Genomic DNA, 127,843 nt, shown 5'->3' on the forward strand with positions numbered 1-127,843 from the left:
TAAGAAGCACAGCGTCTTAGATACTATTTGTGGGGGGATAAAATAGGACAGAGTCAGTAAAAGCCATCATACACTGGGATGACATCAGCAGGAGGCAAATGAACCAGCTTTGCACAAGGTGAACAAGATTATCTCTCGGGGGTAGGGGTCAGGGACAAGCACACAGAAGCTTCTAGGCTGAGAAACTGGGAGAGAAACTAGGGGGAAAAGCCAAGTTTCCAGGAACTGAAACCTTAACTCCTTCAAAGTCAGGCTCCAGCCTCACAATGGACCTTGCCGAGTCTGACCCTGGGCAAGCACAACTTAATTCCTTTTGTCCTCTCCTTGGGGCCTCTGAGAAAGCCTTGGATTGCTTGGCTCTCGGAGGAGGAATGGGTTCATTCAGGAGCATGATCAAAAGGCCAGATTTGCACAGTCTGCTCCAGTCCTCCCACCCCTCCCACCGTGTGTGTGTGTGTGTGTGTGTGTGTGTGTGTCTGTAGGCTGTAGGTTGACATTAGGTATCTTCCTCTCTCTCTTCTCTTTCCCTTTCTCTCTCTTCCTCCTGCACCTTTGGGTGGGTACCCACAGAAGCCAGAAGACAGCATTGGATCCCAGGGGACTGGGGTCTGGGTGGCTGTGATCCACCTGATAGGTTGTTGGGAGGAGCAGGGGGTCCCCCCAACCACCAATCAAGCTTCCCCACCTTGGTTTTTGAGACAACGTCTTTCTCACCAAATCTTTTTTCACCAGTTTGGTTAGAATGGCCACCAATGAGCTCCTCTGGTCTCTGCCACTCCTGTACTGGGATCACATGGGGACCAATCTTATTCACCCTAGCCTTTGGGGGACAAGCTAGAATCCATTCAAACCACAACACAATGTAACATCATCTGCTTGGTACTAATGTCCCCAGAGTCAGTGGTGTTCAGTAACTTTGCCCCCACTGTGCCTTGAGCTTCCTACCGACCTCATTCAGCAAATATTCCTCCCCTCTTAACTGTTCATGTCTTTATTTTATAAATTAGTGTGCATGTGCATGTATTTGTGCATGTGTGTGCTTGTGAGTGTGTGTGTGCTTGTGAGTGTGTGTGTGCTTGTGAGTGTGTGTGTGCTTGTGAGTGTGTGTGTGTGTGTGTGCTTGTGAGTGTATGCTTGTGAGTGTGTGTGTGTGTGTGTGTGTGAGAGAGAGAGAGAGAGAGAGAGAGAGAGAGAGAGAGTGTGTGTGCATGCACACATGCATGTTCATCACATGTATTTTAGGTCCTCTGGAGGAGCAGTGGACACAGCCTCCGAGCTCTCTCTCCTGCCTCCCCAACACCATCTTTTGAGATAGGCTCTCAACTGAACCTGGAGCTCCTAATTAGGCTAGGTTGTCTGGCCTGTAAGCCCTAGGGATTTCGTCGAGCCTGCTTCCCTGGCTCTGGAATTATAGGGGCATACTCCTGCATCTGCCTTTTATGTAGGTGCTGGGGGTCTGAATTCCAGTCCTCTTGCCTATGTGGAAATCACTTTACAGATTGAACCATAGATCTGTCATCTTTTATTGTCCAAAATGAGCCGGGGGGGGGGGGGGAAGACATCTGATAGGAGGAGCCAGGCAAGAAACAGTGCAGGAGGGCGTGTCCGTTCAGGAAGGGGAGAGGAGTAGGGTGGTAAGCCAGTGGTTTTCTAAGGGGTACCTAGCACTCTCTCCCTGTCTCTAGTCTCAGAGAAGATGGATGGAGGGCCCTGATGCTCAGAAGACTGTCAACTGACAGGGGGGACAGTGCCTTCTGAGGGGATTTGGGGAAACAGCCTCAGACCTTGAGTCCTTGGTAAACCTACATTATAGACAACATTGTAGTCCTAGCCTTCAGCACAGTGATTATGCCAGGTTTGTTAAATGACTGAGTGACCTAAGTTTGCTTCTGTGATAGGCAGCTCAGAACCCCCCTTCGTGAGGTGCAAGCCTAGTCCACTCGTGGGCCACCCCCCTGTTTGTGCCAGATGTGGAGGACATAGAGACCTCCCCTCTCGCCCCCTCTGTGGGACCCTCTTCCCCCCACACATCAGTTCCTGTCAGAGCCAAGATGTGTCGCCATGGAAACTGCTTGGCAAATGCTGGCAGGCAGAGGCGGCCAGCAGCCGCTCACACTACCCAGCTCCCGGCACCCGTTGAAGTGTCACAAGCGTGCCTGGCGGCGTGTGGCATGTGTGCGGTGAGTTAGGGCTTGGGTAGGCACATAAGTGCTTGTGTGATGCATGTCAGGGGTGGTCCAGGAGTGTGTGCTCTTGTGTGTGCATACATGCACATGCATACATGTGCATGCATGTCAACAGAGGGAACTGTGCCTGTGTGCATGCGCTCTGGGTGTGATGGCTGCTGGGTGTGCAGAGACATGGGAAATAGAGGACTGACGGGGATGTGTGCACTACAGGCTGGGCGTCACTAGGTGCTGAGGGACCAGACCAAGGTGCCCTGTGGTTGCTGTCCCCACCCTCGACGTGGACCTCCTGGCCAAAGACGGCCACTGCTCAGGTAATGATTCATCGCAGGAGTGCATGACCGGAGGGCTTCTGGGAGGAGGCAGCTACTGAGCCTGAAGCTTACATACTGGATGAGATTCAGCCAGGTGGAGGGGAGAAGAGCAGTTATCTGGGTGGAGAGTACAGCCTGGGCAAGGCCTGGAGTCTGGGAGCGACAAAGAGAGACCAGAAAAGAGGAGAGACAGACGGCAGGGCTGAACCAGGTTGGTCCACACTCCAGTTTAAAAAAGCCCATCTTCCTAGAATGGGGGGTGCCAGAAGAGGCACCCACAGAGGTGACATGTGGAATGAGGACAAATGGCTGGGACAGAGAGAGGTGGTGGAGATGGCACGGGGTGAACAGGGTGGCTAGGAAGCTTTGATACTCCAGGGACAAGATGGGGCTTTCTTGTGAGACCAAGGGACACTTGAGGATCCCACTGTGCAGGGGGCCGGAGCTTGAACAGAGAGGGGGTCAGGTGGAGCCAGCTGTGCTGGGCAGTCAGGAAAAAAAATATTTGGAGGTTGACCAGATGTTTCAAAGTGGTTGTAGGCCTGTGGGTAGGGTAGAGGAGTGTCTGGGGGGGCATGCAACTTCCACAGTGTGAGAGTGTGTAAGAGGAAGTTTGGGTCCTCAGGGCCACCTCTCCAGGATCTAGGGATCTCCATGCCCTCCGGGTGCCACTGATTCTCTATCCTTGTCCACCCACCCCAGCTCTTTTATTTCTGTGGGAGACGAAGCTAGTTTGGTAACCCCACCCTCTAGGTACCTAGAGCCACCAGAAGCCCCTGGCCCAGGGTATTACACAGGCTCCCAGGGCAGTGCCTGTGGTCTCCTGAATAATTTTTTCTGGGTTCCCAGAAGGGAATGTCTGTGCCTCATCCTGCCCTTCTTAGGGCATGTGGACTGCCAAGGTGACAGGGACAGATGTCGCTGGGCATGTGGTAGGTCATCTGGAGGTCTCACTCAGATCCCCTTCCCAGGAGTCTTCTCACACTGGAGGTTACCTGGATGCCTGCCTGTTTGGACAAAGCTGTAGGCGCCTTGGCTCTTTACAAGCCTGTCCAGGACAATCACTCTTCTGGGAGTTCCTTCTCTCACTAGCTCCCACTCCTACTATACTCTGTGTCTTCGGAGGGTGACGCTTCCCACCTACAAATGGGTTTAAAAAGGCTTTCTCCATGCCAGGGCACAGCTAAGCCTCTGAAGCCCCATGTCAGCCAGCACCTCTCCTTACTGCCAGGGGGAGGTAAGATAAGACTGAGCAATGAATGAGGGGGCTGGTGTGTGGGACACCCCTCGTTCTGCAGCCTACTCTGGGGCACCTTGAGATGACTTTGCCAATTTATGTTGTTGATGTCTCAGTGCGAGGGCTCTGGAGACATTTTCAGGTATCTCTAAATCAAGGAAAGCTTTGACAGGGACAGATGTCGCTGGGCATGCGGTGGGCCAAGCCTCAAACCCTCCTCTGTGCCTGTAGTATACTCTGTCTGTTTGGGAAGCAACAGGTGGGCTCTCTCCCCACCCCCGACCACATAAAATGGAAGAGGAGAGTGGAGGAGACGATAGAGCCAGACCTGGGCAGAGACAAGACAGACAGATGAGACCCTAGACAGAGCCTAGTCTTAATGCCCAGGCACTTCCTGCACCCCAGATTTGGTCTAGCCTTGGGAATCCCCAGGAGCCTGCCTTCATACTGTAGTTGGCAGCTCCCTATCCTGTGCACCCTGCTGTAAGGCCTTCACTATTGTTGAGGATAGCTTTCCATTGAGACCCCACCCCCGAGTCTTAGTCACCCTGGCTGCTGTCTGGGGGGAACAAGGGATCTCAGAACTGGGGGACCTGGTGTGAATACTAATTGGGCTGCTCACAGGGCGCCTTCACATGCTGATGGTAGATGGCTGGACCCTGGCCAGGGCCGGCTGGGCCTGCTTGGGAGCCCGGTGCACCCCCACCATTGAAACAAGATACTTCTAATGCCTAGGGGCTTCTGTCACTCTCTCAGGCCTGGGAAGGGTCCTCAGCTGTTCCAGGATTGGGTGGAGACTGGAGACCTAGAGAGCTGTGGTCCCTGGTACCCAGTCCCAGCTGACCCTGAGAAGGGGCTTCAGCCACTCCAAGATGGGGTAAGAACTGGAGACTCAGAGGGTACCCAGTCCCAGCTGACCCTGGCTGGGCCTTCTATAAAATGCTTCCAGAAATATGGCTGCCCCATCAGACAGAGGGAAGGGTTCTTCTCAAGATGGTGGATAGAGGGGTGCATGAAACTGGGGGATAGATAAGGATCCCCCTTGGCTTAAAGGGGTCTTAGACTCTAGTCTTCTACTCAATTTGAGCACACCTTAAGTCACCCCCCCCCCCAGATAGGGTCACATGTAACCCAGGCTGACCTCCAATTCTCTATGAAGCTGAGGGTGACCTTGAACTCCTGATCCTCCTGCCTCCATCCTCTGAGTGCTGGGATTATGCAGCTGTGGCTGGTTTATGCAGCTGTGGGGACAGAACCCAGAGCTTCATGCATGCTACTTTCCTGCTGTCTGCAGCTGGATGCCAGATAGGGTCACATGTAACCCAGGCTGACCTCCAATTCTCTATGAAGCTGAGGGTGACCTTGAACTCCTGATCCTCCTGCCTCCATCCTCTGAGTGCTGGGATTATGCAGCTGTGGCTGGTTTATGCAGCTGTGGGGACAGAACCCAGAGCTTCATGCATGCTACTTTCCTGCTGTCTGCAGCTGGATGCCATTGCCACCATTTCAGTGTCACTTGCCTGGTCCTGTCCCTCACCAACCTCTGTCACTGTCTGATGGCCTCAGTGCAAGGCAGTAGGACCTCCCTTGGGGTTCTGGATGATGCCTCATAGTCTAACCTATTATGTGGCTTCGTCCACACTCTGCTCCTAGACCTTCTCTGGGTCTGTCTGCCCAAAGCCCCAGTACATCCTGGCTTTTGCTCATTCCAGCTCCTTTCCCAGGCCTGACCCGACCCTACCCTTGGTTCCAGCACATCCTGCTTGCCCATCTGTGTGGTACTGGCCTCAAATGCTGTCCTTAGATCCCATCCTCCTCTGTACCCTCTTTTTCTCTGCTGGCGTTGTATCTGGGGCAGCCTGACCCACTGCAGCCCAGCAGCTGGAACACACTGTCTGCTGAACAAAGGGCTGCCTGACTGGGGACTACTACTGTGCCAAGAACATCGCTCCTCTCCTCCAATCCTTCCAACACGCCTTGTGAAGCAGTTTCCTCTTTGGCAGATGGAATGAGCTCCTGTCATTGGTTAGCTTACAACAGCACACACGTATTGTCACTTCTAGAGCCAGAAGTCCAAGATTGAAGTGTGGAGTACACTGTGCTCCCCCTGCAATGGTTCTCAACTTTCCTAACACTGTGACCCTTTAATATAGTTCCTCATGTTGTTGTGACCCCCAACCATAAAAGTATTCCATTGCTACTTCATAACTGTAATTTTGCTACTGTTATGAGTTGTAATGTAAATATCTGATATACAGATGATTGCTGGGCAGTGGTGGCGGCGCACGCCTTTAATCCCAGCACTTGGGAGGCAGAGGCAGGCGGATTTCTGAGTTTGAGGCCAGCCTGGTCTACAGAGTGAGTTCCAGGACAGTCAGGGCTATACAGAGAAACCCTGTCTCAAAAACAAAACAAAAAACAAAACCCCAAAAAACAAACAAACAAAAAAAAAAAACCCCCAAAAACCCCCCAAAACAAACAAACAAAAAAACCAGATGTCTTATATGTAACCCCCCAGGGGGTCAAGACCCATAAGTTGAGAACCACTGCTCCATAGACTCTGGGAAGAGTTCTTCCTTCCTGTCAGCTGCCTAAGGCCACATTGTTCCTTCTCTGCCCTGCAGGGTTCAGCTGTGTAGTCCTGGCTGGCCTGCACTCACTATGTGGACCAGGCTGGCTTTGAACTCAGAGGTCTGCATGACTCTGCCTCCCAAGTGCTGTGTTTAAAGGTGTGTGCCACCACGTCTGACCTGTAAATAGTTTTTAAACAGCTTTATTGAGATATGCTTTACCAGCCACAGAGTCCACCCAGTTACAGTTTACCAGTTTCGCTGGGCATCGTGCCTCACATCTGTAATCTCAACACTTGGGAGGCCAAGGCAGAGGCAGGTTGCTGCAAGTTTGAGGCCAGCCTGGGCTACATAGTGAGTTTCCTGCCTCCTGTTGCAGTGGCTGCTACTTCCTGTCTGACAAAGACTCACTGGTTGGGATGTAGACTACTCACCTAGTATGCAGGAGTCCCTGGGGCTCATCCCTGCAACGCAAACAATGGGCAGGTGTCTTCTTGCAAACATAGCACTTAGGAGACAGAGGCAGGAGGATTAGAAATTCAAGATTTGGGCCAGTGAATGCCCCAGCAATTACGTACTTACCACCAAACCTGAGGACCTGAGTTCAATCCCCGGGACTCCCACGGTGGAAGGAAAGAACTGACTCCTGCAAGCTGTCCTCTCACTTGTAAAGATGCATCACCGCAGGCTTCTGCCATCCTGCGACACACACTAATGAAAAGTTCAAGGGCCTCTTCGGCTATGTAGTAAGTTCAAGATCACCCCAGACTCCAGGAGACCTCATTCTCCTTTTTATAAAATGGGCTTCATTGAGCCAGGCAGTGGTGGCGCACGCCTTTAATCTCAGAACTTGAGAGGCAAAGGCAGGTGATCGCTGAGTTCGAGGCCAGCCTGATCTACAAAACAAGTTCCAAGACACCCAGCATTATCCAGAGAAACCCTGTCTTGAAAAACCAAAAAAAAAAACCAAAATAAAACAAAACTGCCTCACTGTACCTCAGGCAGGGTGGTCTCATCTCTACACCCTTACTTTGTACTTGTAGAGACCCTCATTCCAAATAAGACCCCTATGCTGAGGGTGTGGGTGAATCCATCTTTAAGGGGACTGTTTTACTAACTCTGGAGAAGCAGAGGCACGGGAAATACAACAAATTCTTATGGCAGTGAGCCAGCGAGCCAGGTGTGCCTGGCTCAGAGGATAGGGATTCATTCCATTTCTAGAATATTCTAGAGGCCTGGAGGCCTGCTTGGGTAGAGGGCAGTGTGTCTCATTGCATGGGGTGGGTGACTGGCAGGCAATGGCCTAGGCTGGATGTGGCTGCATCCAGGAAGTCCTGGCCTGGGGACCACCTGCCTTCGGGGTCAGAGGGTTCCTTCCAGTTCATCAAGTCCCCACTGGGCACTTGTTCATCTAGATTTCCAAGTTCATGTTTCAAGGCCTGGCTCATGTGGCTCTGGCCACTCCTAACAGGGACAAGAATGGGCACTGTACAACTTCATTTGTGTGTGTATGTATGTGTGTGTGTATGTATGTGTGTATGTGTGTGTGTATGTGTGTATGTGTGTGTGTATGTGTGTGTGTATGTGTGTATGTATGTGTGTATGTATGTATGTGTGTATGTATGTGTGTATGTGTGTGTATGTGTGTTGTATGTGTGTATGTATGTGTGTATGTATGTGTGTGTATATGTGTGTATGTATGTGTGTATGTATGTGTGTATGTGTGTGTATGTGTGTATATGTATATGTATGTGTGTATGTGTGTATATGTGTATGTATGTGTGTGTATGTGTGTATGTATGTGTGTATGTATGTGTGTATGTGTGTATGTGTGTGTGTGTATACGTGTGCATGTATGTGTGTGTATGTGTGTGTATGTGTGTATGTGTATGTGTGTATGTATGTGTGTATGTATGTGTGTGTATATGTGTGTATGTGTGTATATGTGTATGTATATGTGTGTATATGTGTGTATGTATGTGTGTGTATATGTGTGTGTGTGTGTGTGTATGTTGGCGGTGGATCTCAGACACTGGCCTTGATTGCTCTCCCTGCTAGGTTTTTATGGCTTTTTGAGAAAAGGTCTCACGATATATCCCTGGCTGGCCTGGGATATGTAGCCAAGGCTGGCCTGGAACTCACAGAGATCCTCCTGCCTCTGCTTCCTGAACATTGGGATTGAAGATGTACACACCATATCTAGCATCTTCCCTGGTTTGCTTGTTTGTTTGAGGCTGGGTCTCTCACTGAACTGTGGTGAGCCACTGTGGTGGCTTCGGGTCCTACTGGCAAGATAGAGATCACAGGCTGTGCCTCTGTGCCTGGCTTTTTCTTGGCTGCTAGAGCTCAGATCATCAGCCTGCAGGGCAGACACTCTACCCACTGAGCCATCTTCCCAGTTCCTTACAGCTTCTTCATAGTAACCAGCATTGGAATAGAGCATGGATCTTTCCCCACAGCTTCAGGTTTTGCTCTGATAAAGTGCACCAGAAAATACCTGTCCGAAGTGTGTGGTATTCTAGCTGGTGTTCAGTGCATGCCTGTGATACCAGCACTTGAAAAAAAGACAGGAGCTTTGTGAGTTTGAGATCAGCTTGGCTATATATTGAGACCAAAATCTTTGGCAGGAGGGAGGGAGGAAAGGAAGGAGGAGGGAAATAGCCTCTAATAGAGAGTATGTGGACAGTCCCTTTAAGATGGTTTTAGTTGCCGGGCAGTGGTGGCGCACACCTTTAATCCCAGCACTTGGGAACCAGAGGCAGGTGAGTCCCTGTGAGTTTGAGGCCAGCCTCATCTATAGAGTGAATCCCAGGACAGCATTGAATTATATGTCTTAATCTTTATCTTTCTTAAGGAAAATTCCTTTGCCCCCGGAAATGAAGGTGACCATAGCTCAGCCATCCATGGGGGCGTTGCTGGGGGGAGGGGGTGTTTCCAAAGAATGTGGCTGAAAAGGGCGGGCTGTCTGCAAAGGTCCCAGGAGGCTGGTGCTTTCTAATCACAAAGGCATCTGTTATTCTAAGGATACCCAAGGAGAAAGTGCAGTTTAGAGTTTACCTGGGACAGCAATGCTTGGGTGAGGTAGTATAAGCCTATCATCTCAACCCTATGGGGGCTTAAGTGGGGGGATGGAGTTAAAGGCCAGCCTGGGCTACACATGCAAACCCTATCAAGGGATCACCAAAGATATATCAATGGCAGCAACCTCCATGGCAGAGGCTGGCACAGCTTGGCCCTGTACCTGGAGTCATTCTACCTCTGGAGTGGCTTTCAGGGGGCTATGGCACAAATAAGAGGCCATTGGACATCTGTGGAAACAGGACATGAATCTGAGGCTAGGGAGGACAGGACTCCCCACTCATGTGTCTAGAGTATTGAGCTCCTCTATTGTAGATGGTACCACCAGCCTGTCTAACCCTTGATGGCATGGGAAGGGGAAAACAGGGACTTCCCTTTTCTTGAAACAAAGTTTTTCTGTATAGTCCTGGTTGTTCTGGAACTCACTTTATAGACCAGGCTGCCTTGAACTCACAGCGATCCTCCTGCCTCTGCCTCCTGAGTGCTGGGATTAAGGGCATGTCCAGCACTGCCCGGCTCAGGAATCCCTGTTTGGCTGGCAGTTCTTTGCAGGGTAGTCAGGTCGATATGGAGGGCCTTCCACTTTCCAAATACAAGCTTGGCACATTGGGGAAGCTCCCCTGGGAATTGTTTAAGACAGGTCCCCTCAGGTTCTTCCTGGCCACCCAAGTGACTCCATTGCTCTGATACTTGTATGTTGATTTCTCAGTATAGATGGCATTCAAGCCCGGCCTACCTGCTCATCATTGGGTAGGTGTGATGGGCACGGATGTCCCTCCCCAACTGTGTTGCCTGTGGGTTAGTGGGCTAGCAGGCTCTGGGGAAGAAAACATCTCTCTCTCCCTCTCCCTCTCCCTCTCCCTCTCCCTCTCCCTCTCCCTCTCCCTCTCCCTCTCCCTCTCTCTCTCTCTCCCTGTCTCTGTCTCTCTCAGACAGACCTGGGGACTGCTGTGACAGGATCTCACAATGTGGCCCTGTCTCTCCTGGGATTCATGGTGAAGACCTGGCTGGCCTTGAACTCACAGAGCTCTACCTGCCTCTACTTCCTACAGAGTGAGATTAAAGGCATGTAATGCCAAGCCCTGATGTTTTTTTGTGTTTTAAATATTTATTTATTTTTACCTATGTGTCTGTGTTAGGCAGGGCATATGTGTGCAGTGCCCACAGAGGCCATAAGGGGGTGTTGGTTCCCCTGGAGCTGGAGTTACACGAAGTGAGTACTGGGTGCTAGGAACTAAACCAAGGTCCTCTGCTCTTAACTGCTGCGCTGGAGTTGGGGTCGGCTTGTTTATAAGTCTATAGGAGGAGCAGGGCTGAGATGCCCAGACTCCCTGAGGCCTGTGGAGGTGGAGACCCTTTGGAGGCTCAGAGGTCATGTGAGATCCCTTGACCTTAGGGTGCCTCTGACCTATGGGAATATTTCCCTGGGGTCACTGGGTGAGAGAGTCCTTTGCAGGACTGACAGTTTGTCATATGTCAGCAGCTCCTGAGGAGCCAGGATAGGGGGATGTGGTGGGAGAACTACTGCTTTCAGGTGGCCTCGTGGGATCCCCGTGAGAGCATTTAAGCAATTGGCTGCAGTCCACACCTGGGTTGGATGGAATGGAACAGAACGGTGGGCTCCCAGCACTGTGGTCAGTGTCCGTCTTCCACTGTCGCCTCCCAGGTGGCCCTTTGGCCTTGTAACCCATGCCATGAGTGTCTGAAGCCTTTCTTTCTTTCTTTCTTTCTTTCTTTCTTTCTTTCTTTCTTTCTTTTTTAACATATTTGTGTGGGGGGCGTGGAGGCAGTTAATGTATATGGAGGTCAGGGGACAGTTGTGGACAACAGCTCTCTCCTTTCGGCTTTACACGGCTTCTAGTGATCTAACCCAGCTTGCCTGGTTTTAGTGGCAAGCACCTTTACGCACGGAACCGTCTCCCCAGTCCCTCTATGACCTGCTTTGCCTGAGTTCCACACAAAACACATCCATTCATTAGCAGCCTCAGAGCTAGGCGGTGGTGGCCACGCCTTTATTCTGAGCTCTCAGAATAGTAGACAGAGGCAGGCGGATCTTTGAGTTCCAGGCCAGCCTGGTCTATAGAGTGAATTCCAGGAGAGCCAGGACCACGCAGAAAAACCCTGTTTGGAAACAAAGAAACAAAGTAGCAGTCTCCCTCCCCCATCACCACTTTTAAATCAGAGTTCCCAGTCCTGGGGAAAAACCAGGAAGCCCTCCCAGTACTTTGTCCTAGTTTTGTTTCTGATGCTGTAATACAATGCCCTGACAAGAAAAACAGCAGAGCGGGAAAGAGGTTCTAGGCTGACAGTTCCAGGTTACAGATCATTACAGTAGGGAAGTGAAGATAGGAACTTAAAATGGCTGGTTACATCATATCCACAGCCAAGAGCAGAAGGAAGGAATACGCATGGGCTAGCTTGCTTGTGCTTAACTCAGCGTCTCTACTCTTACACAGCTCAGGGCCCCCTAGGGAATGGTGCCGCCCACACTGGGCTAGGTTTTCCTGCATCAATCAGTTTATAAGACCATCCCCCACAGGCCAACTCAATGTAGACAATCCCTCACTGAGACTCTCCTCTTTGGTGACCCTGGGCGATGAGAAGTTGACAAAGCTAGCTATCCCGGACTCCAAGCCTGGCTCTGGGGTAGAGAGTGGTTGGTGGTCCTGGTCCTGTCTGTAGCCATGCTGAGACCTAGGCTGGGCATGATGTCTCAGATTTCAGTGACCTGCTGGTGGGCTCTGGGAGGAGAACAAGAAACTCTGCTAGCAGGTGCTAAAGTCCCCATGGGGTGGTCTTTGGGCATCCCTAGCCAGCAGCTCTAGGGCTCCTTGAGGACACCCCAGAGACATCCTAGATAGTTGGTCTCAGAGAAGAGCCCAGGAGCAGTGTGATCCCAAAATGGTTGTAGCTGCCCCATGTCTTTTGGTCCCTGGGGTGGTCCATGGTTCCCAAGGAGCATGCTCTCTATTCATTCTCATTCTCATTCTCTCTCTCTCTCTCTCTCTCTCTCTCTCTCTCTCTCTCTCTCTCTCTCCTTGTCTAGGCAGCATTGAAAGGGTTTGCTAAGGGACTAAACAGGACTGTGTGACACTCAGTGAACGGTCTATGCCAGCTTAAGATAATTTGTCAGGTTATGAGTCTTTGCACTTGGCCAGTAAGTATTGAACACCTGCTCTCTACCAGGCCCTGTTTTTGGGTCCAGAGCATGGGCTCTAGATACAAGAGGAATAGGCAAACCCATGATTTAGCATACACCCGGAATAACATGTGTCACAGCAGGTTGAGGAAGCCTCCTGAGGTCCCTATCAGAGCAATGTATTTAGGGGGAAGAGTGTTCTAGAAAAGGAATAAGAAGAACACAAGAACCTGATGAGGTTGGGAGGCCCTTAACTGGGCTTCTAGTATGTGGCCCCATCGTTTTTTGCCTGTTTCCCCCCTCAGTTTTTCCATCCGAAAAATGGGAACAAACAAGCTTGTAGGTAGCTGTGGCAAGAATGTTCTGGAAGCATTCAGAATACTGTCTGGGGCTACAGATATGGCTCAGTTGGTAGAGTACTTGCCTAGCATGCAACCTGGTTGTAGGTTCAATCCCCCAGCACTTCACAAGTGGATGTGGTGGTATACCTGTAAGGCCAGCTCTCAGGAGGTAGAGGCAGGAGAGTCAGAAGTTCAAGGTCACCCTTGGTTATGTAAATTGGAGTTACAGGCATGCACTACCACCCCTGTGCATAGTAGGCAGGACTTCTTGCCTGATTTATTTTGTTTTTTCTTTTCTTTTTTCTTTTTGCTTGTGCATTTGTTTAGCCGGTTTTGGCTTTTGTTGTGTTTGAGACAGCTTCTGACTATATATAGCACAGATTAGCCTGGAACCCTCAATCTTCCTGCCTCAGCATCAGTTGTTGAATTACAGGAATGTCCCGCCCCCATCCGCCCCCCCACCCCCACCCCGTTCGACTTTTCCTCTGGTGTCCTAGACTGGCCTGGGATGTTCCAGCCTCCTCTCTCTCCTCGAGCTACGAGATGAGCTCTGAAGCACACATTGCTGGGAGTGTTATTGTCCCACGTGCTCCTGTGCAGACAGATATCAGAAGTCTGAGAGCCACTGGGGAGGGTGTGGCACCGCTTCCTACCGCCCTCCTCTCGCACTTTCCACCGGATCCCGCTTCTGTCCCTGCCTCGCGTGCTGACGTCACACCAGGACCGGTTTGCTCCCCGTGACCCGCACACCAAGCTTCTCTGGGGCAGTTCTGGAGGGCGCAGGGCTGCGAGGTAGGGGGAGCGCGGAGGGCAACAACAGGCGCCGGGACCGGACGGCCGGGGTGGGTGCGGGTGACGCTGCGGAGTGGGGGGTTCCAGCCAACGCAAGCCAGGGGGACGTCCGGGTGGTGGTGGCGGCGGCGTGCTCCTGAGCCGGGGACCGCTCAGTGCCCGAGTGCACGGGATGCACTCGGTTGTACTTGGGTAGAGGTTTGGGTGAGCCTCGGCACTGGGATTTCATACATGTTACGCTGGTGGTCAGGTTCCAGACAGCTCAGAGCTGGGTCCCAAGGGGCAGGGCGCCCACTCCGTGCTAGCAGCTCTCCAGGTCCAGGCAACAGCTTTCTCTTTTTCAGATGGGGGTGATCAGGCTTTGGGGAAGCATTTGAAGGAAGGCACTTCCCAGCTAGGACCGGTGGGCTGTTGTGATGTCCCCCAGAGGCAGGCGAAGTCTCTGGCTACCTCCCCCACCCCCACACCACCACCACCACTACTGTTCCCTAGCCTGTGTCTAGGAGGGGTGTGAGTGATGGTCAGGTGATGTCACAGGTCCAGGAAGGTAAAGCCACCTGTCAATCCAAACAGCTGGTTCAGGTAGTCGCTGAACTTCTCAAGCATAGCTAGTTGCTTCACTGGAGGGAAATTGGGTTGGAATTTGGGGTTCTCAAGCAAAAGTGGGGTCTGCACGGGGCGAGGGATTCCTCCCCATGTCATCTACGCCGGGTTCCCCTCCCCAACCCTTTTGAATCTCGCATTTCCTTCTCCCTGGGGCTGCTCAAACTGCCTTCAAGATTTGGCCCTCAGTAAACGAACCTCCAATCTCCAGAGTAACAAGAAACAGATCATGATTCTTGTCCAAAGGCCAGCCATCTGCTGGATGTTCTGATGCAGGCCTGAAATCCTAGCAATTGGGAGGCTGAGGCAGGAGGATTGCTGCAAGTTTGAGGGCAGCCCTGAGCACCATAATAAATCCCTGCCTCATAATAAAAACATAAATAAGAGATATGAACAAGTTATCTGGGAGTTGGGGGACCTGACCTTGGTCACCTTAGTCAGGCTGTCTCTACACGGAGTGACAGAGCCTCTCTGGGGAGCTAGAGCCTAAGCAAGGGCATGCATGCTGTCTCAGGCCTTGAGCAAAACAGGACTGAGAGGAGGCAGCAAAAGGAAGGGACTCTAGGTACAGCAGCAGGGGAGAAGAGGGTTTCTTTGGAGCGGGTGACACATGTCTCATCACTGCATGGTGTTTGTCTAGAGCAGTGGTTCTCAGCCTTCCTAATACTGGGACCCTTTAATACAGTTTCTCATGCTGTGGTGACCCCAACCAAAAAATTATTTTTGTTGCTACTTCGTAACTGTAATTTTGCTACTCTCATGAATTGTAATGTAAATACATCTGATAGGCAGGCTGCCTGATCTGCTACCCTAAAGGAGTTGTACCCTACACAGGTTGAGAACCACTGGTCTAGAATCATGCCAGGAGTTCCTGCCTCTCCCTGTAACCCACAACCAATCATTAGTGTTTCTGTGCCTCAGTTTCCCTACGTGAAACGATAGTATCTTTAGCTCTGTGATGTCTCAAGTTCTGTGGGACGCCGGCAGGCTACTGAACAACTACTGTCACGATCATTAGCAGAAGGTGATGGCAGCCAGGACAGACACAGAGGACAGACAGCTAGGGGCCATCTTGAAGGGTTTTTTTCAGAGGAGGATTCGACATGGCTGAGAGGATGGGTGGGAGGGGTGGGGTGGCCCCTCACAGCCCTGCAGCTTCTCCTGTGGCTGCTTTGGCTGCCAGGACCACTTCCTCCTGCGGCTTCAGTCTCTGCATGAAGTGTGGTCTTGTGAAGACTCGCCATGCAGGGTGGAAACACTGAGATAGTAGCCGAGAGTGGGCGACAGACTCGTCCTCTAAGGGTTTGTAGGTACGATATGGAGCATCCAGGGTCTTCTGGAGCTGATGTGTCCTGTTCCTAAAAGCCCTCGGTGGGTGGGGGGGTCCCATGGTGCTGTACGTGGTGTAGGTGCTAGGGTGTTTCCTGGTCTGGCTTCCTGCTGCTAAGGTTCTCTGAGCATTCGTGTGGGGTTTCAGGGAACAGACCTCGAACAGTGGTAACTGGGATGAACACGGCTGAACCATGGTAAAAAGCAAGCACTTGTCAACTGGGTGCATGCAACATACATGTATGCAACATGCATGTAACCTCAGCATGCAGGAGGCTACTGCAGGAGGCACAGTGAGACCCTGTCTCACAGACTACAAACCTTTCTCATTTCCTGTGGCTTTGCCTGAGCAGGGGTGTTTGGCAATAGCGGAGACCCTGACTAGTATGTGTGGTGGTAGAAAGGTAGGGGAAGACCCTATGGGTAGCAGAAGTTCCACAAGTCAGGATTAGAGGGGGGAACTGAATCAGTAGTCAGGATCCAAGCAAGCTGTGCAACCTTTGAAATACAGCTTTGTGTTTCTGAGCCTCAGTTTATTTAGCAGTAAGATGGGTAAATATGCTAAGTGCACTTTAAGACTGTTATAGGGGTGGAGTGAAGAGTTGAATGAGGATGGTCGTGGGCTGGGGAGATAGCTCAGTGGATATTACACAGCTCAGTGGGCAGGAATGGCGGCCCACATTTCTAACTGCAGCATTGCTGTGGGGAGGTGGCGATAGGGGCCCAGTCAGTCTAGCTGAATTAGTGAGCTGCAGGTTCAACGAGACACCGTCTCAAAAAATAATGTGGCACGTGACTGAGGAGCATACCCAACATTGACCTCTGGCTTCTGCATGTGCATTGCACAGACACACACTGAGGCGTGCGAACACACACACACAGACACATACAGAGGCATACACAGACACACACACACACAGACACACATACACTCAGACACACAGAGACACATACAGACATACAGACACATATACAGACATACACTCAGGCACACACACAGACACATATGCACACACATACACACACACAGATACACACACAAATACACACAGACACATACAGACACACACACAGATATACCCTCAGAAACACATAGACACATACAGACACACACACCTATCTCACTCACAAAGTGATCTTGAGAGATTTTCTTCCTTTCTTTTTTCCCCAGTATTTTGAGACAAGGTTTCTCTGTGTAGTTCTGGCTGTCCTCGTTCTGAACTCACTGTAGACCAGGCTGGCCTGGAACTCAGAGATCCACCTGTCTCTGCGTCCTGAAAGCTGAGATTACAGGTATGTGCCACCACTTCCCAGCTTCTAAGGTATTTTCTGAGTGGCCGATGAGATGGGCAAGAAGTTGATCAGAGTGGTTCAGGGTCTGCGGTACCAGGGCAGACATCCTTTTCTCCTTTTGAAGAAGCTGTGAGGTAGACCCTCCTGGGCTACTCCAGAGAAATAACACATAGATCATCTCCAGTTACAGAGAAGGTAATTCTGGGAGTAGAGGTATGGCTCAGTGGTAGAGCCCCTTCCTAGAATCCCCCAGTAAGGGGCTGGGGCTTGGCTCAGTGGTAGAGCCCCTGCCTAGAATCCCCCAGTGAGGGGCTGGGGTGTGGCTCAGTGGTAGAGCCCCTGCCTAGAATCCCCCAGTGAGGGGCTGGGGTGTGGCTCAGTGGGGCAGAGCAGTGCTTCTAAGTAGGTGGTGTGATTGGCATCCAGAAACAAAAATAGGTTGGTGAGATATGCAAGAAGTCAGGTGTTTAGCAGCCTGCAGGACGTCTATGGCTGTGCACTTCCTCCCCTCCGGAGCTGACCATGCTGGGGCAGAGAAGGCAAGCAGCACTTTGACTCCAGCAGAGTGTGCCTCCTCTGTGTCACGTGTTCCTGCCTCAGTTGACCACTCTGCACTGAGATGCAAAAGGAAGCTCAGAGCAGCCTGTTGCTGGAGCCAAGCACGACCCGATCTTCCCACACCGATCTCCACTCCCACGGAGAGAGGAATCTGGTAGACAGTGAGTGCCACAGCGTGTAGTCCCTCTGCCTGTCTACCTGGAGGCTTTCCTCAAGTTCCAGCATGCTGGCTCCTGACTGTTAGAGCTGTCTGTGTCTTAGACCATGTACACACTCTGGAAAGCAGGGTCTGGGACACGCTGGGCTGTCTTCTTCCCCAGAAGATGGGCCCTGGGTGCATGTGGGGCTCCCGGAAGGAACCCCATGGTTTGGGAGGAGGGTCTGGGTGGTTCTATGAGGGGGCAGGGTGTGTCTTGTGATTGTAAAAGGCAGGAGGAACAGCCTCTGCCTTTCGTGAAGGAACCCTCCTAGCCTTGAAGGGTAGACACCTCCTTCTATATCCTTTGCTTCTGAGGGCTCAAAGCACAGCTGGACTCCTATGGAAAAGCACCTCTGTGAGGAGAGAAGGCACCACCATGTTCAGTTCTGGGATGGGAAGATGGCTCAGTGGGCAGAACACTTACCACACAAGCAAGGGGATCTGAGTTTAGATCCTGAACACTCATGTGGAAGACTGAGGGGGCAGTCTATGGGTGTGATGACCAGCCAATCTGGTTGGATTTTTAAGCTGGTTCAGTGAGAGACTCTTTTACCAAAAGTAAGGTAGACAACCATAGGTTTGACATTAACCTCTGCCCTCCTGACCCCCAACTCACGCATTCATACACCTACGCACACACTCACTCATGTACAGATGCACACATGTCCACACCCCTTCCTACTTGATTTGGGGAATGGTACCTTCTAGCGTAGATGGGGTCATTCTGACACCTGTTTACAGGAGAACTGCCTCTTGTCTGAGAGACAGTTGTGTGTGCTCAGAACAGTGACTGTGAGCCTTGTGTGTCTTCCACAGGTGGTCAGCAGGCTTTCGCTCACCTTGCTGAGAAATTCCAGAACAAGGCAGAATTAAGCCTCACAGTCTCTCAGTCCAGTCTCTATTTTCTGGGAGTCCTCAGCAGCTATCCTATAAGCCTGAGAGAAGGTTCTACAAGAGACCGTGGCTGTCCCCTGGGAGATTGATGGCCCGGAAAAGGAAATCAAAGGAGTGGCCAGGGGCCAAACACATGCCATGGTCCAGTGCAGACCACCTGAGGAGTTCAGCTTCGGGCCCCGGGCCCTGAAGGATGCCCTGATCTCCTGCGATCTGGCCCTGAAGAAGCTCTATGCCTCGGCCTTCACGCTGTCGGAGAGGCTCTTCCTGTCTGAGGCCTACAACCCTCACCGGACTCTTTTCAGTACACTGCTCATTCACTCAGCCTTTGACTGGCTCCTGAGCTGCCCCGAGGCCCCTGAGGATTTTGAGACCTTCCATGCTTCTCTGCAACTCCGGAAGCAGAGCCTGGCCCGGAAACACATTTACCTGCAGCCCATAGGTAGGAGAGCTGGGCTGGAGTCATTAGGACTCCTAGGGGCGTGGCTCAGTGGTAGAGCCCCTGCCTAGAATCCTCCAGTAAGAAACAGCCCCAGGCAGAACTAGCTTGAAGGAGATGGCCTGGTGTCAGCTAGGTACTTAGATTGCCAGAGTGTCTTGCCTTTTTAGCACCCTTCACTCTTGTCTATACTGGTTATTTAGGTGTGTGTTCACAGTCCTGGCCGTGATTTGGTCATAGCACACACTACCCTAGGCCCTGTGATCGGTGCTCTGAGGAATACTCATTTTACAGGCTGGAAAGCTGAGGTTGGAGATGTCTGGCTTGCCTGATGGTAGAGCTGGATTCTGGAGGAGGTGGAGTTTGAAGGCAAATCTTAACTGGCCTCATGTCCTCTTAGAAGACACTGGACTGGGCATGGAGGGGACTTGGGGATCCCCAGTGAATCCTTCCAGGTCTCTTCATCAGGAAGAGACTGGCGAGTCAGAGCAACCAGGACGCTAGGGAGGGAGGAGAGACAATCTGGTCCCTGTGTTCTCAGTATACCAAAGTTAGGAGGGCCACCCTTGGCCGAGGGCTACAAGGGCACTTATGGCTTCAGAATTGGGGGATGGAGGGTACTGGTCTCTGAGACATTGACCTGCTTTTCCTGGCCCTTCGGATGGCACCTCAGTGGCCAGCCTGGGTTTTCTTTCCTTTCTTTCTTTCTTTCTTTCTTTCTTTCTTTCTTTCTTTCTTTCTTTTTTTTAAATTATTTATTTTATGTACACTGTTGCTCTCTTCAGACACACCATTAGAGGGCATCGGATCCCATTATAGGTGGTTGTGAGCCACCATGTGGTTGCTGGGATTTGAACTCAGGGCCTCAGTGCTTTTGACCACTGAGCCATCTCTTCAGCCCCTGGCTGGGTTTTCTGCAGCAGTTTCTTACTGCCGTTTAGGGTCAGAGTGCTATGGGCACTGTGGTTTCTGCTGCGCAGTACCCCACAGCCTGCAGACTGCGTCACTCCATCCATGGCATCTGCTGGGTCTTGGTAGGAGGACTAGGCTGGACCTAGACTCTTGTCTTCTCCCCTCCCTCCATTCTCTTTCCATTCTTTCTTATTGCCAATGTGTCTATTTAATATGTGTATCTGTGTGCGCTCTTGTGAACATGAGTACATATGCCCTTAGAGGCCAGAAATGTCTGCTCCCCTTGGAGCTGGAGTTATGAGCAGTTGTAAGCTGCCCAACATGGGTACTGGGAATTGAACTTGGGTCTCCTACAAGAGTGGTATGTGCTCTTAACTGTTGAGCCATCTCTCCAGCCCTCTTACTATTTTTTTTTTTTTTTTTTTTTTTTTTTTTTTTGGTTTTTTGAGACAGGGTTTCTCTGTGTAGTCCTGGCTGTCCTGGAACTCACTCTGTAGACCAGGCTGGCCTCGAACTCAGAAATCCGCCTGCCTCTGCCTCCCAAGTGCTGGGATTAAAGGTGTGCGCCACCACCGCCTGGCTTACTATTTTTTTGATATGGGGGATTTTATGTAGTCTGGGCTGGCCCTGAACTCATTATTGAGCCAAACATGACCTTAAACTCCTGACCCTCCCGATCCTCCCGCCTCCACCTACTGCATCTTGGGATAATAGGTGTGCACCACCATGCCCAATTTTAAGGTGATGGGGATAAAATCCAGCCATATGCGTGTTCTGTAAACATTCTACCAATAGAGTCACACCCCCAACCCCCAAGCCTGGGTATCTAACAGCTTTGGAGACCCTGCAGCCCCTGACCCTATTTCCATCCTAGATCTGTACCCTGTTCAAGAGGCATAGGATACTTGTGCCCCTCCCTCTGGTGACTGTTCCCTGTCCCAGATGTCCTGACTTACCACTGTCAGCTGATGCCTCTCTGCCCCGGCCAGGCTGTGTTTCTCTAAGTGTAGCACCTGTTAGCTTCTCCCTGTGCCAGCTGCCCTCTTCTGGCCAGCTTCCATGCCTCTGCCTACCTGGAGTTATCACATGGGGTGCCTGCCCTGTCAGGAAACTGGTTGTTTCACCTGAGGGGCCAGCATGGGTGGGCCCACTGGGCAGGAGGCCATATCATGCTGATGGGCTCTTGTGCTGCTAGATCTGAGTGAGGGGCTGGCGGGATGCCCCCTGCTGGACCACCTTCGGAGCTGCGCAGAGGCTTTCTTCCTGGGCCTTCGAGTTAAGTGCCTGCCCTCAGTGGCTGCTGCATCTATTAACTGCTGCTCAAGACCCAGTCGGGACACCGATGGGCTCCAGCTTCACACAGGTAAAGTGAGGCAGGCTGTTGGGGACAGCCTGGGGCTCTGCTGTGCAGCAGAAGACCCTTCTGGAAGGAAAAGTTGGGAGGGAGGAGCCCTGGGAGAGAGAAGGAACTTTTCAGATGATTGTTGTTACACGTGTGAGTGTGTGTGTGTGCGTGTGCGTGTGCGTGTGCGCCAGAGAACAACCTTAGATATCAGTCCTCAGTAGCTGTCCACCTTGTTTATAGAGACAGGCTCTCACTGGTTTGGACCTTGCCAAGTTAGCTAAGCTGCTTGGCCAGTGAGCCCCAGGGATGCAGCTGGCTCTGCCTCCCCAGTGCTGGGATTAAAATCACAAACTACCTCGACTGATTTACTTATATAAAGTAAAATACTTTAAAAGATTGTTTACTTTCTTCTACGTGTATGAGTGTTTGTTTGCCTGTGTATCTGCACGCCTGCTGTCTGTAGAGGGCCTTGGATCCCCCGCAACTGGAGTTTCTGACTGGCGTGAGCTGCCATGTAGGTGCTGGGAACGGAACCTGGGTCCTCCGCAAAAGCAGCCGGCACTCTGAAATGCTGAGCCATCTCCTGTCCCCTCTCCTAGCTTTAAAACTAACGGTTATGTTTATTCATGTGCGTATTAATATGTTTTCGTCAGTTTATGTGGATCGCTGTGTGCAGGGCCACAGGCCCAGAGAGCATTGTCGACCCTGGAACTGGAGTTACAAGAGATGTGAGGCTTTATGAGACACTGGGACTCAGACACACTCTCTGCTCCGTTCCACCGTTGTGGGCCTTAAATACAGGAGCTCATGTAGCCCAGGCTGGTTTTCACCTTGTGATCCTCCTGCCTCAGCTCCTGAGTGCTCAGATTAACAGTGCCCAGAGACTTACTAGTTTTGATCATTATTAGTCCAAGGATTTTTTGAAAAACATTTCCAGGCTAATCTTGGTCCTGGGATAGTTTTCCCTCAGAAGGGTTTTCTCTTCCCCCTACGAGACCGTGCATGATGAAGGCATGATTCTTTTCTGGGCTGTTCTGTGACCCTTGGTAGTCTACATCCTGGGTGGAGTGTAGAACCCTTTGGCATCAGGCAGAGTAAGGACCTGTCTCTAGGGTCTGTGTCCTGCCTTAGAAGCAGCCGAGCTTCACTGTACTGTGGGCCAGCCTTCTCCTGGCCCTGCTTTCTCAGCAGGTATCTGGTTCAGGTAAAATTCATTGAGGTCAGCCAAAGTAGCACAGCGCTCCTAGCCTACTTACTCAGGAGGCTAAGGCAGGGCAATTTAAAGTTTTAGGTTTGCCTGAACTACAAAGTAAGTTTGAGACCAGCTTAGGTTACATGTGAAGATCCTGTTTTAAAAGTAGCAAGAGGATTGAGGTGTGTCTCAGTGGTAGAGCCCCTGCCTAGAATCCCCCCAGTCAGGGGCTGGGGTGTGTCTCAGTGGTAGAACACCTGCCTAGAATCCCCCCAGTGAGGGGCTGGGGTGTGGATCAGTGGTAGAGCCCCTGCCTAGAATCCCCCCAGTGAGGGGCTGGGGTGTGGCTCAGTGGTAGAGCCCCTGCCTAGAATCCCCCAGTGAGGGGCTGGGGTGTGGCTCAGTGGTAGAGCCCCTGCCTAGAATCCCCCAGTGAGGGGCTGGGGTGTGGCTCAGTGGTAGAGCCCCTGCCTAAAATCTCCCAGTGAGGGGCAGGGGTGTGGCTCAGTGGTAGAGCCCCTGCCTAGAATCCCCCAGTGAGGGGCTGGGGTGTGGCTCAGTGGTAGAACCCCTGCCTAGAATCCCCCAGTGAGGAGCTGGGGTGTGGCTCAGTGGTAGAGAATTTGTGTAACACATGCAGAACCCTGAAAACACTGAAAAAAATGTTTGAAGGGTAGTTTTGTTTACATCAATTATTTTGTCAAAATCAGTTTACTTCTTTTTTGTTTTAAAGTTTTGAAAAACTTTTATTTTTTATTTCATTTATTTATTTGATTTTGAGACTGGGTCTCAGTTGGTAGCCCTGGATGGCCTAGAGCTCACAGAGGTTGGCCTGCTTTCTGCCTTCAGAGAGCTGGGATTAAAGGCCTGTGCCACCAGACTGGCCTTTTTGTTTTGTTTTTTGTTTGTTTGTTTGTTTTTTTGAGACAGGGTTTCTCTGTGTAGCCCTGGCTGTCCTGGAACTCACGCTATAGACCAGGCTGGCCTCGAACTCAGAAATCTGCCTGCCTCTGCCTCTCAAGTGTTGGGATTAAAGGTGTGTGCCACCACTGTCCAGCTAGATTGGCCATTTTTAATTTATGTTTTTAAATTGTTTTTTAGACTTTTATTTTTATAAATATTGTATTAAAATATGTTATTAATATTCATATTTTTATATTTTTATTTTATAAAAGTTTTTTATTTTTATTTATGTTTTCTTTCTTTGTTTGTTTTTTTTTGTTTGTTTCTTGTTTGTTTCTTTCTTTCTTTGAATGTACGGATGCCCTGTCACATGTACACCTGCATACCAGAAGAGGGCATCAGATCCCTTTGTAGATGGTTGTGAGTCATGTAGGAATTGAACTCAGGTCCTCTGGAAGAGCAGCCAGTGTTAACCACTGAGCCATCTTTCCAGCCCTTTCCGAAATGTTTGAAGTCTCGTTATGGTTAGGCCATCTCTGCTGGACAGTGGTGTACCCACATGTCTGCAACCAGCTTTGGACTGTGAACACTTCCCTCTGACAGCCCGTCCGGCCCTCACTCTGCCTCTGTCCTCCCGACTATGATAGTCTCAGGCTGGTCACATAGCCCTGCGGTCTTACCCTCCCTGTCTCCTTGTGTCTCAGTCCTCTCCCACACTTGACATTTCAGTTCTCCATCACCCCCACTTTCTTTTTTTTTTTTCCAAGATAGGGTTTCTCTGTGTAGTCCTGGCTGTCCTGGACTCACTCTGTAGACCAGGCTGGCCTTGAACTCAGAAATCTACCTGCCTCTGCCTCCCAAGTGCTGGGATTAAAGGTGTGCACCACCACCGCCTGGCCTCCCCCACTTTCTGTATCTTTCCCTGCACAATCCCCACTTGCTCAAAGCCAGCCATCCACTCAGCAGGATGCAGCTGGGACACTCCCCAAACACGCATGCCCTTGGCAGTACCCAGAAGTTCCTGAGCTCCTGTCTTGCAGAGGCCTGGCTCTGCTCCAGTGAGCTCTTTCCTCTCTGTACTGGGTTCTTAGCAGTGGCTGACAGACCCAGATGCTGTCACTTCCCTGTCTTGTGCTGTTCTCCATCTTGATCTTCACGAAGGTGCTCCCAGCCCCAGCGCCTTCTCTGCCTTTGTCCACGGCAGACGTCCTCAGGCAGCTCCTTTCTGTCCCGTGTCCTTTCCTCCTCTGAAGTCACTCCTCTGGCTTTCCGGGGCCTCATGGGCCACCTAGATCCCCCCTCTCCACCCTCCTTCTGCCCTGAGTGGCTCAGACTCCTTGCTCTGACCTCGACTCTCTGGGCAGTGCAGAGCCATTGTCCTCCTCACCCAAATCACAGCTGAGGGGCCTCCTGCTGTTGTTCCCTGGGCCTAGGGACCTGGGTGTGGGTATTTTGGGGTTAACTGTTCAGGTGCCTGTTCCCTCCTGGGCTCTTTTAGCCGTGTGTGTGTGTGTGTGTGTGTGTGTGTGTGTGTGTGTGAATGTGCACATGTGTAGGAGTGTGTATGAGTGTGTATGTGTGAATGTGCATGTGTGTGGGAGTGTGTGTGGGAGTGTATGAGTGTGCGAATATGTGTGTGAATGTATGTGTGAGATTATTGGAATGTATGTATACATGCATGAATTTAAGAGTGTATGAGTGTGTGTGAATATATGTGTGTGAGAGTATATGTGTATGAGAGATGTGTGTGTATGTGTGTGTGTGAGAGAGAGTGTGTGTGAGAGATAGGGTGCAGAGGTCAGGACCTCAGTTAGGTCTTCCTCAGTGACAACTTATTATTTTGAGGCAGGTCCCTCACTGCCATGGGACTCACTGATCTGTCCAGGCTGACTGACCAGTGAGCTCCAGGGAACTAGCTGTTTCTGCCTTCCCAGCGCTGGGATTACAAGCCCCTGGGACTGGGGCTTTCTTACATGGGTCCTGGGGAATCAGACTCGGGCTCCATGTTTGCAAGGCAAACACTATATTCACTGAGCCTCTCCTCAGCCATTGACTGCCACTTTGGCCTCCCCACATGGAGGGGAGATCAGATCTCATGACCCAGGAGACAGAGACCCAGGAAATGACTGGGCCTAGGGATCCATGGCCTCACTCTTAGGCCAGGCCCAGGGTCCTTGCCACATTAAATAGCTGCTCTGGGTCCCGGGTCTTACCACAGGTGTGGCTTATCTGTATCCAGCTTTGAGAGGGGCTGGGCCCAGACCAAGAGACAGAATGGGAGGCTCATCTGTCTGCCCTGACCTTCTTCCTGCAGATGGCATCTTGTCCTTCTTGAAGAACAACAAGCCAGGGGATGCGTTGTGCGTGCTGGGCCTCACACTGGCCGACCTGTACCCCCATGATGCCTGGACCTTCACCTTTGGCAGATTTCTTCCGGAGCATGGTGAGCTGAGGTCCTAGCAACTTTGCCTAGGAGTCAGAATGACGTGATCCCAGCCCAGCAGTGCAGCGCATACATGTTCTCTCCTGGGGAGTGGGGAGATCTGTATGCACAAGCTTGAGGTTGGGCAAGGGGCTGGTCCACTGCGTATGGCAGGGCCAGGGGACCAGTTCCTCTTCTGGCTCTTCTGGGCTGCAGGAAATGGTGGGGGTGGTTTCACCCTGGATTCCTGAGCCATGGCTGTCCCTTGGACCACTTCTTCTGGCCTCTCCCCAGAAGTGGGTGTGTGCAGCTTCGCTCGTTTCTCTGGGGAGTTCCTGCAGGCCGGGCCCAGTGTTCCTGACCCAGCTTTGCTGGAGGCAGCAGCGGCAGGTGGCCCTGAGACGCTACCACATGAGGGAGGACGGACCCTGTGCTTCAGCGCCCTGGGCATGGTTCAGTGTTGCAAGGTGAGTGTGGGGGATGGGAAGGAAAGGATCAGAGGCCCCCTGCACAGTCAGCGGCTAAAAGGAAGATGGTCCCTAACTCTAAAGAGTGAGTGGTCCAAGACTAAAAAAACCCCATGATTCAAGACCACAGAGATATGACCCAAAGGGTTCTGGGATCTGGCCCCTGGTCCGGATGGCTTCTAAGCCTCCTCATGCTGTGTGGTTTTTTGGAGCCACTATGATGGATGCAGTGAGGGGGATGCTTGGATCACTGACCGGGGATCCGTTGTTACCCAAGGGGTCAGACTTCTTCCAGGGTTGCCCAGTGGGCTCGGGGATCCCTGGGTGGGAGTTACAGGGTACTGAGACGGAGGCAAAGCTTGGAGCCTTGTCCCCCTTAGGTCACCTGCCATGAGCTTTGTCACCTCCTGGGCCTGGGGAGCTGTCGCTGGCTCCGCTGCCTCCTGCAGGGGGCGCTTAGCTTGGATGAGGCACTCCGCCGGCCCCTGGACCTCTGTCCCATCTGTTTGAGGAAATTACATCACCTCCTGGGCTTCAGGCTCCTGGAGAGGTATAAGGTGAGTGTGTGGGGCGCAGGGCAGACACACAGAGGCAGTGGGAGGGGACAGTGTGTGTGTGTGGGGGGGGGGGGGGAGAAGAGTGCCAAAGGACATGCATACACCATCCTTCCTGGGGGGTGGGTGGGCTGCAGGTCTTTCTGGCAGATGAAACACCCAGTCTGGTGGTAGCAACATCTGGCTGCGGTGTGTGGAGTAGGGCAGGTGCAGAGCCCCCACCCCCTAGAAGTGCTGTATTTACAGAGCATTGGGGGAGGCTCTTTCTCTACATCTCCATGCCCTCTTTCCTGTTTTTTGCTCCACGGTGGACACTAGGAATCCTGTAGCCAGAGGGAGCGCAGCTCCTAGGACAAAGAGGAAGTGCATCAAGTTGGTGTCCAGAGGGGCAAGCCAGCTTGAGCTGGCGAGAGGGTGCTGCCCTCTGCTGTCAGCATGAAGTATTGCTACAAGCAACCTCCAACCTTAATCCCTGTAGGAAGGCTTGGTTTCAAACAAGGACACTTGGCTCAGGGTTTGGGGTCAAATGCAAAGACTGCTTATTTTTTCTTGAAATCCACTTTAGGTTGAAGTCAGGTTAAAGTTTTCAGTGCAGGGAGGGGGATATTCCTGTCTGTGTAAAAATTAGTTGTTTTCAGTGTCTAGGCTCAACTTACTTGGTAGGTTTTGTTTTGTTTTGTTTTTCGAGACAGGATTTCTCTGTATAGCCCTGGCTGTCCTGGAACTCACTCTGTAGACCAGGCTGACCTCGAACTCAGAAATCCGCCTGCCTCTGCCTCCCAAGTGCTGGGATTAAAGGCCGCTCGGCACTTGGTAGTTTTTCTTCTTTAATTTTGTGGTGTTGGTGCAACCTTTAATTCCAGCAGTGTGGAGGCAGAGGCAGGGGTATCTCAGTGAGTTTGATGCAAGCCTGGTCTACATAGTGAGTTTCAAACAGCCAGAACTACATAGGAAGACCCTGTCTCGAAACAAAACAAAAAATAACAAAGAAAGAAAATGAAAAAAGATTTTTATTTTTCCTGAGTGTGGGTGTTTTGCCTACAAGCACGCAAACCATGTGTGTGTCTGGTGTTCATGGGGGTGTCAGGTCCCTTCAGACTGGAGTCACAGATGGTTGTCAGCTACCATGTGGATGCTGGGAATTGAACCTGGGACCTCTATAAGAACAACTAGTACTCTTAACTGCTGAACCATCTCTCCAGCTCCCTCTCAGTTTTATAAAGTTCATTAATCATTTATTTGTTTGCGTGTGCATATGGAGCTGAGAGGATGTAAGTCACCTGGAGTTGAGTTGATACCCTGGGGTGGCCAGGTCCTTCATAGGGACTAGTGGGGCTCTGGCCTTCCAGGCTGCTGCAGGAGGTGGGGTCAGCTCAGTGTCACTAGGACAGTCCCTGAGATTCTGGCAGGGGCCACAGAGGTGAGGTAGGTGGGACACACTATATCTTGTCACACAGGATATAGCACATCTGGGCATGTGCTATTTCACACTACAGCACCCATCCTTTAGGAAGCTAAGAACAGCACAGCAGACAAGAGGTAGCATTTAGGGGGCAGGAAATGTGTTGATTCTTACTTTTGACCTAAAAATGTTTTAACTCGGGCTGGAAAGATGGCTCAGTGGTTAAGAGCACTGACTGCTTTTCCAGAGGTCCTGAGTTCAACTCCCAGCAACCTCATGGTGGTTCACAACCATCTGTAATGGGATTCGATGCCCTCTTCTGGTGTGTCTGAAGAAAACAATGGTGTACTCATATACATATATAATGAATAAATACATCTTTAAAAAATGTTTTAACTTAGAGCTGGAGAGATGGCTTAGTGGTTAAGAGTGGTTTGGTTTCAGTACCCTTGTCTGGTAGCTCACAACTGCCAGTTAACTCCAGGTTTGCAGAATCTGATGCCTTCTTGTGGCCATTGTGGGTACTACATGCATGGGGTGCACATGTATACACTCAGGCACATAAAATACACATAAATTAAATCTTTTTTAAAAAGACAGTGTCTCATTAAATAGTTCTGGCTATCATGGAATTTTCTCTGTAGACCAGATTGGCCTTAAACTTACAGAGATCTGCTTGCCTCTGCCTCCTAACTGCTGGGATTTAAGGCGTGCAGCACAATGCCAGGCTAAATTTTTTTTTTTTTTTTTTTTTTGGTTTTTTTCGAGACAGGGTTTCTCTGTGTAGTCCTGGCTGTCCTGGAACTCACTCTGTAGACCAGGTTGGCCTTGAACTCAGAGATCCCCCTGCCTCTGCCTTCTGAGTACTGAGACTAAAAGTGTGCACCACCTCCACCCAGTGGAAAAAAGTTTTAACTGTAGGGGCAGGAAGATACCTTAGCAGGTATGAGGGTGTGAATCTGGATCCCTGGCACCTAATAAAAAGTTGGTGGGGAGGCCATGACAGTAGGGTCCCTGAAGTACGCCAGCCAGTCAGTCTAACCATGGTGAGCTCTAGGCTCACTGAGAGACTGTCTCAAAAAACAAGGTGCCAAATGAGGATGCCTGTGTTGATCTCTGGCCTCCACATGCACGTGTATGCAATATACACTTGTGCGGTATGCATGGTGCTAACTAACACACACACACACACACACACACACACACACACACACACTCACTCACATAAAGTTCAGATTAACTATAATCTTCATGTGACTCAACTCTTGAGCCGTGGCTGGGTTAACAACTAGCTTGCCAAGTACCTGTGACAGGTGGGCTTCTGGGAGTTGGGAAGTCCAGCTCGGCTGTGGCCTGGACTCTAGACCCCAGACCCACCTCAAGGGCCCTCATGGCTCCAGCCCCATGCTGGCTCCTGGGCTGGCCCTCAGTGGCTCCCTCACTAACCTCAGCCTATGTTTCTTCCCACAGAGACTCCACACTTGGACTCGAGTGATGGTGGAAATGTGGTCTGGTCAAGGAGCTGAGGAGCCATCTGTGTCAGAGGACACCTTACCCTTCAGTGCTGACTCAGGCATGGGCTGCGAGAGTGACACAGAGCCTGTCACCAGCCCGTCAGAGCCCGTCACCCCTGATGCGTGGAGTCATACCTTCCCTGATGGGCCTGAGCCAGTGTCTGAGGATGGACTGAGCTCCCTCGTGGCCTCAGAAGTGTTGCTGAAACTTGGGGGGCCTGTGGACGCCATGGAGGAGTACGGACAGTGGCTGGGTGCATGCATCCGGGCCCTGGAGAGGGAGGTGGCTGAGGAGGAGCTGGTCCAGGTGGATGCAGCCGTGGATGCCCTGGGCCGGTGGGAGATGTTCACAGGGCAGCTTCCAGTGACCAAGCAGCATGTGCCCTGTGGCAAGGATAATGTAGGACTTCGCAGGGTCCTGGGGGACAAGTTCTCTTCTCTGAGGCAGCGACTGAGCTCCCGCAGACTTGCCAAGGCCAGTTCTTCTCACTGCCGCTGGGGGCCGGAGAATTAACACAGCAAGATAGATCATCCAATGCAAAGAAGTCAGTTCCTGGCATTGTTTTTATCCTGAGGATACTAACCAACCCTGGGTGTCCAGTGACTGAGGGTACTCTGGTGTCTGCAGGGTTAAAGCAAAGGTTCCCCAGAAACTAAAGAAATGCTCCTTAGGTGCTTGACCACCCGGTCCCCGTGTTGTGTGGCCTGCAGCCATAGTTGAGAGGCAGGTTGCACACGCTTACTTCTTCCCGGGAGGGAGGGGGTTTTGGTCTGTCTAGTTACTCAATAGCTGGAGCTCTGGGCCACCCTGCAGCATGGACTATGTGTGTGTATGTTTGTATCTCTATGTGTCTGTACACGTGAGTGTAGTTGCCCACAGAGGCCAGAAGAGGGCATCAGATCCCTAGATGTCATTACAGGAAGTTGTAAGCTACCCGATGTGGGTGTTTGCAATTGAACTCAGGTTCTCTGCAAGTGCAGCACGCACCTTTAATGTCTGAGACGTCTCTCCAGCACCAATTTATTTTGGCCTGTGTCACTCACACAGGGTTCTTCTCTGTGGGCAGAAGGACTTTCTGCTCACCAGGGCTGCCACAGGTGTTATCAAGAAGCTCCTGTGAGGCTGGCAGAAGTAGGGGTGATGGGGTTGGCCGTGGAAGGCAGAGGTCACATCTCCAATGCTGGGGCTGCTGCCACGGTTAGGTCAGTGTGGTGGTTAGGGCTCAGCTCTTTTTCTTTGATGACATTTTTCCTGTCTCTGTCTACATAAACTGACATAGGATGTTAAAATTATCCATCCACAGCTGTACTGTTTTCTTCCTTTGTTTCTGTGTCATGTATTGTTGAAGCTCACACACACACACACACACACACACACACACACACACACACACACACACACACATATTGTTTTCCTGAAGTGATTCTCATTGTTCTCAAATATCCCAGCTGGCTAATTATGCCAGTCTCAGTCCTGAGGCGGGAGGAAGGTGGGCTCTGGGCTCTCTCAATTGTGGACAGAGACAGAAGAGCGGACTGTGTGCATCTTGTAGGTGAGTGGTTGTGTTAGTTCTCTTTTCGATGCTGTGACAAAACACCCGAGCAAATCAACTTAAAAGAAGGAAGGGTTGTTTTGGCTCTCGGCTTCCAAGGTGTCCTCTGTGGTGGTCTGTGTCCATGGCCTTTAGGCTGTGAGGAGGATGAGGAAGAACATCATGGTGGGGACAGTGCCTGTGTCGTAGGCAGACACTCCCCTCACAGAGGCCATGAAGCAAAGTGGTAAGTGTCAGTGAAGTATCTACCCTTTAAGGGAAAATTCCCAGTGCTCCCTTCCAGGCAGGCTCCACCTCCTGGTTCTATCACTACCCCAAACCTTCGTTATTATTATTTAAAAAATTTTTGTTTTCCTTTGAGCTAAGTGTCAGTAGCCCAAGCTGGTCTCTTGTGTAGCCTAAGACAACCTTGGAGTTTCTGGTCTGCTTAGCTTTGTGCTTCTGAGTCTCCCAGGTCTCCTGTGTTGCGAGGACACCCAGCATGTGCTTCCTTACCCTTTCTGGCTTTATTGGCTGGGCAGCAGAGCCTGATCATGGCTGTGGATCCGTCTTAAGATGCCCTGATGTCCCCTCTTCTCCCCAGAGCCCAGGCTCCTGTCAGAGGGGAAGGCAGGCCAGCATTTTGTTCCTATTGGTGACAGAAACTGTTGGGGATAGAAGATCGAGTTTCACCTCAGGGTCAGGACATGAGCAGGGAGGAGATGCTGTCCTTTGAATACCATCCCCTGGGACAGAGATCTCTATGGACCGTAAGACACCTCCCTCCCCCCAAAGTGCACAGACATGCAGTGGTTTAGCTGGGGAGCTGGGGTAAAGCTGAAGGTGTGTATCACCATGCCTGGCTCATCCTGCCATTTTAAAAACAATTTTTTAAAAACTTAAAAAAATTATTTATATGAGTACACTGTGGCTGTCTTCAGACACACCAGAAGAGGGCATCGGATCCCATTACAGATGGTTGTGAGCCACCATGTGGTTGCTGGGAATTGAACTCAGGACCTCTGGAAGAAGAGCAGCCAGTGCTCTTAACTGCTGAGCCATCTCTCCAGCCCTTAAAAATAGTATTTTTATTGGGTTTTTGAGAATGTCCATCTTGCTTTTTGAGTTAGGGTCTCTCACCAGCTTGGGACTTGTCATGTAGGCTAGACTGGCTGGCCAGTGAGCCTTTTCCTCCCTAGGGAGTTGCCTGTCTCCACCTCTCCAAAGCTGGGGTTACAGGCACTTGCTGCCATGTCTAGCTTCCCCCCCCCCCCCCAAGATGGGTTTCTCTATGTAGCCCTGGCTGTCCTGGAAGTCATTCTGTAGACTAGTCTGGCTTTGAACTCACAGAGATCCCTTTGCCTCTGCCTCCAGAATGCTGGGATTAAAGGCGTGCACTACCACCAGGGCAAGATTTATTTATTTATTTATTTATTTATTTATTTATTTATTTAATGTGTATTTTTCTACGTGCACAGATACGTGCGCCACAGGCATGCCTGTGCCATGAATCTCTGGGAACTGGAGTTACACAGTTGTGAGCTGCCATGCAGATGCTGGGAACTAAACCCGGGCCCTCTAGGGAACAACCAGTGCTCTTAGTTACCTCTCCAGCCCCTACACAAAGCTTTTTTGACTTGGGTTCTGGGATCAAACTTAGGTCCCAAACAAGTTTACTGGCTGAGATGGTACCGCTCTACCCTCTTGCTGGACATATTGTTCAGCCTCCCGTGAACAAGACTACAGCTGTCCTTCAGCACGTCCTGGTAAACTTATAAGTGCAGGGAAATGTGTCATGTCTGGTAGCTCGCTTCTCTTATTAAAAATCTTCATGTGTGTGAGATACAGGCTAACGAAGTCATGACACGTGTGTCATGGCGTGTGCGTGGATTTCAGAAGAGAACTTTGGAAGTCAGTTCACCCTGTGGGTTCAGAGGACTGAACCCAGGTCATCAGGCTTGTGTGGTAAGCACTTTTATCGGTTATGTCATCTTACCAGCCCCCCCCATACCAGGCGGGAGCCCACCTTTGCTCACTGTGTTCTTTGAACTCTGCCGGGAAATAGGCAGAATAAAGGGATGCACATTTGGCTAGGGACCTGCACCCTAATTCTTGGGCAGCCCCCAGTCAGCTCTGTTGAAGCTTCTGGAAGCTTTTACACACTTCCCTCTCCCCAGGGTGGGAAGCTAGAGGGACACTCAGGTGCAAACAGGTAGGTAGAACAAAACCTGGCCAATGAGAAGGCTCAGTGGGTGTGAACCTGACGACCTGAGTTTGATCCTCCAGACCCACGTAAATGTGGACGGAGAGAATCTAGCCCACAAAGTTGCCCTCTGACCTCCACATATATATGCCTGTGGCACATTTGCACAAACATGCAATCATAAAGTAATACTAGCAAAACAAAGAGCCTCCCCCCCCCGCCCCGCCCCGGGGGAAATCAATCCCTCTGAAGACTGAAGCAGGGAGCTTGTAACCTGCCAACTATCACAGGGAACACGGCATGCTGGGTGGGGCTGAACCCACAGTGACCCCCCAGACGTTTCTTGGAAATTGCCTTTTAAAAGAACCCTCTTGACTTAAGGCTTGTTTTCATTTGCCTTGTACTCAAGAAGCTGAGCTCAAAAATAAACCTGAGTTATTTTGGGCTCCAGCGGTGATGAGAAGTGCTGCTAGGGAGCACTGAGCTGGGGAAGGGCTGCCAGCCATGCTCCACTGGTCCTGTGTGTTTCTTGTAGCAGACTTCAAAAGGTGGGCTCTTGGGCTGGGGATGTAGCTTGGTTGGCAAACTGCCTGCCTCGCATTCAGGAGGCCCTGAATTATCCCAGCACCGAGGAGATTGAGGCGAGAGGACCAGCATAAATTCAAGGTTATCTTCAGCTGTCCAGTAACAGATAATCTGGAAGCTCAGCGCTGTGAATGGGGAGGGCAGACAGGAGGATCACTGAGGCTTCCCGGCTGCCAGTTCAACCCCATCTTCAGTAGAGACCCTGGGTCCCAATAAATTGCCCACAGGCAGACTTTATCTAGACAATCCCTTGAGATTCTTCCCAAGTGACTCTGTTGACACTAAAGGACCCTCGGTCTTGTGGAACAGCTCTGCAAATGGCTGGGATCATATTCATTAAAGACATAAAACAAATTCATCGCTGCTGGAAAGGTACCAAGGTGGCAGGCAGGAACGACACCCTTACGCCCACCAGCACCAGGGCTAGAAAAGGAAAACCCCTAACCACCATGCTTCCTGGCACTGCTCACGGTGCTGCCCGGCAGAGGCTGGAGCCAGGATTTTTTCCTCAACAAATCACGTGGTGTGGCAAAAGCCTCCACTACAACCAGCTCATGCGGCACTAGGCTGGTTCTTGGTGTTTGTTATTTATTGTGGGGACGTGTCCAAGTGCCTAAGCCAAGGCCAAAGGATGGATACATTTCCTGCTTGATGCTAGGCTTGACCACTCTCTCTGCCCATTCCTCTGTGGCCGGGTTTCTCACTAGGAGCTACGCTGGGGGCCAGCAAGCACTGGTGCCCCTTGTCTCTCTCTTCCACAGTGCTAGGGTTACACAGAGCATATATTATGCAACTGACATTTTATGTGGGTGCTAATGTTTGTGCAGTAAGTGCCGTTGTTACCTGTTGAGCCGTGTCCTGGCCTCTTCTGTGTGCTTATTGTTGAGATAGGGTCCCGAGCATCCCAGGCTGGATTTGAATGCTCCTTCAGCCTCCACCTCCCAAGAGGCTGTGCCTAGGTAAAGGTGCATTTTAATGTATGCAGCACATCACATTCACATGTCATGTGTTTTGGAGACTTTCACTGATAAAAGCCATTTATGACGGCTCTCGGACCTGCCAGGCTCAGGTACATGGAATTAAAATGTGCAATTAACAGGGTCAATCTTCAAATGAAGGAGGCTGTGCTTTTGGGATGGAAAATGAGGAAGTGAATGCTGGCTTTGAGTAGTAAACCTGTTGTTAGCATTCTGTCCAAACTCCATCCCACTGTTACCTGGCAACAGCCAGGTATGCTCCTCCCACAGTTGCCTGGCTCACTACCTGGCTCACTATAAAAGGCACTGCTTGGCCCCTCCTCTCTTTCTTGCTCTCTTGCCCGCTCACCCCCTCTGTCCCCTTGCCCCTTCCCCCTCTTTCCATGTGCTCATGACTGGCCTCTACTTCTCTAGTCTCTCTGCCTCTACTACCCTCTTAACTCCCCTCCCCATGCCCTGAATAAACTCTATTTTATACTATACTGTGTGGCTGTCCCTCGGGGGGGGGGGGGGAGGGGAATACATCGGCATGGGCCCACTGAGACATCCCCTTCCCCCATACCTCACCTCATACCCCTATAGAACATATTCTTTATGTCTTCATCTTTTTATAAACACATCACCTGTGTTTTACATGAAGCAAAGAAAAACCAAGAACTCACTCTGACCAACATCTAGAGGTGTGAAGCTCAAATCTTCAAGCCAGACAGATGAGTCAAGAACTTTGAAAGACCCTCTGTACAGAGGAGTGGAGAGCGCTTCTCAGTGTCCCACCCCGTGCCCACTCTTGAACATCAACAGCTTACTAGGCAGGAAGCGGACTGGTTTTTAGGACATTTATTGTTACATTTATTTAATTTTTTTTTTTTTTTTTTTTTTTTTTTTTTTTTTTTTTTTTTTTGCAGTAATAGATGAGGCACAAATACCTCCTGCTTTTCCAACACTGCAACAAAAAGGACACTAGTCAAGGGTAACAGTGAAATTAAAATTAAAAAAAATACAAAAGCCTAAGGTCTGGGAGAAAACCTGACTACAGTCTACATGTAGAAACTTGTAAATGACTCCAGCCTCGTCTTCCAATTGCACCACTTCACAGATCACAGAGTAGGGGTGTCCTAACAGAAAGGACACAGCCAGGCTCAGCTCGCCAGGATGGTGGGCCTCTGCCCATCTGCCTGCATTCTGCCCAGCTAGCTCAAGTTCACACCTTGCTACTCACATGCTGCCGGCTTTCAAAGTGACTGGTACATATCATATGGCCAGGTTGTCAGAGGGACAGCGCTCTCCCTGACAACCCCGCACTCACCTTGGTCACAGTGGCCCCCAGCAGTGGCTGGGAACAGGTTGTATCTGTTTGGGGTCTCAGCACTGACAGATACATCGGGCATTTGGTGACTGTGTGTGGACCTGAGACCCCCAAAGAGCCCTGAAAGGTTGCTGGTCCTGTACTAACCTGGCCACATCCCTCAGCTTGTGCAGACTTGGGGAAACAGGCAGAACAGCTGTTCTCTCCCCAAAGGAAAGCGCCAGAAGCTCAGCAAGCGAGCGTGAGACTCTTTCCTAGTCAGAGCACTGCAATGATGAGGGCTCTAACAAGTGGTCCCATCCCGTCTCCTGGCTTAGCATCTGCTCCAAGAATCCTATGTGTCTGGTGGCCAAAATGAGCCAAGACCAGGATGCAACAGGGATCAAGTGTCAGGAGCAATTCGGTTGCAGACAGGGCCCTTGGATGTGTTAGTGAGCCAAAGAACGCTCTGGGGGAGCTAAAAGCCACACCCCAGCTCCCAGAAAGTAACTCATGTACAGAGGGGCAGGTCTGGAATGCAATATATTGTGAAACAGTGCGAAGCCTGCCAGGAGGCTGGCCAGGCCAGGCTGAGGCTTAGCAGGTTGTGCTGATGTCCCCAGCCTTCTGCACCCTCATGCACCAGGGCTAGGAGGGTGCAGACTGGCTTTGTACGCAGAGTGACCGGACCCGGCCTGCCAGCCGCCCAGAGAGCAGAGTGCACTGAGTGAAGGCAATGGTGAGGGGTGGTGTGCAGAGCCCAGGGCTTCTCCTGAAGGACCAGTAGCTGGGCCCACCAAGCAGCCAAGACTTGAGGATGCTCTAGAGTTACAGAGCATGTCTGGCCCACTTCCAGGGCCCAGGACAGGGGATGCTACATGCCACCAACTGTCAAGTAAGGCAACCTACAAGGCCACTTGATTATGTGTCTTTGCCATGGGCTGTGGAGGGACGGGGGAGGAGGAGAGAGCACCACTACGTGTGCACAGGCTGGCCAGAGCTGCTTCCGAGGCCACCTTTCCACACTGTGGCCCACTGGGCATGGAGACACGGTGAGTGGCTACCAGGGCAGTGAGGCAGGTTCACAGCTCCACTGTGTTCTCTACAGTAGGAGTGTGGACTCCTGACTCGGCTCCTTTGCTCATCCTGATATGCCTCAGAGTGGGGACTTGGAGGGTGTTGGCACAATTTTAAAGGCAGTGTGTTCACTTTGGGAGGTGGCGCTGTGGCCGGAGCTTGGACACTCTGAGATTAGCATTACATGCCCCTCTACAGCCTGGTGTAAGGCTAAGCTTCCGAGTTAGTGTCTGAGGGAAGGGCCGTCTGCAAGGCCAGCTGGGGTTGTGTTTGTCATTAATGAGAGCACGTGTGTGTCTGTGCACACCTGAACCTTGGTTAAGTTGTGTCAGCAAGGAAGAGTTTCTGTAGGGAGGGAGAAAGCTGTGTTCCCAGGTTTTCAGATCAACACCAGAGCCACGGCGTGGATTCAGTAGTTTCACAGTCCCCGACTCAGTAGCTATCGCTGACACTCCCACGTCTTCTTGCCCGGAGCTCGCTGGTGTGGTTGGTAGTCCAGCACTCTTGAGCCAGGTATTAGATGGTATGGACTGGAGATGCCCACTGCAGGTCCACGCAGGTGGCAGACACACCAGAGACACATGGCCACAGGCCACGGAGGCCACGAGAGGACGGCAGAGGGGCTGTCTCTCACTGCAGCATGATGTCTTTCAGGTTCTCCTGCAGGATGGTGTCCTTCACAGCGTGGAACACAAAGCGGATGTTCTCGGTGTCGATGGCGGTGGTGAAGTGGTGGAACAGGGGCTTGCTGCGGTTCCTGCGCTTCCTGTCAAAGCACTGCACCAGGTAGCGCTGGACGTCCTCCAGCCGGTGCGGGTCACCCTTGAAATCCGGGAAGTGCTTCTTAATGCTCACCGACTTCACCTTCTCCACCAGGAGGTCCATCTTGTTGAGGAAGAGGATGATGGAGACGTTGAAGAAGAGCTTGTTGTTGACGATGGTCTCGAAGATGTTCATGGACTCCATCAGCCGGTTGGTGCGCCTGTCCTCCATGAGGACCTGGTCGTACTCGCTTGAGGACACCATGAACAGGATTGAGGTGATCCCGTCGAAGCACTGGAACCACTTCTGGCGCTGTGACCTCTGGCCACCCACATCCACCATCTTAAATGGGATTTTCTTTATAACGAAGTCATGTTCCACAATTCCCTTGGTGGCCTTTCTAGCCAGTAGGATGTCTTGCTTACTGGGGAAGTAGTTCTGGAAAACATGAGGAAGGCAGACATTTGGGAAGGAAGGAAGCCAGGGAAGGATGGCAGAGGGACTGGCTGCAGGAGAAAGATACAAGACAGGGACCTCTGCAAGAACATTTAACCAAAAGTGAAAAGCAAGTCTCACTGACAAAACTTTAAATCCATCTTGCAATAAAATAACAGGATTGAACACCTCATTTCTTAATGAATACACGCTCTCTGGCTTGAGACAGAATGGCCAGAACCTTCAGTTGGGTCTCATGTAAAATCTCGGCCTGTCTTCTTCACTAGAAGAAATTAAAAATCTTCTTCATTTGTTTCTATAACGTAAGCATCATTTATTTTTCTAGCTTCCAGACCATTTATGTTCTAAAACCTTCCCACTGACTAATTTAGGTTGATACTGTGATCTAAATGAAGCCTTGAGATATTTAGTGTGTTTGCCTTGGGAAACACTTTACTTTTCTTCGGTGCTGCAGATTAAACAGTCTCCTGCATGCTCTGCACTGAGCCATACCCCAACTCCCCAGTGGGGGATTCCAGGCAGGTATCTCCCACAGAGCCACTCCCTAAGGTCCTAATTGTGGCAATTCTCAAACCCTTTAATTCTGATTTTTGAAGGCCTCAGGGATCAGTACATTTGTCTACTCATGTCACAGGGGACAGAAGGTATCCACACTATGAGGCCAGAACAGTGAGATCCAGAGTGAGACACTCAGATAGAAGGGTACTTCAGTCAATAAATCAAAGGGGAGAAAACAGCAGGCAGGAACAATCTGACAGACACTGCGGTGACACTACCTAGTGATGACTGGGGCTCATTCCACATCAGTTCAAAACATTATAAAAGCACCAACATCACCAAGGCAAACCCACCCGGTGACGGGGGACGTCTCCAAGCTGTCTGGGTGCTGGCGGGCACTGGGGGCTCTGCCAGTCTTTCAGGAGCAAAATAGCAGTGCGACTGTGCTTCCAGTTGTCAGCCGTGTGCACTCATCATTGTATTTTTATATTTTACTGAGACAGGTCTCCCAGGCTGGCCTAGAGCCTCCATGCTCCCTCACAGGCCTGCTGAGTGCTGGGCTTCCAGCACATGTAGACCTGAGACTGAGGGGACAGTGACAACAGAGGCGCTCCTGGCAGGCAGGTAGGCAGCTTGTGAGGGACTGCGGGCCTTGGCGCACGCTAGAACTTCTCTACCACAGCAAGTGACAGAAAAGCCTCCTCTGGCCCCAGCCGGGGCTCCCGTGTTTCTCACAGGGACTGGGGTGAAGCCATTCTCACAGGGAGACCCCTTCCCTAAGTGCAGGTGTGTAGAATCGAGCAGGGACATGGCAGATGGCACAATTCACAGCAGCCATCTGACGAGCTGGCCCACAGCGCCACTGGAGCCCCTCGTCTGCTTTGGTCTCCACTGCAGGTTTTCTAACCCTGGATCGTGGTCTGTGGTAGTGGGGGGAGGTGGGCTACTCACCAGCTGGCCAATCCGGTCTAAGTTATCCAGGAAGTACTTCACAGATTCACCCTGTTGTGAAGAAAAACAGTCACAGCTCAGACTTGCCAGAGGAAGCCAGAGTAACAGATGGAAGGATGGGACTGGGGGCAGAGCGGGCACGGCTGCTCTGCTGTGCAACAGGAGAGCAGTGTCTAAGAAGGCAGAGACTGGCTGGGTGCTGCTTTTTTTTTTTTTTTTCCCCTGTTAACTCGTCACCTAGGAAGAGGGACTATCAATTGGGGAGTTTTTGCATCAGGTTGGCCTACAGGCATTTTCTTAATTAATGATTGATGCTGGCGCTGGCCCACTGTGGATGCTGCCACCCCTGGGAAGGTGGTCCTTTGGTTGTACAAATTAAAAGATAGATGAGCAGACCAGAAGTGAGGCAGTGGGCAGCACTCCTCCATGGCCTCTGCGTCAGTTCCTGCCCTGCTGTCCCTCAGTGATGGACTGTGATATGAAGTGTAAGGCAGAAAAACCCTTTCCTTCCCCAAGCTGCTCTGGGTCACAGCAATGGAAAGCACAACAGAACGGTACATGTGATTTAAACAACGGCCCAGGTGTGGCCGTACACATCTACAGTCTCAGCTCTTGGGAAGCTGAGACAGGAAGATTACTACAAGTTCTGGGCCAACTTGGGCTACAGAGAGAATCCCAATCCAGGTAGACCTATAGAGCAACACTCTACTTCAGAGAAACAAAACAACAACCAAACAGAACAACTCCCAAACTCCACAACTTAAAGAAAGAAAAAGAACAGAACAGAACAATGCTGTTTGAGGCTGGAGCTGCAGCTCAGTTGCTAGCCTGTCTGTCGAGCATGCAGGCCGAGGCCCGCAGAGCACTACACAAACCGGCTGGTGTGCACAGCTGGAATCCAGGGCACTCTCAGCTACAGTGCCAGTGTGAGGCCAGCCTGACTTAAAACAAGCAAGCCTCAAACCCCATCATCCCACAGCTCTAGCCCCAGATCTAAACTCTTCTTCTCGGTGCTTCCCTGCTTCCCTCTGGTGCAGATGGTGGATACTGTCTCAGGCCACACCAGCAACAAGGGCTGGGGCGAGAAGTAAAACAAGAAGTTTTGCCTCTGACACACATGGTCCAAGGGCTTCAGGTGCTGTCTGTAAAGATGCGAGTCCAGCTTCTAGAAGCCTCTGTATGATCCATGACACAGAATGAGGAGAATCTTTGGTGATGAGTTTTTCTGCTGGATCACAAACTGAGCCACTCAACAGCCAATGCCAGTCCCTGCATGCATCACTCATGGCCCTGACCTCTAGGCATGCTGGGTAACTGAATGCAATGGCACTTACAGGGCCAGAGAGGAGAGAGGCTTCTAGGCCACAAATAATGGGAGTGACACAGAGTGCTGAGTAAACAGCACACGAAGCTTCCTTCAGAAATCAAAGGCTGGACAGGCAAGATGGCTCAGTGGTAAGAGCACTTGCTGCCAAGGCTGACGACCTGAGATTGATGCCTGAATCCTATGAAGGCAGAAACTGAGAACTGACTCCACAAAGTTGTCCTCCGACCTCTACATGTGTGCCATGGCTTACATGTGCCTATGTGCACCCACACACAAAATAAATGGAGGAGGAGGAGGAAGAAGAAGAGGAGGAGAAAGAGGAAGAAGAATAAAGTAAGCAAACTGAAGACTAGAAAACAATTCTTCTGTGAATTCCAAAGAGCGTAGCTGTCTAAATTCTATAAGAACCTTCGTCTGAAAGATGACAGTAGGCACAGGTTCACCTGCTGCCGTCACTTTGTGCATTCTCACAGAAGTGTACAAAGGCAAGGTCACACACACGCAAAAGGATGGCGGTGAAACAAAAATTATTCTTTTGTTTGATGCGTGTATGTTGTGCATGCCTGTGTATGTGTGTGTGTGTAGGCCAAAAGAGAGGCTCGGGTATCATCCTCTGACACAGGGCCGGCCCCTCAGTGGTCTGGAGATCATCAACTAGGCTAACTGGCCCAGAGTTCCTCCTGTCTTTGCCTACAGATGCTGGGATGTTGGCTCCCTATGTGGGTTCTGGGGCTCAAACTCAGGTCTGCATGCTTGTGTGGCAAATACACTGCCACCCAAGCCATCTCCCAAGTGGCACATCCTAGGTCTTCAAGGATAGGCCACGACAGGGCACCCATTATAGATTGTGACTTTCTGACAAAAAGTTGACAAAAATCAGCCTCTAAGAGTGGTTTATTTTTTGTTTTACTTTTAAAACCTTTGAGATCTTGTCTAATGATGCAGCCTAGGCTGGCCTGAGCTAATGATCCTCTTGCGTCAGCCTTCTCTGTGCTGAGACGGCAGATGTACACAGCCCAGCTCTTGTTTGTCTGTCTCTCTGTCCCTTGGCCCAGATGGCCTAGAGGAAGAGGTGACCAGTCACTTCCTTCCTGCTTGGAGGGAAGGTCGTAGGGAAGATTCAAAGGAGAGGGTTTTGTTCTAGGGATGGCAGCACTCACGTTTCCCTGCATCAGCCCCCACGGTATGCAGCAAAGACAGCCCTGTGGTTGGCAGCCAAGCTCTGAGGTAGGAAGAGGCACCTGACGCCCAGAAACGAGCTCTCATCTCTATAGGCAGCCTGTGCTCCTCACATAGCTGTCCCACCCTGCTTGCATGGAAGGCGTTTCAAGAGACCAAGTGGGTCAGCCTGTGCTGACTTTCCCCTCTCCTGGTCCTGTCTCCTCTCTCAACACAAAGGCAGGAAGCATCTGGATCATAGTGGCTCCACCATGTCACCCCAGTAGGCTGGGCAGGGGTGACAGCTCACAGCCTGGGCCACTCCCTTTTGGTTCTACTAGAATAGTAGCATAAGCAGAAGGAAGGAGGAATCCTTCTATGGGGCTTTAGGTGCATGCTTGCATGCATGCACGCGTTGTGTGTCATCCTCAGGAACACTGTCCCCTCCTCTGACCATGGTGTCTCATGGTCTGGAGCAGTGTGTATGTTTTCAAGGCTTACTAGTGGTAGGCATTTCCCTGTTTGCTAGCTTATGTGGTGGCATCAGCAGAAGGAAGGGAGTCCCTAGTGCAGTAGTGATTCAGGGTTGGCGAGACAGCACAGTGGTGTGCGCAGGGACTTTGGAGGCCACCGTCGAGGGTGGTGGGTAACGAGGAAGACCTGAGAAAAGTCTTTATTGGCAGCTCCAAGAACATGGCGATGTCAGTCACACACCTAGATGAGGGCACAGACGACACCTGGACTGCTGCAGGTGTGAGAGCCTCGTCCTGTCCCGACTCTCAGCTCATATGTGCGACACTACCTGGATGCTAGGCATCTGTGGCTTTCAGTTGCTATACAACAGCCGTTTGCTATGCAGCCACAGAAAGGAGTAATTTAGGGGTAAAGAACTATGAGCTATAAAAGGGAACGTCCTGCTGCCCAGTGTGCCCTCAGCCCCAGCAGTCTAGAGCCTCAGAGGTCCTGGTTACTGCATAAAGACACAAAAGTCTTTACCCCGTTAAAACCCCTTAGAGATTCTTTTTTTGTTTGTTTGTTTTTTGTTTTTGTTTTGAGACAGAGTCTCACCATTTAGCGTCTCCTGGAATTCACTCTATAGGCCAGGCTGACCTTGAATTCAGAGATCTGTTTGCCTCTGCCTCCTGAAGGCTGGGTTAAAGGTGTGGTCACAAAGCCTGGCTTTCTTTTAAAATCTTTTTTCAAAGCTTATTTATGTGTGTGTGTTGGGGCAAGGGGGAGGAGAAGAGAGAGGACAACTTGCAGGAGTTGGCTTCAAGGGCTGAGTGGCACTTTTGCCTACTGAGTCATTTCCATAGCCCAATGTGTACTTTTCAAGGCTGCCTATGCTAGACACCTCCTCTTTCCTAGTTTAGTGACCCTTTGACTGTCCACTGTCTAGTACTGTGCAGATGACCCTCAGGCAGAGAGAAGGACCTACCCACCCACCAGCAGAGCTCCTAATAAACAGTCAGCAAACCCTGCGCCTGCTGGGAAGTGAGTCAGCACCTGTTTCTTCAGCTTCTTCTGGAAAGCCCCTGGGTTTTTACCCTATTCCCAAATAAAGGAAAGACCTGGAAACCAAAACACTCAGTATTTCAAGCTTCCAATAATCCTTGTGTGAGACATGAAAACTGAGCTGGGCAGTGGTGACTCACACCTTTAATCCCAGCACTTGAGAGGCAGAGGCAGGTTGATCTCTGAATTTGAGACCTACAGAGTGAGTTTCAGGACAGCCAGGGCTACATAGAGATACCCTGTCACAAACAAACTGAGTGAAATGAAAACTGAGTATGCTCCCCATCCCCACCCCGGCTGAGGTACCTAGAGCATCATATTCGAATGCTAGACAAGGATCTACCACTAAGCCTAGCCCTCTCTATTTTTCATTTTGAGACAGGCTCCAGGCAAATTGCCCAGGCTAGCCTTGATCTTTCAAACCTTCTGTCTCAGCTTCCAGAGTAGCTGGGATGAAAGACCTGTGCTACCTCTGAGAACATTTTCAAATATATATATGTATATAAGATATTTCTCTCTCTCTCTCTCTCTCTCTCTCTCTCTCTCTCTCTCTCTCTCTCTCTCATACACACCCACGTAAATAAACTTTCAAAAATGTTTTTAAAAGAAAGCCAGGTATTGTGACACACATCTTCAATCCCAGACTCCAGGAGGCAGAGGCAAACAGATCTCTAATTTCAAGGTCAGCCTCTGATATTCTCATATTCTCTCTCTCTCTCTCTTTCCCTCCCTCCCTCCCTCCATCCCTCCCTCTCTTCCCCGATCTATCATCTATCTATCTAATATCTATCTATCTATCCATCCATCCATCCATCCATCCACCCACCCGCCTACCTACCTATCTAGTGTGCTCATCAGACACGCTTCACAACAGAGAGGTGATGAGTAAGTGGTGGCCGGCTTGTTATGGTAGGAAGGTAACTTTGCCCTGAGGAAGTCTCAGAGCCTGGGAGCCTGCTGCCTGAGAGGCTGGTGCCCAGTGTGAATGTGCCCACCCACTCTGAGTTCAGTGGACACCTCGCTTAGCCCCACCATTAACAACGCATCTCAGAAAAAAAATGTAATGTTTGCCTAAGAAGTCAGGGTAAGAAGTTCTTTTTGGGGAAGGGGGGTGGTGGCCTCAAACCCACACAAACACCCAGCTAGTAACATTTCTCTTTTGCTCTCTGTTTTCAGGGTCACATGTAGCCCAGGATGGCCTCCAATGCAGAGTGCTGGGATTACAAGCATGTGCCATCATGCATTGACAAGTGCAGTACAAGTATTTATACACATAAAGTTAAAACATAGGCAAAACTAAACACTAGTTATAAAAATTAATAGATAAGCCAGGCATGGAGGCACATACCTACAACGCCAGCTCTTGGAAACACCGAGACAGGGGCAGCCCAGCCCGGGATACACAGAGATAACACTAAGCAAGACCAAGCCTCCCTAACACATCCAGTGTGCTTCTGACGAGCAACACAGCCAGGGCCTTCAGCTGCTAACAACTTGCTGCAACAGGAGAGCAGGTGTCACTGTCTTCCAGCTACAGACGCCAAATGAGGTGTAGGGTAAGGAGCCGGTCCAGGTGTGAGCTGTATGTTTCTCAAAGTTGCCAGTTAGCCATATTTAGGTGACAGGACACAAGAAAGATAAAGGCATAAGTGCTCTGAACTCAGGACAGTGGCTCTGCTGGCTGGAGGCTGTGGTGTTTATGAGGTTTACCAGTGTTCACTAGTGTTTTTAATATTGATTGTGGTATAGAACTATTTAATACTGGTTATGGTACAGAACTGTTTGGCTACTTCTAAAATGTTTTCAGGCCTAATCTTGTAGTTGTCCAGGATGTGAGAGGTATTTATACATTTCATTATTTTTAGTTTATTATTATTGTTGTGTGTTCATGCACATGCAGGTGCATGAAGGTTAGATGGGTTGGCTCCCTCTTCTGTGAGTTCTAGGGGTCAAACTCGGATCATGTAGCTTGCAAGGCTAGCTCTTTTAACCCACGCAGTCAGCTCTCTCTCCAGCCCCTGTATGAGCTTTTTAACATAGGTCAACTTACTTTCCTGGAACACTTGTACATTGTGTGGAGGCCGGCGATCAATGCTGGCTATCTTCTGTTGATTGTTTAAGGCCTTACTTTTCCCTTTTCTTTCTTCTTCTTTGTTCTACCTTATTTTCTAAGACAAAGTGTCTCACTGAACCTAGAGCTCACCAGTTGGGCTAGACCGGTCAGCAAGCACCCTGCCTACTCTAACAGGATCTGCCTGTCTAATCCTGTCAGTGCAGGGATCTGAACTCAGGTCTCTACACTTGTGCAGCAGCACTTTACCCACCAAGCCACTTCCCCAGCCCCTATTCTTATTAGGCTGTTTTGACATAGGGCTTTACTATACAGCCCAGGTTGGCCTGGGTCTTGATTCCCTCCCTCAACTTTCTGAGTGTGTACCACCATGCTTACTTGAGGCTGTTGTGACCAGAGTCAAACTACTCAGGTCTACTTTGGGATGTTTTTTTGGCATCCCCACGCCATTCCTTTCCTCCTGAGCCTGAGTCCAAATACTCTGAGTTGACCTGCAACATGGAGGGTATGACCTGATATAACTGGTTTCAGAATAAACCAGAGTGACCAATCCGAGTGGGCAGTGGTGGAGACTTACAGATGCCCCTCCAGAATCCATCCAGACAGAGCTGGTGCTACCTCTTTCTGCATATGATGTGAAGACATCTCTGATGAGCCCCATGGAGGCGCATGCTTGTGAAGGTGTAGTCACAAGCACACCCTAAACCAAGACAGTCTGCTTGTCCTGTCCTGAGGTTCCCCAGGCTCCTCCCCTAAGACCACCCTCACTTCCTTCCCCAGGCAGGTTGTGTGGGAATCGTAGTTTCTCCCTCAGGGCTGCAGGAGCTGGCCCAGCTCTGCTTGATGCTGATGGGCAGCCTGAGTTCCCTCAGAACACAGTGCTCTCCTGGAGCTGTCCCACTCCAGCACATTCCAGCCCAGCCCTCATGGGTCCCCAGTCCTCTGCAGATACCCTGTTGCTGCAGGCCCCATGACAACCTGGCTCTGCTGCCTCTCCAGACCCCAGTTTCTCCCTGATCCCATTGCTGATTCCAGGCCGACAAGGACGATGTTTATTTGGGGGTGGCTGACATGAGGGTAGGACTTGTGACATTACAGAAGGAAAGTAGGAAAACTCTATGCAAGTTTCTTCAATTTATCTGAAGCTACTGAGGTCCACAGGAAGAGAAAGCTGAGAGAGGCATGCTTCCTGCAGGCCAGCCAAGACCACTGCCATCTAGTCTAGTTAATTTATCAGGCAGCCCGTTTTACAAACGGCATGCCTTTGTTATGTGTATGAGTATTTTGCCTGCATGTATGTCTGTGCTCTGTGTATGTGCCTGGTACCTGCATGTATGTCTGTGCTCTGTGTATGTGCCTGGTGCCTGCATGTATGTCTGTACTCTGTGTATGTGCCTGGTGCCTGCATGTATGTCTGTGCTCTGTGTATGTGCCTGGTGCCTGCATGTATGTCTGTGCTCTGTGTATGTGCCTGGTGCCTGCATGTATGTCTGTGCTCTGTGTATGTGCCTGGTGCCTGCAGAGGCCCGAAGAGGTGCCAGATCCTTTGGAACTGGACTTAAGGATGGTGGTAAGCCATCCTGTAGGTGCTGGTCATCAAGCCTGAGTCCTCTGCAAGAACAGCAGATGTGCAAACACACCTTCAAGCCAGTCTCGCAGCTTAGAGTTCAAACTAAATGTTACTTGATTTACAACTTCTGGCTGTTTTTTTTCTTTTTAAATTAATAAATCAATTGATTTATTTACAAACAGAGTCACATGTAGCCCCAGCTGGCCTCAAACTTGCTTTGAAGCCTAAGCTGACCTGCTTTACCACTCTCTGCTTTTCTTTTGGGACAGGGTCTCCTACTGAGCTGGAAGCTAGTCTGGTAGCTAACAAGTCCCAGCAATCTGCCTGTTTTGGCCTTGGTAGTGCTGGGGTTACAGGTGTGTGCACAGGCACACCTGGCTTTTTATATGGGTGCCAGGGATTTGAACCCAGTTCCTCATGCTTACACAGCAAGTACTTTTATCTATCAGCTGCACCATCTCCTCAGCTCCTCAGGTACACACACACACACACACACACACACACACACACACATTAAAGTTCAACAAAAAGCATTTGCTACTGAAAATGTGGGAGAACCCAAACAAATGAAAAGATGGGGCTGTTAATGAAAGTGGTGGTGATGTGGGAGAATGCTTGTCTAGCATGCCAAACCCTAGTACCACACCATACACACACACACACACACACACACACACACACACACACACACACACACACACACACACGCTTGAACTCTGTGCCTCACTATGTGCATGGCCTGAGAGAACAGAAGTGTGGACTACAAAAGGTTACAGACCAGATGCTGCCGACGAGTGAAGAGCAACTGTGTCTCCCACAGACTACTCTAGGCCATCTAAATAAGGGCAGTGGCTCCTCTCAGAGAAGAACAAGGGCACAGAGCTGAAAGACAACAAGGGGCCAGGCAAGTCCCTCCCATTTGGTGGTGGAGGCTTGCCAAAGGGAAGGGGTCACAGCATCTTCCTGCTGTATGACAAGGCCTTGACCTCCCCCACTACAGGCTGAGCAAAAGGGAAAGAACAAGGCTCAAAGCAGCGTCCGCCTGCCAGACACTGAGTCATCCCTGCTGTGGGGGCAGTGGGCTCTCTGAAGCAAGGAGAGGCAAGCTCTGCCATGCAGCCCAGGCGCTGTGGCCAGCTGGGAGGCCAGGCTGAGGGCAGGGAGGCCCAGGCTCCCCTGTAGGCCTGTTCAGGCCTCCCGCTCCTCATAAAGAGCCCTTGTGTTGTCTTCTCTCTTGCCTGATGCTCTAAATCCTGGGCCTGTGGCCCCAGGACCACTGACTCAGCAAGCCATCCCTTCAACCAGCACTCTTGATTTGGGTTTGGACAGGGAGCTGAGATCTCCTTCCTGGCTTCTGACCAGAGACAACAAACAGAAGTTGCCTTCTCCTCTCTTCTCAGAGGTTCTCACTTCTTGAATGTTCTGTTGATGAGAGGTTATTGGGATTTTATGAGACCCTGCCCCAACACACACACACACATACACACGCACGCATGCACATAGGCACGAACGGTGGTATGCACAGTGGTGCAAATAGCATAATTGCTGTTCTCGTGTCCCTCTTGAGATGTAGACACAGAATGACCTCATCTGACCATGAATGGCAGCACACACTTGCCAACTTGCCAGTGTGACAGAGTCAGATGGCAGATGCTAAGCTCCAGGACAAGTGGCCCTCTGAGGGATGCTCCCCTTGTTGGCTCACAATGAGCCAAGGCCTTGTCTGACACAGTAAACTCCCTTCATCCACCCTGGCTACTGTTTGAAGCTAACACTGTGACACACCTGCCACTCACAGACCAGATGCATGTGCACCAGGAGGGTTCTGACACCAAGAGGCCCAGGGTCTAAGGCTGGCTCAAAGCAGAAGAAGAGGAACAGGAGGAGGAGGAGGAGGAGGAGGAGGAGGAGGAGGAGGAGGAGGAGGAGGAGGAGGAGGAAGAAGAAGAAGAGGAGGGGGTAGGATGAAGAGGAACAGGAGGAGGAGGAGGAAGAGGGAAAGAAGGAAACAAGCAAGCAGAAGCTGGCTGAGGCAAGAGGTCCCTAAATGCAAAGCCAGCCTGGGTTACATAGCAAACCCCTGCCTTAAAATGCAAAGCAAACTGAGGGCTGGGATGGAGCTCACGGTCGTGCACTTGCCCAGCATATATGAGGTCTGGACTCAACTCTCAGTACCATCTTCTCACAAAAGAAACAGAGTTCTGCTCGCTGGTCACCAGCAGACCGCTTCCACACAGATCCCTATGGAGGGAGTGCATAGGCCCAGGCAGGAAGGACTGAATGAATGAATGAAACTACTTACATGAAACCAACTTGCCAACCAACCAGAGTGCAAACCCTAGCTAACATTTAAGTTTCCTGATATTCCCGCTTTCCCTCTTTATGGATGTGAAGTAAGCACCCCACTTGGCTTTCCCTCTTCTAACTGGTTTCAGGGCGGGAGTGGTAGTACACGTGTATAATCCCAGTGCTTGGGGAGCTGAGGCACAGAGATCCTGAGTGATGGAGGGACAAGTCTGTCTCAAACCAAACTGAACTAATGCGCCAGCTATTCAAGAATGGAGACTTGAGGCTCCTCTGACAGCAGTGCCACTGAGAGGGCTCATCACAGCACAGTCTGGAATGCTCAGAAGCCAACTCCAGGCCACCTCGGGGGACCTCCTTGGAGCAACACTACACGTTTACGCAGGAATAGCGCCAGGTGAAGTGTCATCTTCCCATAGCCTGAGCAGCAGGGACTTTTTGAACAAAGAGGACATTTGAAAGGTGTCAATGACTTGTCTCTCAAAGCAACATGTTTTCCACATTTTGGAGAATTTAACTTGATGTTTTTGAAAAATGTCAAAGCTTAGTAAATAGAAGTATAACACAGACTTTGGTTTCTTGAAGTTGGCTAGGGAAGATAGAATATTTTATCACATTATACCCTATAGCCAGTGAGTTCCTATTTAGAAGAGAATGTTCATTGAGAAACTGGGAGGTGGGAGTGGGTGGGAAGAGCGACCAGAGTTTGGTTGCCAGTGCCCACATCAGATGACACACAAGTGCCTGGAACTCTAGCTTCAGGGAATCCAGGAGCTCAGGGCAGGCCTCTGAGGACAGCCACAAGCAAGTGCATATGCACACACAGACACACACACACACACACACACACACACACACACACACACACACACACTCTTTGAGTCTGTAATGGCATGGATAGAAAGGGGGAGGCATCAGAGCAGGCTTGTTCGCTGGTCATTATTCACAGTCCTCTAAATGTTTACCTAGAAAGACAAACTCCTCCCCAGGGAACGACCCCACCAGAACAATCAGCAAAGTTACTATTATCAAGGGACCCCAATTCTCACAGAAATCAGGAGAATGCTGGAAGGGAGAAACCACAGCATAAAAGCATAAAGCCATTAGTGAGCTCTGCCCATATGCATCTCTCATTTAAAAGCTTCCCAATACGGTCGGTCTGGTGGTTCAGGCTGCAATCCTAGCCTCTAGGAAGGCTGAGACAGGGAGATCTCAAGTTCATGGCCAGCCTGGGCATCTGAGTGAGACTGTCCCAAAACACAAAGTGAGAAGCGGGCTGGGCTGGAGCTCAGTGGTACCCCTGCCCAGCACGCGCAAAAACCTGGGTTCAAGCTCCAGTACAGAGCTGTTCATAGCAACACTGTCCTCAGTGGAGAGCACACTGTTCATCCACACACTGCAACACAGCAACAAAAATGCATGGCCTCTTGATACTGGATGCACGGGTAACTTGAGGGAATCTGAGACTTGTTAATGCTAAGCCAAAGCAGTCAGCCATGGGCTAGCCCAGGGAAAGGCTCAGCAGGTAAAGCGTCCTCAGAACCTACGGAAAAACCAGGGCATAGAATGGGTCTGAAGCACCAGCACTGGGAGCAGTGGAGGTTAATATTCATTCATTCAGTCAGTCATTCAGTCATTCAGAAATCCTGCCTCAAAATTTAAGGTAGAGAGAGCTGGAGTTGACTCAGCTGTTCAGAGCACTGGAAGCTCTTGCAGAGGATGCAGGGTTCATTCCTAGCCCTTACGTGGTACCTCACAACCCTCTCTCTCTAACTCCAGTTCCTGGGGGACCCAACGGTCTCTTCTAGCATCTTTTGGGCACCAGGCATATACACGGTGCACAGATACACATGAAAGCAAAAACATTCACACACACAAAATAAATAAAATGAAAAATGCTTTAAAAAGTAAGACAGAGAAATCAGATGTAGTGACACATTCCTTTAATGTCAGCACTCAAGATGCATCTCTGTGAGTTCAAGGCCAGCCTGGACTACTTAGTGAGTTCCTGACCAACCAGTGCTACATGAGATCCTGTCTCAAAACAATACAAAGCAAAGATGAAGAACTGACAGAGGATAGTGACAATCTCTGGCCTCTATATGTACATGTACCGTGTTGTTTCCTTCTCCTCCTGCCCCATATTGTGCTCCACAGCAGCACAATAAAATAACAACAGAAAGAAAGCAGCTATTGTTTGACTGCATTTACAGGAAACACCCGAGGATGGCTGAGAGTCTGGCTGGGCTGGGAGCTGGGGCCAGTGTGGATGGGCGGGATGAATCTCACTGGTGTGATGGAAATGTTTTAAAAATGGTTTTAGGGTGATGTTTGCACAACTTGGGGAAATTTACTAAAAAGTCCTTGAATTATACACTTCTAAAAAACTGAATAAAAAGAACAAAATTTCCACAAAGCCAGCTTATTTACTTAAGACAGCTCCTGCCTTGCTTGCGAGGAGGATTAATCATCTCCGTTTAATAATCCTGAGCAGCTCAGTGCGGGTTCAGGGCTAAGATCTACTTCAGAGCCTCAGCTCACAGGGCAGGAACGCTCCAATTATGCAGTCTTGAAACAGGCTGTGTGCATCTTTATTAAACCACAGCTATTTGACAAAATAGCAGCAGGAAGTTAAACAGACCCCGCATGTCAATTAAAAGGAAACTGGGTAAAAGCCCTAAATGGAACTACAAGCTCCAGCAAGTTCCCTTCAAAGGTCTTCAGAGGAGAGTGGCTAGTCCTTCCCTCTGTGGGCCTCTGGGAAGGAAGGTGGGGAAGCTGCAGCCTGTGCTGCTAGAGTGGGGGATTCCCAAGTAGATCCCCATTTCCTCACCGCATCAAGGAAATGAAGCCTGTTCCATAGAGAACCAGTGTCTTCTGTAAGAGCAGCAGGCGCTCGCTCTAAACCACCAAGCCATCTCTCCAGCCCCACAGAATTTTTTCTCATGTAAGATAAAATCCTTCCCTAGATGACAATGGAGCCAGATGTGTTGGTTCAGCCTGTAATCCTAGTACTCACTAGCCCAGCACCCCCGCCCCCCCAAAAAAAAATCACCAAAAAAATCACCAGAGTTCAAGGCCAGCCTCGGCTGTGGAGTATGACAGTCTCTGAGGCAAAATAAAGAGGTGGGAGGGAAGGAGAGAGGGAGGGACGGAGGGAGGGAGGGATGGAGGGAGGAAGGGAGGGAGGGAGGGAGAAAAGCTATGTTTATAGCATGTCTCACAAGAGAGGGGAATAGGGGCAGAATTATTACAACCTTGTTGCCTGTTAGAAGTTTATCAGGATTTTACAGCTCTAAGGTGGGAGGCTGCAAGGTTAGAAAATACCAAAAGAAAACATGGGAAGATGGGAGAGAAAGGGAGGAGGAAGGGGGACAGGAGAAAGAGGAAGAACTGGCCCAGACAGCCATGGCAGCGCTCACAGTAAGAAGCCAAAAATAAAAACAAACTCCCAAACCCAAAACAAACAAACAAACAAACAAACAAACAAACCCTAAGAGATGACATTAGAGACACTGTGACTTCGTGAACAACCAAAAAAAAAACACTGGGCAGTGCTTTCAAGCAGGAGTCACCTGAGAGTTCTAAAACCAGAGGAGAAAGTGGGGAACACTCAGGGTTAGGGTTGGGGGGGGGGTGTTAGGGTTAGACTGTGCCTTCAGAGTGGATTTCCCATCCAACCTCTGGCCACCATCTCTGCCCATTCTAGGAGCCCAGGCACCCAGGGCTCCCTCCCCAGCCAGCAGGGCCTTGTCAACAAGGTCATTAGCACCTTCCAACTGATGGACAGATGAGCACCTGACTGTTGGTCACAGATCCAGCTCTGCTATGAAGACAACTGGAGAAAGAGTACAACCTTTCCTCTAAGGAGGCTAGCCTGCACTTTCTAGAAGGCTCCTCAAGGCGTCGGCACTACTCTCACCCAGCAGAGCTTATGTTCCTGGGACTATCCTAATCCTCATGCCAGCTGAGATACTGTGTGGAGGTTTCTGGCTCAGAAGCATGACTTCTACACCACTCGAATTACACTTCACAATTAGCTGTGACAGGGATTAGCACTGACTTCATGCCCTGTTGGTATCATGGCAGTAGAGTTTTGTCATGTCTCTGTGTCACAGCTTGGGGAATTCAGTGACTGTCAGCTGGCCTGGTCAAGGCCATGGCCTGCTCCATGTGTTGTATTCCACTTGAGTGTGCCTGGGTTTTCTCAGATTCTGAGCAAACTCTGGCTGTTGAGAGGGCAGCCTTGGGGCCTCTCCCCTCCTTTGCACCAGTGGGTCCTATAGGGATTGAGACTGGACTGGCCGGACTGGCCTCAACTCTTAGTTGGTGAAATTCTTAGAGACTTAGGAAGCACTAATTATGTTAAATGCCCATCCAGGCTGGGTGCACAGATGAGGTAGGTGGACTGGAAAGCAATAATCTACTGTGTCATGAAGCAAAGGAAGACCTTTCCATAATAGAAAAGCATGTGGATGCCAGAAACCTAAGTGACTCTCTCAAGCCATAGCATCTGACATCTATAACCATTTGTGTTCAAGCTTAAAGAAAAAAGGTCTCCCCCCACCCCCAGGCTGATGGCAAAAATCTCAGGACAAGATTTGCCAAATGTCTGAGTGGGCAGAGAATAATGGGTGCTCTGTGAACATGACATTTCTCTTCTGACTAAACATCCAATTAAAGGTGAAGACCAGAGAGCATGCAGAGAAGCCTGTGCTTTGTGTTCTTACAGGTTACGGCACCATGGAGGACTTGGTCAGTGTTCTTGGACTTTCTCACCAAAGCACATGGGAAGAGAATGAATTGGTGAACCAGACTGTCAAAACCAAAGGACAGAATCTGAGGTGCAGAACACAGTAGCTGTCACATGCAAGTTTAATTTTTTTTTAAATAAAAATTTCTCTATATTTTTATTTTATATGCATTGGTATTTTGTCTGCATATTTATCTGCGTATCACATGTGTGTCTGGTGCCACTGTGGCCAGAAGCAGGCATCTGCTGGGACTGGGTTATAGCTGAGTGCTGGGAATTGAACCAGGATCTTTTGGAAGAGCACCTGAACCATCTCTCTAGCCTGTCACTTAGCTTTCTACACATGTGAAACAGGTTCCTTCGAATCGGTTTCTTGGGTGTCTAAGCTTATTCTAACAGACATACCTGCTGGGATGTGGCTTTGCTACTAGGCAGCATTGTTCTCTCTAGCCCAGGCTGGCCTCAAACTTGCAATCCTCCTAACCTTGGTCTTTTGAGTGTTGGCATTATAGATATGCAAGGCAGAACAGTCTTCTATTTTATGGCCTTAATCTGGCTGAAATCTCACCACAAAGTGGACTGAAATGAGCTGCCTTGGGAGACAGAAATTTAAGTGATGGGACCTGGAGACATTTTGGATAACGATCAGTAAAGAGCCACAGGGTAGAACTTGATGTGAGAATCAAGGCTTAAGGACCCCCATGGTGGTGCGTATCTGTAATTCTGGCACTCTGGAGGCGTAGGCAAGAAGATCATGAGTCCAAGGCCAATACCATGAAACTCTGTTCAAATAGGAGACACAGTTTAAGGGATTGACTTTCCTCTGTTTGAGTCTGAGAGCTTAGGATCCCTGTGCCTGGTGCCTCAGCTGGTAGCTGGAGCCTCGGCTAGCTCTATTGATAAATACAGCAGAGAAACAGAACTGTCTGCTCTTTGTGCATTTGAAGAAGCCTCGGCACCAAATGTCAGAGATATTAGGTTCCTTGTTCTAAGAGGTGGGATTTCCTAGGAAGGGAAGGTACTATAATGTCTAGGAACTATAGTAGATTTCCAAATGGGCGGGCATGGTAGGAACAATGGGACATCAGAAATACCTGAGGAGTATCCTGCAGCTATGCTGAGTCCTAACTCAGTCCCCTGGAGTTGATCAAAGGGTGAAGGACCAGACTGCCCTGAGAAGATTTGTACAAGTAACATGGCAACACACGATCTGCCAGCAAGAGAGACAAATGTAGTGGCCGTGGCTGAGTGCTTGTGGGGAACATGAGGTGGAATGTGAGCAGGACAGTACAGATGGGTCTGGAATGTGAGCAGGACAGACAGTACAAATGGGTCTCTACAGGCATGGGCACAGACTCTGCATAGGACTTGCTCAGTCAGGGATGGATACTCACGTTCTTGGTGCCATAAAAAAAAAAAAAAAAGAAAGAAAAGAAAAAAGGAAGGGTGCTGGTGAGGGGAGGGTGGCTAGGGAGATGTCTCAGTAGGTAAAGTGTTTCTATGCAAAAAGGCTGGGATTCTGATCCCTGACGTCTGTGTAAACAGCTGGTCATGGTGGCCATCATTGCTAAGCCCAGCATTAGAGGGTAGAGACAGGCAGATCCCAGGGACTGGCTAGCTAGACAGTCTAACCCAAATGCAGTGAGACAATGACAGGCAGCAGACCTGGAGGGTACAGACTCCTGCTAGCTGCTGAAATGGTAAAAGGAGGTGGGACTTCCACACAGCACGTTACAGCTAGTCAAAGGGAGCTAAACCCAAAGCTTGCTTTCATAAATGCTACATGAACTTCATAAAACATGTTTCTGCAGGGTCTGATTTTTACAATCTATCCCTAAAATGTCTCATGGCTTTTATAATTACAAAAATAATATGCTTTGGGCACAATTAAAAATAAAAATAATTTAGGGACTGATGAGAAGGCTGAGTAAAGGTACCTGCCATCAAGCTGGATAACCTGAGTTTGGGTCCCCAGACCAACACAGTAGGAGAGAACTGACTTCCATAAATTGTCTTCTGACCACATGTCTTTCTTAACACATGAACATGTACACAATAAACAAATATAACACAAATAATCTAGGGCTGAGTATGGCAGTGCACATGTGTATTCCTAACTCCCTTAGGGGCTAAGGCAGGAAGATCATTTGAGACCCAGAGAACTGGACATCAGCCAAGGCAACTCAGCATTATTGTGACATGACAACAGTCAACTCAGAGAATGTATGGCTTTGTGGCTGTGGGCATACACAACAACCATGGGAGCAGAGGTGGTCCAGCCACTCCAGGCTTTACTTGTGTAGACCCGAGGCACGAGTGCCTGTCGTCAGTGACAGACAGACAGACAGACAGACAGACAGATGTGTCCTCCTTCCTGCCACATCAGCATCCAGAGCCTCAGCTCTCTGGCCCTTACCCAGTGCTCCAGTGCTCAGGGTCATCATCTGGCTACCCAGCTCCTAGGAGTGCTCGGGTCACCTCCCTTTTGTGTGCTGTTCTTTATACAGACAACACAACCCACCTCCTTTCTGTTTGCGTTTCCTTACATAAACAACATAACCCTCCTCCTCACACACCAGCTCTGCATGTTCAGCTGTTTGCCTTTTCAGTTCTTAACATTGCGAATCATGACAGACAGAAAGTAAATAAAAGATGCTAATATATATATCTAACAGATACAGCAGAGCTCACGGGGCCAGGGGAGGTGGTGCCCTCTTTAACTCCAGCATTCCAGAGGCACAGGCATGCGGGTGTCTGAGGTTCAGGCCAGCCAGGGCTACAGAGTGAGAACCTGTCTAAACAAGCTACAAAGTGGGACATGACTTGAACCCCAGATGCAGCCTCACAAAACCCTCACTTTATCTTTAAAAGGTAACCTGTGTCAACACTAGGGATCTTTTTACTTCTGTGTAGGGGTGTGTGTGTGTGTGTGTGTGTGTGTGTGTGTGTGTGTGTGTATGTAGGCCAGAGGTTGATGGTATTTCACTTATTTATTTAGACAACACCACTCATCCATTCACATAGGCCGGCCAGCAAGTCCTAGAGACACTGTCTCTATCTCTCTAGTGCTAAGATTACTGTTATAAGTGTTAATAAGTGTTGCTGTTCAGGCTTTTGTTCTTTGCATGTGTCTCTATGTACATTTAATCATACTTCATACTTCATTTATGCACTTCACCACAGTGCAGTTGAATCTGTAGTGCAGTCAAGTTGTACCATAGGACATTTAGACTGGAGCTTGGGTGGGCAGAGTGTTTCCCTGGTAAGCCCTGAGTCCATACCCAATACAACTGGTTGTGGTAGGGCACACCTGAAGCCCCAGCATTTAGGCAGGAGGACCTGGGAGTTCAAGGCCAGCATGGACATATTAGACTGTCTCAAAAAAAGAAAGAAGAAAAGAAAGAAAAGGGAAGGGAAGGGGGGGAGGGGAGGGGAGGGGAGGGGAGGGGAGGGGAGGGGAGGGGAGGGAAGGGAAGGGAAGGGAAGGGAAGGGAAGGGAAGGGAAGGGAAGGGAAGGGAAGGGAAGGGAGGGACGAGATGGGACGGGACGGGACGCCGTGGGAAATTCATATGACAGCCTGAATGTATATAGTATCTGAACCATCTGTGGGACTCACTGCAGAGTTCACTGTCATGAATAAAGTCCTTTAGCGTCCCACTTGACTTCCAAGGAACATCTGGGTTACTTGTGACTATTAAGTAATGCCACTGTGAGCCTTTTCACACACACGTTCCCATGCTCTGTGCCACAGAGAGCCGCATCCTTACTTCAACAACATAACCTGTTCTCTAGATTAGGAGCACCAGTGTGGAGAGCTGCAGGATGCCACGTCCCTACTGCATTTTAGAATCCTCAGATGTCTCAGTGCCTGCTGACCTGGCAGGTCCCTTTTTGAGGCTTTCCCCCATCTTCCTACTGAGCTGCCTGCTTTTTGGACATACAGCATGGAAGTTCCTGAAATGGCCTAGGCACTTGCACCTGAGCAACCACAGACAACCACAGACACTCTCAGTCCATGACTGTGGTGCCTTTGAAGGCAGAGAGGGCTTGGTTTAATGGTACTTACCTTACTGATCTTCCCCTCTTAGGTTTGCATGTTTGTCATTGCTTTCAGACAGGGTCTCATATAGCCTAGGCTGGTCTCAAACCTCATATTCAGGTCAGGCTGGTCTTGAATTCCTGATCCTGCTAGGTCTACCTCCTGAGTGCTGGAATTTATAAGTGTGTAATTCTACTCCTGCCTAGAATTGACTTTTGAAATTCTCCCAGTTCAGATGCTATGGCACACATCTGCAATCCCAGCACCCAGAAGACTGCCATGAGTTACAGGTTAGCCTGGGCTATTGAGCAAGAGCTTATCTTAAAATGAGGTCAGGGTCACGGTGAGGGAGAGGGAGAGAGAGGGAGAGGGAGAATGTGTGTGTGCATATGTGTGAGTGCACGCGCATGAGGTGGGCTTCTCTGCTCTTCCTGTGCTGGGGTGTGGTCCATCTGGAGCTGGGTGATGCTGTGCGTTCACTGACATCTCCATCTCCATCCATACCCCTGCTGCCTTGATTAGTAAAGATATTTAAAATACATTTCTTTATCTGGCCAACAAAGATCTTTGATTAAAAACCAGTTATTCTAGATTTTGTGGGCTACAAATAGTTTTTTCTACTCCATATTCTTGTTCTAAGCTGGAGGTGGGAGGCATAGTAAAATGACCCACATGACATTTATCCTCTAAGCTGCAGCTTGCTGATCTCTCTGACAGGTCCATCTTTGTGCATCTGTGATGTTAAGGATAGCATCCAGGTGCTAGGCAGGGGCTCGACTACTGAGGTATCACTGCACCACAATTCTGCCTCTCATTTTAGCCTTCTTAACAAATAACTTGCTGGGTGTGGCGTTCTTGACCATAATACCTGCACTTAGGAAGCAGAGGCAAGTGGACCCTGTTTTGACAGCCCCTCCAAAATAACAAACAAGCAAACAAGAGCAGCAGCAACAACAAAACCGATACCACTGTCCTCGGAGGACAGTAAACGAAAGCCATAACAAGAGAAAGAAACTAAAGCTGGAGACTCCAAACTCACTACATAGCCTTGATCCCAAGTGTGGACCTGCAAAAGATGGGCACACAGGCCAGTGAGCGGAACTGAGTGTCTCAAAACAAGCCTAAACTTCTGTGGCTGCTTTCCAATAAGGGTGCCATGGCCTTTCAATGGGAAGAAACAGATGGCTGTCAACACCCTGCACTGATACTCATAGTCCACACACACAGAACAATGAGCTCGGACCTTGCCGCTCACAAAACCATCACAAATGCGTCAATATCCTGAGACAGGATAACCCAGCTCTAAGAAGAGAGCCTTGGATTTGGCAAGGACACCAAGATGAAGGACAAAAGAAGTAACAGATAAGCCATTATCATTCTTCCTGAGGCCTCAGACTTCAATATGGAATCTCTTTCCTCTACAGATCCTCTCCGAGGTCCTTTCCTGAAGTTTGCTACTGGCCAGGCTCCTGATACAGTTTGAGACAACCTCTAGTCTGCCTTCAGTTTCACCCAACAGGCTCAAGTCTCCTATCACAGACCCACCTGGAGGTATCATTTCCTGAAGCTCTGGGTGTCAGCCAGCCACCTCAAGTTATAGCTGTCCCAACGCTTTTTAAATGTCACTTTCAATACTGCTCGGTTTTAGCCCCAGCACTTAGGAGGCAGAGGCAGGCAGATCTTGTTTGAGGCCAGTTAGGACTACATAGAGAGATTCTGCCTACAAACAAAAGAGCACGTAGTGTTGGGGGCCGACTTTTAGCAGAAAGCGGCTATCAGCTTTGCAGCCATCTTGAGCCATATACCCTGACATGAGACTTGGATTACAATAGCCTACAACAGCTGAGCACACTCCCATAATCTTGGTTTAGATACCTTGAGATTAAAGGTGCGTGAGATTAAAGGTGTGTGACTTAAGAGTATGATTTAGGAGTATAAAGGTCAGAGTTAGAGACAAGACCTAAGGGCATGATTAAAGGTGTAACTTAGAGGCGTGGCTTAGAAGTGAGACATATAAAAGGCAGAGACAGAACAGATCAAAATCAGACTGAGATCAGAGAATCAGACACATCAGACATTAGGTAGAAGACACTTGGCTCCAGACAGAATCAGACACAGCAGACAGAGGAGACAGAGAAGGAGACACTTAGAGGAAGAGAGACTGAAGAATAAATGGGGTTGAATCACACCCTGTCTGGTCTCCATTCTTCGAGTCTGCCCTCACCCTCGCTCTTGCTGAATCCCAACCCGCAGACTGGAATGGCAGCTTGGGCCGGGATACAGTGGCCACCCAAACGTGGGTCGGCCCGGGCCTCAACATTTTGCCTGGGCTGCAACGTTTTTTGGCCGCCCCAACGTGGGGCTAGTGTGGACCCCAACAACGTAGTCCCCCTGAAGTTGTATCAGTCCTCCCTGTAATCACTGTGCCCGGGATGGGCATCCATCCAGCATGTTTCTAGCATCTAGGACTTTGTTTCTCTGTGGGCTTGGTCTTAGCTCATTACAGGGGAGTCTCCATTCTCCACTTTTATGAGACATGTTCTTCTCCTGGTTTTGAACTTGTAGTCTTCCTGCCTCAGTGTCCCAGGCATGTAAGAAATAAGTGACAGACATGCACCACCATACCCAGCTCTATTCCTTTCAGGAGGCGATTCAGACTCTGAATGTCTCAGAAGAGCAGCAGCTGCCAGGGACTACCACCTCCTAGGCTCCCATCTCCTAATTCCTTAGCACTTAGAGCCTTTCATAAAAGGATTTACTAATTTATTTAATGTATGAGTACCATAGTGTGTGTCAGGAAGTCAGAGGACAACTTTTGGGAGTTGGTTCTCTCCTTCTATCATGGTTCCCAGTGGATCAAACTTCGGGTCCCAGGCTTGATCAAAGTACCTTTACCTACCAAGCCATCTTGCTGGCCCTCATAAAATTAGTTTCAATCTTCTGTCTAGCATTTAAAATTACTCTCAGGTCTTTGGATAATCATCTCACTTTAACCAGAAGCCAGAAGTGATAATTCAAAAACTTAACACTTTGGGATAAACCCGTTGGGTGAGTTCCAGGCACAGGGTAGACTATGCTGTCTGACTCTAAGCAGCAGAGTGACAGCTCTCTACGTGCTTATCGCTTGTGTAGGATGGTAGCCATTTCCTGCAGACGCCATGAGCCCTCAGTTGTACTGTGTACGGTTGCTACAGGGCTGTGATGGTGGACAGTGGCAGAGCCTGGTGTGTCTTCCCAGCACCGCAATGAAGAGTTACAAGTGAGTAAAATCACTACCAATCAGTTTAAAAAGTCATTTTGTGCATGTGTGTGGGCGTGCACATGCCATGGTATGCATGTGGAGGTCAGGGGACAACTTATGAGAGTTGGTGCTCTCTTCTTCCATGTGGATCCCAGGGGATCAAACTCAGGTTGTCAAATTTGTCAGGAAGCACCTTTATCTGCTGAGGCACCTTGCTGGCTCTAGAGAGTTTTATTAATAAGTAATAAGTTTTATCACTATTACTTTATTTTCTATTTTTATAGTAGGCAATAAGTTTGGAAACTTTATTTCTTCTTTGAGTCTATTCTATATGGGGAGAAGAGGACAGGGCACTAGACTCTGCTGCCTGTGTTTTCTAAGTGCTGGGATGATAGACTCACAATGTCAGCTCCCAAAGTACCTTTTGTGTGTTGTATGGTGCGTGCACGGAGTATGTGTCCACTCAGTGGCCAGAGCAGGAGGCTGGGCATCCTGTGCGCTGTTTCATCCTGTTGCCTCGAGACAAGGTCTCTCACCAAACTGAAAATTTGCTGGCTGATTGGTTCTTGGGATCTACTTGTCTCTGCACCCTGATACCGGCGTTAGAGGCATGCATGGCCATGTCTGGCTTTCATGAGTTTCCGGGATACTGAATTCAAGTCTTCATACTTACACAGTGGATGCATGTGCTCACTCAGCCATCCCTCCAGCCCGAAAAGTGCCTTTTATACGCTGAATTTCCCTGAACTGAGCATCTGGCAGTTTTCATGCTAACTTATACTATATAAAAGTTGAGATTGTGTCCCCATCTACTCCATTATTCATTCTCTTTGAGATTTCTGTTCTCACTGTGTAGAATATGTCATTTATACTCTACATCTACACTGGATCGCGAGCTGACAAGCGGTCCAGAGATGAAGCCTTCTGACAGCATCCTCCACAAGATCTGTGGTGGAGCACATCCTTCCCACAGTGGTGGGTGTCTGAGTCTCCACACTTGTGTTGCCTGTGGTCAATGAAGTGCAGGGAACGGTGTGCCCAGAGCAGGAAAAGAGGCTTCCGAGCAGCTTGAGGCCCAAGAAGAACTTAGAACCCAGCTTTCTGCAGCCTTGTCCTCAGGAAGAAAGTCCTACCCCTCCAGTGTAGGATGCGGTCCCAAACCAGCTGAAGCCACCAGTGCTTTCCCATACTCACGGACAGGACATGCGCTAACTTTGTCCCTCCAGGACTGAGATATTCTGCAGATGTAGGATTTAGTCAGTGAGCTTTTAAAGTCCCAATGGGAATAGTGTTTTTTAGGAAGCTGTTCTTCTGAGCTAGTTATAGTAATGCACCTGTAATCTTCCACTCAGGAATCCTGTGGCTACCACAGGTGGGCTAGGGCCTTCTCATCATCTTCACCCCCTCTTACCCAGGTGACCCTTGCCTTTAAAAATTTTTTTTTAATTTAATCCGTGGAGCTACCACAACAGCCCTATTAAAATACAACAGCTATACCGTCCTCTGCTGCAGCCAAGTCTTTCCAAGGCCTGCACGTACTTCACAACAGCTGCCTGCCACCTTGACAGCTTTCACTACACCACTCAAGGCTCCATCTTACCTGCCTGCCTCCCTGCTGCAACACCTCTACCCCCGACCACCACCTGAACTCCATAAGCCCTTCACCTTTCTGGGAAGCTGTTCTAGTTAAGGTGAGGCCAAGGTCAGAGGCTGGGCAAATATCCTCAGTGATTTAAAGAGTAAGAACAAACACTTAGTCTCATGGCTGCACCTAACCAGACAAGGACAGTCTGTGTACTGTCTCTGCCCACAAATGACAGTCATAGTCCCTAAGAGCAGGGGTCTTGGCTGCTGTAATTCCTAACCCTTCTAAGAACACTAGATCTACAGTGGCTTATCTACAAGTATTAGTGGAATAAGGTGACTGAAAGATGAACTAGACTTCAAGTACACCTGTGCCGACTATATTAGACAGAGAGATAGTACAATGACTTAGCACAGTCCAACTGTGACCTCTGTAGTTTGGGCTCAACAGGTCACACTGGCTTCCCAAGCCTCAGATTAGATAGGAAAGGCCCCAAGGGACAATGACTGACGTTGCCAGGCACCTCCTCCACTGTAGTCTGCCTTGGTGACAACCTGCTAACTGAGGAACTATGTCTGGTCAACTGTATTGGCAGTAGGTCCAGATGATGTGACTTTCAAGGGTTGTTGTTGGACAAGGCTTCTGGGAAGTCACCAGTAGAGCAAAGGGTGGTTGCCTGTCCTTTTTTCCTCCTGTCTGGCTGGAGTACAGTGTCATGGTTATGCCTTAAAGCAGGATTCTGAGATTTCTGTTATGATAGGGAGAGGATATCCAAGCTTGAGTCTCCTTTTTAGGGACAGTAACCAGCTTGAATGGAACAGACTGGTCCCAGGAAGATTCATTCACTACTGGCAGCAGGGCTATGTGGATTCTGCACAATATTCTCTGAAATGTTTGACTGTTCCAACACACAAGAAACACCAAGGCCCAGGCTATGCTCACCAGCTCTCCAGCTTCTCTTCCTCTAGTTCAGAGCCTGAACTAGAGTATGTGGTTAAAGAGAATGGCTACCTACATAGCAGAGGAGAAAACGAAGATCCCACCTTAGAGGGTAAATGTTGACCACTGGATGGTCAAAACACTAGACTAATAGAGCCCACAGGGAGTTTGTTGTTTCTCATGGAAATGCTGCTGCTTTAGGTCTCACTAGTGCCCCAGCTGCATGGGGAGTTTTCCATGAGGGTTGAAAAGTCGAGTCACTGCCAAGTCAGCCACAGCTTTTTCCTATGCATGCACAGCAGTGAGCAGTGAAGACGCTCTTCCTGTGGCCTCAGCACCATTACAGAAAGCTGCTGAAGCTACAAATGTTCACTTCGTCCTTATTCCTGTGGCTCTCCTGGAGGACCTGCGTTTGGCTCCTAGCACCCAGATCAGGCAGTTCACAACTGTCTGTAACTCCAGTTCCAGGAAATCCATTGTCCTCTTCTGGACTGTGAGGGCACGTGCATTCATGTGGTACACACATGCTCAAAAATAATAAAGAAATGTTTAAAAGGTTAGAGAAAGCATTTTTGTTTACTTACTTAGCGTTTGCGTGATGTGTGTGTATAAGATGTGAGTGTGAGCATTTGTGTGCTGTGGAGTGTGTGACCAGAGGGTAACGTATAGTGTCTGACCTCACCTTCTAACTTGTTATGAGACAGTCTCTTGTTCACTGATGTGTACTCCAGGCTAACCTGCCTCTGGGCTTCAGGGATCCTCCTGTCTGCCTTCCAACTCACTGGAGTGCTGGGATTACAGACTACCATGCCTGCTTTATATGGCTTTTTGGGACTCAAACTCAGGTTACCATATTTGCTTGACAATGCTTTATCCATTGATCCCTCTGCAGAAAAACATTTTGACAGTCAATTAACATAGTATTGATCTACTTGGTGTGGTGTCTTATGGCTATAATCCAAGCTTGGGAAGTGACTAGAGTAGAAACATTACAGGCATGGACAAGCTAGCCTGGTGTGCTCATACCACTCAGCCGGGGACAGGCCAGCCTGGTGCGCTCACACCACTCAGCCGGGGACAGGCCAGCCTGGTGCGCTCACACCACTCAGCCGGGGACAGGCCAGCCTGGTGCGCTCACACCATGCAGCTGGGGATCCTGTGACTTTCAGAGCATTGCTCTGGTGCCATACACCTGCATTTCACACTGGTGAGTGTTAAGGCAGTGCTTCTGCCACACAACCACACTCTTCCCACATCTGAAATCCACCAGAGCCAGGTGAGGTACTGCAGGCATGGCATCCCCGCACTAGGAGGCCGAGCGAGGAGGAGCATGAGCTCTGTGGCAGCCTGGGCAATTAGAGAGAGGGTCTCACATAACTACAAGAGAAAAAGAAAGCTAAGACTGTGGTTCAGGGGCAGGGTGTTTGCCTAGCATATGCAAGGCCCTAGAGTTCCAGTCTTAGCACTGAATACACACACACACACACACACACACACACACACACACACACACACACACACACACTATTTCCAGAAATCAGGAAGCCCCATGCTGTGACACTAGCTGACCCCTGTGAATGAAGTCCCCTCCTCATACCTTCCAACATCAACAGTGCAGAACTTCCGAGAATGCTTGGGGCCTTGTTGCTCTGAGATAAGGACTGACTGGGGCGAGTGACTCCCAGTTCACTGCCGTCTCTCAGTGTCCGGGAAGAAGGCAGCAGCAAGTACTCAAAAAGAGCACAGAGAAACTGGCCTCCCTACATGTGGCATGTCTACCCTGGCGAGGCCTCCTCAGCTTCTGACACAAGTCACTGCCTGGCTGGAAACACTCATGGACAAGTCTAGAGAAGACACAGACAGATGTGCAAACTCCTGGGCTAACTGTCCTGGCCTGCAAGAGTGAAAGGTCCACCTAACTTCTAGAGGCAAACCGGTCATCTCCTTTACTTGACTTCTATGACTTTTGGGGTACAGTCTGAGTAACAGCTGGCGAGTGCTGTACCTCTCTCTTAGGACCTGCTCTGGTTAAGCACAGGGTGGAACATGCCAGTTAACTAGATTGGAAGCAAAGAACATGCCAAAGCCTAGCCAGAAAAAGGAGCCTCCTGGTTGCAGATGAGTCCACATTACTTAGTGTCATCTCCATGGTCACAGCCCAAGGTCTGTTACGCTCTGTTCCACTCTGCATAGTGTGGTCTGGGGGACCACAAAAACAAGCCAGCCCTGTGACTGAGAGACAGGCCTGTCAACAGTCTAGATGCAGTCCATGCCCCTAGGCGTATTCTCCAGCCTCTGAGCTCTGTCAGCTCCTAGCCAATAGTCTTTTTGTGGACAGGCCTGGGAGACAGTCCACTAGGTAAGAGGACGCATGCTGTATAACCATGAGGGCCTGAGTTAAATGCCCAGCACTGTTAAATAAACTGAGTTAAACGTCTGCAAAGTTAAAAAGTCAAGTGTGGTTTACATGCCTGTAAGCACTGGAAGTGGCAGAACAAGGGGATGGGGCCTAAGGCTGCCAGGTTCAGTGAGACACCCTATTTGAAGAAAATAAGGCAGAGAGTAATAGAGCTAGACACATGCCATCCTTCTGAGGCCTACATGGGCACATACATCCACACACATGTACATCCACCACACACACAAACACACACAGTTAAGTGGCTATGATCACATCCATAGCTACTATACTTCGACAAAACCTTCTGTTCAGTGTCTTGTTATGCTTCCTCCCTTGCTATGTTTTATTTTATTTTTTAAATATTTAAAAATTCTCAGTTGGAGAGATGGCTCAGCAGTTAAGAGCATTGACTACTCTTCCAGGGGTCCTGAGTTCAATTCTCAGCAACCACATGGTGGCTCACAACCATCTGTAATGGGATCTGATGCCCGCTTCTGGTGTGTCTGAAAAAGCAATGGTGTACTCATATACATAAAATAAATAAATCTTTAAAAAAATTCTTTTTTTCTCTTTCCCTCCGTGTGTGTGTGTGTGTGTGTGTGTGTGTGTGTGTGTGGTGTGTGTGTGTGGTGTGTGTGTGTGGTGTGTGTGTGTGTGTGTGTGTACATAGAAAGCCTTGGCCTGTATGTGGTCAGAGAAGCACTTTCAGAAGTTGGTTCTCTCCTTTCAACACATGGGACCAGGAACAGAATTCTGGCTGAGCCATCTGGCAGGCCCCTTCATTGTGCTTTAAGAGGTGAGATGCAGACTACAAAGGTTGTCTCTCTCTGTCACTGAGGCATAGGCACATTCATGGCAGTGGATACCAGGTTGCACGTGGCACTAGGAACGGGAACAAATCCATGCTAACTCATGTGTGGAGAGGGAAGATCCCATAGCTCCCTCTCCTCAGAGGAGAAAAGGTGTCCCAGGATGGTCACCAAACCCAGCCTTTTCTCTTCCTCCTTGTGGCAAGACATCGAGAGGGCAAAGGACAAGGAAGCTGCCACTTGGCAGAGTTCTCAGAGCAGCAAGGATGAAATGAGCCCAAAACTCAAATGGCTGGGACTATGCTCTGCAAGTGCTACAAAAACCACTGCGCGGTAACAAGGGCAGCTCAGCACCACTGTAGGCTGCTTTCCTAAAACTACAGAAAGGTACCAAGTTTAGGGATGAAGCACCCAAGTACCTGTGATCTGATAAACAGGAAGTCAACCCTGCCTCACTGGTCTGTAGTTAGCTTTGTCTCTGAAGCCAGCCTTCAGCTACAGAGTGAGTCTCTGCCTCAAGGGGGGAGAAAGATGACATCTTTACACTGTCCAGATGGACTTTAAAATAGTGTGTAAAGGTTGAAGGCAGGGCTGGGAGATGGCTCACTGCATAAAGCACTTGCTAAGCAAATGTGAGAACTGGAGTTGTGATTTCCAGAACCCATGGATGCTGCACAGATGTGGTGACCCAATGGCAATCCCCTGAAAGATAGAGACAGGATCTCAGGAACAAGGCGACTTGCTACATTAGTCAAATTAGTGAGCTCTGGGTTCAAGGAGAGGCTCCGCCTCAACATAAAAGGTGGAGAACAATCGGGAAAGCCTGACCGACCAGGTTCTAGCCTCTCCAAGTGTGTATAAACACACACACACACACACACACACACACACACACACACGGAAAAAAGGTAGAATAAAAAGAGGATACACACAGTTTCATAGTGTCTCCTGAAACATGCATGAGGAAAGAACACAGAGAAAATAATAACTCTCCAGAAAAGAAAGGCTGTTAGACAGTGCTGTAACCAAGTAACTGAGCACCCTGGTACCACAGGCCTCTGGACATGATGTCTGGGCACAAGGCCACTTCTGTGGCTTTCCTGCCAAAAAAGTATTCTTCTAACAAGATTCATTGCATTTACTATGTGTGTGTGAATGTGTCTACGAACACATGCATACATATGTGCTAGTATGTGTGCCAATGCATGCATGGAGGCCAGAAGAGGGCATCAGATGGTTCTCAGGTGGAGTTACAGATGTTTGCAGGATGCTGGGATCTGAACTCCAGTTCTCACAATTCCTCAGCAAAGACTCTTTACTACAGGGCCACCTCTCTGGCCACCCACTTCATCCTTTTTTAACAACCCAGGCTGCCCTTAAACTCACAGTCCTCCTGCCCTGAGTCTCCCCAGCTCTGTGATAAAAGGACTGTGCTACCACACCTGCCCTCAACACCTCATTCCAGTGATGTGGAGACAATGGACACACAGGGACATTCTACAAACATCTGGCCAGTGGTCTTCAGGTATCTAGGTCCTAGCAGACAGGGAGGACAGGAGAGATCAAGGGGACAGAAAGCTCCATACAGTGGGCACTGGGGCGGGGGTGCAGCAGTGTTGGTTCTGACCATAGCAGCACTGCTATGAAGGCATCACTGGAGGGACTGGGCTGGAAGGAGTGTGAGTGGACTGTGAGCAGCACCTCCCAGATGAGTGAGAAAGCCATGGCAAAAGGCAGAAGCAGACGCTTCGAAGAAGAGAAAACACATGGACCTCACATGGATAGATGGGTAGAGGTTCTTTCAAATGAATCCAAAGGAGTTCAGCTAACCCCTGGGCTTGTCAACAGTGGACACCCCCTGCCTGTGGACAGTGGGATCCCTCCCTACTGCCAGAAGCAGCACAACTAGTACAACTGCCTCTTTGGAAATAGTCTGATGTCACAGTGTCTATCTGGAGATAGATATGCCTTGTGACCCACTGACTGCATTCTGAGGTGGACATCCTACAGCCAGCTTTGAGCATGAACACCTGGAGGCAGATAAGGAGGTCACAGCAGTTCTGAAACAAAACACAGAAACATACAGAAAGACACCAGTGAGAAGCCACAGACTGTGTGTCTGCACAATGGAACAGCAGAAAGCAATGAAAAGAAACCATGGAGGGTAACCTGAATGGGAAGAAAGCAAGTCACAAAAGAAAACATGCCCTATGAAACCACCAACAGAAAGTTTGAAAACTGTCGAAAGCTTAGGACTCTACTATTTAAAAATAAGAAACTATTACAGCAAAAGCACAGAAGGCTAGGCACGAAGGAGGTGGAACAGGACCCGTTTGTCCAGGCAAAGACACAAGAAGGATATCAAGGCCCTGACACACAATGAACATAGCAATTAACTGCTCACATCTCCTAGTTACTGGACAGATCAACACACATCTTTGAATACTGTCAGTGCTGAAGGGTTGTTGCCCCCCTGCAAAGCAAGCAGGCAAAATACCCCACCTTTTCTGGCTGTAGACTATGTCCTTAGCAGCTGAAACAGCTACAGTGATTAGCCTTTCTGAGATTATAGGCCTTTCTGCAGAGGTCAGATGCATGCCAAGGGCGTCAGAGAACACAGGGAGGACCCTGTGTGACCCATGCCGGCCACCTTCCTGAAGGAAATGTTGCAGTAAGGGAGGATGGGCAAGGCAGCTCAAACAACTGGAGTCCCTGTGCTCTACCAGTCTGGACTACGGTAAAAACCTTTTGCTCCTTGTGTCAAAAGTAGTGTGCACTCCTTGGCACCAATGAGGCAGCCAGGCCTCTGCTATATGTGTTTTGTTTAATATTAGGGTTTGTAGCAAAATATAGCTCACTCCTGTGAATACATTTTTTCCTCTGTCTGATGGTCCCCCTATAAAAGCCAGGCTGTGCTTGAGCATGAGGTCCTACTGCCCCAGCCTCCTGAGTGAGCATGGGGATGACAGGGCTGGGTTTTAAAGGAAATTCTCGTGGGCAAGATGGTGGAAGTCAAAGGCTCCCTCACCAGCTGGAACTCGCTTCTGCGGCTGAAGGCTTCCCTGATCCCGGAGTCTCTCCAGAGTGCGCTCAGGGCTGGCACGTAAAGTTGGAAGGTGGCAGGCTCCACAGGCAGCCCTGCCTTGTTCTCGAAGGCCATCAGAAACATCCCGTGCTTCTCGTTCTCAGAGTGCTGCCAGGGAATGCCAAGCTTGTCCCTCGCGTCCACAAGCACCCTCGAGCCCTGGAAGAAAGTTACAACAGAAGGTTTAACTATGCTCTGGGCTCCCAGAGGAGACCCGTAACACTGGCTGCCACACTCAGGACACTCACACACCATCAAGTTTGCAGCCAGTGCATGTCTCCTTGTCTGTCCTGGCACGAGTGTCTCAATTCTCAGGACCATGGCTAGAATCCTCTAAGAGGAAAGCCTCAATTGGGGAACTGCAGAGATTAAAGTAATCTGTGGGGGACCGTCTTGATTATTAATCATGTAGGAGAGTCCAGTCCACCCTGGGCAAGGTGGTTCTGTGCTGTATTAGAAAGCTAGCCGAATGAGCCAAAGAGTGAACCAGCAAGCCGGATTCCTTTATATTTTCTGCTTTAAGTTCCTGCCCTGACTTGCTCAAAGATGTACTGTGACCTTCAAATGTAGGATGAAATAAACCCTTTCCCAGACTGCTTTTGGTCAGAGCATTTTATCCCAGTAGTGGAGAGGAAACTAGAACAGCAGTCTATAACTACAGGCAGAGGTTCTCGTGCAGTATCTCCCTCTTCTCCTGGGAAGACACTGGGATGGCGTAGTGAATGGGAAGAGAGTGCCAGCACATTTAGCTACACTGTCCTAGGACTGTCAACTCCTAACAAGATACAACTGCTTGTCCCAACTCAAAACAAGCAGGAAGTCATGCACACAGGCAGTGAGCGACCCCGAGACAGGAAAAGACAGAGCTGCCATGTGCTGAGGCCATCCAGCAGGAGCCAAAGCCCCATGCACTGTTCCTCTGTGCTGCCGGCAGAAACTGCTGTCCATTCTTGCCCTCACTTCCTCCGTGTTAAAAATATACCGAGTGCTTCCCTGCCCTTCCTCTCCTAGCAGACAGGGTCAAGGGGATGAAGCAGGAGCCTACATCAAACAGTGCTAGGAGATGCCTGGCCTGGAAGAACTCTGTTTCAGGGGAGGTTTCCGGTCACCCATCCTCTCAGACCACTGCTTCAAGACTGGCCAGGCAGAGCCTGTGAGGTCTTCACTGAGTGCCTGAGGTTCACTCGGCTCAGTACTGTGTAGAGTAGTGGAGTTACCAAGAAGGCAGTGGTAGGAAAGACTTTGCCTTGCCTGCCTGCCAGTCTACAGATCACCAGTTCCATTTCTGCCCATGCGACATTTTATCTGTTTTCATTGTTGTGTGCATGTGGGCGCACATGCCTGTGCTCTCATGTGGAGGCCAGATGAGACTATCTGGTGGCATCCTGTTCTATTGCTCCCCACCTCTCCTTCTGTCTCCATCCCCACAGGGCTACAGTTACAGATCCAGTTTTCATGTGGGTGCAGGTGATTCAAACTCAGACCTTCACACATGCACAGCAAGGAGAGCCCTTACCCAGCAAGCCAACCACCCGGACCTACCTACCTACCTATTTATGTATGTGTGTGTGTATGTATGTATGTATGTATGTATGTATATACTTAGGTACGTGTATCTGTGTGTATGTATGTATGTATGTATGTATGTAATGTATGTATGTATGTACGTATGAGATAAGGACTCAGACAGTGCAGGCTGGCCTTGAACTTCGTACCTCCTACCTCCACCTACTGAGTGCTGGGATGGCAGGCATGTACCACCCTACTCCACATACCCTTTTAAAAAATTAAGCAGCAGCTTTACTGTGCTATGTGCATGCGCTGCCTGGTGTGCCCATGACAACTGCATGGCTCCATGGTTTGTTTCAGTTGTCCTTCTCCTAAGATACCTCATCCTATCCCAAGGCAGGCCTTCATCAGCTATGTGTCTTCACAGCTCAGCTGTAGCCTTGGGCTGATGCTTTAGCTTCTGCTCTTGCCTTGACCCACTGGGGCAACGTAGTGATACCTCAGTCACTGCTGCACGTCTAACCGACAGGAATGACTTGTGGAGGTGTCACCCCCTTGGAGTCGGTGTGATCGTACTCACATTATCATTCACTCACTAGGCATGGAAGAAAATATGTGCCGAGCACATAGCTGACAACGGAGTTGTGCTAAGAATGTATAAAGAACACCCAAATTTTGAGTGGTGAGATGGCTCAGCAGGTAGAGACGCTTACTGCCAAACCTGACTACCGGAGTTCAATCCTCTGGACCCACATGAAGTAAAGAATCAACTACCTCAAACTGACTTCTAAGCTCCATAATGCAATATTACCCGGCCCCCTGGCATAGTAATAAATTTAAGTAGAAACTCAATAGTTTCTAGCCTAGTTAGGAACTGGGTGAAGGACATCAAGGGATGTCAGAAGAGCAGGCCCAGCCAGCAAGTCAGCAGATGCCCACAATGGTCAGCCTGGGAAAGCAGAACAGGCTTTGGCTAAAGACACACCCATTTACATAGGGACAAACCTATGACCCAGCACTGGGGGAGGGTGAAAGTACTGGGAGATTCCGAAGCACCAAAGCATTAGAAAACTAAACACATTGGGACACAGTCCAGGGAACTCCCTCTCAATCATCCATCCCAGAGAAACCAAAACCTGTTCACAAAAACCGTCATAAGAAGGTGCATATGGTATGGATGGTGGAACATTCTCATGCTATGGAATACTACTCAGCAATTAAAAAGGAATGGTGAGTGGTGGGACTTGGCTTAAGGGTAGAGTGTTTGCTTAGTATGCAGGAGGCCCTGTGTTCCATCCTCGGCACTACAGGAAAAAAAGGGATGGGTTTAACCCTGGAACTGATCAATCGCCATGGTAACCTGGGACCTCAGGTACACTACTCTAAAAGATCACGTTACACAACAGTTTGTATGATATTTTCTTCCCCGTCTCCAGGCCCCTACAGAATGTTCTCTGAAATGATGATGTGAGGATGGACAGTGTGTGGTGGCTATGGAGGCTGGTGACGGGAGGAAAGGATGCTGATGACAAGGGACAGACAGCACAGCACCTCTGTGATCCTGACTGTGATGGTTATGCAGCCACTGTACCCATGCTCATTTCCTGGCTTTGCTACTGTACTGTAATTATGTGTGTCACAACAGTGGAGAACGTTGGCTGACACTGCTCAGACTAGCTTGGCAACTTCCTGCAAACCTATCATTATTTCAAATAAAAAGGCTTTAGAAAGTTCACCAGCAACCACAGCAGTCTATGCTCCAATGATGGGTCAGGGGACAGGAAATAGAGTCAGAACTGAGAGCAGGAAAAGGTGAGGCTCCTGAGGTTCTAATGCCCTATCAGGAACTGGGTCTTCAGCAGATGGTGAGTGTGGCCATGGGGAAGTCACCTGGGGGCTACTGTGTCTGAGCAAGCCCTCCCAACTCTCCTGACTCATCTGAGCCTTCCTGCCTCCTGTTTTCTCAGACCACACCGTCTTGTCTCTACCTTCCCCAAAGGACAAAAGCCTGAAGGTTGACAATGGATCAGAGATGACTCCTACTTTGCACATTAACCTGAGCATGTACAGAGGCCCCTTTGTTGAAACCAGGAGAAGATCCCTGTTCTGCCAGGCAATGGCAGCCTGAGCCTGGCAGAACAGTTGGGACAGGATTTTAGCCTTCACCTACCCTGGATCAGGAAGCCAACCCACCCAACAGATGATATGTGCAGCCCTACTATGCTACTTTGTGGCATCTAGCCCTTTTCTGAGACAGGGTCTTGTGACACAGCCCAAGTTGGACTTGAACTCTCAGAGAGCCTCTTTGTCTCTACCTCCCAAGGTCAGCTTCAAAGGTATTTTTAGCTTAGTAAGGGGTGTGACATCACTCAAAAATCTATAACCCAGGTCAGAAACAGGCAGACTTGTTTGTTATCTAGGCACTTGGGAGGCTGAGGCAAGAAGACCAAGTTCAAGGACAGCCTGGGCAGTTTAGGGTTAAATTTTATCTCAAGAAACAAAAGCACAAACACAAAAGAGATGGTGGATCTTTAGAAGGGTCATTTTTTCTGTAGCAGAAACAAAAGCTTTGCCTAAACTGATTCACAGGTCCAGGAGCCTTCCTCTGCACTGCTGGGGACACTGGCTGGGCTTCAGATGTGCTTGCAGGGCCTGTGAGATGGCCCAGGGGTAAGAGCACTTGCCACCAAGCCTGGTGATCCCAGTTCCATCCCTGAGATCCATGTGGTGGGAGTAGAGAAGTGACTCCTGAAAGTTGTCCTGTGACCTCCATATGTGTGCTATGGTACAAATATTTAAACAATTCAGATAGTGTACACACACACACACACACACACACACACACACACACACACACGCAATTAAAAATAAAAGGAAGGCAAAGGAAAAGATCTTAGAGGGAAAAAAAAGAACCGAGGAGAGGTACCAGAGTCTTAAAAGGTAAGATGTGTGTGAGTGTGGTGGTACAAGTTTGTAATCCCAGAATTTGGGAGGCAGAGGCAGAAAGATTTTGAGTTAAGGCTCCAAAACAAGATTTTTGTTGCTTCCAAAAGCCCAATTGGAGGTGAGAGACTGCACAGTGTAACAGTATGGCAATATTTTTAAATAAAAGACCAACTTTCAGCCAGGCAATGGTGGTGCACACCTTTGATCCCAGCACCTGGAGGCGGAGGCGGAGGTGGAGGCGGAGGCGGAGAGGAGGCTGAGAGGCAGGGGCAGGCAGATCTCTGAGTTCAAGCCTAGCCTGAGTTGCAGGACAGCCAGGGCTATACAGAGAAACCCTGTCTCAGAAAATAAAACAAAATGACAAAAAAGAGGCCAAGTTCCTAAATAAGAAAGCAAAGAAAACCTAAAACCTCAAATATACCTAAAGAAGAGAGAGAGAGAGAGAGAGAGAGAGAGAGAGAGAGAGAGAGAGAGAAAGAGAGAGAGAGAAAAGAAACAAACCAGAAGTTGACAGACTGGAGTCTCTAACAGCCAGAGGAAAGCCCCAAGTGACTCTTACTGCAGATTTAATCTGTTGACAGCTGTACATTTCAGTCAGTTGTGAAAACATAAATAAGGTCGTAAGCAGTTTGATGACTTCATTGTAGAACAGAGCATTTTAAACTGTTCAAAGAGCACCTTTAAGACAACTTATAAATCTAGCCTATTGAGAACCGAGGCCCTGTCTAGTGGGCATGCAGCTTTGTTTCTCTCTCTCTCTCTCTCTCTCTCTCTCTCTCTCTCTCTCTCTCTCTCCTCTCTCTCCTCTCTCTCCTCTCTCTCCTCTCTCTCTCTCTCTCTCTCTCTCTCTCTCTCTCTCTCTCTCTCAAAGATGAGGATGCAAACTTGAGAATCCAGGTCTCATTTCCAGTGGATTTTTAGCCCCTGGTCACCCAGTCTTTCCAGAAAACAGACTAAAGCTATGCTGGACGTCGGAAGCTGGAAAAGAGACTTGGCTCTGGCGGTGAACAAAGCATGCTGGGTTTGGATGAGCTCTCACGGCGCATGTGCACTCGGGAAACGTTGGTTAAACCACAAGGGCTGAGTGGCTAGCTGCTGGTCACCGTCCAAATCAACGAGAGGCTGCCAGAAATGTAAACAGGATGCGTTTCTGTAAGTCGATGAATCCGGCAGGCAGAGGCAGCGCCTCTCTGTTCTCTCTGGAACCAGCAGCAGGAATATTCCCATTTGAAGGCCGGGGAGATGACAGTGCAAAGTAAAGGCAGCCAGGACACCCAGCCACCCATTTACAACAAGAGGTGGATAGGACCCCTGGTGGCTTTGTCCACTGCCTCTCTCTGGGATACACAAGCACATTATTCTACTAGGAAAGCCACCCACAGAGTTCTACCAGCAGCCCAAGGCAAAGAAAAGTGCCAGGCAATGGGAAAAGATCCAAAAGGCTAGAATGTGGCTCCCGCTCCCAGGGTGCTTTCAAAGATTCTCAGAGCAAGACAGAGCAGAGCCCTCAGATGGAGTCTACAGATAAGCTACAAAGGAAGGTCAGAACAATGGAGGGATAGCCAGAAATGCCACCGATGGTGGGAGGCGACGTTTAAAGACAGATGATGGGCCAGCTAAAAAATCTGGAACCTCTTTGGTAAGAAATGGGGACAAACAAAAGGTTTTGGAAAAGGAACATGAGGCCTAGCTCTGCCTCCAGATCTGTGGAAGGTGGGGCCTGTCAAGAAGGAGGAACAGAAGGCAGGGCAGACACAGAAGGTGATCAACTGCCCCGACTGGGAGTCAAACAAAGGGAAGGGGCAAACCACCAAGAGAACTCAGAGCAAGCTGAGAGCAGAGGGGAGATGAAGCTTCGGCAAACTTAAATTAGTGAGACAGTGGGAAATTCTAATCAAAGTCTTCAGAAAATAAATAGACCTAGAGGCCAAACTGGATTTTGCTGGGTGAGGTGGCATATGCCTGTGATCCCCACACAAGGATCAGGCTACATAACAAAGTGGTTGCCAGTCTGCAACACCTGAAACCCTCAAACACAACACAAACCCCTAAACTGACATAAAACCTCCAGGGTTTAGGAGATGCAGAGAAACAGGGCATCACCACTGACCTTCAACTGCCTAGAACAGGGTTTTCTGAAAGTTAAAGACTGGGGAAAGAGGACTCCACTGCCCGCTCAGGTTTCCTCAGCTCTCCCAGAGCGGTGTGTGAAACCTGGGTGCGAGAGCTCGAACTCCACTACTTAGAGGCTTCCGAAAACCACCACCTGCAGCAGCTCACAGCCAAGTCCCTCCTTGCCTCTCTGCCAGGTGTCAGGCCAGAAACCCTGGAATCTTCTAAACATTTCGCCAAATGTTATAAAGACAAACACGGAGGGGAAAGGAGGCTTTCCTGTTAATGCGCTTAGCACTGACAAGCAAGAGTAAACAAACACCCAACCACTCCAGCCCCATATGCTCATTCCGTGTCTTCTGATTCAAGCCTGTGAAATAATCTCCATGGTATTTTAAAGGAAGGAAATACGATGCAATAGTAAATACTGGAATAAACTGTTCATAGCAAAGGTGTTTCATAGGATTTTTGTTCCTAGTGAAACAGCCATATAGAGTCAGGACCACCAAATCTGAGTGAGTACACAAGTGTGCTCTCTCCAGGCTGAGCTGTACATACGTTCTCCTGTGAGCACTACAGGTGCAGGCCCTTGCTGGCATCCAGCATCAACCAAGGTTTAGAGGCAGATTTTAGGAATAACGATAACAGGTTGTGAGGAGGTTTTGGCAGAAGGACAAGTAGTTTGGGGTTATCCTTGGCACAGTGAATGAGGCTAGCCTAGGATATAGGAGATCCTGTCTCAAAAAAAAAAAACTCAACAAACATATAATCGATCAACCCAGGATTATTTCCAGTGGATGCAAAGTAGAAAAACCATTTAGGAATCCCCTTGGTACCTATCTGACTTTCTTTGTGAGAAATTACAGCAAGTTAAATTATGGAATTTCTGGGTTGAAATTTATGCATAAAAAGCTAGAAAAATGGCCCAGCTGTTAAGAGTGCTTACTGATGTTGCAGATAACTGCAGTTCAGTTCTCCACACCTATATGAGGCAGGGCTCAACCACTTGTAACTCCAGTTCGAGGGAATCTAGCTCCTTTGCATACATGCGCGTACACACACACACACACACACACACGCACACACGCACGCACGCACGCACGCACGCACGCACGCACGCACTATATGGATAGTATGGAGAGAAGGCTCAGCCAGTCAGAGCATGGCCTGCCAAGCCTGACCACCTGTGTTCGACTGGGCTCTGACCTCTACACATGCACTGTGGCAGGTGCGCACACTTCCACACAGGCAGTGAATAAATGTTTAAAAATATTTTAAAAAATAAAACACATGCACATTTATTTATTTGACACTTTTGACAAGTAGTTCTAAAGTAGTCTCAAAAAAGATAACAATTTATATATTGACACTTTGTAGCTTTTTTTCACTGTCTAATTTTCCCAAATTGAAATTTTTTCTTTTTCTTTTTGAGACAAGATTTTAGTCCTGGCTGTCCTGGAACTCACTCTATAGACCAGGCTGGCCTTGCACTCACAGAGATCCCCATGCCTCTGCCTCCCTAGTGCTGAGGTTAAAGGCATGTGCCAGCATGTCTGGATCCAAATTGTTGTTTATCAATCCATTTTACTTAAACTATCCATCATCAATATATAAAGCTATCTTCAAACCACAGGCCAGAAAATCAAGAACAGAAGAGAAAATGCAGCAGGCTCACTAACTCCATCCTGATAGTACAAAGTAGAAAAGCCAGAAAAGTAACTATCTGGGTTCTATCCATCAGACAGACTTTCACATTCAATCTTTATATCGGCAGTAAGCAGCCATTCCTAAGTAATAAAGTGATACATAAAGTAATAAGGTCTCCACTTAGTAATCAAAATGCCTACTGTTGGGAGGCCCAGCCAACACTTCCAACAGAACCATCATGTCAAAGCATAAACTGAAATTAAAAACATTCAGCCTGAGTCCAGGAAAGCCTTGAATTTGATGGGCAAGCTATCAATAATGACTGTCTACATGAAACCCTGGCACATTAAATAAGGTGTAAGGGAAACCTAGCTTGCTCATGGTCCTCGTTCCTTGCCTCTAGATCTATGTAGCACAGAGTGGGGAAGGTGGGGGAAGCACTGTCCAGCAGCTATGAGGCCCCAAGTTCCAGCCTCAGTCCTTCAAAACCCAATCTGATAAGACCTTATGGACGAGGGAAAGCTTCACAGAAGATAAAATGATTAATAGAGAAAATAAACTCAATGCTAACATAAACATCAGCAAACATGTTCTTGGGCATGTCAGTAAATTTAGGATCAGCACTAAGTGGGCTCTTGCTGAGCTGTCACACGGAGCAGCATTTCAAGTTAAGTGGCAGGTTTCAGACATAAACAGACTTGGGAGCGTGTGGCTGTTTGGCTCCCAGGAGAAAACTCTGGCGACATAACACCACCTGGCCATGGCAGAGCCACTGTACATAATTAGAAGAGACAGGACTGCTGGGACCCAACTTCCACCTCAGCACCCCAGAGCCTGAACCACCAGGAGCTGGAGTTCAAGGCCAGCCTGGGCTACAGAGTAAGGCCCTGTCTCACACCCTCATCTACTCTGGCATGTTGATGGCTATTTCCTGCAGTTTAGGACTTCAGCAGTCACTCAGGCACCTGCCTTCCATGGACTGGATGGTACCAGCATAGATAGCTGAGAACAAGTCTTAAGCTGTACCTAATTAGCACTTACAGAAGGGCAGGGTCGGTCCCTGCAGTTCCAACATCTGTTTCAGGAATCTGCTGATGTATTTTCTTTCCACTCAGCCTCTCCTCCCATCTTTACAGTGATTTCCAATTTTCTACACACCTCAATCCATGGAAGGCTCAGGATGGGCTCCATCTGGAAGTCTAGGTCCCTGCCATCAAGTATGTATTCAGAAAAATCACTCCAGGCTCTCTGTAGACTGCCAAAAACAGCTGCCAAAAGGCTAGTCCCCAAAGCCTGCGCCTCCCCTGCAGGCTAACCATGGGCTGTACAGTTCCTAGCACTCAAGTTAGGAGACAGCATGTACTCAGAGGGCAGCAGAGGCTACAGGTGGGAGTAACATTCCTTATGTCTCATGTCCAGCTGTTGGCAAACTATAGCCTTGCAGCTGGATGGTTGCTGGTCTTCTGACTAGTGTCCTTGCAGCTACGTTTGTCCCATCATTCTGCTCTCAAAACCAGCAGCCAGACATCTGACTGCACCACGTCAGTTTAAACAACTCATTGGTTCAAATCCCCACAAGGTTCCCCATTGGATTCAGATGAAAGCTGGGCTTCTGACCTCACTTCCTTTTACTTATCCCGGTGGCCTGTTCTTCTGTCTGGAGGCCTTAGGCTAAGACTCTCTCATCCATCTTCCACATACCTTTGTTTTTCTCTTTAGCTAACACTCATTATCTTACTCATTTATCTTTACTAAGTTACTATCTATTACCCTACTGGGATGTCAGCTCCAGGAGGACAGGATTGTTTGCCATGTCCCCTCCCATGTCCCTTGGCCTATCACACACAACAGATGCCCTTGTGAGAGGAAGAATGAAAGGTTCTTAGGGTTATCACTTGCAAAACAATATCAACTGTCCTTTTGTCCCACAGGCTGCAGAACGGAATGCCCAAAGGTGTCATTCTTGAGACAGCAGCCTAGGCTGGTTCTGGGATCATAGGAGTGCACCACCACACCACAGTTGTTCCCCATTATTTATATGAATAGATGTGTAATATACCAATGTATATTGGTCAACAGTATACACACAACACACAAAAACATCATTAGCCAGTTTTCCAGAGGGAGTTCCACCATATAAGCACTAATCAGTGAGGTTAACAAATGCATACTGGCTCATCCAGTATTTGAAAAAAAAAAATAGCTGTATAAATATCTTTACATTCTTTTAAATAAATAGATAATTTTCATATGTGAAAGAAAAAAAAAAAGCACCAATTGATAGAAGAGTTCAACCAAAAGGCCAGCAGCTTAGTTCCCGACACAAGTCCAGAGTTGCAAAGGACTGGCGGTGTTTGCGGGCGGAGCTTCCCTGTTCTGTTTCTCTTGCTTTCAAAGCCTCCAGTTGCTCTTCTGGCTAACAGATACTGACACTTCTTCATGGGTACTAATGGACCTGGTGCCTAGTCTACTGAGAAAGACTCTGATGCTTTATGAGAGGTCTTTCTGGGAGGGGAAGGCATCTCTAATGAAGCATCAACTTAATAATGTGTTGTCAGGGTTTGCTGCACGCCTTCTCTGTTCAGGCTACAGAAAAATACAGAAGGCTTGTGGCTTAGAAAGAGTAGACATCTGGATATATCAGTTCTGGGAGTGGGGATCTTAGATCAAACACCAACTGAGCCCACTGTGGTTAGAGATGCTTTCTGGTTCACAGGAGAGGTCTTATAGATGCTTCCTCATGGGGTAGAGTGAAAGGTCTCTGGGACCCCTTTTTATAAGAACCCTGAACCCATTCATGATTTTGTGCTTGTGACCTCATTACTACCACCTAAAGTATTCATGTCTCATACCACCACACTGGGGGTAGACTTCAGCACTTGGACCTCGGGTGCCACCTCAAGACCACAGCATCACAGATGGGATGAATAATAACAGAAGTTGTTACAGCACGGTTACCAACCATGGCATGCCTTTTAGGGGCAAATTAGGTTTGCGGTGTCTGTGGTATATGTGTGTGTACAAGGCTGTGTATGGGTACACTTACCTGTGTGTGTGTGGGGGGGGGGGGGGGTCCAGGTCAACATCAGGTATCTTTTTCAATGGCTGTTTCACCTTATTTTATTTACTTATTTACTTTTCTGAGACAGGGTCTCACTATATGGTTCTAGCTGGCCTGGAACTATGTAGACTAGGCTGGCCTTGAACTTACAGAGTGATTCTGCCTCTCCAGTGTGCCTGGCCTACAACTTAATTTTTAAAGATTTATTTTATGTGTATATGTTTTGTGTGTGCATGAAGAGGGTGATGAGTCCCTGATTGTAAACTACTATGTGGGCACTGGGAACTGAACCCAGGTCCTCTGCAAGGTCATCTAAGCACTCCTAACTGCGTAACCACCTCTTAAGCCACTCCCCTTATTTTTGAAACAGCATTTCTCCTGAACCTGGAGCTCACAGTTTTGGTTAGACTGGCTGTGAGCAAGCTCCCAGGTAGACTTGTCTCCTCCTAGAGCTGGGACTACAGAGACATGGTACTGTACATGTGAGCATTGGGTATTGCATTCAGCTGTCCACTCCTGCACAGTGCTTTCCCACCTGTGCCATCTCCCCAGATTCATAACTCAGCTTTTGATTGTGACAACAATAAGGTAGAGAAACAGCTTGGGTCCAGGTTCATCAGGCTCTGTTTCAAGTCAATGAGGCAGGACACATTCTCCTCCATCTCTACACACTTGCACATGGGTGCACACACCTGCACTTCTTAAGGATAAATACATATATAAAATCATCAAGAATGTCCTACAGTTGAAATATAATCACCTTATCCCTAATACTAAGATGACGGTGCATGTTTTATAGCTCAAGAACAAAACAAAGTTTCAAAACTGCAAATGTTTGCAAGCTTTGATAAGATGAAGGGAATGTTTGTATTTTCTAAGACCAGGGCATGCATGTGGTACAAACTCTTTCAGGTATAGCTGGTTCAGGAAGGAAACGGAGGCTTCCTGCCAGCAATGTTTGCTGACAGTGCTAATGGCACCAAGGAGTCATGAGTAGACTTGCGGGTCACAGAGAAATGTGGGAACTGAATAATTCTATCTCTGGACCTGGGTTTGATGCCGAAGACAAAGACAGACATCCCAGGACAGCAGTAATGCAACTCAGTCTATGAAGAAGAAAGACGGAGATGAGCAAGTGTCCCTGGTGAGGTGTAGGATGGATCTGCTCCTGGAGAACAGGCTGTAGTGAGGAGGTCTGGATCCATGACCATGCCTAGGTCTACCTGTCTGCAAGCCCTCCTTGTCTACAAGCCAAGGACACAGACTGTGACTGATAAGTGTATGTATCTGGAGTGACCAGATATGCCACTGTTCCTGGGCATTTCCAAGAACATTGACTCTGAGGCTCAGTAGAGCACAGCTAGTTGTTCCCAGTGCTGGCGAGCACCTTCTTGCCCCTGACAGCCTAGAGAAAAGGCCCAGGAAGGAGGGCTCTGCCTTTTCCCTGCCTTGCTGCTGGAGCCAGGACACCTCACTTGTCTCCTGCTCTCTCACACTGGGGCTTTCACTGCCAGCTCCCCATGTTCTCAGACTCTGGAATGTTCTCAGCCTGGATTTTACCCTGGCTTCCCTGCTCTTCAGGCTGGCAGATCACTGACGGCTCAGTCTCCATATTCATGGAGCCAACTCCTCACATGGAATCGCCTTTCACACAGCCATGTATCCTCTCGGCCATTTCCCTGGCGGGCCCTGGCCAGGCAGAGATTAGGAGGCTCCACTTGCTACTAGCAATGCTGCCTCTGGGAGCTGAACTCATTGCGCCTGCGCCATCACCCAGAAGCCCTCCAAGCAGCAGCACTCTCATTTCCCAGCTGCACTAGTTCTGAGCACAAGCAACACTGATGGTAGACTCTAGTAACCTGGGTCAGGCTGGCATGGAGGCTGAGTAAGTCTGGGCTATAGTGTGGTGACCTCTTAAAATGGGGAGTGAGTGGTAGTGATTGGGGTGACAGTAGCACAACAGGCAAGCACGGAGACCTGAGTTCCCAGTTCCTGTTAAAAATTCCCAGCACATGTGTTTTAAATAGCTCGATGTGCTAGTGCCATACTTGTAACCAGTACTGGGCGGGTGTGCGTGCACACGTGCACACGCACACACACACACACACACACACCTCCAATAGTGTGGATTAAAGACAATTACAGACCTCAGAATAAACTACCTTTCAACTTCATCCACACTCAAAGTCACAAACTAAGATTATGGAGGGACTTCTTTAGCACCCCTGAGGCCTTCCGCGTGCTTACTCCCTGCCCCACCTCCTGCCCCCCAGCTCCTTGTTCTGCTTTCTGCCTAGCTGCTTGTCACAACACAGAGTTTCAGAGCTGAGTTTATCAGCCAGTGTCTGACACCTCGAGTCACTGCAATCCCCAAAAGCATCCCCTGTCCTCCGCACACTTTCTTCTTGGTATGGTGTACCACAGGAGTCTATAGAGGCCTCTCTGTTAGGCTGTACTATGCACCAGGCCTAGGACACATTTTATTTCTAAAGACATTGTTTCCATCCTGTGACAGCCCGCTGAACCTAATTTACTTAGCCCCCAGAGTTGCTGTGTACCCCGTACTGTGGCTGAGTCCCTGAGAAGCTGACCTGTAGAGGAAGAACATGGACAAGTCAGCAGAAGGCAGGGCAGCCTGCAGCACCACACTGTGTTCTGCTCCATGGGAGCCAGCTGTCTGTGGGAAGGAACTCTCAAAACCAAGCTGCCAGAGGCCACAAAGAGAGTGGCACTGAAGCTGACCTTAAGAGGAAGAGCCAGTGTGGAGGAGCTGTGGCAGTTTCCCTGGCAGGAGAGATCTCACAGGCAAAGGCCCTGAGGTTTGCATGTTTACAAAACTAAAACACTGGAGAGGCCATGACTATGTGGAGAACAGGTATCACAGTGGCAGTGGGCACTGGGCTAACGCTGTGGTCTAGGCTTCAGTAGGCCTTTTAGATTTGTCCTTGACTACTGTTTGACAGTGAATAAAATGATTTGTGACTAAAGAAATTTAATATCAAGGCTTTTGTCTTATACTGACAGATAAAGCTTCTACACAGTACATAAGAGATTCTCTGTAGTTTCACTTTAAAATATTTTTTAAAAGGGGGCTGAAGAGCTTGCTTAGTGAGTAAATTGTATGTCATGCAAATATAAGGACAGAACTGGGAAGGCATGGCTATTGCCTGTAATCCTAGCACTTGGCAGCAGTTGGCTAGCTAGACAAACCATTTGGCAAGCTCTGTGTTCAGTGAGAGACTGCCTCAATAAAGTGGAGGAAGACACCCACTGTCAACTCAAGTCTCTACACTCACACATATGTATCCACATGTGTGTGTCCTCAACCCTTACACATGCATACATAACACACACACACACACACACACACACACACACACACACACACACACATAAAATTTTTTGCTTAAGGAAGGCTAGGATAGTGCTTGCCTGCAAGCTTAAGGGCCTGAGTTCAATCCCCAGAGCCTACACTAAAAACAAAACCTGGGAATAGTAATGTATTTGTAATCTAAGTGCTAGAAAAGTGAACATGGGTTTCACAGGTCTGACTGGCCAGCCAGCCTTGTCTCAAATCACAAGGTGGCCAGCACATGAGGAACATCAAAGGTTGTCCTCTGACACATACACACACCCCTCCCTTCGAGGAGTGCAGTATAATTTAGTGTTTATTTCACATGCACGAAGCCCTGGGTTACATCTCTAGCACCTAAAAGAAAAATTCTTTGTCAGTTTGCCAAGGGAGATCGTCCATTTGGGAGCTTGGACTTATGTCACACGTTTATCCATGTGTGGACAACAAAGCTACTCTCAGATCTGGTCACCACTGGTGAAGATGCCAATGAAACTGAGGACACTGCTTGCCTTACACTTACACAGCACCAGGTCTAGGGGAAAGCCAGGACTGTAAGAAGCTGTGTTTGTCTGCTTACTCTGAGGTCATCAGAGACTGCCTTCTCTAGGGCTGGGCAATGCTAAGAAGCCTGTAATTCAGTCTGCATTCACAGGGAAGCCCAAACCTCAAAGCCTTAGGAGCAGGCCAACACCAGACTGTCAAAACCAAAGGATAGAATTAAGGTCTCTCTCCACACCACCCTCAGTCAGGAACTATGGGTTGTACGGTAGGGAGGGGGTGAGCTATGGTGACTCGAGTTCAACCCAGGACAAAGAGATACTTCTGTACATGGCCATCTTTTAGGGGATGGGTGGGCAAAACAGCTGATCAGATGGCCAGAAACTGACTTTGCATCTCAAATGGAATGTCCCCCAGAAGATTCAAGTGCCTCCTTAGTAAACTACTGTCATGAAAGGTGTAACCACTGTTGTCACTGTGTGGTGGATCCCATCCATAATAGCAGATTAGCGTTTGCTTCTCCTGTTACACGAGCTTCTATATATTGTTTTCTGGCTACCATGTCCTTTTCAGCTGACCCCGGGGCTCTGGTTCCTTTCTCTTCCCTATGTGACTGCATATGTCAGTGGTCCCCAGGAACAGGCTGAATCCTCTCTCTCTCAGCCTCAGAATCACCTGGGGAATTTGAACCCCAAGACTTCAGGCTGAATCTCAAACTTCTTGATTCAAGGTCTTGGGGGCTGCAGCCCAGGCTGAGCACTTCTGGGGGCCAGTTCTGTGGCTCCCAAGGCTGCTGCCTGCCTAACCAGGACAAGACGATGGTGGATTCCATGTTTCTTGGCACCTAAGAACCATAGGAGAATCCCTTTTCTGCACCTCTGGTGTTGCGACACCTGAAGCCTTGCTGATAGGAGAACATGGCCCTTTCCAAGACAAGACATACTCTTCTGTGACAACACTTCATGTCTGACCAGCCAACACAGAGCACACACTCGGAGGCACCTCTTTGAAGTTCTGCTGGCTTTCCCCTGCTTCATGCTTTATTCCTCTGCCCTAGTCACTCAGGGCCAGGTGCTTGACAAGCAGGGACTATTCTGTAGCCCCCAACATGATTTAAACTGTCTGATCCTAAACCTCTTATTTGACTTTGCTTGTTTCTTTTCACAGAAACCACAATGGAGGCCAGGCATGGTGTGGCAGTTCCTGCTTCCCAGACTGGTGAGCACTAAGCCCTTTTCCCAGCTGAATGTCTTCTATTGCTGCTGGAGACAAATCCTAGTGCCCCTTCATCACCCTTTCCTTCTTTTTGCAGGACACAAATTCAGTAAGATCCAATGATATATTTACTGTGCATTGTTCATTAATCTAAAATAAGCTGTGTGGTTTTCCAGACCTTGGAAAAGTCCCTTGAGAAGCAGTGTTGACGGCATCTGGTGGAGCCAGCCTGGCCTGCAACCGCCCCTCGACCCACATCTAAGTACGTTCCAGGGCAGTTCTGGCCACATCACACTAGGGACAGGGGCAAGGACATACAGTGCGGCACTGTAGGGCACAGGGGAAATGGTAAACAACCTGACTGCACATCAGGAGGGAAACAGATCACCACTGTGGCAAGCCATACACTGGTCAGAAGGGACAAAGCTCCGCATACCAACACTAGCAGGGACACAAATAGAAAAGTGAACAATTTTATTTTTCAAACAATGTGTTCAAAGTGGCATCATTTCTTTAAATTTTTAACTAACACACACACACACACACACACACACACACACACACACACACACACACGGTAATAGAAGTATAAGACCATGAGCTGAAAAATCCAGTTGTTGTCTCTGGGCTGAGGGCAGCAGTTATAGGAAAAATAATTATGAAGCTAACAAAATGGCATCTAGCTGTGCCAGGACAAGTCAGGTGTGTACTGAACCCTCTAGGGTAACTAGAGCAACCAGGAGACAGGAATAATCATATCCCAGTTCACAGGTGAGGAAACTGGCTCACAAACTGAAAACCAGGTGCCTTCCAGTGAGGGCAACACACGCACTGGAACGGACCTCCTCCAAGTGGCCAATCCACTTTTCTTATGCTTCCTGCACTCCGCACCCACCTTCTGCTCTTGGGCAAGGTCCTACTCAGCATGCAGTGTGAGAATTACAGGTTGTATCATTTGTCTCTTCCAATCATGGCGTCTATGTATAGCTGGTATGCTCTCACTTGTGTCTGTGGAGGCCAAGGGCTGGCTGACCTTAGGTACTGAAACTCAAAAGTCATCTTTCTCGGTTTTTGGTTGTTTACGTTTGTTTTTGTTTTTAAACAGGGTCTCTCAATGGAACCCAGGGCTCACAGACTAGGCTAGATTGGCTGATGAGTGAGCTCTAGGGATCTCCTGTCTCTGTCTCCCAGTATTGGGACTGTAGCCAGACAGTACTTGTTTTTATGGGTTACTGGGACCTGAACTCAGGTCCTCATGCTTGCATTAGTAAGCACTTTACTGACTGGGCTTTCTCTTTAGTTCTTTCCTCGTAATTAACTGTTTAGGCAACTCAGGGGATGAAGCTCAGGGATTACCTCCGGCTCTTGATTTTACTGAGACTTGCTAGCCTGAAACATATGCAGGCCAGGCTGGCCTTAAACTCCTGGTCCTCCTGCCTGAGCCTCCTGGCTGCTGGGATTATAGGTATGTATGCCATGATACATGGAGACTGTCTACTATATCCCTACTGGATACGTCTACTGGCTGCTGTGCTCTGCCTATTCTCATTGGCCTTGGCTGTCTACAGTCCCAAGGTATGACCCCTCCTGAGTATCATTCCCTGTCCCCTCAGACATCTGCTATTGTGTCTCTTTCACAAGTCTTTGCTCAGCATTCCTGAGTCGGGAAGCTCCCCACAAATCAATTGTTTCCCCCTTCGATCTGCTTTATTCTTATTCATTTCTTATCACTGGCATCACCTCTTTCTCCTTAAAAAAAAATTACTTATTTTAGTGTATTATTAGTGTCTGGGTATTTTGCATGTACGTACGTACGTACGTACGTACGTATGTATGCTTGCATGCATGCATGCATCAGGCATTTGTCTGGTCCCTATGGAGGCCAGGCATTGGATCCCTTGGAACAGGAGTTATAAACAGTTGAGTTGCCTTCTGGGTCCTGGGAATTGAACTCAGGACCTCTGGAAGAACAGTCAGTGCTCTTAACTGCAGAGCCATCTCTCCAGCCCACTTTATGGTTTTTGTTTGTTTTGAGAGGCAATATCAATATGTAGCATAATTTGTCCCGAAGCTTGCAATCCTCTTGCCTCAAATTTCTGGATTCTGGAACTACAGGTACATGGTACCATGCCTGGATCGTGTATTTCTTAATTTACTATTTGTTCCTAGGCTGTTCAACTCCAAGATGGCAAAGTTCATAGCTGCGAGGGCTGTGTCTATTTCAATACTGCTGTCTTCCAGTGCTGAGTTTAGGCCTTAGCAGTAAAGATTTTCTGGACGGAACAAATGTATGCATGAATGAGATATTAACCCAGGACACAGAGACGGAGCGGAGCTGGTGAAGACTACTGTCCAAGCAGTGTGGTTTCAGTTTCAGGTGAAGAAGCATCATGGAAGAAATTTCCAAGTGAATAAGTGGAAGACACATCTAAAATAAGAACAATGATGTCTTCGGCTGTCAGCTGTGAGTGACAGCAGGCACTTGGAATGTTTTGTCGTTTCCTGCCTTCCTTCCTGGGTCTCTCCCACTTGGAAATCTCTCTTCTCAGTTTAATTTTTACGTCTTTGTGAGGGCACTGCACACTAATCACTAGTTTAAAAAGCACTAGAGCACCATGAAATTACTGTTAACAGCTCAAATGGCACTAACACTCAGTACAGTCCATTAAAGTCAGTTTACTGAATTGACAGTGACTACGGACTGGCTGAAAGGCACATCAGGGTTTGGAAGATCCTGGGGAATCGCCATTAAGACTAATTAGACACAGGGCAAAGCAAAGGCAACAGGGAGCTGGGTGGAGACACCTTACAGTATGGGAAAACATCTTTGATAGGTAAATAACTAACAGATTAATATCTAGATTATATAAAGAACAAGTGAAAAGAAATCAAATGCCCCCCAAACAAATGAACCAGTTAGGAAGTGAGCAAGTAAGATGGACAGACAGTCCCTGAGACACGGCACAAATGGCAACTAAATCTGAGAAGATGTTTGGCACCCTCAGCTGTCAGGAGAAAAGGCACATTAAAATGACACGGAGATTCCATCTCACCCCAGCCAGAATGGCCACTATGAGAAGACAAGTGCTGGTGAGGAGGGACACTCACACACTGTTGGTGGAGATGTAAGCAGCTACAGTCACCATGGAAATAAACCCCCGGATTCAGTGACCAGTCCTGATGGTCTACCACAAGGACTGTACTGTTTCCAATAGTGAGGTTACAGACCCTGCCAGATACCCATCAACTGATGAGAGGATAGAAAAAATGTGGTACATACACACAATAGAGTTGTTTTCAGCTGTAAAGAAGAAGAAAATCGGATTGGGGAGATGGGTCAGCAGGTAAGAACATCTGTTATGTGAACACGAGGACCTGAGTTTATATCTCCTGAGCCTATGCAGAAAGCTGGGTGTGGTAGTACATGCCGGTGACCTCACTGCTCATGTGTGTTCTTGTGTTTCTCTCTCTCTCTCTCTCTCTCTCTCTCTCTCTCTCTCTCTCTCTCTCTGTGTGTGTGTGTGTGTGTGTGTGTGTGTGTGTGTATGTGTATGTGTATGTGTATGTGTATGTGTATGTGTATGCGTAGATAAGAGAATCATTGGGGTTTGCTTGTGGTGAAGTCCAGGTTCATCAAAAGCCTGTCTCAAAGAACAAGGTGGAGAGTGATAGTGCAGGACACTCAATGCCCTCCTTGGGTATCTGTGAGTGTGCACAGGCATGTGGACCTGTACACCTGTCCCACATACATATATACCAACACCACACCCCATGCCCACTGCCTGAAGAATGGGTCAATAACATGTCCATCAGATAGACCACTACTCAACTATCTGAGGAAACAGCCTTCTACTTGGAAACATCACACTACAAGTTATAGCTTAAGTCTGAGGTGCTCCTGCAGAGCCCAGGCACCATCAGACCTGGCTATTGTTTAAGGTGGAAAAAAAAAAATCCCAGCTAGTTATAGTGGCTCATGCCAGTAATCCCAGCACTAGAAAGGCTAAGGCAAAACCAAAATTGCAAGTCTGAGGCCAACTGGAGTTAAAAAAAAAAATGTCTGGAGATGTAACTTGGGGTAGAAGCATTTGCCTCACATGTTCAAGGTCCTAGGTTCAATTCTCATTACTGTGAAGGGGAAAAGAAGTCTTCCAGTGAGGTGAAGCGGGGTCTGTCAGCAGCAGGCTTCCTGGTCCTATGCCCATCTGCACAGTACAATATGTGGGTCAGGCAGCAAACTGTGGTCTCTGCCTTACCACCTCATAAAGATGACAGGGCTGCCACCTTCTAACTTAAGACAGGCAACTCCCTATAGGAGCCATTCCCACTCTGTTAAGATACTGAGTGAAAGAGGCCAGTCGAGAATCTTTCTGATGAACCTAGCCTAGGTTTATGAACTCCTGAAGCAGTGTGAACTACACCTGTTCTACGAAGGCCACTGAGAAGTGGACTCCTCTTCTTGACAGTGGGGACCTACGGCTTCCTGCTACGAGGTGTTCACCATGGTGTCGTGTAGGAAGCCTGCATTCCCTTCCATAGTAACTACGGTCCCCAGGGGATGTCAGAGCAACTACATCCTTGTATCAGCAGCTCCAGAGCAGGAATACAGAACTGCTTTTACCATCTGCTCACAAGACAAATGAATCCTACCAATGATTCTATATAAGGAAAGGAGCCTTGCAAATCTCCACTAACTCCTTGGGTGGCCCCAGGAAAAACAATCCACCATGAGCTAGGCTCCCAAAGGACAAGGGAAACCTCTAATTCTATATTCTGAGCTCTCTGCTTCACTGTCCCCTTCACTTAAGAAAGACTGTCATACTCTAGAACCCATGAGCTATTTCCCTCAGTAGGTCTGCTAGCCAAGGGCAAGCTGTCAGGAAACACGAGGCCATACTATGTTCCTGCTCACAGGGTCTCAATCGTCTTGTTACTGAAATATGGTAAAGATCTTGTCTGTGGACAAGATCAGCAATTTTGAAATCTGGGTTTCAAGCTCTCTCAGACTTTCTTTGCTCTAAAAGTATTTACTTATATATCCACCAAACATTTGAGTATCTACTGTGTGTTAGCAGTATGCCAGGCCTAGAAACAGGGGAATAAAAACCAGGTCCCTGCAGGCTGCCTAGGACATTCTGGGATTCATTACCCAGAACTATTTACAATATCACTGCACATAAACAAGAGGGATTCACATTGACACTGACATTCTTGATAAAGTGAGCCCCAAAGTATGAGAATCAGTGTTTCTAATACCATCCCCTAACTTCTGGCTGGGCTGGAACACATAGCTCAGTGGCAAGGAACCTTGTTAGAATAGACATGGCCCAGGACCCGTGGACCTTGTTAGAATAGACATGGCCCAGGACCCGTAGACCCTGTTAGAATAGACATGGCCCAGAATCCCATGGTGGAAGAAGAAAACAAAACCTTCAGAACACACCTGGCCATCCTGGAATTACTGTCAGAGGAATTCTTTGAGATGCATCCTTGAAGGTATTTCTGTTTTTTTTTTCTCCCAGGTCTGCTTGCTTAGGGTCAGTTGCACACTCTCCCTTTCTTTCTCCCTCCATATGTGTCTGTGTGTCTGAAATAAGGTGTTACCATGTGGCTCAGACTATCCTCTTGTTCCACCTCCTAAGTGCTAGGATCATAGATGTGCACCAGCATACAGGAGCAGTTTCTTCAGAATTCAAAGACTAGTTGGCACTAGTTTTTGCCAACTAAATCTAAAGATACTAGTTGGCACTAGTATCTACAGATTGTTTAATAACTGGGGGATGTAGCATGTTCCTGCCTATCTCATACCCTATGAGAAATGAAGACAGGGACTTGCAAAAGAATCAAACACAACCAATATTCTTAGGTTCCGAGTCCAAGACAGTCAATGAAAATCCCTAGAGTACCACCTAACGATGCCCCATGGGTTTGTCACTGAGATCCTCTGCCACTCTCAGTGACCTCAAATTTGCTGGAATTCAATATGGTCTAAGAGATTAAAGACAGAAAGTTCTTTAGAGCACAGCAGACATCAGCCTCCTTCATGGCTTTGATGACAGTAGTTCTGATGGCCAGCATTCTCGGGGGATATGTAACATACAGGTTGGACCCCAGACATTTCCTGCAGCCTTTGATCATAGGGCCTTCTGTATACTTCAGGTGCAACATGGAGGTGGCCAGACCCTCAGAACACTCCTCTACATGTCACATAATATACACACAAGCCAAAGAGACCAGTTTCCTAACTCCAGAGATAAGAGGAAACTATTTCTAGAAAAAAGCTAATTACTGGACTAAGGAATGGCAGAAGTATGGGGCAAAAGTGGCTTCTGACATTCCAGCTCCTACAATAATATTTATTTTTAACTACGTGTATGTAGATGGGTGTGTGCATGTGAGTGCACATGCCTGAGGATACCCTCAGAGATGCTGAAGCTAGTGTTCCAGATATGAGCGTTGGGAACGTGGATCCTCTGAAAGACCAGCAAGCTCTTAACTACTGAGCCATCTTTCCAGCCCCAAATTCAGAACTTTGGGATGGCATCTGGGGAAGAGTCTCTAGGGCAGGTAAAAGGCATAGAGCCTGAATATGGGCATTCTAAAGAATCAGATGGTTGCCCCTTATGCTTGTAGCTATCCTAACAATAAACCTCCGCAGACTTAGAAAAAGGAGGCTGTCTTGAAGCAGGCATGACACATAGACTTAAGACAATTTACTTAACAAGCACTTGGGAAGAACCTGTCACTCGCTGGACAGGGAGCATCATCACAGCCCTGGACGTCAAAGGCTCCTGAATTGTAGTTGGTTAGACAAACAAAATTAGCAGAATGAAATGTAAAAGGCGTGTTGTAGAGAGAGCAACGTAAAGCCATATACCCGGCTATTAAATGTGTCGGGCTTAGTCACAAACTTGAAACCCCAGTACTTGGGAGGATGAAGCAGGGGACTATGGATTCCAGACCAACCTGCCTAGACAATCTATAAAAAATACCATGCAAATAAGTGAACCAATGGAATAAAAGACATGGGGTAAAATCACACATACAAGGAGCAAAGCAGTTTGTGTTTGAAGCTTGTGTATATTCTAGAAAAAGAAATAAAAGATATATTTTCATTAGTTGATTATTTTGATGAATGCCAACATATTAACCACTATTTTAAAAGAGATTTATTCTATTTGTCATTTATGTGTATATGAGTCTCTCTATTTGCAGCCCGATATAGGTGATGGGAACAAAACCCAGTCCTCTGCAAGAGCAGAAAGCACTCTTAACCATTATGTCATTTCTCCAGCCCCCACTTGGGAGTTTTACATCCCAAATGTAGAAGCTAAGGAGATGGCTCAGAGGGTAAGAGTGCTTGCTGCTCAAACATGAGGGTCTGAGTTCGAATCCCCAGCATCCACATAATCAGGCATGTCCGCAGCACTGTGTGGAGGATTACTGGGACTTATAGACTACCATGTTAGTTTGAGGTTCAGTAAGAAACCCTGCCTCAAAGGAATAAGGTAAAGAGATAAAGCAGGACACCTGCTATCTTCTATATATAACACATAAACTCACCCCACATAAACATGATACCCCATAACACCCCACATAAATACCACCCCTCCACACAAATATACCCACACTCAGTTTCCACATTCACACACACAAACAAAACAAAACACAGTTTGCTCCTTTTTCCAGTTAAACATGGTACAATGACATTTTCATGTTTCAGAACACTACCCTTAGTCCTAATGCCTTGGAAATACTTCCAGACTCCAGGCCCGGTGACTATCCCCACTCCCATTGTTCATACCTCCACTGGAAGCTCTGTGACCTCTGGCCTTTCTCCAGGGTCAGCTGTCAGAACAAGCTTCAAGTGGCACTCCTCTCCTGAGACCAAGTCCCTAATGGCCTGCAAGGCTCACAGAGGCTGCAGCTATCTGTGCCCTCACCCTAAGTTAACCATACTGCCTTACATGCACTGTTGTCCCACGGTGTCCCAGCCCTGCACGGCAGCCGGTTCCTGCCCTCAGCTGCTCACATGCCTCACAGCAGCAGCATCGCCATCTTCACACTGCCTGGCTTGGCTCTTTCATCCCTTTTGCCCAGGACACCTCCTACCTCTACCCACTCTCAGAGACAGGGCTTTACTATGTAGCCCAGGCTGCCTGGACTTGTAATTTTCCTGCCTCAGGATTACAGGTACAAGCCACTCTGACTGGCTTGGGTTTTGTTTGTTTGTTTGTTTTTTGTTCCAGGGATGTATCGTGAGCACCTACACACAGGAAGTGGTCAATAAATACCTGCTGACTAAATAGTCTGGGAATAGGAAGGTGGTTTCTATTATGTTGTCACTTCATTTTGACATTCTGTTAGCTTGTTGCAGGTTTCTAAAGTCCTGAGTATCCCTGTTAAAAAGGAATTGAATGACATAAATACTAGCTGTGAGCTTCAAGAATTTCAGACTCCCAGACCCTATTCCTGCTTACTGAATTACAATCCGTATGTGAACAAGACTGTCTGGAGACTATAGCACAGCAGCACAAGATCCTTCAAGCAACACTGCCTTAGAAAGGGAGGAGGCTCCATCCCCTCTGGCAGGGGCTTGTCTGAGGACAAAGGCCTAGATGAGTGGACCTAGAACCTGCCCTGGGTGATACATGACTCTTCATGACCATCTCTCATCACCATGCTGCCCTCAGAAGACAGCTTACAGCAGTCTATACTCTAACTCCCTCAGGCCCCAGGATGAAGCAAAGAACATATACAGACTGGTGAATTGGGGGGGGAGGGAGAGGGGAAGGGAGGCTTGGGAACCACAACAAACAATACCGGAAGAAGGAAGGAGTCCCTCTCTTTTCCCTCTGATCCCTTGCCAGTGTTCCCTACTACTACCCGCAGCCAGAGCAGGAAAACTGTAGCTCTCATCAACCAGGTCAGCTGTGTCCAGGACACTGGCAGAGGGAGAAGGGAACAAGAGAGAGGCAGTTAGAAGGCACTGTGCACCCCAGCCAAGCAGTGCATTAAGAACAGGAAGCTCTCCACTTTTCCCCAAAGAGTAGTTTGAATTGATTTGATGATGTTTCAAAGTAGAAAAGGCATAGAACAAGAAAATAGATGGGAGGGGCCTAGCAATGAAGAGGCGTGCCTTGTACTGATGGGCTCTGGTCATTTCTGCCTGACAAGTGACTGGGTGCAGGGCTGGAAAGCTGACTCACTGAGAAAACGGCTTCCACTGAAAACATAGGACCTGCATTTGACCCCCCAAGAACTCATGTGAAAAATAAAGAAAAGCTGTGTTCTGTGTGCCTGAAATCCCAGCACTGGGAAAGTGGAGGAGATGCCAGGGGCTCACTGGCCAGCCAGTCTAACTAAGGTGAACAGCAAGAGTAGTGAGAGACTTGTGACAGAGAACACCTAATGGCATCTCTGGTAACTACACACATGTGCAACCCCACCCCTCCAAACTTCAGAGGCTGCCAAAGGAGGAGCTAGGGCTGGGGAGACTAAGGCCCACTGTAATGACTTTAGCTGAAACCAGCTTTATGAAAAACATCTGAGACTTCTGATGACAGGTGTGCAGAAGACACCAAGGGGATCAGAGGACCATGGCCCTCAGAATGTGGGTGGAGAAGGTGATGTAAAGAGCTCAGAATGATCAGCCTTTGATCCTGATTCCAGTTGTACTCCCAACATTTTCTTCAAAATAATGACAATGTAACACTTTAAATCACTGCATGCTTCTAATTCTTTGGTATATGACTGTCCCAAACTGCTATAGGTCCCACCCTCCCTCCTTCCATATGTACAAAAAAATAGGATGAGTCACCTGCCAGGTCTTAGGAAATAAAAAGAAGCAAATGGTAAGAAGGCAAAACCGGAGTCTAGGCATGGGACTTAGCTCAGTGGTAGTGCCCTTGACTACCGTGTGGGATGCTCTATGTTCAATCCCCATTCCCAGCAAAAATAACCAACTAAATAATAAAATGTTCTTACAGGCAGAACACAGCAAAGAAGCAGATGGACAGACCCCAACACCATGAGGGAAATGCAAATCAAACCCACAATGGCTACTCTAAGAAAACAGGCAACAGCAAGAGAGTACTGGAGAACAGCAGGGCCCCACAGGGCTGCAGCACAAGTGAAGTGAGGAGAGGCTTTACCCTGCTTTGGGAAGCAGCCTAGCAGCTCCTCAGCCACAGGGAAATCACCTGTTCAGACCATCCCAGTCTTAGGTGTGACTGCCCCAAACCCCAGACCCAGACAGAGGGGCTGGTGGGACTTTTAGGACACTGGCAATGTGCCCAGAAAGTGACATGACGGCTCCCCTACCTCCCGCTCCTTACCAGACAGGTTGACCACCAGGGCCAACAGGCAATGTGGCCAACCAGCCACAAACTGAGACTTCCAAAGCACTGGGCCAAATTTAACTGTATCTTTTGCAAGTTTATTTACTTAAGATATTTTTATAGCAACGAAAGCCAACATCATATACATCCAATGAATAAAGATCTGTTTACACATGGACTATGTCCACACATTAAAGTTCAGAGAAGCCTTGTCTGTACCAATCAAAAAGTGGGAACAACCCCAAATGTCCGTCAACTGACTGAAACACACAATGGAATATTATTCGGCCATGAGAAGAGTGAAGTACTGTGTTGTCTCATGCACATAATCCCAGCACTGAAAACAACAACCCCCAAACAAACAAAACCCTGAAGCCCACAGCAAAGGAGCCAGCACCCAATACACCTATTATCACACCTAAACCAAAGCACCGAGCAACAGGTACTCCTCAGTCCCTGCTGCTGGGCGTGCAAAACACTCAACACCAAAATGGACTCCATGCTGGTGTGTGCTATAAAAACCTGCACTCAAGTGTTTGTAGCAGTTTGGGTCTTAACTGCCCAGATTTGGGGAATATCAGGATTTTTTTTTTATTATTATTTTTTATTTTTTTAACAAGCAAGGCCACATTTAAAAAAAAAAATCCACAGAGAACCTCAGCTCGACACTGCCAAGTGAGACAAGCTAAACCTACAGAGGCCATCACTCATATGTAAGCCGTTCTAGAGAAGGTGAAAGAGACAACGAGAAGGTGGCCAGCAGTTGGGGGAGGGAGGAAGTAGGGCAGAGGGGACTTTGGCCAGTGAACCTTTACTTCGTGTTACATCTGCCAAAACTCACAGCACCACATGACAGAGAGTAGACCCTAATGTAAACCGTGGACTTTGGTTCCTAAGGGTACCTCTGTACTGGCCCTCAAGTACAACAAACACACGGGTCACGGGAGAAACTGGGGGAGGATGGGAACTCAGGCAAGTCACCAAGAATTAAAACAAGTTTCTAATTAAAAAGAAAATGCTAAAGATGCTGTGGTCTGCTCGGCAAATATTTACACATTCTGAAAATAGTCGAGATGACAAAAATTCTAACACAGGATTCTAACCAGAAATTAAGTTAAAACACCTACAGTTCAAAAATCAAAGTTTCTGGGCAACTGCAGAGGAGCCGACAGGAGCAAAGGCTTCCGTCGCCGGGGAAGGCTATCTTCCTAGAGATTCACATGGGATTCCTAAAGTAACACTTAGTTAGAGCGAACATGTCTGTCCACAATTATATCATAGAAATAAACATGTATGCGTTTTAAAAACAGGATTCTAGTACTTATACTACTGTGCTTCTATCTGAGTGTTGGTGTGCATGTGACAGGGAGAGCATGTGTGTGCTAGCACAACTTACACGTGGGCACTAAGAGAGATGGCGGTGCTAGTGTGAGGTGAGTGAGTGTAAACTGATCTGCCAGTGTGAAGGTGAGTGTGAGCAAAGACAGTAGTGTGAGAAGGTGAGCCTGACGGAGGTGTGACCATCTGTCTTCCCACACGTGGCTTGGGGTGGTATGCTCATGGATACAATTCCCACACCGGCCTTCCTGCTTCTATTAGACAAGCTCACGGTACTGAAACCACCTTTCCAACACCCCACTAGGTAGTCCTGTTTCCCCAAGGGCTAGTGGCTCTGTTTTCCTATCTGAATCATGAAATGTAAGCACTGCCTTGCCTCTCTCCACTCATCAGGCCTGCTAGCACTGATAAGGGACCTATGTGAAAGGAGGGGTTGAGAACTGTAAGGCCAAACACCTTCACAGTGCCAAGGCCAGCGTGGCTTCTTACACCTGGTGCAGGTGGCTCTGTGGTTAAGAATGCCTGCTACTCTTCCAGGTTCCCAGCACCCACAAAAGACAACTCAAGACTACCTGTAACTCTAGTTACAGGGATCCAACAACCCCTTCTTGCCTCTGCAAGCACCCACATGCATGTGGTATACACTCACACACAAAAAATACACATTAAAAAACCAACCAACCGCCGGGCGGTGGTGGCGCACGCCTTTGATCCCAGCACTTGGGAGGCAGAGGCAGGCGGATTTCTGAGTTCGAGGCCAGCCTGGTCTACAGAGTGAGTTTCAGGTCAGCCAAGGCTACACAGAGAAACCCTGTCTCGAAAAACCAAAAAAAAAAAAAAAAAACAAAAAAACAATCTAAAAACAAAACAAACAAAAAAAACCAACCCCCCCCCAAAAAAAACCAAAAAAAATAAACAAACAAAAAAACCAAAACCAACCAACCAGCCAGTAATTGATAAAATGATTCCTAGGGCTGAAGAGATGTCTCAGTAGGTAAAAAGTGCTTGCTGTGTAAGTGTGAAGACCCGAGTTCAAATCTGCAGAACTCACATACTGGGCATGTGTCTGAGTCCTAGAACTCTGCTACTCGGAAGTTCCTGGGTCAGCAACCCTGAGGTGCATGTCAGCAACAAGAAAGACCTTATTCAAAAAAAAAAAAAAAAAAAAAAAAAAAAAAAAAAAAAAAAAAAAAAAAAAAAAACCAGTGAAAATCGGGGACCAACATATCTGATCCCCACATGCATGTACACACGCTCATACGTGCACATGTACACACACACACACACAACTAAAGAATCAAAATAATCTTGCTCTTGAGAACCTCAGTTCAGCAGGTAGTCAGAGGAATACCATTCTCTCTGCTCAGATAGACCCTTCTTTTATAGGTACGTCCACGTTGCGAAGGCCTGTCCACCATGATGAGGTACAAGGGGAAGACACTAAGAGGACAGAGGGCCATGTGAAGAGCCTTGCACAGGCATGGCAGGAGGAAGAGGTGGTCCTAGAACATGCCAGCCCCACTCCCTCTGGGGTAGAATGGAAGGAAGACCACAAGCTTCTCTGGGCTTCAAGGATGCTGGTCTGTTCCACAGGGAACACTGCCGCCACCCCGGTTAATTTATTCCTCAGTTGTGACTATTAGCTGCTTCCTGTTTCTTTGGTCAGCTGTCCCAGCTGTTATCTGCAGTCCTAGCTCTTCCCATTAGCACTGCAATCTTCCCTTTATCTTGTGCCATTGTTTCATCCTATCTTGACCCATATGCTGGTGCTCTCACACAATAAACATCACCCTGGGCAATCTGTTGTTCCAGTCTGCCCTTTTCCCTCTCAGACTCAGCTGTCAGTCTTTTGCCTTCTCTATTTCCCTCTTTTAGGCTTTTGGCTTAGACGCCAGAAAAGTCCGTCTGTCCTGTGTGTCCCTCCCTCCCTCCCTCCCTCCCTCCCTCCCTCCCTCCCTCCCTCCCTCCCTTCCTCTCTCCCTCCCTCCTTTGGACTGAACCTAGGAAAGTACTCTAATTCTGACCTCCATTTCAAACTCTGTTTTTGTTTTATTTAGATTTAGTTTATCTGAATCTGTATATATCTGTCATGTGTGTGCCCATGGAGAAGCAGATGTCAGATCCCCTGGCACTAGAGCTGTGGGTTGCAGTACACTACCCAATGTGTTGCTGTGATCAGAACTCAGTCCTCTTGAAGAGCAAGTGCTCTTAACCTATGAGCCATCTCTCCTGCCTTGACTTTTTCTATGTTGAGACACTGACAATCTCAGTTGCCCAGATCGCCCTTGACCTCACTGTGTGGCCTGAGCTGCCCCAAGCTCCCCACCCTCCTGTGGATCTCAGGGCAACCGTATCTGGCCATTTGCTTTCATTTTCCCATCTGTAGCTCTCCACTACCCACTTCTCAGAAGTGGGATGGGTCACTGTGCACTCTTCTTTGCTTCCAAACTCAGAGCTGTGGTTGATGGATGGATGGATAGACATGGTTTGCAAGCCCATGGCTGAGGAAGGAGATAGAGAAAGCTGAATACTGGTCTGGGCTCAATTCTGTTCCCCATCCTGCCTTAGGGTTCTAGGACTCAGGCTAACCCCCATGTGCAGCCAGAGATCTAAGGACAGTGCTTACCCACCCTCCCTCCACCCCGTCCCTGTCCCTGTCCCTTTCGGTTCGGGTCCCTAGGTCTGCTTCTCCCCAGACTGGGGCTCCTCAGCTAGCATGCTCAGGTGACCTGTTTGAGAAGCCCACCCCCATGCAGGCCACATGTTTTGCTTCTTTCTTGCAACGCCAGTGCTAGAATCATGCCTCTGACTCAGTTGCAGCATTCACACCCACACTAGTCTTCACTATTGGATTCTGGACTCAAAACAAGAATCAGGACTGTGTGTGCTGGCAAACACCTGTAATTCCAGCACTTGGGAGGCTGAGACAGGAGAACCAAGAGGTCAAGATCAGTTTGAGCTACATAGTGAGACCCTGTCTCAAAACAGAAAAAAAAAAAAAAACAAAAAAAAAACCCACAAACAAACAAACAAACAAAAACAACAACAACAACAACAACAACAACAAAAAAAAAAAAAAAAAAAAAAAAAAAAAAAAAAAGGGAAAAAAATAGTAGGACCAGGCAAGTGGAGATCAAAATGTTGACTATGTTCCTAAGAGCTTGGCTTGAAGACAGGTAGGCTTGCTCACTAGAGCAGGCCAGTGGACACAGGAATCAAGAAAAGAGAGTGCGTGCTCTGAGAGCAGGACTACTGAGCCCAGTCTGCCCAGTGCTCTCCCAGACTCACCAGCCTAGCTAGCTCTTCCTTCTTCCTGGCATATGGGTCATGAGGCAGTGGGAGAAGGTACCAGGATCACAGTGGCTGGGGCTAGAAGATGAAGCTCGTGTCCTTCAGGAACTGCAGCCTACCCAGACAGGGTCACTCTGAGGCCCCAACACAGTGACAGTTACGGTGCTGAGAAATAACACCCCCCCCCCCCCCCCCCCCCCCCCATGGAGGCTTCCCTCCTAGGCAGACTGCCTTGGCCATTTGCAGCTGTGGCACTGTTTGGCTCATAGGCAGACATTAAGGGACTTGCCAACTCAGCTTCTCCAGATGATTACTTTTAATGACACACCTGCTCTAACTAGCTGCTGACAGTCATGGTATGTTTGCTTAAAAAGTGTCTCAGTACTCTCCAGCCCACTAGATGTGTACTGATAAGGAGGGAAATGACCAGGTCTCCATTTCTCCATTCTGACCAAGCTCCCAGGGAGTTTCTCTGCCTAGACACTCCACACCACTGTTAACAGTCTTCCTCTGGCCGTCTCTACTCCTCCACTTTTTGTTTTGTTTTGAGACAGATATTCCCTACATAGGTCCTGAACTTAAACTCCCAGACTCCCATCAGGCCCTGCCTCCCAGTGCTAGGATTAAGTGTCTGGAGTAGGCTAGGTTGGCCTCAAATTCAGTATGTAGCTGAAGATAACCTTGAACTTCTACTTCTCTTGTCCCCACTTCACAAGTGCTAGAATTACAAATGGGTGCTAATATCCCAGACTTAACATTAATAGAGTTCTCCCCTCTCCACCAAGAGAAAGTGTGATTTTCTTCGAAAAACATGTGGCCATGAAAAATATATAGTCACTGGCTACCTGTGTGAGGCAAGATTTGCAGATAGAAACCTGAGTCCTTTTGAAGTATGTTCCTGTGGGAGGGTATGTGTGTATGTGCGCTCCACACGTGCTGTTCCTGTCTTTTTGAGATAGAGTTTTACCAAGTAGGCCCAAGAAGCTAACCAGAGAGCCCTAGGAAGCTTGTTTGTGCTTTTCTGTGCTGGGATCAGACACGCACTATCACGTGAAGATTGTTAACATGGGTTCTAGGGTTCCAAGTACAGTCTTTCAGAATTTTCCTGACTAAGCCATCTCTCCAGCCCTGTTTTGTGTGCCTGCCCCCATCCCCTCTTTCTTTCAGAAAGGGCATCACTCTGTAGGCCACACTGACTTTGAATTTGTGAATCTCCTGCCTCAGATTCCTGAGTGCTAGGATTATAGGTGTGCACCACCCTGCTGGGCTAAAAGCATTCCTTCAAGGGAAGAAAGCTGGAAGGGAGTGAGTAACATCGTTGGTTTTTTTTTTTTTTTTTTTGGTTTAAAGGATCTTTCTCTCAGAGCTCTGTACATCTTGTCTACAAAAATGAGCAGAATTTCACCTTAAAAATTCTTGTAATCTTTGTATCTCCTGGTGCTGTTGGTGGCTGTGGAGGTGTGTGCCCACCTTAACCCTAGCCCTGATGAACATTTCCTACCTGTCTGAACCATAGGCCCTAGCACAGTGCAGGATTAGTCAAGCAAACCTCATCAGACACCCACCCGTTAGAAGGGGGAGTGGCCTAAAGCCAGCAGAGGTGTATATCCTCCCAGCCTCTTGACAACTGCCTCCTGCTTTGTCCTCCCTTTGTCTTTCTAGTCCCAGAGATAAGCCTCCTAAAAGATAAGCCCAACAGCCAGACTCAGAACATGGCTAGGGCTGGCTCTGAGGAATGGAGCAGGTCTTCCTGCAGACCTGGAAGACATCTGACCCTTCTACTGCCCCCAACAGACCCCTAGCAGACACAGCCATGACACTTCCCATTCATCCACTCTCTGCACCTGCACACTCCTCCACCCACAATTCTGCTCAACGTTTCAGTAGCTGCTTGGTACCCTCTGTCACCTGCAAGAGCATTGCCTTGGCTGCAGCAGTCTGACTCTATAGGGCCAAGTGGTGCCCAAATGAGGTGCTGAGACTGATGCCAGAATCCAGGGAAAGCTGCCAGACATCAGGCCTCTGAAGCTGTATCCAGCAGAGGGCAAGGACATTATCCACCCAGGACATTTGTAACTCTTGACTGCTCCTCAAAAGCCCTCCCAAGAGGAAGGACTATGCTCCGTTGCCGTATGGATGGTGTGTACCCAAAGTTCAAGTTTCAGATTAGCTCAAGGAACCTATCCAGAAGCAGCTGCTCCAGAAGATATATTAATGCAGAAAGAAAAGCCTGTCAGCACACCAGAACAGAGTTAAATACTTATTCGGACACGGACACTTTCCTGTGAATGGTGCTGGAAATCAAACGCAGAACCTCATGCACACCAAGCCTGTATTTTCTACTGAACCACATTCTCTTCCCCAAAACAGATGTCTTATTTAATCTAATTTTCTGTGTATGTGTGCCCCAGTGTATGTATGCACACCACATACATGCAAGTGTTTCCAGAGACCAGAAAAGGTATCAGGTGCCCTAGAACCAGAGTTAAGGCACTTATGAGCCTCCATGTGGGTGCTGGGAACTGAACACCAGTCCTCTGCGATAGCAGCAAGTGCTCTTACCACTGAGCCATCTCTCCAGTCCAAAACAGACTGAACTGGTGAACGAAGCACACAAGAGCGACTATCACCCAGGCCAGCAATAATTATTCCTGCTGTTTACTTGACAATTGAGTCAGGTGATCCTGAGTGACAGCACTGACAGCCACTGCAGCTCTTCAAACCTTGATTTTATTTTTTGTGCATGTGCGTACGCACACACATGCACTTGATGTGTGTGTGTAGGCACATGAGTGGCACAGTGCACATGTGGAGGTCAGAGAACAACTCCAGGAAGTTGGTTTTCTCTTTTAGCCTTTACATGGGTTCTGGAGATCTAACTCGGGCTGTGAATCCTCTTGGTTTCCTTAGAGAGGGTCTCCCTGTGTTGTCCTTACTGCACAGACCAGGGTGCCTGCAAGCTTGCAGCGACTCTCCTGCTTCTGCCTCCCAAGAGGTGAGCTCAGAGAGGCACCACCTCAGCCTCACAGACTCTGGCCCCTTTGTCTAAATGCAATCATCTATTAGAAATCATGCCGCCCTTCAGGTAGTGAGAAGCACCGGGCCCATTACACGAGCTCCTTTGACAACCAGCCTGTAATTACAGTTCTAAATAAAGTTTGTATCTTCATCTATGAGTGATGGGCTCCACGGCTCATTCTTGGCTTTGCCATTAAAGAAAGAAAGAAAGAAGAGAAGAGAAGAGAAGAGAAGAGAAGAGAAGAGAAGAGAAAAGAAATTGCTGAGTTGGCCCTCAGCATCTGCCAGCAGCAGTGCAGCCCTGTTCCAAATGGTACCTGACAGATGATGAAGGCCAAGTGCTGCTCCTCTCACACAAGCAAGTGGGAACCTGAGAGGGAAAGACCTGCATTTGGAGCTCTGAATCCCTACTGGTAGCCACAAAGATCTTGCTGGCTTTCCCCCCAACTGATGGAAAAGATGCTTTTGTTTTGGGGCATTTCAAAAGAACCAACCATATGTGTTCAAGTGTACGAGAAAATCTGCTTACTCAGTGCAATTTGCCAACAAGGCAGTAAAAACCCAACTGTGTTCCAGACCCAGGAAGCTGACTTCCTCCTCAGCACCCACGCCAGGCCAGCCACCATGGGAGGCACTGAGCTCAAGAAACCCTGACCATCAGAGGCCAGGAGCGTAACCTGACTGAAAACACAAATGGACAATGGAGGCACCTCCAGAGTCCCAAACTCCTTAGCCTCAGGACCTAAATAACAAAACCTGAGCAATTCTTTTGGGGTGGGGGGGGTGCATGCATGTGTGCACATGTGTGTGCTGGTGCACTTGCCTGCATGCATACATGTACAGGCTAAGGGCAGACATTGGCTGTCTTCCATTGTTCTCCACCTGAGTCTTGAAGACAGGGTCCCCTTGTTGAACACAGAACTCACTGTGGTGGCAACACTGGCTGTTCCTAGCACCTCCACCAGTGCTGTGGTCATACGCATACATTGCTGTGCCAGCTTTTTATATGGGAGCTAAGCCATCAATCACTTTAAACTTGAGCTACGCTTCAATTCTTAAAACCCTCAGTCTCTTTTCAGTTTACAATAAGAGTTTTTAATTTGTAGTTCATGGATACCCTTGAAACTACATGCTTTGTGTATGGACTTTCCATTATGACTGTAGTGTGCATACCAAACCACCACATTTAAAGCACTCCTTTAAATTACAGAGCCCAGCTCCAACCTGTGCTGTCTCCACAGCCCTAACTGTTGTATCTGCCCAAATGGTTCCTGCTTGTATATCTTCCTTCTCTGTCTGCTGGAATCTTCCAGAGTCTTCAAAGGCTGATGCAGTCACACTTCCTGGACAGGGCCTCTCTGCCTCTGCCAGGGTTAATTTTCCCTTCTCCCACTGAGTCACCTTTCCGCCTCCACAGTGGTGTTCAGTGTGGTATACGATCATACTCTACTTACTTGATATTACTTGTGTAATATCTCTGCAAGCACAACAGATGCCCAAGGCTAAGAATAATTGGTATTAATGAGCTGCCCCTCCCCCATAAGCACCCAGTACAGTGCTTTGCACATTCTGAACCCAAACAATTTTTTAAAAATTAATTTTATTTATGTGTGAAATTTTATGTGTGGAATGTATACTACGTTTGTGCAGTTGCACAAGGAGACCAAAAGAAGTGGATTACTTGAGCTGGAGTTATAGATGGCCTTGAGCCACCAGACGTGGGTGGAGGGAATTTAATTCCTGTCCCTTGGAGGAGTGGGAAGTATTCTTAACTGCTGAGCCATCTCTTCAGCCCTGAACATTCTGAATTTAATTATTTTCTTCAGTATCAACATGCCCCCCCCCATTCAAATAATACATTTTCCCCAGAAGTTTCTAAAGCAATACATACACATGTAAGATAGGTCTCACCTGAAGTAGTTAAATGAGACACTGATACAATTATGTAGATGATACAACAAAGATGTAACAAGGCCCCTCCAAACAGATTACTGGCTTCTAAATGTATGTAGAATTCAATAATTAACGATTGTCTTAACATTTTGAAAGATGGAAATGCTGTCCGATGATTCCATGCCGAGGTTCAGTGTGGAGGCCATTCTATTACATTATTAATCTTACATGATTTCCAAAATACCAAATGCGTGAGATCCAAGGGAGCCCCAGGTAGGAATCAAGAGAGTATCATCTTCAAGATAAAAGAATGCAACAGGCAGTCTTACTGGGATTATTTATGGTAAATCAAAGCAACAAGTAGGCCCAAATACTTAGTTCAGCAGAATGGAGAGGGAAGCTAATATCTCCTATATTCCTGCCCCAAGGAGCCAGGAAACAGGCATGTTCCAAGTGGCCTAGCAGAGAGATGTGGCAGGCCCACAGAAGGATCTCATCTCCAACCCTCTGCCTGGCAGGGATGCTTCCATTTGTCCCCTGGGTAGAGTAGGGCTCTCATAGAGGACCAAGGATGCAGGAGGTGGGGGCTGGGCTGGTGTTGCTCTGTTACCCAGACCCAGGAGCTAATGTTACAACCTCTTTTGACAAGGAAACCGACTCAGAGGTCAAGAACAAAAGTGCAGCTGGAGCAGCAGCTGAGTGTTGCAGGGGCTGCAGGGCTAGAGGGTACTCAGCTCAATCCCAAGTCCAGGAAAACATGGAGCAAGACCGAACAACAAAAAGAAGTGGGTAGCTGTATCACCAGAGTCTCACATTAAGAAGAAAACGTGCACAGGACTAAAAAGTATTTGACACAATAATGCTGGATCCCCTCCCCCGACCTCCCCATCTCTAAAATCTGGCAAAAGACATAAATGTCCAGACTTAGGAAGATGAGCAAGCCCCAATTAGGGTAAACACAGAGAAATCTATGTTGAGCTAAATCATAATTAAATTTCTGGGTACTAAAGAAAGACAAAGGAAAAAGGGCCATCAAAGCAGCTGGAGAAAAATAAAGCAGTGAAGAGGAACGCCAATCCACATGACTGGCTTCTCCTCCAAAGCCAAGGGTGGGGAGGCAGAAGGCAGTGCATTCTCTAAGCACTAAAAGTGTCCAGCTGGGGACTGTGCTCACTTGATAGAGAACTTCTCTGGGTTCCATCACCAGAATGACATAAACTGGCTCTGGTATTGCATGTTTGTAATTGCAATACCAGGGCGATGAAGGCAGGAGGATCATAATTCAAGGTTATCCTTTGTTATATAACAAGTTTAAGGCTAGACCAAGCTATAGAAGATGCTGTTTCAAGGTAAATAAGTAGTGTTAAATATGAATTCTAAAGCTAGTGAGGGCAGAGCCTTTAGGGATGAAGGGCAACAGGACTCAGCTGGTAGAGTATTTACTTAGAATGCACGAAGCCCTGGGACCGACCCTCAGAACTACATAACCTGGGTATGGTAGTGCAAGCCTGTAATCCCAGTGCTTGGGAGGCTGAGGAAAGAGGGTCGATCACAAGTTAAAGACTGGTTTGAGCTATGTATGGAGGCCCTTCTTCAAAAAGCAGGTGAGATAGTTCAGTGGGCAAGTGCTGTACAAGCTTGATGGCCTCAGTTCAGTTCCTGGATTTCAATGCAGAAAAGAACAGATGTCTACAAACTGTTCTTTGACCTTCACCTATCTGTGTCATGGTGCGCGCGCGCGCGCGCGCGCGCACGCGCACACACACACACACACACCCCAGATACACCATGAGTAGATGAAAAAGTAAAAGAATGGAAAGAGTGGACACCATGGAATCAACAATAGAAGGAAAAGAGGTGGACAATGGCCACTAAGGAAGGTACCAGGGCAAGGAGACTGGCCAGTTCCCACACTGCCATGACTCCACGTATACATCCTGACTCCCCTGCAAAGAGAAACATGCTTCAAACTGTGCATGTTTCTGCACCACAAACCAGAACCTCTGTTTTTTTTTTTTCTTTCAAAATTTATTTACTTATTTTATGTATTCATCATTGCTCTCTTCAGACACACCAGAAGAGGGTATCAGACCCCATTATAGATGGTTGTGAGCCACCACATGGTTGCTGGGAATTGAACTCAGGACCTCTGGAAGAGCAGTCAGTGCTCTTAACCACTGAGCCATCTCCAGCCCCAAACAGAACCTCAAAATGCACAAAGCAAACAGACAGAGCAACAGGCAAGACAGATCCCACAATTACCGTTGGGGATGTAAACACCCTACTGTCATCAACTGATGAAATCACTGGACAGCTCAGTAAGGACACCGCGCTTATCACTGTCAACATCAGCTAACAACAGTTCTCAAGTGCCTACAGAATATTCAGACAGGACCACAAAACATAGGCTAAGGAGACTGTGAGTTGGGCTGTAAGACAAGCTGCAAGAAAAAGAAACGAACAGGAACCACTCAGACTGTGTCCTCCGACCACAATGGACACAACTGTACTCAACACCAGACAGACAGCAATTGGAGAGTGCATCACACATATACAAGTCAAAGATGGCCAAAAAATAACGTGAACACAAGACAGAATAAAAACAGAAGAGATTTCAAGATGTGTGGCTATAGTTGAGGCAGCACTGAGGTGGTTTAAAGCACTTGAGACAGAAAAAGAGACTCTAGGGCAGTGAGATGGCTCAGTGGTAAAGGTGCTTGACTCAGAAGGTGGCCAACATGAAAAGCCAAGTTCAAGCCCCTGAACCCATCTAGAAAGCCAGCTGTAGAGGTGGTGGTGTGCATGTGGACCCACAACCACAGCTCTCCTAAGGGTGAGACAAAGCAGAGATAGCAGGAAGCATCGCCTGTGAGTCAGAGCAAGGCAGAAACAAGAAAGACTCTGCTTCAACAAGGTGAAGAATCTCAGCACTTGGGAGGTAGAGGCAGGAGGACTACAAGCTCCAGGCCAGCATCACTGGTTTGAGGCCACTCTGGTTCCAGGCTATCTGAAAACAACAAAAAGGGAGAGGGCAAGCATGTTGGCTTACACCTTTAATCACAGCTCTTGGGAAATTTTCTCTCAACTAGGAGCAAGGGAGAACAAACCACTAAACAGAAGAAAAGGAATAGTCAGGAGCAGAATTAACCCTGGGGTGATGGCTCACATTTATCTCAGAACTCAGGAAGCTAAGGCTGAGGACTGCCAGAGGTTAGCTCAAGGCCAGCCTGGGCTACACAAAGAAGCCCACTCTCCTTTTCTCAAAAACAAGCAAATAAACAGAAATAAGTAAAATTTAAAAACTGGAACACCATAGGAAGGAAAATCAATGAGATAAAAGGCTTATCAGTTTGCTTAGGGAAAAAAATTAGTAATAAAACTAGTAACCCTATAGGAAGAGTGGAAAATAAATCGAGAGCTGGGAGTGAGGCACAGTGGTAGAGCACTTGTCCAGAACGTGTAGCACCCCTGGGCTCCATCTCCTAAATCACTGAAGAAAAAAAAAAAAGTGTATGTGTGGTATAAGAAAAAAAACAAAACAAAACAGTCAGTTGGGGAGATGGCTCAATTGGTAAAATGCATACATGAAAACATGGAGGCATGAGTTCGATGCCCAGACTGGCATAAAGAAGCTGGACTGGGTAGTGGTAGACTTGTAAGCCTACCTGTGGGGAAGAGGGTTCCTTAGCTAGCCAATCTAGCTTAATCAGTAAGCTTCAAGCTAGCAGTGACACCCAAGGCTGACCTCCGGCCTCCACATGGACAAAGGTGCTGTCACACATACACAAAGACAAACAGAATCAATCAACAGACAGAAGACACGGTCAGCAGCAGAGAAGATACAAAGGTCACCAGAATCCTCAACACTCTCACTTAACACAGCATCTAATTTTGCAATAGCATCTAATTTTGCAATAGGCAAAGAAAAAGGAATGAAAGATTCTCTTTTCTTTAGGAAGTACTCCCATCTAAAATCTTAAATCTATTCCTTGAGCTATCTCTGCTTGTATACAGTGCAATAAGACACAGCCACCCACCCCACTCCCCTCCATGCTCTCACCAGACTTCCTCCTCTTCTTAAATACTCCACTAGTCTATTGGTGCTGCAGTATGTGGGCAGGCACACTCACAGGAAGGAGGGATTAAAACAGTCTCTACTTGCAGGTACACAACAGTCTGTGTAGAAAACGCCAAGTGATTTAACCGAAAGCTCTTTTACAACCATCATGCTCAGCAAAGTCACTGGCGTAAGATCCAAGCACAGCCACCAAATACACTGTTATCATTAGCAGTAAATGTAGGCCTGAAGCAAAAGCACAGGCTCATTTATAACTGCCTTAAGGAAAACTCTGCTCAGGGCATAAACTTCATAAACATGTTTAGGATCCATGGGAAGTGGAACTGGCTGGTGGAAAAAAAAAATCTGACTTAAATGAAGGTACTCTTGTTCAGGGATTAGAAAACTCAACACCATCGTGAGGTCAGTTCTTCCCAAGTTGATCGTCTGGTTTAAAGCCACTGAATCAACTTCCCAACAAGGTGTTTATAGACATAGGCCATTTGAAAAAGTCATATGGGGACGGGAAGGATGATCAGGGAATAAGAGCATGGACTGCTCTGGCAGAGGACCTAGGCTCCCAGACCCACGTCAGATGGCTCACAACTGCAGCTAATTTCAGCTCCAGGAGGCCCGAGTTCTCCTGGCTTCCAAGGGCACTATACTCCTGTACATACCCACAATCAGGCACAAGAATATACATGCTTTTTAAAAATTATACAGAAAAAAGATACATGCCCTGGAATAGCTAAAACCTGGAAAAAGGTAATGCAGGAGAAATACTGAAGCTCACACAGTTACATTAGCCAACATATGTGGTGGATGCTAGAATATGGACAGACATGCAGACCACTAGAAAGACTAGGAAACTTAGACATACATATACAGACCAACCGATTGCCCTTCTTATAAAGGCATGAAAGCAGTTCAATGGGAAAATAACAAATAGTTCTGAAGCAACTGGATAGTCACAGACAGAAAAAAATGAACTTCTTCCTAGATACGTAAATGTAAGATGTAAAACTATAAAACTTAGAGACAATCTTTGGGATCTAGGGCCAAGCAAAAAGTTCTTTAAGACATAATAGCAGAAGCATGATCCATAAAACGAAACATATCATGTTATAAACATGTTATAAAATGTCTCCTTTGCAAAAGACCCAGTGTAGAAAATGAAAGGACAGAGCACATGTGTAACTCTTATGTGGGATAAAGAACCAGTATCCAGCATATACAAAGAATTCCTCAAACTCAACCCCAAAGCACAAGGAACCTAATTAGAAGGAGGACAAAAATAAAGACACTTTTCCCCAAAGAGGGTGAAAGGCAAACGATAAAACTTCCAGCACCATTAGCAGCAGGGAAATGCAAACTAACATTGCAAAAAGACACACCATATACTTCTTTTTTTTCCCCCCTCTGGTTTTTCCGAGACAGGGTTTCTCTGTGTAGCCCTGGCTGTCCTGGAACTCAGAAATTCGCCTGATTCTGCCTCCCAAGTGCTGGGATTAAAGGTGTGCACCACCACTGCCCAGCTCACCATATACTTCTAAGTACAGCTTTAGGAAGACAGTGACTAACACCTAATGCTGTCAGGGATGCAGAGAAACTGACGTGTGCACAAGAACCTCTGCTGGGCAGCTTCTTATCAAACAAGTCACTACAGTATGACCCTGTTACTACACTATGGAATATTCATCCCAACACATGAAAACAGACATGGACACGAAATATACATGGAGCATAGCAGCCCATGCTTGTCATCCCAGCACTTGGAAGCGAGACTCAGGAAGATCAGTTCAATGCCAGCCTCAGCAATATGCTAAGTTTGAGGCTAGCCTAGGCTACATGACACTGTGTCATGACTAACTAATTGAGCAACCAACCTAAAATAATGCACATGAATGTTTGCAGAAGACCTACTTGTAGTGATGGGAAGGTGGGAAGAGCCCAGACACCGCTCGCCAGCTGAATGGAAAGACGGACCATTACTCAGCAATAAGGCTGGATGGAATTACTGCCACATGCAGCTGCTTACATAGGAATCACCACAGAAACGTTCTGATAAAAGTCAACTCCAAAAGCTCACACTGTGCGAATTCTGTTTATAGACTATTATGTGTAGTGTGTAGTGCACGCACATGAGTGTATGGGTGTGCACACAGAGACCAGAACAGGACATCAGGTGTCTTCCTCTATCACTTTTTGTCAGATTGCCTTAAGAAAGGGTCTCTACTATACTGGAAGCGCATTCGTGCCAGGCTGGCTGCCAAGCAAGCCACGTCTGTCTCTGACGCCTCAATGCTGGGGTTTATACGCCCTGCCTAGCTTTTTACATGGGTGTTGGGGATCTGAATTCAGAGCCCCTGCTTGCAAAACAAGTGCCCTTACTCACTGAACCATTTCCTCAGCTCCTGTGCAATATTTTTGACAAGATGACAGAATTGGGCGAACTGAGTGATACAGCCAGGATGGAGAGAGGAGGCCAGGGAGTGGGAGGGGTTTAAAGTTGGAAAATGAAATTCTAACTAGTTACAGCAGATAAAACACATTCAATAACGAGTAGAGTCGTCAGGATGAAGAAGATGGTGTGGAAGAAGGGCGACTTGTTAGAGGAAGGGGCTCAGTGGGACTGGGAGGGACAAAAGAGACTGATAGGGTCTAAAGATAATCAAAGACATCTTATACATGTATCAAACTGTAAAGGACTAAGAATTTTAAATTACTACTAAAAAAAATCAGTTTAAAGAAAGGCATTGTATAAAACCAAACAAGCAGACTCCTTATTAACAAGTCTTGCTTCTGTTGCTAAGGAAGCCAGTAAAAGACTGGCACAGGGCTTTCCTTGCCATCCTTCTCCCCACCCCAAGGTCTGGAGGGAGAGTGGGGGGGGCAGGAACATCCAGCTTAGAACCCTCCCCACTAATCCCCTGCCTGCCAGGTCCACCTGGGACACAGCCAGCAGAGGTAAGCAGTGTCCTGTTTCCTGAGATCTCAGGCTCTGCCTGCGTCCCTGAGGAGTCTGCTGGCATCAAGAACATCCAAGCAACACCAGGGACAACCAGATAGCTACAGGACAGTGTAAGAACACAGTCAACAAGAGCCGTGGTAACATGGCACCATCAGAGGCCAGCTCTCCTGCTACAAGCTCTGGATGTCCTAACACAGCCAAAGTACAAGAAGATGGTCTTAAATCTAATCATATAAAGATGATAGAGGCCTTTAGAAAGGCAATAAATAAATCCCTTAAGGAAAATACAATTAAACCAGTGAACAAAATGAATAAAACTGTCTAAGAACTGAAAATGGAAATAAAAGCAATAAAGAAAACGCAGACTGAGGGAATTCTGGAGATGGGAGCCTTCGGGAGGAGGTTTTGTGTCAAAGAAAATGCTACATCTAAAAAGTTCATGACACAAAACACCCAAGAAATCTGGGACAGGATGAAAAGACCAAATTTATGAATAATATGAATAGGAGGAGGAGAAGATTCCCAGCTAGAAGACTCAGAAAATATTTTCAACAAAATCATAGAGCCCAGTAAAGTGGATGCTGATGAGACAGGAAGGAGAGACCAACTTCTGTAAAATGCACTTAACAGACTCGAGATCTATGTTCCTAAATATTTCTTCTGCCTCCCAAGTTGAAAGAAACTGAGCCCTCCAAGCCTACCTGGTTCTGGGGTTCAGAGAAGCAGCAAAAATAAAACCAGGCTCCTTCAAGGAGGTGCTGGAAAACAGGCCTTGAGTGGCAGTCAGGTTTTATACAACAACCCTTGAAGATTCGGGGAATTCTCAACAGCTATGCCCACCTCGTTAAGATGCCTGCCTCGATGTTTATGAAGCATCTGGCCAGAGCCCTTGCTTCCCTGAGGCTCTGAAAGGTGAAGTGTGTGATTTCTCCTTCAGACGATTGTTCTCCCCATCTTGAACCCAGAGGAGCTGCTTGTGTTAAAATGAAACATTTAGTAACAAACATGTTGAGTGTGGGAGTGTTGGCCCGGAAGTCTGGCTCCCAGGATCCCAGCCCAACCGCCCTACACCAAGGTTTCTCAAGGCCGAACTGAAAGACGTGTCCCAGATGGGCTTCTGTATCCATGTCTCCTTGCGAACTTAAAAACCCATCAGGCCCTGTAAAATCTAATCTCGTAGGTAGCTTTTTGATATGACACTTCTCTACCTGCTTGAGACAGCTATCCTTGACCTGCTCCACCCCAATCCCTGAAAAGGGGGGGGGGGGGGAAGGAGGTGTTGGGAAGAATCAAGAAGAAAAAGAGATGAGAAACATCACCAGGAAGCTAATCTAGGTGCAGAACAGACTCTGTGGCTAGTCTTTGCTACATCTTTCTTCCTGTGTTGAGACAGGCTCTCACATAGTCCAGGCTAGCCTCAAACCTTCTATGTAGCTAAGCCTTGAATTTAGATTCTCCACAGTGCTGGGATTACAGGAGTATGCCATCTGGACCAGTTTATTTGGCACTCAATCCAGGGCCTTGTGCATGTTGGTAGAGACCAACAGAGCTACAGGCCCAGCCCTCCAGACTTTCTTTTTGACCCTTCTGCAAAGACTCACAGTATTGACACTGGTCCCAGACTTCGTCAACACGACTTCCTTTCACATATATCCAGCACAGAATATAAAGGGCACAGGGGACAGGACTTTGAGATCATCATGGCATGAGGATTACTGCATCTGGTTCAAACACACAAAACAACTATAAACCAATGAAGGACATGTGGACCCTGAATTACAGTGAGTAGGCTTTAGGGAGGTTCTTTGTTTTTATCTTTTGCAGTGCGGAGGTTAGACACCATGGGCTTGAACATGCTGGACTAGTGCTTTCCCACTGAACCACATCCCCAGTCCTATTTATTTTTCCATTATTATTATTAGTTCCATAATGGTCCTGTGCATACCCTCTTAAAGCAGGTTTAGTGTTACATACCAAGATGTTTTCTAATGCAACTATATATCTACAATTAACTTGAAGATCAAGAGGGCGTGGGGTTGGGGGTAGGGAGTGGTCAGGGCTGAACAAGATTGGCACAGAATTGACCCTTGTTTTAAAACTGGGTAGTGGGTGTCTTGCAGCTCCTTCTAGCCTCTCCCCTAACTTGGTGTATATGTTAAATCACCATACTAAAAACTTTAAAGAACCAAGCATAGGTGGCACATGCCTGTAATCCTACCAATGGGGAGACAGGTCAGGAGGCTAAGGAGCTCAAGGTCATCCTTGGCTACATGGCAAGGCCAGCCTGGGCTTCATGACTCCCTGTCTCAAAAATACAAAACAAACACTGGCAACGTAGTGTAGTTAGTAATGTCCTACCTAGCTCTCATAAAGTCCTGGATTCAATCCCCAGCACTGCATGAACAAAGTATGGTGACACAGTGCACCCCCCCTCCGAGAACCCTCCTTCCCCCGAATTGCAGAATTTGAGTAGAAAGATCAGGGTCATCCTCAGCTATACAGTGAGTTCAAGGCCAGCCTGGAACTTATATGAGATAATGTGTCGGAAAAAAATAACTAATAAAATGGTCAATTCTCATTTACAAATAAAAAACGAAGACTGATGTCCTCTAACCTACGCTATCAACTTTGCATGCTGGTGGGACAAGGAAGGAGAGTTGGTGACCCTCAATCCACGTGCTCTAACACCCCATTCGGAACCCAAGTCCCCGAGAGTGGTCCAGCTTGTATTCCCACGGTCCTCAAGCGCGTCCAGGGCTCTGCAAACCTATCGCGCCCCTGGAGGTCACCGGTGTAACCCCAGCTGGCTGGCATAGCTTGAGGTCCCTATTGGAAGGGAGGGGCGCCCTGTGGCAGGGTCGCGGGTCCGTGGAGGACAAAGGGGGCGGGGCCGGCGCTCCACCTGGACCAGGTGTGTGTGGGCGGGGCCGCGCGTCACCTTAAGGATGTTGTCGAAGATGGTGTCGCGGAACTCCAGCAGCGCCTTCTGGTCGAACTCCCGGCCGTGGATGATGCGCATCTGCTTGAGGAAGGTGGACTTGCCGCTCTCGCCGGCGCCCAGCAGCAGGATCTTGACCAGCCGCCGCACCGCGCGCCGCTCGCGGGCCAGCAGCGCGTCGATGTCGCGGCTGCGCCGTCGGGCCTCCCGCTCCGCGTCGCGCGCCGCGCCCGCCCTGCGCTCGCGGGCTCCGGCCTCGGCCGGCAGCAAGCAGCGGCTGAGGGTCCGCACCACCCCGGACATGGCCGCCCTCAGGCCGCGGCCGCGCCCCGCCGGGGCCCGCGCGCCATGGACGCCCCTCAGCCGGCGCGGCCCTGCCGGGCCAGGCGCCGCCCCGCCCGCCGCTCCCTCAGGCTGCGTCCGCCGCCGCCGCCCCGAGGCCCTCACTCTCCCAGCCGGCTGAGGGGCGGAGGGGATGGCGCGGAGGGCGGGGCGGCGCCGCGCAGAAACTCATTTACTGGTTGAGAAGTCTTCTATCTTGTGGAGCGCGCCTTTTTATTGGACAAGCGTGCTTTAGAGGAGGCGGGCACTCCTGTGGTCCTTGGGGCGGAGCCGGCGCCGAAAGAGGCGGGATCTTTGCGGTGAGGGAGCTTCTCATTGGACTTCCGAGCGAGCTTCTTTCTTTCAGAATGAAAGGGAGGTGGGTCTCTCGGGGAGGAGGAGCTTCAGCCCTCTGCGGCCAATTACAAGTGCTGGGAGCGTTTGTCAATCACAGAAACTACGCTTGGGATTGGAAGTTGTGGAAAATGGGGCGTGGCCCAAAGTGCCAGGTGTACAGAGTGACTTTCTGCCTTGATTCCCAGGTTGGTCCGGCTGTGAGCCCAAGACGTGGCTGCAAAGTTGGGAAACAGCGATGAAGTCCTCCTACTCCTAAGTTTAGCGAGAAAGCTCAGCCGTTTTTCCTTCCAAAAACACTGGAGCAGGGTGGGTCATCATTTTCAAACAAAAGCTGCTTTGAGTGCTCCAAATAAGAAGAAAACAAACAAACGCGTTGTATGGGCCTCCCTAGGCACTTTCTTAAAATATGATTAAGGGGAGATGGTTCGGTGGGAAAGGACGTTTGCTGTGACAGCGTGAGCACGTGAGTTCAAATTCCCAGTTGTGCAGTAACCGCAGCTTTGGAGAAGCCAAGATAACACCAATTCCAGTAACTTGCTGGGCAGCTATCCTAGCCCCAATGATAAGCTTAAGGTTCAGTGAGAGAAGCTGTTTGAAACGTTACAGAGGGGAGGCAGTAGACCGACCTCTTGACCTTTGCATGTATGTGTACTGGCACACACCGTACACACACACACATCCATGTTTGTCATAGTCACTCATAGGAAGTTTGATGTGGCATAGTGGTATGAAGGGTGTTGGTGTTGCATGAAAAATCATTACAGAAGCAAGAGAATTGAGATGAGTTTGAAGTCAGCCAGTGCTACATAGTAACTCTCTCATCATCTTGGCCACAGAGGATGCTGCGAGAGGAGGTCAGGCTTGTATGATATAATCCCAGTATTGGGAGAGCCCGAGACAGGAAAGAATATGGAATTTGAGGCCAGCCTGGACTAAAGCCTGACTCTGTCTCAAAAAAAAAATTTTTTTTTCAGTAAGTGTACCTGCTCCAGATCCCACTTTCCATTACAAACAGAAGGCAACCTTTGGTGTTGGCCCTTGCCTTCCACCCTGTATGAGGCAGGGTTTCTTATGTTTGCCATTACATATGCTGGGGTAGCTGGCTCAGAAACTGAAGGCAGCCTGTTTCTGCTTCCCATCTTGCTTAGAGTATAGATGCTTGCTACTGCATCTGGCTATGTGTGGATTCTAGGGGTCTAAACACAGGTCCTCACTCCTTTGAAGCGAATGCCTTACCCACAGAGCTATCTCTCCAGCCCAGGGTTTATTTTTTAAGTGGGATCTCATGTATCTCAGTCTGGTCAAATTGTAGCCAAGGATGACTTTGAACTCCTGATCTTCTGCCATTGCTTCCTAAATGCTAGGATCACAGGTGTGCGCTGTGACACCTAAGAATATGTTTCTAAGACAGAAAATAGGGGAATCTGAACCCATGGACTAGAGTTCATACCTTAGTCAGTTTTTAAAAACTAAATTAATTCACAGTTTTCAGCGAATGCTCCAGACACTTACAAATAACTGCATAAATAGCTTGATGCCAGTGTTTATAGAATCGTTAACTATTTTAAAGGACCACTTAGCTTTTTTTTAGTGACACATTGTGGTGTTTTATGGGAGAAATTATATACTGCTGATAGTATCTAATTTGGGACTTTGACGAGGGTTCTGGCCATATCCTTCACATTTGCTAAAAGGCTAAAGTGCTTGAAATAAACACGTGTATCCATGCACTCCATAATAGTCTCTTCATTACCCCTGGCATTTATATGGCATGCTGTAATTTCTAAAGTGCTTTACATACATTATCTGATGTCATCTGTTCTCTCCACAGTGCTGGGAGAGAGGCAGGTACAGGGCAGCTGTAATAAAACAATCCAAGGGCTGGAGAGATGGCTCAGTAAAGGGCCTGCAGAGCAAACGTGAAGCCCTGAGTTCAGATCCCCAGAACCTATGCAAAATGTCAGAGGTGGTAGTGTGTGGCTCCAATCCCCAGTTCAGGGCAGGGGAAGGCAGAGAGAGAGGGGGGCGTGGATCCTTGGAGATTACTAGCCAGCCAGACCAGATGAATCCATGAGTTCCAGGTTCTTGGGTGCCTAATTTGCTTTTCTGTAGCCAGGATAAACACCATGAGCAGGAGCGACTTGGAGAGGAAAGGGTTTATTTCAGCTTACAGGTTATAGTTTACCACCACTGGAAGCCGCGGCAGAAACCCAAGGCAAGAGCTTGAAGCAAAGGCTGTGGAATACCGGCTTGCTTCCCCTGGCTCCTGCTCAGCCTGCTTTTTATAGAGCCAGGACCACCTGCCCAGGGCCCTCCTACATTACATTAATAATCAGAAGATGTCCAGAGGCCAATCGGATTCCTTTTCACCCCAAATTTGTTGAATGACAACTGAAGCTAACCATTACAGACCCTGTATCAAAAAGAAAGAAAGGGAAATGATTGAAGTTGTTCTCAGACCTCCACATACCCACATACGCATGTGTGTGTGTGTGCATACACTACAGGCACATATCACACACACACACACACACACACACCCACACACACACACACACACACACACACACACACACAAACATACCATACTCCTGCCCCAACCCTGTACCCACAAAGAATGCTGAGTTCCAAGCACTACCAGTGAGTATTAGGTATATATGGTTAGTTAGTAGCAGAACTTGAACAGGAAGCCTGACCTACTGCCTGCTTCATATATTCTGTGGGTTCAGGGCATGCGTGAGAGTTTGGAAGCTTTGCTTTACCATTTAGGGATGTGTGACTTGGAAAGAGTTATTTAACATCTCTGAAACGTGCTTTTTTTTTTAAATCTGTAAATCAATCTGGACAAAAATGGACCCTTTGGGGTTGAGAGATGGCTCAGCAATTACGAAAACTGGCTGTTTTTCCCTCTGTTCCCAGCTTCTGTTCTTAGCACCCATACGGCAGCTTGCAACTCTCTGTAACTCCAGTGTTATGGGCTGTGTTGCTCTATTTTGGCTTCAGATGGCACCAGGCATGCACACATGTAGGCAGAATACCTGTACACATGAAAATAAAATAATAAAGACTATGTACTGCTATTGCAGAGAGTCTGAATAAGTTTGTAGCATTCACATTGGGTAGTCCAAAACTGCCCGTTACTCCAGATCCAAAGGACCCAATGCCCTCGTCGGCTTCTGTGGACACACACACACACACACACACACACACACGAGGGGGGAATAAGCAGAATGCCCATTGGCCTAGAAGGCTTTAGTCACGATAAACCCGACCCACAGAGTATTGAATGGATGTGGTGAATGTTCTAAACACACCTGACCTGACCCTACCACACAGCCCAGCTTAGGCTGGCCCTTGTTAACTATTCTCAGTGGCCTACACTTGGCCAATGCCCTTTAGTGCAAGCTCTATTTTATAGTAAAGTATCAACCATCTCTCTCTCTCTCTCTCTCTCTCTCTCTCTCTCTCTCTCTCTCTCACACACACACACACGTACATACACACATATACACATACACACATGTACACACACATGTATACGTACACACATATATATATACACACACATGCACATATGTACACACACAGACATATAGACACATGCACTAAATAAAAATAATCTAAGAAATGGATTTTGATAAATTTTGAACAAGTTTGCAAAGAGAGTGGCTTGGCTGGGTGTTGGGGGTCATCCAACCAATAAAGTGCTTGCTGTACAAGCATGAGGACCTGATTTTGGATTTTCGTGCCCATGGCATTTCAAAAAGCCAGAGGTGGCAGTGCAAACCTGTAACCTTAGGACTTCTAAGGTAGAGGCTGAAGGATTAGCAGGTGGTGATAATGGTAATGGTAATGGCTTTTGTGGTGATGGTGATGGTGACATTGGTGATGGTGACAGTGGTGATGGTGACTGTGGTGATGGTGACACTGGTGATGGTGACTGGTGATGGTGACACTGGTGATGGTGACTGGTGATGGTGACAGTGGTGATGGTGACTGTGGTGATGGTGACTGTGGTGATGGTGACACTGGTGATGGTGACTGTGGTGATGGTGACACTGGTGATGGTGACTGGTGATGGTGACTGTGGTGATGGTGACAGTGGTGATGGTGACTGTGGTGATGGTGACACTGGTGATGGTGACTGTGGTGATGGTGACAGTGGTGATGGTGACAGTGGTGATGGTGACTGTGGTGATGGTGACACTGGTGATGGTGACTGGTGATGGTGACTGTGGTGATGGTGACACTGGTGATGGTGACTGTGATGATGGTGACTGATGATGGTGACTGTGATGATGGCGATGGTGACTGTGGTGATGGTGACTGGTGATGGTGACACTGGTGATAGCGATGGTGACAGTGAGGATGGTGGTGGTGATGTTGGTGATGAAGGTAGAATTAGTGAATGGTGGTACCGTAAAAATTAAAAGTGCTGCACAAAGAAATCTGAATTGTCACCAGGCGAAGTAAGGACGCCTCAAAGGCCAAAATGAAAGAGAAATGAGAGTGTGAGAGTTAACCCACCAAGTTGGAAACTGTTCAGCTGCCCTCAGACACCTGCCGAAGCCTCACAGGTCTGCCTTCCTGTGCTCAGATGACAGATAGAGGAAGCCCAGAGACATCTGGTAGACCACTGCACAAGGCCAGGACTGCACAGCCCTCAAAAGAACGACCTAGGAAGACTGCATGGTGGTGCAATCATTTGTCAGCACACTAAGTCCAGAGGAAGGAGATGTTCTGTGTCACTGCGTTATTGGTACTTCATTATTTTGAGGCAAAGTCTCACTGTGTAACCTGTTGGGGGTTGGTTCTAATGTTTGATTTAATTGGGAATCCGTGTGTCCAAATACTGAACCTCCTTGTTTCCAATTGTTTTTTGGTCAATCAATAAAGATGCCAGCGGCCAATGGTTGGGCAACGGGAGACAGGGCGGGACTCTTGGATTTGTGTGGGTTAGGAACTGGGAAAAAGGAGAGACAGTGGACTGCCAAGCTGTGGGGTGAGATGGATCAGATTTCAAGCTGCAGGAGAGCCACTGAGGTCCCTGGGTAACCACAGGGAGAATGGCAGCAGGCAGCAGACGTGGCGGCTGGAGCTGGAAGCTCACTGAGAGCTCACACCTCAAGTCACACAGACAGCAAACTAGCAGTGGCATAAAGGTTTAAACTCTCAAAGCCAGCCCCAGTAAAATATTTCCTCCAGCAAGCCGTGTCTATTAAACTGCCCCAACACTGCCACCAACTGGGGAGCAAGCATTAAAATTCCCAAGACTATGGTGAGCATCTCATCCAAACCCCACCATCCTTGCTAGCATTTGTTCCCCCCTCCCTCTCTCTCTCTCTCTCTCTCTCTCTCTCTCTCTCTCTCTCTCTCTCTGTTTTCATTTTTGAGACAGGGTTTCTCTATGTAGCCTATTTCACTCTTCCCCCCAGTGCTGTGATCACAGGCATGTGTTTCCACACTCTGTCCCCCCGTGTCCTCAAGTGGTAGAAGGATGGGGGGGGCAAAAGGGAGCAGCACCCACTCTTTGAAATGACATTAGTCCCGTCTATGGAGGCAGAGACTTCACAGCCAAATCACATATTCACAGTCGTACCCCTAATGCTACTAAACGGCCATGAGATGGTACCACGAGCTTTGCAGGCAACACTAAGCTCTGCCCTGACTACTCTGCATCTAAGGAGTACTCACCTAGGACAGGTGAACATGGGTAACATATATTATATAACTGTATTAAGCTTTCAAAGGATAACAAGTATCACCACAACAGTGGGGCTGGAGAGATGATTCATGATTCGTCTGTTAGGAGTGCTTGTTGCTTTTCCGGAGAAGCTGAGTTTGTTTTCCAGTGCCGGTATTCGGTGGCTAACAAACCACCTGTAATTCCATCTTCAAGAGATTCAATGCCCTCTTCTGAGCATCGAGCACCTGCATACATCTATACACCCACCCACCTATCCATCTATCTATCCATCCACCCACCCACCCATCCGTCCGTCCGTCCATCCATCCGTCTGTCCATTCATCCATTCATCCATTTACCAATCCATTTGTGTATCCATCTACTTAATCTAAACATCCACCCATCTAGCCAATCTACTCCCACTTGCTCATTCATCCAATGATGATACAGACCTATCTGCTCATTCATTCATGCAGCCATCCATCAATTCACCAACCCAGTCATCTCTCTCTCTCTCTCTCTCTCTCTCTCTCTCTCTCTCTCCCTCCACCCATATACCCAATGCATCCAATCACCCACCTAACCATTCACCCATCTATTATATTCACCTATCCATTCACTTACTTGTCCATCCTTGTTGTGGACTGCCCTGGTGCTGTTTGTATTTTGATGTTAATTCCACTTCCTCAAGAGGGGCTGCCCTGACAGGGCGAGGATCATGTACTCAGATGAATTCATGTAAACATCTCCCCATTTTAACTGGTCAAATAAAGACTAGAGCCTGTGATTGGGCAGTGGAAGAGACAGGTAGGGCTGGAGATTTGGGGGGGGGGTGAAGAGAGAAAGGAGAGAGGCAGATGAGGAGACAGAGGAAACAGGAAGTTGGAGGAGGAGGAGGTGGAAGATGGAGCAGAATCACATGGCCTGGAGAAGCCACAAGTAGTAAGGGATCTTATAGCTGGAGACTAGAGTAGTGTCGTGGGACATCTGCCCAATCTAGGTGTGCAGCTTATAAACATTATAACTGAGTTGTGTGTTCCTTACATGGGCTTGTTAGGGTTGGAGATTTACAGCAACATTATCCCGTAATATGCCATCTACCTACTCATCTATCACCTACCTGCCTACCCATTCATCCATCGTCATGACATTTACCTATCCATCATTCATCCATCCTCCCACCCACTGGTCTGTCCATCCATCCATCCATCCATCCATCCATCCATCCATCCATCCATCCTCTTACTCCACTACCTACCCATCCATCCACTCACTCACCCACTGAATACCCACACACATAACCATCTATTCATCAACTTCCTGGTCCCTTCCTGTATACCTTTCCCCCCCTGTTGGACATGAAGCAAAACATTTGAAAACAGCCGAGCCCATGGGGCTTAGTAAAAATGCACCAAACCCACTGAATCCATGACTCCAAAACAACCTTTCTTAAGTTGTTCCCTTAAGGTCTTTTGATCACAGAGACACAGAAATAACTAATACATAGCCTGGTGACGGGGTCAGTTAGAGCTCTCTGGGGTCTGGAATAAATTCCTGCCTTAGTTAGAGTTCCCTAAGGGAATGTATGAGAGAGGGAGAGTGTGTACTGTGTACATGCACAAAAGAATTTATTTTAAGGCATTGGTCCAACATCTGCAGTGTGGGCCAGCAGGGTGGAGATCCGGAAGAGCAGATGTTGTAGGTCAAGGCTAAAAGCATCTGTTGGAGACGCTGCCTCAGATGAAAGGTGGAAGGCACCAGGGCAATGACATCTGAAGTTATCTTCTGACCTCTGCACACTTGCCATGCGTGTATGCAGTCCACGTTAATGTAAATGAATGTATTTGTGCATGTGCACCCACACGTACATACATAATACACACAGACAGAGACAGAGAGGGAGAAAGAGACAGAGATTTGATGCAAGACTTCTTCAGCATTCCCAAAGGACACTAAGGACTCCATCTGTCTCTTACTGTTAAATGTTCTCTTGAAGTTTCTACCCACAGTAACTTACCCACAGTAAGACAGTAACTTAGAGCAGTCTGTGATGTTTGAGCCTTGCTCAGGGTCTGAGATGAAGTCACAAAACTGTCCAAATCTGCTGAATTGCTTCTCAAAATGGCATCTCATTTCTATAAATATTCTCTTCCTGGAGTTGGGGGACAAGCAATTCAAAACTAGACTCAAATAGGGGAAGCATGGCTGAGGGTGGAGGCCATAACAGAGCACATGCTTAGTGCGCAGGAAGACACAGTACCCAAGCAATGGAACGGAAACAGACAGGGAAGTGATTCAACTATGAGACCCAGGTTTCATGACCAATCCTTCCTTAAAAGATGTGCTGACTTTAGAGCAAATGATGCAGTGACTGTCCCCCCAAAATATGCTGGCAGTGCTTCACGGGGCCCTCATGTCTAGTTCTAAAAATACAGACCCATTCCTCTATCAGTACTATCAAGGCCTCAAGGTTCTGAGCTTGCTGCCCATCCATCCATCCATCTATCTATCCATCCATCCATCCATCCAGTTACTCACTCATCTACCTACTGATTTATCCATCTACTTACCCCCCATCTATTGGTCCACCCATCCACCTATCCATCTACCAACTCAACTATCCATTCATCCCATCTATCCATCTATCCATCTACCCAAACATCCATCCATCCATCCATCCATCCATCCATCTCTCCATCCATCCATCCAAACATCTGTCCATCCATCCATCCATCCATCCATCCATCCATCCATCCATCTCTCCATCCATCCATCCAAACATCTGTCCATCCATCCATCCATCCATCCATCCATCCATCTGTCCATCCATCCACCCACCTATTCATCCAGTTACTCAGTCACTCATTCACCTACCTACCTACCTACCCACCCATCTATCTTCCCATTCATCCATGTGTGGCTATTTCCTCCCAATTAAAACATTTCTTTTGGAAGGAGGCAGGACACTTGTAAGACTCAGAATTTACTACTCTCAGGAAGCTCCTGAAACTTAGAAGATTCTTAACACCCCTCCCCAATATTATACAAACAGTAGTAGCTCCCTGAGAGGAGACTCCAACATGCCTGGTTGCCTTCGAGTCATGCAGGGAACTCTAGGGATGTAGCTTTTGTGAATCTTCATAAGTGATACAGCTGCCTGAGTCACTCACACTTCTGTAAGTAAAGTAACCCCTTACCTATTCCTGTAAGTAACTGCAAATATACACATTGGCTTACCAAGATGGGCTTGGGTGGACCAGTTTCTTTGCTTGTCATCAGTTCCTTATCTGGGATTAAGAAATGTTAGTTCATGTTTTCCCAGGAAAAGTCACTTAACACTATCCATCTATTCTCTCCTCCACAATCTATCCATCCACCCATCTTTCCCTTCCTCCTTCCTTCCTTCCCTCCTTTCCTCCTTCTATCTCCCATCTTCCAACTTACCCATCCCTCCACCCTCCCATGTATTGTGTCCACCCACCCACTCACTAATTCTTCTGTCCACCCTCGCATTTCTCTAGCCTCCATCTTTCAGCCATCTTCCATGCAATGCTGGAATTCAGGGACACTAACCTCACCTTGATGGACACAGTCTCTCCCTCATTGATGAACTTAGGGAGACAGACAAAATATGCTTATACATATACTCTCAAGTTTGTTAAGAGCCAAGAATGAGAATCCTGGAAGTCCACTTATCCACCCATCCACCTATCTGTCCATCCACTCATTCACTCACCCATCCACCTAGATGGAAGATCATGGTAGTTGGGCCCAGTTTGGTGGTATGGGATCAAGTAATGCTTCTCTGGAGAAGCTGAGTTTGAAAGGAGAGAATTGGAGGGAGATGGTATCTTAATTTTATTTACATTTCTATGATAAAATACCTTGACAAAAACATGTTAGTGGAAAAAACAGTTTATTTCAGCTTAAAATCTTAGACCACAGTCCATCGTTGTGGGTAAGTCAAGGCAGGGATGTCAAAGCATCCAGAGTAGAGAGCAGAGAAAAATGCATGCAGGCAAGCTTACTTGCTTGTTTATTTGTGCTAGTTTGGTTTCTCCACTCTTATACAGATCAGGGCCCCTGCCTAGGGAATGATGTTGCCCATAGTGGGTGGGTCTTCCCATATCACTTAAGATATAACATAATCCCCTACAGACATGCACACAGGTCAACCCAGTGTAGACAGTCCCTCATTCTAGGTGTGTTAAGTTGACAATTAAGACTAACCATCACAGATGGTTTTTCTGGCCTAGGAAACAACAGAGGTCAGAGCAACCACTGGTCCAGTTGTGAGCTAGGCTGAAAGACTGGAGAGGGTGGGCTCACATGGAGACAGAAAGAGAGGATGATGAAGAAATTCTGGTATAGAGAAGTGTTGTACTGGGAAAGAAACCTGAGGAGTTTTTAGGGTCAGAAGAGAGTTTCTATCCTTTTGTTCTGTGGGCAATGTTTTGCTTTGTCTGAGAGGCTACATTGTTGA

The 127,843-nt window shown here is 48.4% G+C and overlaps 2 protein-coding genes across 5 annotated transcripts; one reads left to right on the forward strand and one right to left on the reverse strand.

The window, feature by feature from the left end:
• The first annotated feature begins 2,100 nt into the window (after window positions 1-2,100).
• Window positions 2,101-30,976, forward strand: Amz1 (archaelysin family metallopeptidase 1). 4 transcript variants are annotated; one of them, XM_076923537.1, is made up of 8 exons: window positions 2,101-2,180; window positions 2,400-2,500; window positions 18,456-18,975; window positions 21,080-21,247; window positions 25,639-25,767; window positions 26,041-26,213; window positions 26,594-26,770; window positions 29,640-30,976. In XM_076923537.1, exons 3-8 carry the CDS (start codon window positions 18,672-18,674, stop codon window positions 30,195-30,197), a joined length of 1,509 nt encoding a protein of 502 aa, XP_076779652.1. In that variant the 5' UTR covers window positions 2,101-2,180; window positions 2,400-2,500; window positions 18,456-18,671; the 3' UTR covers window positions 30,198-30,976. The 4 variants fall into 4 exon arrangements, with proteins under 4 accessions (XP_076779652.1, XP_076779654.1, XP_076779653.1 ...); XM_076923539.1 differs by lacking the exon at window positions 2,101-2,180 and having other exon boundaries at window positions 2,259-2,500; XM_076923538.1 differs by lacking the exons at window positions 2,101-2,180; window positions 2,400-2,500 and adding an exon at window positions 13,364-13,657.
• Window positions 30,977-35,802: 4,826 nt separating this feature from the next.
• Window positions 35,803-117,392, reverse strand: Gna12 (G protein subunit alpha 12). The gene is made up of 4 exons (XM_076923541.1): window positions 116,997-117,392; window positions 70,751-70,966; window positions 40,010-40,060; window positions 35,803-38,542 (listed from the first exon to the last, which is right to left on the reverse strand). Exons 1-4 carry the CDS (start codon window positions 117,297-117,299, stop codon window positions 37,973-37,975), a joined length of 1,140 nt encoding a protein of 379 aa, XP_076779656.1. The 5' UTR covers window positions 117,300-117,392; the 3' UTR covers window positions 35,803-37,972.
• Window positions 117,393-127,843: the final 10,451 nt, after the last annotated feature.

This window comes from Arvicanthis niloticus, chromosome 24, assembly GCF_011762505.2.
Source record: "Arvicanthis niloticus isolate mArvNil1 chromosome 24, mArvNil1.pat.X, whole genome shotgun sequence".
NCBI classification, from domain to species: Eukaryota; Metazoa; Chordata; class Mammalia; order Rodentia; family Muridae; genus Arvicanthis; species Arvicanthis niloticus.

Excerpts from the sequence above, each read along its gene's own strand:
- Amz1 (XM_076923537.1), top strand. The coding sequence starts at position 18,672 with ATGGTCCAGTGCAGACCACCTGAGGAGTTCAGCTTCGGGCCCCGGGCC. Across the intron at positions 18,976-21,079 it reads CATTTACCTGCAGCCCATAG|ATCTGAGTGAGGGGCTGGCG; the intron begins GTAGGAGAGCTG and ends TTGTGCTGCTAG. Across the intron at positions 21,248-25,638 it reads TGGGCTCCAGCTTCACACAG|ATGGCATCTTGTCCTTCTTG; the intron begins GTAAAGTGAGGC and ends TTCTTCCTGCAG.
- Gna12 (XM_076923541.1), bottom strand. The coding sequence starts at position 117,299 with ATGTCCGGGGTGGTGCGGACCCTCAGCCGCTGCTTGCTGCCGGCCGAG. Across the intron at positions 70,967-116,996 it reads TCTTCGACAACATCCTTAAG|GGCTCGAGGGTGCTTGTGGA; the intron begins GTGACGCGCGGC and ends ACTTTCTTCCAG. Across the intron at positions 40,061-70,750 it reads GCAGAAGCGAGTTCCAGCTG|GGTGAATCTGTGAAGTACTT; the intron begins GTGAGGGAGCCT and ends TCTTCACAACAG.